Genomic DNA, 144,179 nt, shown 5'->3' with positions numbered 1-144,179 from the left:
ATCTTGAAATCTCAATTTGGCTCAAAATGTCCTTTACCATACATTTGGGATCTCTGATATGTTAGAAATGGGGGGTCTCTAGTTGGCAATGGTTGGCACCTGTGTACAAGTAGGGACCCTTCTTCCTAGTCAGGGTAAGGGGGTGTACTCCCAAAATAACACCGGCTCACCCCCTTGATGGCTTGGCGCAAGCAGTTAGGCTAATCTCAGAAGCAGTGTGTAAAGCATTAGCACATAACCAACCGTGATACAGTGAAAACACTACAAAAGGACACCACACCAGTTTAGAAAAATATTCAATATTTTTATAAATCCAAAACAAGACCAAAACTATAAAAATCCAACGTACTTTCGATATATATTTTTTGCAAGATGTCCTGAAAATTGCAGAAATATCTCTAAAACACAGTTCCTATGAATCAGTAGCTCTGTACGGGGCTATCGAGATGCTGAAAACATCTTACAGTTCTAGCCGACAGCGTCAGTATGGGCCAGCGAAAGTGTGCACAGACTCGTGAACAATACCTTTGTCGTTGCAGCTGGCACTTTGGTGCGAGACAGTCATGGCGGTTGCATTGCAAAATAGAAGCCGTGCAGGGTGCGGTGCCCTCACAATGTGGTGCAGACAGCGGCTCGGTGATGATCGTCCAGATGGAGTCAGTGAGACCAAGGCTTATGGTGCAGGGCGAGGCGGTGCTCAATGCGGTGCTGGCAGGTTGCGGTGCAAGTGACAGAGCCGGTCAGCCAGAGCTGGCATAGGTCGGCCCAGACTGGTGTGTGGGATGAGCCGGTGCATTGTAAAACTTGCTTGCAGTGCCCCCAGCCACGATGTGGTCATGGGTGTCGAAGTCAGCAGCAGCGACAGCATTCAGTTAGATCAGGATGGAGAAGTTAAGCAAGGCAGTGCGGAGTGCGGTGCCCATAGGTCATGGTGAGAGAAGCAGCTCAGTGGTGGCGGCATCTGTCATCGGTGAGACCAGGGTTCCGGTGTGAGATGCATACAGTGCCTTCTGTAGTGCCATCAGGACACATAGCCAGCCACAGAGTCAGTGACAGTGTTGGTTGCATTTCCCTTCTCTGTTGCAACTGAAACAGCAGTTCCAGAAGCGGTACCCAGAGGTTGGTGAAGTCTTTGCAGTCCCTAAGACTTTTGAAAAGTAGGCAAGCTCTACTTCAAGCCTTTGGAGATACTCAGCACAAGTAAAGAAAGTGCATTCCAGACCTTCATTGCCCAAGGCAGAAGCAACAACTGCAGGCCAACCTAACAAAGCAACAACACAGCAAAGGGGCAGTACTCCTCCTGGCAGCTCTTCAAGCGCTTCTTCTTGGCAGGTTCCTTGATTCCAGCGAGTTATAAAGTTCTGGGGTATGGGCCCCAATATTTATACTCAAATTCCTTTGTTCTCTCAGGCAGAGAGTGTTTGTGCTTAGTCCAAACCAGTTTGGTCCTCTCTGGCCCAGCTTCCTGGCAGGAGGTGGAGACAGACCAGGCCTATTCAGGTGCTAGTGAAAACTCCTACTACTACTCTGAATGCAGCCCAAGTCTATTCAACCCAGCCCAGACTCATCCAGGAAAGGCAGGACACACCTTGACCCCCCCCCCCCAGTGGCTGTCTGAAGAGAATGTGCATCCCCAGCCCCTGTCACTCCAATGCCAGACAGTCAATCCACAAACCCAGCAGAGGCACAGGAGATGGTTAAGCAAGAAAATACCTACTTTCTAAAAGTGGTATTTTCAAACACAGAACATAATAATCACCTTTACTAAAAGATGCATTTGTACATTCTAAGTCCAGGCATATTAAACTCAATTTCTCTATCTTGTCCAATGGGAAGTTATGCTTATAAGATGTTATAAGCAAATCTCCCAATCAGCCTTTCCATAGTGAAAAACTAAATGAACTGTAATTCACTACCAGGATATGTCACACACATCAGAACATGTCCTACCTTTCACCTACAATGCACCCTGCCAACAGGGGTACCTTGGCCCTACCTTAGGGGTGACTTATATGTAAGAAAAGGGATGATTAGGGCCTGGCAAGTGGGTGCGCGTGACAGGTCGACATGGCATTTACAAATTGCACACAGACTCTGCAGTGGCAGGTGAAAGTTACCTTTACAGGGCTACTTGTGGGGGTGGCACAATCAGTGCTGCAGGCCCACGAGTAGCATTTATTTTACAGACCCTGGCACTCTCAGTGCACTGTACTACGGGCTTACTAGTAAATTAAATATACCAATCATGGAAACACCAATCCATAACACAATTTACACAGAGAGCATATGCACTTTAGCACTGACCAGCAGTGGTAAAGTCCCCATAGTCCTAAAACCAGCAAAGAAGCAAAACTTTTGGGGATAACCTTGCAAAAAGGGCCCTTTCCAACATGACATTTTTTAGGATGAGGGCCTTACTGTGCTGAATGTGTTTTTTCTCAAAGTCTTTCAGCTAACTAGCGCTGGAAAAATAGATGTTGTCTCTACACCCAGTCTTCTTAGCAGTTACATATGCCTGCCAAGAGAATCAACTACTGAGATGTCTTAGAGGGCTGTGTAATGGGCTGTGTCATGTGCCCTGCAGATATCCATGCAGATATCCAAGCACAGCCATCAGGGCCAATAGCTATTTTGAGCAATGCTTCTAATGTTATAGACTGCATATAATCTGTCAAGGTTCGAGTTCCTAGTAAGGGAGTGTAGATGATTCATCAGTTTGTTACAGTATCCAAATGCAATCTACTTGTCAAAACATTCTGATTCTATTTACATAGCTCTTTGGTTAACACTCCATGAACAAAGACCTGCATAACTTGTTGACATCCCAGTGTAGTGAAATGTAGAAGGCTCCCATAATGCAACCTTCACATCGATATTCTTCAAAGTACAAGTACTGTGATAGAAGTTACAAGCCCACTTTTGTTCAATTAATACACACATTCATAAGATGGGAACGGTGGAAAATGTGACAAGCATGCACCACAGTGAATATTTAAACTAGTTTAGTGTTCGAATTAATCAGGAAGCATGAGGTTTGAAAGTGGAATTAGTAGGTTCAGGAAATTGATATTGTTTTTGTTGATGGCAATTTGCACAATGATACATGTATATTCAAAAACAAGATCGAGTCACTGTTGTTGAAATCTCTCAAGTTGACGTCTCTATCAACACCGATTATGAAATACATGGTCAGGCAGGCCCTGTGACCTAGGCATGTAACCAGCCGGACAAACACATGCACGTGAAAAACCCAGATTAGTCCTACAGATAGGCAGCAATACCACAATGGTCCCAGGAAATTGGCCACTATAACGCACATATGGGCGGAGAGGTGCCCCGTTCTAAAAACACCATAAAGTTAGATGCCACATGAAGTTAGGAACACTCAGTCAATCAGAGCACAGCACACACAGTACACACAGCGACCTCATGCTCCCCATACTGGACACCTGAACACTTCACCCACTGGCCCTCATTGTGTCCATGCAAGGTCGAGACCCACCTGCATTTACCATCAGGTTGCTTGATTTCCAACCCCAATACTTGGTCTGCATTCCTTTCTCTAAATTAATATCTAAATCATTTTGCAATGCTCCAAAGACTGTATATAAGTTCACCCAGAACAAATGTATCTGGAGACAGTCCTCAGACCCATTTCTGTGTTTGTTTCCCAGCTGAAACGCTTAATTAAACCAACTATTCCTGTTTTGTCAAACACTTCTTGTCTTTTGTATTTTCAAGGTAAATCCATATTCAAGCAACAATATGATGTAGTATTTGTGGCATAAAACACAACATGGTTTGCACTCATTAACATCTATGGAGTATTTCAGCCATCACAATTGACATTTCTTCTAGCCAGAAAAAAATATTAAAAATGGTACACAAGGAATGTTGAATGGGGAGATGACCTAAATTTCTTTTTTTTTGGAACGTTTCAGTTCTGCATCACGATGAATTAAGCAGCAGAGGGTAGTAAATTAATCAAAGACCAAGAGTGACAGTTGTGTAAATTAGTTTTTTTAAACATCAAACACAGAAGATGAAAAATACTCCTCAATTTCTGGTTCCTACAAATATTAAACATTTAAGAGATAAAGCAGTGATGTTTCATATTCATACAAAACTCACCACAGCGATTACTAGGATTCATGTCAGAAGTGGTTCTTAGTTCTTTGTGGAGTTCATGGGATGGGCAGGATCAGGGGCTGGTGAAATTGTTGTGTTCTCTCAGTTAAGCCGGACTCCTTTTTGTGCCAAGCTACTCAGAGCTTAGCACAGGTTAATTTAGTGACTCTTTGTGGTTCACCCTGCAAGGGATTGTGACTGTTGCTTACACCCCAGTCAACAAACAACTAAATTTCTCATACATTGTGTATATCACACTGTGAGCTTGAAATATGCCGGGGTCTTATCTTAATGATCCAGATGTCACAGCCTTATAGCAGGATTTAAACATATGCTATGCTATGGCATTACATAGATATAAGCGGTGACTTGTCCTAAGTCCTGGTAAACTTAACTCACCACAGAACGCGGATTTCAGACACTTAGGGGCCGATTCCGATCCTGGAAAAATTTCCCCCGTCCGAATTGTATCCGGATTTTTTTACGTACGAATCGAGCAAGTAGCGTACAAACTGACAAGTACGATTCGCATGGGAAAAACTCCATACGAATCACATCGGGAAAATTTCCCCACACGTCCTCGGGTCGGAAATTGTGTCCGACACATCCCCGGACGATTTACCGTACGAATCGGAAAAATGAAGTCCGACCACGCAAGTACGATCACTCCCGTCCTTTCGATTTCACAACTGTATGGAAAAAACACCGTACGGACCGAACTCCCATAGCAACCATGGAGACATGTGCCCGCATACGCGCCGAACACCCCACCACAGACCCCGCATGTACGCGCAAAACGCCCCCCGGCCGCGGATGTACGCGCCGAACCCCCACCAGTGTATGCATGGAGCGTACCCCCACCCATGTATGCATGGAGCATACCAACTCCCCACCCGTGTATGTACGGACCGTACCCCCACCCCACCAGTGTATGTACGGACCGTGCCCACACCCCACCCGTGTATGTACGGACCGTACCCCCACCCGTGTATGTACGGACCGTACCCCCACCCCACCAGTGTATGTACGGACCGTACCCCCACCCCACCAGTGTATGTATGGACCGTACCCCCACCCGTGTATGTACGGACCGTACCCCCACCCCACCAGTGTATGTACAGACCGTACCCCCACCCATGTATGTACAGACCGTACCCCCACCCGTGTATGTACGGACCGTACCCCCACCCATGTATGTACGGACCGTACCCCCACCCCACCAGTGTATGTACGGACCATACCCCCACCCCACCAGTGTATGTACGGACTGTACCCACACCCCACCCGTGTATGTACGGACCGTACCCCCACCCGTGTATGTACGGACCGTACCCCCACCCCACCAGTGTATGTACGGACCGTACCCCCACCCCACCAGTGTATGTACGGACCGTACCCCCACCCCCCCACCCCACCAGTGTATGTGCGGACCGTACCCCCACCCCACCAGTGTATGTACGGACCGTACCTCCACCCCACCAGTGTATGTACGGACCGTACCCCCACCCGTGTATATACGGACCGTACCCCCACCCCACCAGTGTATGTACGGACCATACCCCCACCCGTGTATGTACGGACCGTACCCACACCCCACCAGTGTATGTATGGAGCGGACCCCCACCCGTGTATGTACGGACCGTACCCCCACCCGTGTATGTACGGACCGTACCCCCACCCGTGTATGCATGGAGCGTACCAACTGCCCACCCGTGTATGTACGGACCGTACCCCCACCCCACCAGTGTATGTACGGACCGTACACCCACCCGTGTATGTACGGACCATACCCCCACCCGTGTATGCATGGAGCGTACCAACTCCCCACCGGTGTATGAATGGAGCGTACCCCCACCCGTGGATGTACGGACCGTACCCACACCCCACCAGTGTATGTATGGAGCATACCCCCACCCGTGTATGTACGGACCGTACCCACACCCCACCAGTGTATGTATGGAGTGTACCCCCACCCGTGTATGTACGGACCGTACCCACACCCCACCAGTGTATGTATGGAGCATACCCCCACCCGTGTATGTACGGACCGTACCCCCACCCGTGTATGTACGGACCGTACCCCCACCCCACCAGTGTATGTACAGACCGTACCCCCACCCGTGTATGTATGGACCGTACCCCCACCCGTGTATGCATGGAGCGTACCAACTCCCCACCCCTGTATGAATGGAGTGACCCCCACCCGTGGATGTACGGACCGTACCCACACCCCACCAGTGTATGCATGGAGCGTACCCCCACCCGTGTATGTACGGACCGTAACCACACCCCATCAGTGTATGTATGTAGCGTACCCCCACCCATGTATGTACGGACCGTACCCCCACTTGTGTATGTACAGACCGTACCCCCACCCCACCAGTGAATGTATGGACCATACCCCCACCCGTGTATGTACGGACCGTACCCCCACCCGTGTATGCATGGAGCGTACCAACTCCCCACCCGTGTATGTACGGACCGTACCCCCACCCCACCAGTGTATGTATGGACCATACCACCAACCGTGTATGTACGGACCGTACCCCCACCCGTGTATGCATGGAGCGTACCAACTCCCCACCCGTGTATGAATGGAGCATACCCCCACCCGTGTATGTACGGACCGTACCCACACCCCACCAGTGTATGTATGGAGCGTACCCCCACCTGTGTATGTACGGACCGTACCCCCACCCGTGTATGTACGGACCGTACCCACACCCCACCAGTGTATGTACAGACCCTACACCCAGCCCCCCATGTATGTACGGTGCGAAACACCACCACTGATGGACGGTGCGGACCAACACCCTGCCCGTGTTCATACGCACCCTACCCCAGGCCCACACACCAGCACCCTCACCCAACATCGCGCATGTACGAGTCGTACTAAGCCATAGCAAAGGACAGCACTGTACAACAACATGGCCCATGTACGCACCGTACAGACGCAAAAAACACTCCTACTGAACCAGGACAAACAAAAAAAACACAAGGAGAGTCAATTCGAGGCACACAACACCACAAAACATATCCAACAAGGCCAAATACACCCTATACACTGACCTGCAACTGACAAACAGATAAACAGAGGCCCAAACCACTACCACTCCTTATAACACACCCACCCAAAGTTCAAACACAGCCACACCCACAAATGGACCAATAAAAAGGCCCAGCACACACACACCATGATCCTTTGCAACAGATCCCCTACTGCCAGACCACAGAGACAACGCACTGCACCATACTACATACATCAATACACCTTACACTTGCACTCCTTCACACAACCACCATCACAAACACATCCTCATCACATTCACACACACACACACCTGCACAACCACACTCACACACCCACAACCATCCACACCCACAACCATCCACACCCACACCCCCACAACCATCCACACCCACACCCCACACCATGCCCACTAACAAGAATCCAAAGTTCACAAAGGAGGAGCTGGCGGTCCTTGTCGACGAAATCATCAGAGTCGAGCCACAGCTCTTTGGAACATTGGTCAGACGGACCAGCATAGCCGAAAAATCTGCCATGTGGGAGAGGATAGTCAATTCCGTGAATGCTGTTGGGTCCACCAGAAGGACCAGGCATGAGTGCCAAGCCAGGTGGTACGATCTGCGGAGGATGGTCCGCCGCAAAATGACGGACGACCACAACCAGGCCAACATCACTGGAGGAGGTCCGGCCCGCAGACCGGTACACTACCATCCCTGGGAGGAGAAGGTGATGGCCACGCTGCCGCCGGTGGGAGTAGACGGACTAGAAGGAGTCTGAGAGCCTGGTGAGTACACAAACAACTCACCTCACATGGGGGGAAACGCCATATACAACCCAAATACCAATCATACACGCAACCCCCCCAAAGCCTGCACCGTACACAACCACACTCCAAAAACACACACATGCCACTAGCGCCTCAATGCCCCATGCCCCAAGCAAGGCCATGCCAAGTCACAGGCCACACAAAACACCAACACAAGACAGGATGTCCCGATGCCGGGAGGGTGGGCCTCAAAACTAACACAGAGCAACTCTGAAGCACACAACAATGCCCTCAGCCCTAATGGCTTAGGGCACAGCCATACAAACAGTGTGTCCCCACACAGTACTGTTTTGCCTGCTAATGGTGGCCGCGTTGCAGGACGACATGGGTATGAAGGCACAATTTGCACATAACAGCAGTTAATGAAGACGCATTACTCTGAAAGAGTGTCAGCACACACCGCCACAGCAGCAGCGCAGACTCAGACACTCCGCCCAATGGGTGCCCGCAGAGAAGAAACAAACCCACATGAACAAGCCAATGGCCATTGAAACACCTGCAAACTGTGTGTGCCCAGGAAGCTGGGCTGAGGTGACAGAGGGTGACACACAGAGGGAGGGAGAGGGGGAGAGAGAGGGAGGGAGACAGAGGTGGACACAGGGAGACAGACAGAGGGAGGGAGGAGGGGGACAGAGGGAGAGAGAAAGGAAGACAGAGGGAGACGGACAGTGGGAGGAGGCTGACAGAGGGAGGGAGAAAGGGGGACGGACAGAGGGAGGAGGCTGACAGAGGGAGGGAGAAAGGGAGACAGAGGGAGACGGACAGATGGAGGAGGCTGACAGAGGGAGGGAGAAAGGGAGACGGACAGAGGGAGGAGGCTGACAGAGGGAGGGAGAAAGGGAGACGGACAGAGGGAGGAGGCTGACAGAGGGAGGGAGAAAGGGAGACGGACAGAGGGAGGAGGCTGACAGAGGGAGGGAGAAAGGGAGACAGAGGGAGACGGACAGTGGGAGGAGGCTGACAGAGGGAGGGAGAAAGGGAGACGGACAGAGGGAGGAGGCTGACAGAGGGAGGGAGAAAGGGAGACAGAGGGAGATGGGCAGTGGGAGGAGGCTGACAGAGGGAGGGAGAAAGGGAGACAGAGGGAGACCAAATCACCCTTGGGTGGTTTGGCCATGTCCGCTCGTCAGCAGGTGGACTGTGTGCATGTAGACAAGGTTTGGCAGCCTTCAACCTTTGATAAACACTGGGCCATGTGTCAATCTGTGCACGAGTACATCTGTGCTGCAGGCACAAACAGAACTTTACACCCAGTATACCCACCCACTGTGTTTGTCAGAACCCTGTCACAAATTGTTAATTTACCTACCTGCATTCTCAAATAGCATGGAAAAAACACCATTTGGCCACGTACAGTGCAACACGTAAGGCGGCCCTGCATGGCTTGCTACGCCCGCTCACTACACTGCTGACTGCGTTCCCAAAAGATGCATCAACTAAGATTGTGTCACACATAGGTAAAGTGTCGAAAGCTGTGGCCAAGGGACATACCCATGCACAAGTGCACTGTGAGAGGAATGCTAGCCAAATCCAACCACCCAGAGGAACTGTGCCTAATCAAAAATGAATGAACATGGATGTCGCATGTAACACAATTAACACTATCTCTCTCACACACAGGTCAACGTCATCGATCTCCGCGTGAAGAGGACCCCACCGGCAGCGACGACTCTCACCACTCCGTGGATGACCCAGACCAACCTGGCCCCCTGGTGTCCAACCACCTACAGCACCTGCGTCAGGTACAACTGTGCCAACCACCACCCCCATTCCTGCCACATCCCTGGAGACACCCAGGAGCCCGGCCCGCACATAACAACACAGCCAGTTTGTCCAGGAGGGACAAGGTTCTCCGGGCACCCAGGAGGAGGCAGGCGACACCGCAAATGCCATCCCTCAGGGGTCCCGGAGACCCGATGTGCCCACAACGGCAGGCTAGGCGCAAGTGGGCAGGGGTGGTGGGAGTGGAGGACGGTGGAGGCGCGAACCTGACCAGTTGGCTCAGGAACCCTGTAATGTCACACGTCCACAACATCCTGGACACATACCGGCGTGACTCCAGAGGCATCGACCAGGTAGTGGAGACCCTCAATGAGATGAAGACCCTGCAGGTCGAGCATCATGCCAGTCATCTACAACACCATGGACGGATGGAGGCAAGACTGGCTGAGCTCCTGGCGGTGCACAGGGACGTGAGCCAATCACTCCGTCAGATCGCCCAAAGCCTGGCAAACCCTCCCTGTGCCACCAGGCGTAGACCAGCACCAGAAACAGGGAGGGAGGAGGAGGAGGATTCATCTGACGGAGCGTCCCTAGCATCGTCAAGGCCTGCTTCTGAGGGTCCCCGCAGGAAGGTGGGTCGTCCACGCAAAAGACCGTGAGAGTCAGCGGAACATCACCATCTCCCAGGTCACCTGGCCTGGCACCTGGCCCTCTGGCCCAACAGCAGCACAGCAGCAAATGACATTCTCTGCCACATGGCCTTGCTGGTCACTGTCTGACCAATGTTGACAAAGACTGTGGCACAGACTCTGATGACTTTCAATGGCAGGATACCAACTCCCCCTGTGAACTTTGGATTCTACACTCCCGCCAAGCACCTCTTGTCACCCCCCCAAACACGTACCCCAGCACTAATAAAATCCATCACAATCACAAGATGATGCCGTCATTTTGCATTATTCCACTACATGTGTGTGTTGTAAAGTCAAACCATGCCTGATTTCAGAAGTAACTCCAAACATCCATACCCTGGGGTCTGAGTCTGGCACAGGACACACATGGGTCACAATGTACCATCTAAGACAGACATGGAGCACCATACTCACCCGTAATGGGCCCAACCAGCTGAGGGGGATCCCGCACAACTGTGCCTACAGACCTATTTAGAAGAGCAACAGTCATGCGCAGCGGTCAGGGATCATGTGGAGTGTCCTGGGGTGGGAGTCCCAGGTATGTGTAGACACGTGGCAGAACCATGTCCTGCATGCTTGAGTCAGGTGGATGTGGAGAATGGTTGGCCGGCCAAGGTTGGATGCATGGAGATGGCACAATTGGGTGTTGGATCACAGTGCCACAAGGTTGTGTTGTGGTTGTGGGCTGCATCATGAGTGTGTGCATAGATTGAGAAGGTCATCCTGCAGCTGGCAGTGATCCACTCCCCCCATCTCTGTTGGACGTTGATGTGGCCTGGTCGCTGGATGTAGTAGCAGAGCTGTGCAGATGCACCCTGTATGTGGACAAGTATCATGGGATTTCTAATGCACATGTCCGTAGAGTGCAGGGTAGGATTAGACACGGATGTCGTAGTTGACCTGGGGGATGGTCTCCCTCTTGCCTTGAGGTTGATGGAACTGGGGATCTTGTGCATAATGCAGAGTGGGCTGCCGCATGACGCACAGATGCTGCTGATCAGCATAGCACATGTCAGCCAGCAATCCATGATGAACACCAGCTCGTTTGCGTGGACACTGGGTGCCCTTGCTGCAGGGCCTGCAGCAGCATGCGCCATATCAAGAAAAAAATGCCACAAGTAGCACACAAAGACAAGGATCTCAGGAAGGAACTATACAAAAGGTGTATGTCAAGGAAGGAATGTCTGGTTCAACATGGCACACACACACACAATGGATTCACATGCAGCACAGTGGCCGTCGTGGAGACTGACATGCCACAATACCTACACAGCCATGGACATCATGCACAATACAGAATCTAATCCCTGACAAACAGCTTGCATCTTGCTACTCTACACATAGACTCATATGCACCATCTCTGAGAACAATGCCAGACATGCCGCATGCACAGTGGCAACAGACCACCATTGACAGTGATGAGGCACCTTGGAGGCAGCGGGACACCTTTATTACTCATGTGTGTCGGAATGCTAATGCAACTCTGTCAACACATACACAGGTCATGTGGATGAACACGTGGGACCAACACTGGCACCCCCCTTACCACCACAGATGCTGGAAATCCATGGCACTGGCACACAAGTGACGGGTTACAGCTAAACACCCCCTGCTGCTCACGGAGAGGCTGCTATACACCATTGAGCCCCTAATGGGGAATTCACACACCATGTCAACCCGGTACAACCCATATGTTTCCGAGGGCAGTGTTACACACATTGATGGCTCCATCACAGTCCACAATCCCATTACAGATGACTGTCACCAAGTCTGACCATCAATGCAGGTGAATTCAGCTCCATGTCATGTGCCCCATGGTGATTCTACATGTATGTAAAGTATCCAAACATGAACAGGAGCAGTGCACACACATTCGAAACAAATAACACTCCCAAAAAGCCGTGCTGCATCCCTTACCCTAAGGAGATTTTCTAACTTGTCCGTGCATGTAACGCTGATTCAGCACATGTTGCTGTGTTCATGAGGAATAGCAGGAGCACAACAATGCCACCAGCAGACAGCATGCGCAAGTACCTGTGGATGAGAGACGCACAAGAAGTCAGCCAAAAGAAGCACATCCGCATGCATGTGCATGTACTCGACACGTATAAGGTTGTCAACATGCTAGGTGACAATGATGACTCTGGAAAAACATTCTTCTATTGCACCATCACTCGAGTGACACATCCAAACACACCTCTGACTCACTTGGCAGATGGACACACACGTTGCAACACATGCCACACATGGCCCAATGCGTGCACACTCAGACACTGGAACTCACCACTAAGCAAAGAAGTTGCGTATGAGCCAACTCCGGATGTCCTCTACCGCCTCCTCCTCCACATCACTTGCCTCGTGACCAAGCCCTTCATCCTCCACGGGTGGATGGTCCTGCTCATCTGGATCCAGGATGAGTGGCACAGCTTTCTCCACTGCCATGTTGTGCAGCATGCAGCACACAAGGAATATCTTGCAGACCTTCACCGGTGCATATGGGAGTGCGCCACCGGTCTTGTGGAGGCAACGGAATCGGCTCTTCAGGAGGCCAAACGTCCTCTCTATCACTCGCCTTGTCCGCCCATGGGCGTTGTTGTAGCGGTGATCGTGCTGGGGTTGCGGAGAGGCGTGATCAGCCATGGCATGTTGGGATAGCCAGCGTCCCCTACATGGAAACATCATGGACAACAATGGGTCAGGAGAAGCAGTAAGACAGGAAGATGACGTTAAATACATGATTGCCAGAATATACCCACCAACAATACATGCTCGTTCGATGCGCCGCTGCAGCATCATTGCAGGCACCCTGCTACGCCTCATGATGTAGGCATTATGTGCTGATCCTGGAAAACGAGCACAGACATGTGAAATCACCATGTTGGCAAGACACACCACAAGGGCATTAATGGAGTGGTAATGCTTGCGGTTCCTATACGCTACCTCCTGTGCCTGTGGTGGTACCAAAGCCACATGTGTTCCATCTATGGACCCAATGACATGGGGCATCCCTCCCAGGGCATAGAACTCACGCTTGACACCTGTCAACTGCTCAGGAGTGGGAATTTTATGAACTCATCCAGGTGATCCAACATGGCCTCTAAAAAATCATGCAAAACACGGCTGAACATGGTTTGGGACATGCCACCGACATGGGCAATGGTATGTTGAAAGGTACCCGTGGCAAAGAAATGTAGGGCTGCCATCACCTTCATCTTGGGTGTCAGTGCAGTAGGATACCTGTGTAGCGGTTGGAGGTGTGGTGCCAGCCGTGTCGTCAAGTCCTCAATCAAACGTTGGGGGAAGCGGTAGCGGCATATACAGTCATGTTCCCTCAGGTCAGCCAAGTCCGGTATTGCTCGAGGGAGAGGCGGAGCCCTGCAGTGAATTAGAAGGGACAACGAAGAGTGAGTACAGTACACCACCAATGTCAATGTACTGAGCACATGCTCAACAGGCAATACACATATGCTACATACAGAGTCAGGTCTGTGCAATATGCCCTGGACACGTATGCCAGGCATGTGACACTCCTACCAAGAGCCAGCTACAAACGTTGATTCTCAACCTCAATATGCCATGCCATGAAACTAGCTGTGGGCCAGTGAAAGTGAGCAGGCAGACGCATTACAGGAGTTACAGACATCCAAATATGTGCAGAAGAAGGATGTTTATTGTACAGACAGGTTGCGGAACACTAGAGGCACAGGTCACATGTCATAGAATAAGGACAGACCACACACCTTGCCATGAAGGATTACATGTCAAGACTGATCACACATACATTGAGAGTATGCAGATATGTCCTTGTTTTGAAACTCCGTGTCGAGGCATACATACACACCTTACGTCGAATTACACATGTGTGGTGGTGTGCGTAACAGTGTGCCATGCCCATCTACACACAGACACATGTTGGTTGCAGCAACTGCAGATGCATTTGACCAAACACCTACAGCAAACCTATGGGAACACATGACACACACATGACATAGCTACAGCGTGCAACGCGGGCATTCACTTGTCAGGGGTAACATTCCGTGTACCTGGCATCAGGGGACATTTGCGGGTGTCGGTGACTGTGCCATGCCAGTGACGCATGGCCCACCAAGTCTGTACTACATGCACACATGTCAAAGGAGTGAAGGGGATGTGTGGCACCTAGGGCACCATCACACGTGACATGTGTACACAGCTCATCATACTTTAATTAGCTTCACACCTCAGGAGTATGGTGCCACATCACAGCCTGACCCACCTGTGCCCGACACATGTAGTACTGCACAGACAATGCCTTGATGTCCAGCCTTGGCCAGGTATGACAGCTCAATTCCTTCCTGTGTGCCGCCTGTCACCACTGTCAGGTGTGAAACGCACCGTACATACGCTCTGAGGGCGTGTGTAGGGTCCCTATCACTATGGGAGTGCTGGCGTATGCGTACGCCACAGTGATACAGACCGTACACGCGTGTGTAGGGTCCCTATCACTATGGGAGTGCTGGCGTCTGCGTACGCCACAGTGATACGGACCGTACATGCGTGTGTAGGGTCCCTATCATTATGGGAGTGCTGGCGTATGCGTACGCCACAGTGATACGGACCGTACACGCGTGTGTAGGGTCCCTATCACTATGGGAGTGCTGGCGTATGCGTACGCCATAGTGATACGGACCGTACACACGCGTGTACGGGTCGTATTACTATGGCGTACGAGCCTTCCGAGTGTGGGTACGGGTCGTACCACGCATACCCCTACATCACCCCAACAATGCTGGTACGGCCCGTACCCAGGCCTTTAGAACGTGGGTACGGGCCGTACCGCCATTGTTGGGGTGACGTAGTGGTGGGCGTGGTACGACCCGTACCCACACTCTCAAGGCCTGGGTACGGTACGTACCGGTATTGTTCTGTTCCCGGTTCGCGTCAACATCCACTTCCGTTGTGTCGGACGCTTGCGTTGCTGGACACGCCCCCACCCCCTCAAGGTGACCAGGTCCTGCAGGTCAGGTTTGTCCATGGCATGTGTAATTTGTGACGTAGGTGGGGGTTATGTGTCCTGCCCCTGCCCCCCCCCCCTTTGCCCCTGGGTGTTATTCTGACCTTCTGCGGCGTCTGCGTAGGTGCCTGTAGAGCAGGTGGACTGCTATGAGGGCTGGGATGACACGTAGGTTCGGGTCCATGGCTGTCCGTCGCGTACAGGTGCTCCTTGTGCGCGTCGTCCTGGTTTCCCGGCAGTTTTTGGCAGGCGGAGAATTTTATCCGTGCGGGGTGACGTCGGTGCGGATCGTACTTCCTGGTTCGTGAAACGCAGTCTGAATGCGTCCCGACGTCACGTCGGCGCTTTCCCGGATCACATTTGTATGTATATTTTCGTCGGTCGGTGTTTTTTAAGATTCGTACGGAAATGGTGTTTCCGTGCGAATCGTACTTGCATGTTTGTAATGTTTATTTCCCGGGTACGAGTCGGACGGAGAAAATGCTCCGACCGACGGTTCGTACCCGGTTTCTCCAGGATCCATATCGGCACCTTAGAAGGATGTATGTTGTGATTGCTTCCCAGACCCAAAAAGAGTAAAGTTATGATGTGATTGATTCCCATACCCAAAAAGAATAAAGGTACAACTAAATATATAAATCTAGCTTTGCTTTTGGGCAAAAGAGCCATAACTTTGCACTGTAAGTCCCAGTGCAACACAGTCCTCGAACCTGGAGGAGTGGAATGTCAAACTGGGCAAAGGCAGAGTGCAACACTTTACAGAGAGTTTAGAAAAGGGGCTTATTGAGGCAGCCAGTAGCTGGGCAATCAGATGGACTAGTTCAAGCACTCAACAAGAATGAGAAAAATTATACGAGACAACCATGAACAGTGAACATGGCAAGTGTTAGCGAGACTTTAGAACAAGATATGATTAGAAAAAGACAGTGCACCTGCAACAACACACTGCAACAAATGTAATTGGTGGAGATCAGCAGGCCCATGCAGCATTGCTGAGTTCCCTCTTAGGAACTCGCTTGTTTCATACTGCGCAAAGATAGACTACCTTGTGGGGGGAGTAAATCACTCTGGGGTAGGGGAGAGAGGGTGGGAGAGTTTTGGTGAATAAATCATGGATTTTGTGGTATCCTGCTACTCAGCCAGAGTGATTGCTGTGAGAATGTTGGAATGTGGAATGTAAGGTGGAATGTTGGAGTGCCTGAGTGAGTTGGTGTATGGGCTGAGCAGCAGGGAAGCTGCTCCTGGTGGGGCTCTCATTATACTATTATTATTATTTTCCATGTGACCTGCTAAACTAATAAACCTTCATGGAAATTACTTGGACTCCTTGTCTTCCAGTATACTACAGATTTTTTACTTGCACATGAACAAAAAGGCCTGAAACGGCTAAACACTGACGGATGTCACTATGCATGCACTTGAGAAACTTGATGTATATATTGACAAATTGTGTAGGAAACATAAAGGGGCAGATTTACCACTTTTTCCCAAAGCGCAACGAAGCAGCTGCAAATGTTGTGCTGCGCTGTGCTGTGTGAAAAGACGAGAGGGGAAAGCACTAAATTTACTGAAACATGGCACTCTCCTCCCTTTCCCTAGCGCTGGCACTGAAATCAGCTGCTGCGCACCACGGTGCAAGGGTGTCCCGTGAGTCTAGCATAGGTTTTGTTTTGGAAGGGTAGCCTTCCAGAGCAAAATATTACACTGACGTACACCATTTTCCCTCTTTGTATGTGTTCTGTACAGTGCAGCGCACATACAAAATTGGAAAATGAAAGATAAATGAAAGCATTATTCTGTTCTGGTCAGGCCCTAGCACCTAGACAAAACATACTAATGCATCTGCTGCTGGAGACTCATACTTTTGATATTATGGGAATACATGTTTAGGTAACAGACACTTGGAGAGGGAGCTTTCCAGGGAGAAGAGCAACATACACCTATGATGTAGACATACCATCTATAGTCTAAGGTATGGGGTCTGCTGACAAAGCCCTGAGATCTTCTATTATATAATAATACATCTTCCTACCCAGGGGAGGAAGGTTAGGCACTATAGTCCTTTCTTCATTGTCTTTATATATTGACATCTCCCTTTATGATGTATGGTCTAGCTGCAATGCTAACTATATTTGTGTTATGCATTTTTCTGCTTGTTGTAGCCCGTATTCTGCATGTGAAAACACAATAGTTAGAATAAACATTTTAAACTTTATTTGTATCTCAGTCAGATCCTATTGTGGACAGGTACAAGAGTGTGAGTGAAAAGGTGTCTCTTGTTACCGCGATTCCTGAGAGATCTGGGAGTGTTGTGTTCCGGGTGGTCTAATCATTTGCTTCTTCATGAGTGTGTAGGAGAGCGAGTAAGACACTATAGCTAGTCGGTCCTGGGCTCGTGGGCACTAAGGTGGTGGGAATGCTTAGCCCCTATTCACCAAGGTCCCATAATCCTGTGCATAGTTCTGTGTATGTACAGAATCCCTGCAACACTTTATTTAGTACATTGGGTTTTGCATCAGCAGCCTTGAGTGGTTGCATGGGAATACTCATGCTCCACCCATGGTACACCCCCTTGGTGCTAAGTAATGCAAAGAGGCTTTGTGTTACTTTCACGTTATTTCCAGCACTAAACAAGTTTAGCACTGCAAAGTAAGTCAGGAAAAAAAGATTTTGCGCTGATTTGCATCACTTTTGTGACTCAAACAAGGCGCAAAATCTTAGTAAATCCCTTCCTAAATATCTGGCGATTATGTGCAAGCAATGAACAGTAAATGGTATACATAACCCACATGTTATTGTTAAAGTCCTAATAAAATCTGGTTTAAAAAGAGTATCAAATCTATATTTCTTGGATATTACATATTTCATTAATCATTAAAGACATGCACACCTATACAGAACAAATTGTTTGCTTTTGTACAAGTGAAGTTTGTTTTTAAAGGACGAATGAAACACATCACTGCCAACAAGCTAACATTCCATTCAAATATTTTGATTGCTAAATATTATTGAGAAGAGAGCTAGCAAGCAGATGAAAAAAATGATAAACTAAATGGCACAGCTGCTGAGCGACAATCAGAGAGGAATATGACTTATCCATATGGGGAAATTTTACATCGGAGGTGGACCTGTTTTCTCATGATTTTCTTTTTTGACTTCCCATGGCATATTGTGACACCACCTTGCACCGATTGACACCATATATTACACTTTTTCTTCTATTCTCTATAAACAGGATATTATACAAAATCTTTCATTGCACTTTTTGATAAGAGAAAAATAATTCACATTTCTCTTTGAAATATATCTTCCCACCCACAACAATTCATGTGCAGGATACTGCTGGGAAAACCTCTGTTAACAACGTTACTTAAAAGGGACGTCTAACCCAACATGACCCATGTTGTGCACCACCTAAATTCCGGCAAGAAGATTGACACCAGTTTACTCAAAATAAGATTTACCAATGACAGTAATGGTTGTAACATCGCCCATGCATACTTAAATCACTGACTGGATACACCAAGGACTGTATCATGTAAAACAAATGTGATCACTAAGTTCAGACTCATTCCCAGATTTATGATGCCTTTGCATTGTCCTTGGGCTGCACAGGCCAAATCAAGGACAATGCAAACTCTGAAGTACTATTCATAAAGCCACACAAGGGGGGATGGGGGGGGTGGGGGGGGGGGGGAGTTTGCACCTCCTTGGTAGTGTTGTAAAAAAAAATACAAATTTCATCTGCTTGTGCTGCATTTTTTTTAACATTGTTTTTTATTGAGCAGGACATCAGTAAGTAAAACATCATCTTAACAAAGTCAAGGTCCAGAGAAAAGAAAAACAAGAAGAATACAATTTGCAGAAAAGAGAAAATTGCTTGCTTAATCATACATTATCCTGCTATGTATCATATAGTACAATTTGTAGAGACTCTATATTAACTTCACTAAGTTTAAGTACATTATTCTCAGAATATAAAGTTAAAAGAAATATTTCCAGCAAGACAAAAAAAATGTAAGTGCTCCCGTTCATTTAGCATAAACTTCTTCAAATGTTTTGGTACGCGTCATCTTATTAAGCCATTTATTCGTATGAAGGTGCTTCAAGCGACCTCCAATTTTGTAGGATTAAAGAACGGGCCACTAACATTAAAATAGCTAGAAAATGACCCTCAGATTTAACTAAACTGACCTCCCTGCTTGTTGTACCAAAAAGAGCTGCTAACCCTCCTGTCATTTAATTACTTTGAACTTAGTTCAGCTCTCAGTAGAGATAGATTCATAATTCTGCCACTCCAAATGACCTTTCCCAGCTAATTGATATTCTTGAACCACGTGTTTACCCAGGCGATACGCGATGGCTCCTAGCACCGTCTTATTTCCTTCCCCGTGAATTTGACGGTCGGCTAACCCTCATGTATGTTAATTAGTCACGTATTGTAAACCCAGGCAGTACGCGAATATCGCTAGCACTGTTACAATCAGTGATGCACCTTTGAATAGTGGGGGCTCTTCTTTAGATATATCGCATATTGATGTAAACACCGCCATCGCGGAAGAATACCCCTTCATTCATTGTTCTTTAATTTCAGAAATCGCACGCTCCAAATAAAGAAAAGGGATAATCACTCTCCAGTCTTCATTTGCAAATCAATTCAAGAACACACTGGTATTCGATTCACATCAGTAAGACCTGATTGTGTGTCATACACTTTTACATCCATGAACATAGGATGTTTTATATCGGGTGACTAATGCTTCGCCACTAATTTTAGATACTCTTCGGACTCAGGAAGAAGAGCGTATCTGAGAATTCCAGATTTCAGTTTTTGGTGAGTTTCTCACCAATGGTGACACAATCAATTTACACCATACCAGTACTGGGAACACATGTCCTGACACAATTTCCTTACTTTCAGGCTGTCTATACCTACCCGATAGCCTTGAAGAAGACCCGCCATGACACCCATGAAATAACTTGTCGTCAGGGTCGAAACGTCAGCGTTACTAACTTGTGGGCTCAGTAATATCGAGTCTCTGGATTTTGAATATAATGCATTCTGGCGCACTACCAGAGACATTGATTATATATGTACTGACCCCCTTCACAAACAATTCTGAATCTCTTTTGTAAATATTTGTACATATTTTATCTGAATTTGTATATACTGCATCCACTTCACAACAGTCACTGAGCACTTATTTCAATGTACTATTTGTCACTGTTTTTTGTTGACAGCCTGAGAAGTTTAAATAAATAAATATTCTTATTGAACACGGTACACACTAAGTGGTTTTCGCATGTGTTCCTATTGATTAATGTTGAAAATAATATAATTCTGTGAAGAAATCGGTTTCACAACCTACAGAACCACTGTATCTTTATTGTTTCATACCCAGGTTCTGAGGGACACAGGGTTTCCCCATTGTTTTTGTAATTGCCATCAATATTAGCCACACTCCTGTGATTGCCCTTTGACATGACTTCACCAAAATGTGTTTAACTTGATAAAATGCAAGGGCTATAACATCCTGCAACAAATAGCCCTCCTTTATCTTCTGATGACATCATAAAATTTGCCATTGCAATACCCCTGAAAATTACCTTGCATGAAATGTGGCACCAATGTCACCATACTAAGAGATACCACATGGCACTTATCCCTGATGAAGCATGTGTAGTATAAGATTTTAAAAAAACAAATCCTAATGTTACCAAAGCAGATTTTTTTTTATTACCAATTGTTTGTTTTAACTAGATTCCGGCCATGCAATAATAATAGTGCAGCAATGGCATGACAGCAGTCCATCCATCATAGCCTGGGTACAGGCATCGCACTCCCAAGCGCTACCTTTAATGTCAGATAAAAACAACATTGTCCAAGTATAGCCTGCCATGTCTGTTGGCAGGCTCATATGTCTAGCCACAGTTAGAAAGCTCAGGCACAATCATCCTATAACCAAGAATGTTCCAGATTCACAGTGCAGGCTCAAGGGAGCATTGTTGCCTTGTATGCCCATGAATTCTCAGATAATGAGGTATACAGGCATATGCTCAAATCGTTGCCTTGAACGTTCAGTGATATTCCTGTACTAACAATGCAGCTGTAAAAGCATTAGTGTGGACAGGTAAAACTACACATAACAAGTGCAGTCACACATCTGTGGGTGTTGTCTTGCATGCCCAGTGCAGTCTTCCTCCGTTGTATCCATTCCTCTCTCATCTTCAAGCATAGCAGCATAGGCTGGTAAGATGGAGATGACAGTATTCAAAATGAGCAATACATGATTTTCTGCAAATAGCTCAGCATTGTTCAAACAGAAGAGGAGCATCAGCACTGATGTGCACCTGCTCAGATGTTCTTCAAGTTCTAACAGTATCCAGCCTCAGTTTGTATGAATCTATGACAACATTTGTAAAGAGATGAGAGAGAATGTGTTAGATAATCGCCTGCATGTTCTACGATTTTCATGAGTTAGCCAAAAGCTATTCCACTAGTTAGCACGCTGTTTGCTATAGATGACAAATGCTGCCAAATCTATCAATTTAGGTATAGCATGCTTCAGTTTTCAGAGTCCTGTATTAAGGCATCACAGTTTGCATGTTGCATGTTTGTGATGAATAAAGAACATATTTGTTTGAAGGGGTATTGTAAATATATTTATGGATTGAAGAGTTCAATATTGCTGTGGATTGCAATGTGTACAGGTGGCTTTGTAGAAAATCATGCTAGACTGTGGATTAGCAGTTTTACCATATGCTTCTGTAGCATGCCCTGTTTGATCAGTGCAAACCTAGACAAAGATGCAGTCAAGTGATTTGAGAAGTAGCTGGTTTATGGACTAGAACTACATTATGAAGTAGTGTTCTTTGAAGCGCTTCTTCACCTCTTTCCTGAATAAAAGCAAGGCTGTGATGTTCCTGATGCTTACAGGGATGTTGTTTCAGATCCTGAGTGCATACATGGTAAGGGTATATTGCCTTTTTTGTATATTTTTTAAAATTCTTCATATCCAGTCAGAAGGTGTCCTGGCTGAGGGTGTGCAGAGAATAATCAGAAGGTGCGAGCTTGAGACCTTGAAAGACAGAGACGCAGATTGTGACGGCTTTGTAAGTATTACAGCTTGTAAAGATGATGTAGGCTGGCAAGGGGAACCAGTGGAGTTCCATGTATGTTGATGGTGCTAATGTGATTATATTTCTTCACACTGTGGGTGAGACATGCTTCAGTGTATAGGGTGCACGGGGGTGTCAAAGAGTCTGGGAAGCATTGTGTCAAGAGTGAATCCAAGTGATGTGATATCAAGCTTCATGTCATTCAGCCAAGGTTTTACCTTTCAGCCAGGTTGAAGGAGAAGTGGCCAAGCATCTAGAGCTGCTGACCTTGGAAACGAGGGGTTCAAGTTTGATTCTTGGCTCACTTGACTCTGATGGACTTGACCTGGGCAAAGTGTAACCTCTATTAGACACCAAAGTCAAAGATTCATCCATTTTCTGCATGGTCATATCCATGCATCAGTCTAATTCCTGATTCTGAATATCCATTGAAGGAATGGTTAATGTCACACAGCATAGAATCTTTTGGGATGCATCTAAAGCTATGCATGGAAATGTCAGCAGTTTCCCCCTTACTACTGACTGAATTATTTTAGCCCTTAGGAATAGCATTTAAAAAGACACTACTCAACAGTGATGTACTTGTCATTTCAAATCTGTACGAGTATGTACACCTATAAGGTCAGCATCCAGTGAAACAAAATTGCAAATTGTAGTGTGTGAATGCTGAGCATTTGGTTTACATGCTGTTGCTTGAGACCCTAATCAACAACGTAAACACTTTCTGATCATTTTCACAGTCATCCAGGGATTCAGGGACATACCACAAACTGTTTTCCCTTCTTTTCTAGCTGTCCAAAATGCAAACACATTTATCAAGTTTTCACTAGCAGTCAGCAACAGATCCCTCTGGGTTTGCTGTTTGTGCTAAGGGAAATTTAGGTGAAAGCTGTAGCATGGTTTTACAAAGTTAAGGATTTAAAACAATGATAGGCAGTTTTCTGAAACTCTTTCCAACTGCTTTCTTTAGGTATAGATGTTTAGAACACAAAAACCCTTATTGCAGGTTAGTTCATAAGCACTAGTGGGTGAAGAAGGGGCATTAAAAGAAGACACTGCATGCTATTTAAGATCTTAATCCAGTCTAAACAATATTCCAGGTACCCCACTCCCACTGTTACACCTTAATGTACTTTCTATGATTTGTGCCCCGGAAATTACTCTGCAATACTTTTCAAGACAGATTTTATCATGGATGAGGACAACCTAGAAGCTAAGGAAATCTCCCTGCCCTCCAGCTACAAACCTTTTCTGTACTGAGAGCTACTTATGCTCAATGAAACGCATCGAGAGCTACCAATACTTTCAATGTTGTATAATTTCAATTTAGTTATATGTATTTTATTTCAACCAACCACATTAATTTTAATGTAATAAGCTGGGCTGCACACAGGTAAGCTACTCAGAGGTAGCTGGAGAGCTGCAGTAGCTCATGAGCTACTGATTGGAGACCCCTGAGCTATACCCATCACTAATGAAAGCAGCCCAAAACCTTTTAAATATATTGTAGTATCTTCTACTGGCATTACCATGCCACTCCCTGCCAGAGATATGGAGTCTGAGTCTGACTTTGCACAAAATGAAATTGGTCTTTTTGGGACCATTCATTAACAAATGTTAAGACAGTGAATTTAGGTCAGGTGCCACCCACTTAATCTTATATTGTAGCACTTTGATGGTTGGGCCAGAAGATGGATTGAGCATGGTAGCTAAGAAGTGTGACAACAATCCATGTGATCCAGTTGAAGATTCTGACTCTATCTTCCCGAGACCCATTAAATCATGTGGAAAACTGAACACTTTCATTACGTTAGCCTTTTCAGGAGTCAACTATGTCTCTAAATGAATCACCCAACTGTTTTTTGATTCTCCTTGTTTGTAATCTGACTTGCTCTTAGTTCTGTTTTATGTTGGCTTCCCATATTTCAATTAAGTCTGATGTATAATGAAAGGATTCCAGGTTTTCAATGAATGGGCCTGCATGTTTACATTCTCAAACACAACTCCTGATATTTCTGAGATGATTTGCCACAGTGCATTCCACATCTAGCTTAAATATGTCTATTGCGTAAGACACATTGTTGATGAAGGTCTTATTTAATTGTCTGTCTCATGTTAACTGCTCATTAAAAAAAGGATCAGACAGGATTTATACCTGTAAGTCAATGTATGTTTCTTAGAGAATGTTATGATGTTCACTTCCACCTAAAGTAGCACGAAGATGTTTTACAACAAAAAAAAACAGTTAACATACAATTTTAGTAATAGCAACATGTGGGAACAAGGATATTGTATGAAACAAAGCTAGGCTATTCAATTGATGATCCCGAACCAAACACTTATTTTAAAAAGAGGGAGAAGAGGTGGGTGCTTAACAGTTTTATAAAGTAAATTGGAAGCATTGGATTTTGAGTTCAGCAGGTAGTGTGCTTGCTGCACCGTGAACGACTCATTTAGTTCTGGAAAAGTGATAAACCTCTTTGGTTGATGATAGAAGGAACCCACGTCAAGAAAAATGTTAATGTGTATGATGAGATTTACATTGCCACCAAAATGCCCTTTTGTGTGTTTTTCCAATTCCCAAAATGTCCGGTAGTATGGTGGAAAGCTGCACCAAGCACAGGTTTGCAAGTGAACTGATGTGAATGTTGTGTAACATATCTCACTGTATATTCTTCCACCTGTGCAGAAATCTACATAGTGTGAGTTTAGGCAATTTTTGTGAATTGAAAAAAACGATAAAAATACGTTCAGGCAGAAATGTAACTCTGCTTTGAATAGGTAGTAAATATCTGAGAGGGCTAGTTTAGGTGTTGGTGGGGGACGGGGAGGGCCGGAAAAGGTTGGGGAGGCTTGAGAGATCCTGGCCGAGCTCTAACCGAGATATAACTTGCTTGAAAAAAGCCACTTTTGTACAGTATGAGGTTCGTAAATTATGCTATTGATGACACGCCCAGCAACCTTAGCACTCCTTATAACACCGCTATAATGAAGATGGGTACACCAATAGCTTGATTAAAGGCTTGATGGTTTCCTTCAACACTCATTTTAACCTCTCAATGATGTCATTGGCTTCTGGATGATAAATAGCCATTTACCTGTGTCCAATGCCTCTATCAATCAGATAAGTCTCCGTTTCTTTTGGTACAAACCGGACCCAATTGTCAGATAACATGATGGGCAGAAAACCTTCTTTCTAAAAAATATGCTTCAAGAAAGCCACAACATCCTTGGTTTCAACATAATTTGTCAACCCTTTCTCTGGCCACGTCGAGTACAAGTCCACCAACACAATAATATACTTATACACACTTGATCTCTTGATGGGACCCGTAATGTCAATAGCCACCTCCTCCCAAGCTTCTTTTGGAAATCTCCTTAGGTGCATGGGTTGTACCCTAAGTTTTTACACCTTGATGCTCCTACTATATTCCATTCACTCTCTTACGACACTTTTGATGTGGATGTTCATCCCTGACCATCAATATGCCTGCCTCAAAATCTCTTTGGTCTTGGAGATCACTGGAAGAGCATGATGGGCGAATTCAACTAGGCACTCTCCTAAAGGGAGGAATTAGTTTGGTGCCCCGTAAAAGCAAACCATTTTGAAGCACTAGTTCATTTATTACTTTAACAAAGACTTTCAACAGTTCATTCATCTTGACATCCTTACACCAACCATCCTTCTCACCCTTGATCACTGCCTGTAAGATTTCATCTATACCCACTTCTCTAAGACACTCATCTTCTTTGATAATCCTGTACTTAACGAGACACACACCATACTCATCCTCTTCACATGGCTCGTCAGCCTCACCATCCTGTCTGTTTGCAATGTCTTTATCTACTAATCTTGAACAACAATCTACAAAATGATTTTTCATACCAGGAATCATAGTCCACATGAAAACTGAACTCCTGCAGAGCAACCATCCACTTTTTTATTCTTTAGGAGATGTTGTCCAGACCCATTTTTTCCAACATCTCTCTCAGTGGTTTGTGGCCCATCTTGACCTGAAACTCGCCATCCCACACAAATTTCCATAGCTTCCTTAGAGCCCAAAAGATGGCTAAAGCCTCCTTTTCTATGAAAGAATAGTTGAGTTCTGCACCTAGCATACATCTCAAAATGAATAACATGGGGGCATATCATCAAGGACCGGCGATAATTATCGCTAAGCGCACTTAGCGCTAGGATAATTAGCGCCGGCTAACGTGGATTTTTATCGCTGAGATAGCGTGCTATTAGCAACGCTTATCTCAAAAGCGATAAAAATCCTAGTGCTAACTGCCAAACATGAGATTATCGCTGGAAACCCAGCGATAATCTCAGGAAGTTTGGCGTTAGCTTGATGATAGGGCGAGGCAAACTTAGCCATGATATCCACCTTCCATAGGATATCATGGCTAAGTCAGTCCTGAAGCAGGCGTAAGGAAAGTAGCGATAACAGGGGTTATCGCTACTTTTCTTGCCGCTATGCTTCATAGCATGGGGCTTGATGATAGGAGAAATGTCGCTTAGCGACATTTCTCCAGTCATGTCAGGGCAGGAACGCCCACTTTGCATCTCATTAGAGATGCAAAGTTGGGCGTTCAGAATTCAGGTGCTAATGCAAGGTTTCACGCGATAGCGTGACCTTGCTGATTAGGCGATCAAATTATCGCCGCTTTTTTGCCCGAAAACGGACGCAAATGCGGCCATAATTTTTTATCGCCTCGTTGCTGATATGCCCCATGGTTTTTTCATCACCACCCTGTGCCTGTAACAAGACTACACATAGCCCTCTAGAATTTGCATCAGCAATAATGATGGTTTCCTGACCAGGTTAAAAACTGACCAGGGAGGCTAGATTGGGCAAGTGATTCTTTAGGACCAAAAATTATAACATTCTTCATTCCACTGAGAACCCAATCCCTTTTTTAACAACAGTCTCATGGAATGCGTTTTGTCCACAAATTTACGAATACATTTGCCATAACACTCTAATATCCCTAGGAATTTCACAACCTCCTCCTTGCTTTCTGGTGTAGACATTTTCACAGTGGTGTCCACCAATTCCTTCCTGGGTTCAATACCAGATGCTGTAATCGTATGCCCTAAGTAGTCCATTTCTGATAAGTGAAATCTAAATTTCTTAGCCTTCAGTGTAAGCCCACTCTCCCTCAGTTTCTCAAGTACCTTCCTAACTCTCAGATTTTGTAACTCCACACCCTTTCCGAAAACCAAATTTTCATCTTGGTAGATTCTCCACCCAGTTCTCTGAGCATGCCCTCCATCAGCCTCTGAAAAATGGCTGCTGCAGAAATAAGCCCAAATGGCATACTGAGAAACTTGAATATGCAGAACAGGGTAACTAAGGCTGTTAATTCCTATTAATCAGGGTGCAGTTTAACCTGATGATAGGCAGGGTCAGGTCTATTGAAGAAAAATACCTAACTCCACCCAACGATGCCACCATTTCTGGAATATTAGGTAATTGTTAGTGGTCTACCACAACACACTTGTTCAACTCCCTCAAGTCAATACATAATCTGATTTCCCCATTGGCCTTGTGTGAGATAACCACTGGGGCTAGCCATTCTGTGGCCTCTACCTCCACAGTGATGCCACCAACCTTTAACTTTTCCAATTCCTCCTGCATTTCTCCCTTCACTATGATAGGAACCCCCTTTTTTAAATCTAATTCTGTGAACATACCCTTTCAGGCATCCAAATTGCTCACTAAAGAATTCTGGGAACTCAATCTCGTAACTGCGTCTCGGTGTAACTACCTGAATGAATGAATGAATATTGAACTTATGGAGCACAAAACTTTGCCCAAGGGTGTCAAGGGGCTATTGCGGAACTGGAAGTGCAGAGAAAATGGCATGCTCAAACTGAAATCTGTGAAAAAAGCCAGGTCTTCAAGGCTTTACGGAAGAGAGGATGTAACACCTGACTAGAGAGCTCTTCCGGGAGGGAGTTCCACAACTTAGCAGCAGCAGTGGAGAAGGCTCTACCTCCCCATTTTGCCTTTTTAAACCTCGGTGCCATTAACAGATTTTTCTCTGAGGACCGGAGCTGTCTGGTGGTAGCAGAACGATAGAAAATTGTCTTGATACCATTTGGGCCTGAACCATAAATGGCATTATGAGTTAGGCACAATGTTTTGAAGAGGATCCTACGGTCCAGAGGGAGCCAGTGCAGCGTCATAATAGAGGCTGAGACTGAATGGTATTTCGGTAGGCTCATCACCAGCCTGGCCGCAGCATTCTGCACCAACTGCAGACGTTGCACCAGGCCTCTATTAATGCCCAAATAAAGGGCATTTCAATAGTCCAATCTGGACATTACCAAGGCAAGAACAGCCTGCTTGTGCGAGTCATAAGAGAGGAAATCGGAAATTTTTCTGAGGATCCTGATAATCCCAAAACATGTGGACACTGTCCTGCTGACCTGCAGGCTCAGAGAGAGTGAATTATCCACTATGAGACCCCGATTCTTCCCATGGGATACAGGGCAGGGACAGACGCCAAGCGTGTCCGGCCACCGATCACTGGACCAAATATCCAGTTTACTGCCGAAGATCAGGACCTCAGTCTTCTCGCCGTTCAATTTCATGAAGTTTTCCACCATCCAGGAGGAGACTGCCTGCATACAATTCATAAAATTAAGGTCAGAATCCCTGATACTGTGAGTGATGGACATCATTATTTGGGTGTCTGGTGCATAGGACAACACCTCCAACCCAAAGGATCTCACAACCTTAGCCAGTGGGGCAACATAGATATTAAAAAGTGTTGGACTCAGGGAGGAACCCTGAGGAACACCACATGACGGGGGTTGGAGGCAGAGTAGAATTGGCCAAATTTCACTGTCTGTGCCCAATCACTGAGAAAGGAGGCAAGAAGCCCCAAGGCCAAGCCCCCAATCCCTATCTCTCTGAGGCGTTCAACCAGCCTCAGAGGGGACGGGGTATCAAAAGCTGTGGTGAGGTCAAGTAGAACAAGCAGAGTGGTGTGTCCTGCATCCACTTGAGTACGGATATTATTAAATACGGCAGTCAGTGCTAATTCCGTACTATGATGGCTTCTGAACCCATGTTGTGAGCCATCAAGTAATTGGTGATCCTTTAGGTAGGCACTGAGGTGAGAGTTTAAATAAGTTTCCAGGATCTTAGCTGGGACAGGTAGTAATGAGATCGGCCGATCATTTTTTAATTCTGTAGGGTCCAAAGAAGGCTTCTGCAAAAGTGGCTTAACCACTGCAGTCTTCCACAAGGTGGGATACTGTCCCTCTGAGATGGCTACATTCAGAACAGCAGTAAGGTGAGGAATAATGATCTCACAACCAATTTTTAGCACCTTAAGGGGGCAGGGATCCAACGGTGAGCCAGATTTGACTCCTTCTAGAAGCCAATCGGTAACATCTGGCAACATACAAGGGAAGGTGAGTAGCCTGGGAGTCTCCTCCGTAAATACACCTTCACTTGGAAGGGGGATTGCCGGGCAGGTGACCCCACGTTGGAGTTGGCACAAATGCTTCTCAGTTTCTTTACCTACAACATGTTTCAAATACACCGCCGGAAATTAACTTTGAGATCCCTCTGATGCATCCAGCTTATCAAAGAGTCACTACTTTCAGAGACACACGTTTTCCCTTCAGCTTTACTATCCTTGAAATTGATACAACCCTTAAAGTAATCCGCCAACTTGATCAGCTCTCCTCGTAACTTTTTGGGTGAATGTCTGGTCTGTGTATTACCACCTTTTCAAACTCTTAAGATACATTTCACTCAGAAAAAGAAAGATCTTGGCTCCTGAGTCAAAGATCATGTGAATTTGTATTCTATTTATACAAAGTGTTTCAAAAGGACCATCCTCCCCAACATCAGTAAATTGTAAAACAATCTCTTCTTTGTCATCATCCTCTCCACACCATACGTAAATTCCTGGACCTTTTTATTTATATTGCCACTACTACAACATTAGGAAACATGATGCTTCCTTCCACACTTTTTACACTTGGCCTTCCATCCAATACAATCTTTGTTACTTGACACATATCCATACTCACCGCAACTATAACATGTTCTTTGAAATTTCTTATCACCCATACCGTGATAAGCTTCTTTGCCTTTCTTCTGTTAGAAGTCACTTTTCTTCCCTTTCTTATACATTTGCTAACATGTACATTCTCTTCTTTGCTACTTCCAACATTTCCTTTTCTGAGTTCATCCACACATGCCTGCCTATGTTCATATGTTTTTGCAATTACTAAAATCTCAGATAGGAAAAGATTGTCCTTCTGCCAGAGAATATCCTTGGCCTTTTCAATGTTGTATCCCAACTTAAATTGGTCTCTCAAAAGCTCATCACAATTCCCACCTAATTACACATATGGGATTGCTTTCTCAAAATAGTAATGTACTCTTCAAAGTTCTCTGCATGCACCTGCCCAAATGGTATATTTTCAGAACCATTGAGTCCTTAAGTAAAAAATGTAGATCTGATTTTTATACACAAACATCAAAATCATTCAACTCCCCTGCTTGTTCAGCTGAGCAAGTGTTCAAAGACCTCCTGGCCTTCTGGGTCTAAACAATGCAAAAGAAGACAAGTCTTCCTTTCGAAAGAAAGAGTAGTGCTACACACATGCGCATAATATGCAAACACATTCTTCCACTTCTTCCACTGTATTGGTGGTTCCTCTGGCTGCATCAAGAAAAAAGGGGGAAGTTCAATGTTCTGCATTACCTACAAGCATTTCCCACACAAACAGCTATGTGACCAACAACAAAACCAAATGTGATAATCTTTAATAATATTCACTCTACACCGGAATGTTTTTGGTTAAAATTGCCAATGACAAAAAGCTCAATAGGAGAAATATTAAGGTTATAATTAAAACAGACAACCCCTAGTCCCTACAGATGTCACAGTGCAGGCAATCTACACCAAGGACTTTAACAAAATGTACCTTAGTCGTATGCACAGATCAGCACATCAGCTTGAGGGAATGTACACTGCCTCTTTCCAATTGCAGAGCACTTCAGGATAAAAGCACCAAAATGAGTGCTGCACAGTTTAATCAGCTGCTCGCCTCAGTGTCATAAGCACTGCCGGGAATCTACCAGCTGTGCGCATCAGCATCGTATGCACCAGCGCATGTGTTCTCTATGTTCTCTGTGGTACTAGTCACAATTTACCAATGGTAGGGCACAAAATAAATCAGCCTTCAAGTTTGTGCATCACTGCGTTGAAAGGTCCAAAGCAAGATGGCTGCATGTGACATCACCCCGTACACTGAGAAACATCCACTTGGAAGCAAGGCTTATGTGAAATCACAGAAACTCCGGTACTCTGTACATTCCTGCCTTGTTCCACGAGTCACTACATGTGTCTCCACACAATGGCTTCTCACAGGTGTGCTTTGCTCACGTGACTGTGAACCTACCTCTCCTCACTTCACAGATTACACAGGAAGCAAGTCATGAGCCTCTCATCGCATGATGCTGTTTCACAGGTAGAAGACACCAGTGGCAAATGTCAAAAAGCAAGAACCTCTTTTTCATTACAGGTACCACAAACACAGACTGTTGCAAAAATTCATTTTTAGAGGTTGACACTGGGCAGCACGTAAAACTATCTCCTATCTGTTAGACCTGTCAGCCCTTTGGGTGGTCCCTCCTCATCATTATTTATTTTGTCCCACTTTTGCCTCAAACCCTGTTAGTATTTTTTCCTTTTTGGGAACCACCAGACTTTTTAGTATTGATGCAGATTCAGGGAGCCATTTTATCTACCCCTGAAACTTCTGTCTGAGGGCCTGGAGCACAAAATGGTGGCCACCCATTGTCACCTGTGACATCACTGGAACCTACCAGCACCTTCCAGAACATTCCAGAACCCTGTGACAGTTGGAGGCGGTTTGGAATGTTGGGAAGCTAAGCCAGAGTTGACAGTTGGAGCTGGCAGTTGGCACCTGACTGGTGAAGAGAGAGCAGCAGAAACCTGAAGTAGGAAGGAGTGAGGCAGCAGGGGTGGAAACTTGTGCCTGGAGTGGGGTCCATAAACCCACCCTTGATACTAGTCCCTACTGACTGAGCCCAGCCTGGAGCCCTGTGTGGGAGAAAGCAAGAAAAACCATCTTAAGGACCTGGACAGCAGGAACAGGCCTTAAAAGTAAAGAACAGCGAGTACCTGACCTGGTTACTGGTAACTACCTGAAGTCCGACGTCGAGAAGCCTAGAGACCTGGAACCCGAGGTGGAGAAGCGGCGCTGACTGGAAAGCAGACGTCGTACCCGGAGCCGCCAGAGGTCGAGAGAGGGCGCCGACGGAGGTCATGGAGAGTACCAGAGGTCGAGGAGGAAGTCACCCGAGGTCGAGTGTGCGGCGTTGACGGGGGAGTGAAGTCCGCCCTCTGGAGTCGCCGGAGACCGAGGTGAAGCGTGCCGGAGGTCGGGAGTGGAGATCGCACTCCGGAGTCGCCGGAACCTGAAGAGAATCGTGCCGGAGGTCGGGAGTGGAGGTCGCACTCCGGAGTCGCCGGAACCTGAAAAAAGGAGCACCGGAGGTCGGGAGTGGAGATCGCACTCCGGAGCCGCCGGAAGTCGACATCGAGCCAAGGCCGCCCGACGTCATCGAACCGGAGCCGCCCGAAGTCGACATCGAGCCAAGACTGCCCGACGTCATTGAACCGGAGCCGACATCGAACCGAGGCCGCCGACATCGAACCAGAACTGCATACCGGCGTCGACAAGAACTGTCATTGAGCCGAGGCCGCCGACATCGAACCGGAACCGCCTCACGGCGTCGACACGACTCCAGCGGCGTCGGAACTTCATAAAAAGGGCAGTAAGTGGAATAGAGGGCGCCTAAGGCCCTGGGAAGCCCTAAGAGACCATCCTAGAGGCTAGAGAGGTGCTGGAACCAGCTTGATTGTGCCAGGGGTGAGCTGAGACTAATACAGAGAGGTTGTGTAGTGTGGGAGAGCCAGATCTCTAGATTCCCCCTTGACCTACCTCAGTTTAGGCCTCAGCCTTGTCCAAGCCAGGGAGTATACCCCTCAGGCCATCCACCTAACCACAAGCTGTGACTGGGCCAAATCAGCCCATAGTATTTTAAATGTGATCTGATTTTACAAATGTCATTGTTGGCTGATATTATTTATTGAGGGTACTGTATTTATTGTATTTATCTAAGTTATTCCTGTGATGTATTAATTGTCCTGAGCTAACTTATTCCTGCACAGTATTTATTGCCTCACAGTATTTATTTGACCTGATCCTATTTATTGCACCTGTAAAGTGTTATTATTTATTTGACCTGCACTTTTTAAGGAAAAGCCTTGTGTACTGTGATTGTATTATTATTTATTTAATCAGCAACTAAGAGAAAAGAAGATAAAGAGGTATATTTTCAGTATAATTTTTAAGGTGTAGTGTCGTTTTTGGAACGGATGCACGCATGGTTATTGTGTGGGTATGACGTATGCTTAGCACGGTGCCTGACCCCTGACCACTCGAGCCAAGCTACCACAGTGTGTCAGGGAGAACCCACCACCACCCTTCCGGTGTGGGAGTGTGGGTTTTTCTAACATAATTGGTGTTCAGCGGTGGGATTGAGCTGTGCCTACGTATACTCGACAATAACTGTGGGTAGTCCATAGGCCTACACCTGGAGTTTTCTCAAAGCGGCCTTCCTAATTGTGAGTTTTTGTTTTTTCCAAATTTACTCTGGTGGTGGGAGGAAGTATTATCAAAGGTACCCCCCTGCATTGCTTCTGTAAAAACCTGTCTTCTGTTCTGAGTGGGCAAGATGGAATTTGTCTTAGAAAATGTGGAAAGTTATACTGTGGCCCAACTCAGAGAGTTCTGTCAGAGAGAGGGGGTGTACTGTCCCCCAGGTGCCAAGAAGGCTGAACTACAGACCAGCTTGAGGGCTTGGTGGGAGGCACGACGAGAGAGTAAGGCTGAGCAGGAAGACAGGGATGGAGAGCCTGACAGCGAGGGGGCTGGGTTGTACCAACCTGAGGTGGGGAACCTAGTAGCGGGGCCCAGAACCATTTCCAGGAAGGGCAGCACTGTCTCTAGCGGTGGCTTATCTGAAGTGGAGTTAACAGACCGGAGGGAGAAAAGGCAGCTCACATGGGACTTAGCAAGGCTGGAGAAAGAGAAGGAGGAACAGAGGATGGCTCATGAGCTAAGGCTGAAAGAGATAGATCTTCAGATCCTAAGAGTCGGGGCACACACTGTTCCTAATGGTGGCAGCAAAGACCAAGAAATCACCAGGGAACCCAAACCCTACCTGCCAAAGGACATAGTAGCTAGCTATGGGGCGGGTGACGATATCGCCAAGTGGCTAGCGGCCTATGAGGTCTCGTTAAGGGCCCATGGGGTTCCAGAGAAGTACTGGGGAGGGGGATTGTACAAGTACATGCCTCCAGCTGGTAGGGATGCATTATTGGCCCTAGAGGAGGATGAGCAGACCCACTACCCCACCATGAAGGTGGCGCTCATAAGAAAGTTTGGACTAACACCCGAAAAGTACAGACAGAAGTTCCGGGGTAGTCACAAACTGGGCACACAGAATTGGGTGGACTTCCTGGACTATGCAAAGAAGGCACTAGAGGGTTGGATTCAGGGCAGTGAAGTGAGGAACTACGAGGGGTTGTTTGATTTAGTACTGAAGGAACACCTGCTCGAAAAATGTTTCCCTGAACTGCGTCAACACCTGGTGGATAGCAAGCTGACCAATCCCCGGAAGCTTGCTGAGGAGGCGGACATTTGGGCTAGCACCCGGGTGTCCACAAGGGGGACTCGAGGGGATACTCAAAAGGCCGGACAGGGCGCCCCCCAGAAGAAAGAGGGAGGGGAAAAGAAAAAGGAGTTCTCCAAAGGCCCCCAAAATAACTTCCAAGGGAAGGGAACAGGATTCACCCCTAGGGCTAACCCACCCAGAAACCCTAATCCTGGCCAGAGTCAGCAGCCAAGGGTTGTCCATTGCTTCGAGTGTGGTGGCGTTGGACACTATAAGGGAGATGCGAAGTGCCCGAAACGACCACCCCCTCCCATTGGAGGAAAGACCCCCGGAGTAGCTAGTGCAGTGCTCGGGGAGGAGATGCCCTTAATTAAGGGAAGGGAGTGGGCGGGTGTCACTTTAGTGTCCCTGGGAGAACGGGAGATGGTTCCTAAGATCCAGGTGCCCGCAAATACCGTAAAGTATGGGCAGTGGGTCACCATCAACGGCCAAAGAGGGGAGGCTCTGAGAGACACAGGAGCCAGTATGACTATGGTACGTAGCCAACTGGTGTCTCCAGAGCAGGTAATTCCCGATGTACTCCACCCAGCCGCGATGGCTGACGGCAGAACAGGCCACTATCCGGTGGCCGAGGTTCCCTTTGAATGGGAGGGGGTTGCAGGTTCACTTTGAGTTGCCGTAAGCCCTGCCGTGCCAGTTGATTGTCTGCTGGGGAATGACATGGAGCACAATGCTTGGAAGGAGGTGGAATACCGGACTCATACTGAGATGCTGGGTACACCTGACTGGGCCTGTGTGAGCACAAGGTCCGCGACTACCCGGAGAGGGAGTTCGTTCAGGCTGGAGCCTGGAACAAAGGCCCAGCCAGCTGCCAGTCAAGGGAAGGACCGAGGACAGGAGGAGCCTGCCTCGGCGTCCACACCCCGTAGGACGGATAGGCCACCGGAGGTGGTGGACCAGGAGTCTGCGGTGGGGGATGTCACCAAACTGGAGGACCTACCCATCCTGGCCGAGTGGCACGTGGAGGGAGGCCCGTCCAGGGAGGAATTCTGCCAGGGCCAGAGGGAGTGCCCTACCCTTGAGGGGCTGAGGCGTCAGGCCGCAGCCCAGGCAGCAGGGAACGTTGAAGGGAACTACAGTGTTTACTGGGAGGATGGCCTCCTCTACAGTGAACCCAAGGCACCCCTACATGGATCGTCACGAGCCTTGGTAGTCCCTCAACGTTATCGAGCCTTCCTTCTGGAGTTGGCTCACGAGATCCCCTTGGCAGGACACCTGGGGCAAGACAAGACCTTCGCCCGTCTTGTCCCACACTTTTATTCGCCTCAAATGAAAGTGTCGTACGATACCTACTGCCGGACATGTGTGTCTTGCCAAGCCAGTGGGAAAACAGGGGTGAAGCTGAAAGCTCCCCTGGAACCACTTCCTGTCGTTAGCACCCCCTTTGAAAGGGTGGGCATCGACATTGTGGGTCCGTTAGATCCACCTACTACAGCTGGTCACAGGTTTATCCTGGTTCTGGTGGATCATGCCACGCGGTACCCAGAGGCAATACCTCTGAGGACCATTACAGCACCTGTTGTGGCTAGGGCCCTGATGGGAATCTTTACCCGAGTGGGTTTTCCCAAGGAAGTTGTGTCCGACAGGGGGACCAACTTCATGTCAGCGTACATGCGGGCCATGTGGAAGGAGTGTGGAGTGACCTACCGGTTCACAACTCCTTACCACCCCCAGACCAATGGTCTGGTGGAGAGGTTTAACAAAACCTTGAAAGGCATGATCAGAAGTCTGCCTGAAAGCCTGCGGAGGAAATGGGACGTCCTCCTACCCTGTCTACTATTTTCTTACAGGGAAGTGCCACAGAAGGGAGTGGGCTTCAGCCCCTTCGAGCTTTTGTATGGGCACCCTGTACGTGGACCTCTCAACCTGGTGAGAGACGGATGGGAAAGAACTCCCAGAAAGCTTCCCCAGGACGTGGTGAGCTACATGCTGGCCTTCCGGAGCCAAATGGCTAAGTTGTGGAAGCAAGCTTCTGACAACTTGGAGGCCAGCCAAGCAGTAATGAAGGCGTGGTATGACCACAACGCTCACCCGGTGGAGTTGGAGCCTGGCCAGAAGGTGTGGGTGATCGAACCGGGAGAGCTTAGCGCCCTCCAGGATCGCTGGTCAGGACCCTTTGAGGTGTTGGAGAAGAAGGGTAAGGCTACCTACTTGGTGAATCTTAAAACCCCTCGTTAGCCCCTACGGGTGCTGCATGCCAACCGCCTCAAACCCCACCACGAGAGGCCCAAAGTCATTTTGATGATGGTGACTGACGGAGCAGAGGACGCGGAAAGCGAGCCTCTCCCTGATTTGTTTGCGTCTCAAGAGAAGGATGGGTCGGTGGAGGGAGTGATTCTCTCCCCATCTCTAACTCCTGAACAGCAGGAGGACTGCCGCCAGGTCCTGGGACAGTACTCTTCGTTGTTCTCCCTTGTTCCGGGTAGGACTCACCTGTGTGTCCATGATGTGGACACAGGAGACAGCCCACCTGTGAAGTCCAAGATCTACCGGATGTCAGACAAGGTGAAGGCCAGCATTCACAGTGAAGTCACTAAGATGCTGGAGCTAGGAGTGATCGAACCTTCTAGCAGCCCCTGGTCCAGTCCGGTGGTACTAGTACCAAAAGCTGCACCACCGGGTGCCCAACCGGAACTGAGGTTCTGTGTGGACTACCGGGGACTGAATTCAGTAACCAAAACTGATGCTCATCCAATCCCTAGGGCGGATGAATTGATTGACCGGCTGGGAGCTGCCCAATATCTAAGTACCTTTGACCTTACTTCTGGGTACTGGCAGATCTCTTTGACTGATGGAGCAAGGGAAAGGTCAGCCTTCTCCACGCCCAATGGCCACTACCAGTTCTGTGTGATGCCCTTTGGGCTCAAGAACGCACCTGCCACGTTTCAGCGCCTGGTAAACCAGATCCTCACCGGAATGGAGAGTTTCTCTGCTGCTTATCTGGATGACATAGCCGTCTTCAGTAACAGCTGGGAGGATCACTTGCGTCACCTGCAAGCTGTTCTCCAGGCCCTGAGACAAGCTGGATTGACGATCAAGGCCAGCAAGTGCCAGATTGGGCAGGGGTCGGTAGTGTACCTTGGACACTTGGTGGGTAGGGGAGCGGTGCAACCCCTCCAGGCGAAGATCGAGGCCATCATGGCCTGGGAACCCCCCAAGACACAGACTGAGGTCCGAGCTTTTCTGGGCCTCACGGGATATTACCGCCGCTTCGTGAAGGGGTACAGTACCATTGTAGCCCCCCTCACGGAGCTCACGTCCAAGAAACAACCTCGACGGGTAGTCTGGACGGAGGCTTGTCAGCAGGCCTTCGTAAAGCTGAAGCAAGCCATGTGCGAGGCCCCGGTCTTAAGGGCCCCAGACTTTTCCAAGAAGTTCATTGTCCAGACAGATGCATCGGAACATGGCATTGGGGCAGTGTTATCGCAACTCAATGAAGAGGGTCTGGATCAACCCGTGGTCTTCCTATCCCGGAGACTACTTCCCAGGGAACAGAGGTGGAGTGCAATAGAGCGAGAAGCCTTTTCAGTGGTATGGGCTCTGAAGAAGCTGCGGCCATACCTGTTTGGCTCGCACTTCCTAGTTCAGACCGACCACAGACCCCTTCGTTGGCTGATGCAGATGAAGGGGGAGAATCCCAAGTTGTTGAGGTGGTCTATCTCCCTACAGGGAATGGACTTTCAGGTGGAACATCGGCCTGGAGTGGACCACGCCAATGCAGACGGTCTCTCAAGGTATTTCCGCCTTAGTGATGAGAACTCCCAAGGGGTTGGGTAGCTCTCCCCACTTTCAGCTGGGGGGGACGCGTGTTAGACCTGTCAGCCCATTGGGTGGTCCCTCCTCATCATTATTTATTTTGTCCCACTTTTGCCTCAAACCCTGTTAGTATTTTTTCCTTTTTGGGAACCACCAGACTTTTTAGTATTGATGCAGATTCAGGGAGCCATTTTATCTACCCCTGAAACTTCTGTCTGAGGGCCTGGAGCACAAAATGGTGGCCACCCATTGTCACCTGTGACATCACTGGAACCTACCAGCACCTTCCAGAACATTCCAGAACCCTGTGACAGTTGGAGGCGGTTTGGAATGTTGGGAAGCTAAGCCAGAGTTGACAGTTGGAGCTGGCAGTTGGCACCTGACTGGTGAAGAGAGAGCAGCAGAAACCTGAAGGAGGAAGGAGTGAGGCAGCAGGGGTGGAAACTTGTGCCTGGAGTGGGGTCCATAAACCCACCCTTGATACTAGTCCCTACTGACTGAGCCCAGCCTGGAGCCCTGTGTGGGAGAAAGCAAGAAAAACCATCTTAAGGACCTGGACAGCAGGAACAGGCCTTAAAAGTAAAGAACAGCGAGTACCTGACCTGGTTACTGGTAACTACCTGAAGTCCGACGTCGAGAAGCCTAGAGACCTGGAGCCCGAGGTGGAGAAGCGGCGCTGACTGGAAAGCAGACGTCGTACCCGGAGCCGCCAGAGGTCGAGAGAGGGCGCCGACGGAGGTTGTGGAGAGTACCAGAGGTCGAGGAGGAAGTCACCCGAGGTCGAGTGTGCGGCGTCGACGGGGGAGTGAAGTCCGCCCTCCGGAGTCGCCGGAGACCGAGGTGAAGCGTGCCGGAGGTCAGGAGTGGAGATCGCACTCCGGAGTCGCCGGAACCTGAAGAGAATCGTGCCGAGGTCGGGAGTGGAGGTCGCACTCCGGAGCCGCCGGAAGTCGACATCGAGCCAAGGCCGCCCGACGTCATCGAACCGGAGCCGCCCGAAGTCGACATCGAGCCAAGACTGCCCGACGTCATTGAACCGGAGCCGACATCGAACCGAGGCCGCCGACATCGAACCGGAACTGCATACCGGCGTCGACAAGAACTGTCATTGAGCCGAGGCCGCCGACATCGAACCGGAACCGCCTCACGGCGTCGACACGACTCCAGCGGCGTCGGAACTTCATAAAAAGGGCAGTAAGTGGAATAGAGGGCGCCTAAGGCCCTGGGAAGCCCTAAGAGACCATCCTAGAGGCTAGAGAGGTGCTGGAACCAGCTTGATTGTGCCAGGGGTGAGCTGAGACTAATACAGAGAGGTTGTGTAGTGTGGGAGAGCCAGATCTCTAGATTCCCCCTTGACCTACCTCAGTTTAGGCCTCAGCCTTGTCCAAGCCAGGGAGTATACCCCTCAGGCCATCCACCTAACCACAAGCTGTGACTGGGCCAAATCAGCCCATAGTATTTTAAATGTGATCTGATTTTACAAATGTCATTGTTGGCTGATATTATTTATTGAGGGTACTGTATTTATTGTATTTATCTAAGTTATTCCTGTGATGTATTTATTGTCCTGATCTAACTTATTCCTGCACAGTATTTATTGCCTCACAGTATTTATTTGACCTGATCCTATTTATTGCACCTGTAAAGTGTTATTATTTATTTGACCTGCACTTTTTAAGGAAAAGCCTTGTGTACTGTGATTGTATTATTATTTATTTAATCAGCAACTAAGAGAAAAGAAGATAAAGAGGTATATTTTCAGTATAATTTTTAAGGTGTAGTGTCGTTTTTGGAACGGATGCACGCATGGTTATTGTGTGGGTATGACGTATGCTTAGCACGGTGCCTGACCCCTGACCACTCGAGCCAAGCTACCACAGTGTGTCTGGGAGAACCCACCACCACCCTTCCGGTGTGGGAGTGTGGGTTTTTCTAACACTATCCAATTCACATGTAAAAAAATTCCTCTGGGCAGCTCGTCTCATCTGTTGGGTGAGTTGGCAGTAGTGGTTGTAGAGCTTCAGTGAATTGCTTTGTTTTAGAGGATGGTCAGAAGTTGGGGTGATGGGTTTTTCCACTTGTCACCAATATAATGCTGATGGGCACACCAATAGCTTGATTAAAGGCACCTTTATTCCGGATACATCTTTCACCCAGTTTCCTTCCTTTAGCTCCTCCCCTGACAATGCTTTCCTCCTTTTGAACATTCAACACAATGAACCACTGGTCTGACATTGTACTTCCACGGAATACCTAGAAGAAAGAATTCTAACAACCCACTCAATGCCTGAGCAATCAGCCAGGCCACCACAACCCGCTTACAAAGCTGCAGAAAAACGACCAGCAAACCATCTGCACTTTGGAGAAAGTGGTTAATACACAAGACAAACCACTGTTAGAATTTCCTCCACCATACCAGTCCCATACTGGATAAAGTGCCAGCTGTGGATTCTTCTCTAGATTTAACACTTCCTCTAGGATGCTAAATGCCGTTTGATCACGCAAGGAGGAAGCAGCAGTACCGGGAGCCGGGAGTCAGGGAGCGGAGCAGGTCGGCGTTTCTTTGGCAGACTGCGTGGGGGGCCAGAGTGAGTAACCAGCATGCTAGCCGGTTGTGCCCCCCCAGAGTCCTTAGAGCCCTCCCTAGAGTCCTGTTGGGAGCTCTGGCCGAGGTGCTTAGGCTTACAGTCTTTGGCGGTTCCTGAGGATTCCAGATGATTGTGCGGGTTAGCGGGAAGCTGTTGGAAGACGTGGGGAGTTAGAGCGCGACATCATTAGCGGGGGGCACTGAGTGTTGTGCCCAGGCCAGTCCGCGGAAGCGGCACAACTAGTTTGCCCTGCTCTCCCTCTCGGAGCTATAATCCAGGCCGAACCTGCGGTGCAGCCCTACAGCTTTTGCAAGCCACTGGCTGGCGGCATACTCGTGGCACTTTTGTGTATCTCCAAGTGGGGAGAAAAAAAAATGTGTAATTGATTGGGGGTTAGTGACACTGGATGGAGGAGAAGAGAGGCGGTTAGAAGTGAAGGACGAGGGCAAGGGGAGAACATTAGGACTATCAGGATTTTATAAAAAAAGAGGAGAAAAGAAAAGAAGGAACAAGAGGAAATAGTATTAGCAAAGAGGTCAGGGAAGTCAAGGAACCGGTTGGTGCTTGCTAATCCAACTAAGAAAACAAAGAGGGTAAACAAAAAGCTCAAGAAGGACCTAATGAAGGTGAGTGAGGATGACCCGGGGAGGAAAGAGGGAGAAGAGGAGGAGGGAGAAGTTCTCCTGATCTCGCCCATATTCACAAGCCCTCAATCTTCGTCGCATACCAAGGTGGGAGGGACTAAAGCGCACTTGCTCTCAATAAGTCTGGCTTCCAACCCAAAATCTATACGAAGTTCTCATTCATCAAAGACGCCGGCGCAGCCCTCTGTTTGAATAGTCACAATGTAAGTAACCTGCCAATTCCGCTGCAACCTAGAAGTGCTTATCCTTTGAAGCATCAATCGCAGTCGGGGTCTGAGAGGGAGAGAGAATTAGGTGAATTTGGAGAAGGGTGGAGCCGTGCGGAAGGAGCAGCCCACATGAATAAAGAAGAGCCGAATAAGGAACTGGAAAATGCCGCTACAGTGAGCCAGAAGGTGCAGGAACTAGAATGCAGTCAGGAGCAGGCAGATTTAAACACAAACTCAAAACTAGACCCAAAGCTAAAGATAAAGTTAAAGGTCAACGGGTGTGGGAGAAAAATGGTGCATGAAAGCATGTGCCAAAATTCTATCATAAGCGCTGAATCCGCAAGAAAAAGACAATGGGAGAAGAGCCCTCCAGGTTGTGAAAATCCTGCTCCTGGCGATCCATCAGAAGGGGGACAAGGACAAGGTCCGCCTGGAAACAATGAGAGGCAAGAGGGGCAAGAGGTTTTAGTACCCAGCAAGCCCAGGAACCACATTCTGCAGGACATGGGTGACGCAATAATTATAGAACATCCGCAGCATGGTGACTCACCACTTCAATGAGAGTCAGTGCCTAGTAAGAACACATCTCCAACATTAGATGACAAGCGGGTGCTGCAAGAACATGCCAAGGGAAAGAGAGAACTTACCAAAGTGGCTAACACAATAGAGGGGAGGTCACTAAATACACCAATCAAACTGGAAATCACAGGGCAATAACGGCTCACAACTCAAATAAATGATTGACATACTGAAAACCATCATGAGCAAGTCGAGCCAGGCTGTGGACCAACCCAAATTCATGCTCTGCTCCTTGCCACTCCAGTTATTACATCATCTATACCGTCTCAGCGCTCAGACTTCGAAACCTCGTACCTCACTCCAGCGGAGTGGGAAGAATTGGTAGTGTCCTATTCCGCACCCCCCCCACCAGGAAACCACCAGGCGGGAATAAGAGCGCACCAAAACCAAACTCGGGAGGGAAACACCACAAGGAAAAGTAGACATATGGTCATCTCTTCTGTACACAATGCAAATGTCTGTAAATGTCATCCAATATCAGTTGGACAAGATGGATCTTCAACTATCCGTCCTTAACTCCCTGTCAATCTTAGCTGCCAATATTGACAACAAGTTAGCAGAGCTCAATCATTTGGTCAGAAGGGCACAAGTGGAGACCCAATTCATACAATCTAACTGCTCTTGCATAACAATCATGGATAAGCTGGCAACACTCCCATTCGCAATGGATAACCTCCTCTCTGATATTAGGGAGGCTGCAAAAACCAAACCACCGGAAGGACCTGCACGAACGAGAGGCGAAATGTGGCCACCATTGACAGCAGGAACACAGGGATTAACTCAGGGGATTCCAATGTCGACTCAAGATTTACAGCTGCATAGGGAAACCGTAGATATATCAAAGTCAGGTTCAAATAACAGTCAACAGAACAAAGGAACTCATCCATCCCTAATTACGAACATAATGTAATTGGACAAAACCTCACAAAAGGAGATTTTGCCGGAACATTCCTGTTCTGTCAAACTGGGGAGATAGCAGAGAAGAAAGGGTTGTAACCAAAAGAGAAAAACCCCATATTAGTTTGGGGCAAGAATACCATCACTGGGAATACGACACTGGATTCAACCCCAGATATGCCTGCCCAGACAAGCAAATAAGGAGCTATAGATCACGACATAAGAGAAACCTTAAACCAGGAAGCGAGGAACAAAAACTAAAGAAACACAACCAAAAACAGAAAGCCTGCCATCAGTGGCACTCAAAAAAATGAAGAGGGATGCACCAGAGGCAACCCACAAGGGGCCATAATGGCATCAAGTACCACCGGCTCAGAGCCAACACGGGTAAATGAAACGAGCACTCAGGAACAGGGAGAATTAACTGAGGAATGCCAGAGCTCAGTGGATGATTTCATTACCTCACAGAATAGCCCAATAATCGAGAGGAAGCAAATATGCTGTCCTATAATAAAGTTTCTCCCAGAGTATAAATCAAAGGGCGCGATAGATACCTTAAATAGGGGGAACATATTACGCCTACTGAAGTCCATAAATAGCCAAAAAATATATCCACCAGCGACTTAGAGTCAGTAGAATTCATTTAACTACCGGAGCACTCAGGGGTGGAAGCAACAAAACAGTATAGGCCACTGCAGAATTTGCCGAGAAACTGTTAAAAGAACAAACCAAGGTCGACTCCTGGGGTATAAAGTTTCGACCATTTTTAAAACCAAGATACCCTGAACCTTTGACACTTGAAAGTCAGCAACATAACGAGAAAGGAGAGGTCAACTGGAATTCCCGCTCTCTCTCGGTACTGCGAGGGGCATGCAGTAATTCCTCCGAGACTTTAGATAACAGAGAGCAGCACAACAAGAGATTATATACCGCAAAAAGCCCAACCCCTCATGATTGGAGTTGGCTCTCTAGGACCATAAACGTTAAAACTGAAAATCAATGACAATCCGGAGCCAATGCCGGGAACAGGCTCAATACATTTAACCTGTGTTCTTGGAACATCAACGGCCTAGGGGACAAGCTTTCGGACTCGAGATTAAACCTATTTGCAAAGATTTGACATCATTATACTGCAAGAAACATGGTCCGACTGTCCCCCTGTAATGTCGGGTTACAACCTGAACTTCATGCCTCCCACACAGAGCTCAGTGTTTGGACATAAGAAGGGTGGCCTTGCCACATTTAGCTCCATAAAGAGCATTTATGCAGTGGTGCCCCTGGCTTACAAGTTAGCCCCTCAAAATGAAATGCAAGTCTTGCGACTTTCTATTCGGGAGCAGGTTAAAAAGGAGGACATAATCCTTAAAATCTCTATTTTCAACACCAGGAAAAAATTAATGGAGCAAAGCAGCTGAAGGTAGAACTCATAAAATTACTATAGGCTAAAGAAAACAGCTTGATTATTAGCAGGGACTTTATTCTAAATATGCTAAACAATTTAACCGTAGATACTACTGAAGAGGAGGACCCATTCGTATGGGAACCAAGCCCTCAAGATATCACCCCTGGAGGCAGAAGTACGAAAACAGCACAGAGTTTGCTAACAGCACTAGAAGAGCTGGGCTTCTGAACACTTAATGTTAGATTCTTAGGGGGTCGCCCTCAAACAGCAATGTTTCATAGTACAACCGCCAGCTCCACAATCGATTTTACATTCCTCTCGCACAGCTTGTACCAAAGGACAAGGGATTTCCACATTGGGTCACTAGATCATAGTGACCACTTGCCCCAGGAAGTCATGATTGAGGCTTTCTCAACATTAAGACCTTTAATTGCTAATGCGCACGGCTTAGAATACATCGCCAATGAGAGGAGGATAAAATGCAGAGCTAATGATCCACAAAGTCTCCTTTTCCAGGCGAAACAGGCACTAGGAGAAGCAAAAATAGTAACATCTGATTCAATTGAGAGCTGGGAGCTGTTTACAAAATCATTACAACATAAGACAGGAACAAAAAAAGGAAACATCTGTTCTAAGGGAACGGCAAAAGTCTTGAAACATAAGAACCATCTAGATTTTAGAAATAACGCTCAGTTAAAAAAGTTAAGGACCGGGATTAACAGCCACGGTCGGTAGTAGGAGTAACTGCAGGGCGGTGACATGGGGAGGGGGAGGGGCAGGGTGGGGGGTAGTAAACTATGGATTACGGAGGTTTACAGGTAAGTTAACATATAAATTAATAAAACAAATTTCGTTGCATGCACTGCATCGCATTTGGGGATGCAGTGCACGCAACGAAATTCGTTTTATTAATTTATATGTTAACTTACCTGTAAACCGCCATAATCCATAGTTTACTACCCCCCACCCTGCCCCTCCCCCTCCCCACGTCACCGCCCTGCAGTTACTCCTACTACTGACCGCGGCTGGGGATTAATGAAACGCTTTGAAGATTAAGGACAGATCCCACCGCGCAACAAGAGCTTAGACAGCTAAAAGGTGTTCATAGGAAGATGATTTGGCGACTCAAAAAAGAAGCTGACGGGGATTTGTGGGTAAACTTTTACATGACGCTAAAACAAACAACAGCGTAGAGTTTTGGCAAAAGATCAAAAATCTGACCAGCGAGCGGAGTCAGGGTATCGAATCCTTCACCACCGAAGAGGCTTGGACAACTTTTTTGGGCGCGCACTTCAACGAAGCTCAAGGAATGAGGCAAGGGCTAAACAATCTGACAAATGCTCTCGGAGCCCAGCTATCTCGATCCAACGTAGCTCTAGTAGCAAATCAGGAATTCGCAATCCCAAATACACAGATTTGCAAAAGAATCTCAAAGGGTAGACGTGAGGGCGCACCAGGACCCAATTGAATTCCCCCAATACTGTTTAAACAGGAGCCGGAATTTTGGGCTGCTGTACTTAAACCAAAGTTTGAAAAAAAATTGCAATCAGCAACAATCCCACCATCCTGGAGGGGAGCAATTATCTCCCCAATCTTCAAAAAAGGAAACAGGAACCACCCAAGAATTATCGGCTAGTAGCCTTAGTCAATAACGAGGCCAAATACTTTGCGGGACTTCTACTCCAGGAATTAACTTTGTGGGCAGCAGATGTTTCAGCAATCCCATACAACCAAACCAGTTTCTGTAAAAACATGGGGATGACCACCAACATACTAGCCCTATCTCTTATGATCGACGCCACACTTGTAGCAAAACAACCTCTATACTTGTGCTATATTGATTATAGCGCCACATTTGACCACATCAATAGAAATCTTTTGTGGCAAACATTTTAAAAGTTAAACATACCTCCGCTGCTCCTAAATCAATTAAATCTCTTGCATAGCAATACCTGGGGCCAGGTTAAACTAGGTGCAGGAGAATTTCTATCTAGAAAAATCCCTACAAGCACATGGGTAAAACAAGGCTGCGTGCATGCACCTACACTTTTTAATCTTTTATGGCGGAGCTATCAATCTTGCTGAATGAAAGAAACTCACATGCACCCAAGTTAGGGGGCACCCAGCTGTCCAATTTATTCTTTGCAGATGATCTGTGCTCATCAGCTGGACCCCGGTAGGTCTACAGGGGCTGCTGGACATCACAGCGCGATATTCTACAAAACATAAGTTGTGCATTAACCAAGAAAAATCCAAAGTCATGTGGATTAACATCCGCAAAACGAGAGCGACTCATAACTGGTTCTTGTCAACAAGGAAGCTGTAGATTGTACGCCAATATAAATGCCTGGGGGTCATCATAGACGCCAAGGGTAATTTCAGGCCACAAAGTGAGGCCATAAAAAAGAGAGAATTAATGACCGCGGTTTCTTTAAGAAACCTAAAAAACAAGATATCTGGACCAAACCTCCTTCCTTTAACAAAGGTAATTCAGGCAAAACTAATCCCCTCCATCACTTATGGCAGTGAAGCGATGAGAGGGAGAGACGTTGATATGGTAGACGGCACGGTAGCAAGAGCTCTGCGTATGATCTTTGGCTTGCCGGGGTACACATCCCCTGCACAGATGAGACTTGAAATTGGGTTCCCAAAGTAAGAGCTGGCACGCAAAGGAACATATCTAAAAAGCTGGCACAAAAAATGCAGGGGAGAAGCGAAAACGCTCAATGCACTTCTATAGAAGGAGTTGCAAGCTAAAGAAACCTCCCCTGCAAGGCTATATCTGGAGAACACAATTAATCGGCTGGGGCTGTGACAACAATGGGACCTCCCAGGGCCTGCGGCTGGCTTAAAAAAAGCAGTAAATAAAATAGTTAGGGAAGTGCCACTCTTGGAAGACAAAGCCTCTCTGGCGGAGCGCACACATGGATGGCTCACTATACAATATTATACCAAATTTAGGCCTCAAATATATCTTCAGACTAGCTTCTCTAGAAAGACAAAAGAAAAGTTTCTGAACTCTCACCTAGGGTTGTTGCCCTCCACAGAACATCTGAACCCTTAACTACGCCCTTTAACACCAGCCAGGTGCCGTCTCTGTGGTAACGGCGACAAAAACATAGTACAACCTATTACCGTCTGTAGGGACCTACTACAAGAACGCCGGACCCTTTTGAGACCGTCTTTTAATAAAAACCGGATAAGGTCCTGCAGGCAAGCAGTCCTGGCATGCTTTTCCAGCGACGACATCCAGCTGAGCTGCCGGATGGTAAAATTCCTTGAAGCTGTAGAAGCCCACTTTAATAAAGTGAAAGAATTTCAAATAAGTCCAAATGGTCTGGCCGCAGAGTGGAATATAGCACCATAATCCTCAGTGAGAAGGCTCCTCCTCACATAAGTAAAGAATTAGGAGGAATAGTTTTGGCATCCACATTAATCTTTGCACACTAGGAGGCCAAAAACTAACCTGGTGGCAACAAGTGACTAGCTGGAAATGTGGTCCTCATCGAGCATCATCTTCATAAATTCTAAATTTAAAGAGTCAATGGTATAGAGCCTAAAAACGAAGCTAGTATTACTTAGATGCCCTTCTGAAACTCTCGCTCTTTGAGCAACCAACTCTATGCATTGTTTAAGAGCATTTTTATGAATCTTATTGTCTAATTACGGGCTCTTTCTGTAGAGCATGTGTGATAATTTTCTACTGGCTTGAAATGAAGTAGGCGGTAGAGTATGCGGTTTTTGTTGTTGTTTTTTTTACTGCCCCTTTGCACCATGGGTTTCAATAACTAGCCGGATAGAATTGGAGTGCAAGTTACCCCAATCTATGCAGGGGGCTACCCCCACAAGGTTCTCACTGTCAGAAGAGAAATGAGTCATCTTTTAGGTCAATTTTATGCTCCATTCTTTTTTTATTGTTTTTACCTTTTCTACCAGTGTTTTTTTTATGGTCCATCATAATATTAATGCAATTGTCAGGTTCTTTTTTGAGCACGAAACTGTGTATATTGATGATGGTTTGTAATGATTTTAATTAACTGCAGAATAAAATATTACCTTACCTTACCTTACTTCCTCTAGGAATCCAGTGGATTTCCCATTACCCCCTCACCCAAAATCACATGTAATATTTTTATTGCATTTTGGCATATGCCATGTGAGCCGACCCTAGGTGTTAGTCTGTCTTTGAAAAATGCAGCATTGGGCTTTTAATGCACACTATAATAAATCATGGAACACATTTTTGAATTTTGTAAAACATATTTTACCAGTTAAGGAGTTATTGTATCACCCTCCTTCCTCCTACAAAACTGTGCACACCTGAGAAACATTTCAAAGTAATGGTTCATTTTTCTCTGCAAGGTATCAAATTATTTTCCTCTCAAACATTGCGGTGAGACACTTTGTCAGACAGCGTTGATCTGACGGGTTGTACTGAAGTGCAGATTTGTATTCATTTAGGAATTCTGAAACGGAAGAGTATGAACATCACTGGGAGGCATGTGCCACAAGTTCAGCATGACACTGAAGAATAATCTTGAATACTTCTCTAGTTCATTGTCTCAGATTGTGTCTGATTCCTCTCTTGAAGTCGCTGCGGGCATTTATGCTTGTCTCGAATTTTTATCACATAAATACTACCCAATCAGCGTTTCCCCGGAGCGCAGGTGAAAAGGGAAAGTGGACAAAAAGTGAAAAAGTTCGGCACACTTTTTTATGCTTGAAACGTGATTTGTTTTTAAAACTTACAATCGTCTAAAAAATGCTGCAATATAAATTTATTAAACGAATTATAAACACAAAGGGGTCGCCTTGCCGTAGAAATTACCACTATTTAACGATAATCCTGCACATATTATTAAATGCTCCAACACGTCCTTATACTCTACAACATCACAGTTGCACAATACCGCATGCTAATACTGCATTGCTGCTGGTGTTAGGTAATGTTTGTTGCAACTACTACAGGTAGTAAAATTAGCAGCAGTTGAACCCATTCCATGATATGGCAATGATTTGCAACAGCTAAATAAAAAACATTCCGATAAACTTAGTGCACTGATTTCTACTTTGCCTAATAGATTTTTTCGCTTTCTACAGTACTGCAACCAGTAATCATGCAATTGCCACAAATGTTTATTTTGGGAACCCATTAATAGTTCCCTGGAGCAGTATACCCGGATGATAACAATAATTACAATAAATAAAAGGTGTTCACAGCGCATCTTCAAATTCAACACATACTCAAAGAGAGCATACTTCATCCATAACACTCTAATTTATAACTATTTATTAAATTCGCAGAAATATGTCATGCAACTAGTGAAACCACTCTGCCAATTGTGAGGTCACCTCTAACATCAATGGCATCAGGCCATGATCCCTCAATTTGTTGTGAGTTCCGAATCTAAGGATACCTGAGGAATTTCAAGGGGTTTTTCGATTTTATTTCATAACCATCATGTGGTTTTTAAGTCAATAATATTTATTATGGTTGGGTTTGGGTTTCAATAGAGAAGGTGATTTTTGATTCCTTACACCTTTGGCTCTGCTTCACGAATCTACACAAAACTTTACAATACAATAGCAAAACAGGCTATGTTTTCGCAATTTAAGCATCGTGCAAATCCTTATGGGTGGGTCAAAATAAATATCTGAGAAAATTGTATGGACTGGAATAGGATCTTAAATGGCATCTTCTTTAATAAACTCTATTTCAACCACTAGTGGAAAAGCTAACCTGAAATGATTAGAAGGTACCTGCTTACAATGTTCAGATTAGAAGAATTGTTCCCCTCTCTGTCCATCATTATGAGCTGCATGGTACTAGGTGCACTGCAAAATCATATGCAATTTAGCCATTAATGTGCATTAAATCTGCCCCAATATTGTCCAATTGCAAGTTAAACCCAAAGGATGGGGGAGTTACTGTGTGGGACTGATTGTTCTGGTCATTAAACCCCATGTAATTCTCAATTCCATTGTGGTCATTGCATACATTTACCACATGCTATAAACAAATGGGACATCTGGGTGGGTTGTCAGAAGAAAGTGGGAGGCGGGAGAGTAGGGGAGGGAAGGTGTTTTCTGGCAGGCAGGAGGATAGCATGCTCCCCCCTTCAGAACAAAATGGGAATTGATGCATGGTTGTTGCTGCTACGAGGACCTCAAGCACTTTCACCATGGATAATTAGGGCATACTAAAACTGTTTCTTGTCCCCCTCACTTACAAAACCAGATGTTTGAAAACTAACCCGCAATTTTACTGACCTGCTGATGATTAATATTTGTAGGTGCATCTCCTGTTTGTCTTGCTTTTTGGAAGGGACAACTTCTGATCATAGGTGTAGAGGAGCTAAAAAATGGGCTGGAATTGGATTGAGCCTTCATAATGAAAAGTTGAACAAAAATAGGGCAACACAATAATTCCCCAGGATACTGGGTATGAACTGTAAGCATTTAGTCATATTTAGTGTTAAAAAAACATATAATCAAAAATAACGGCATCATTACGATGGCAGTCAGATGAGCATCCAACCGCCATCGTATTGCGCAGGTGTCCAACCGTCTACATGTCGGAGGTTCCACCTGCCCGATTACAGTTTTAAAAACCACTCTTTTCTATAAAGGCAGACACACGGCTACTCACTCCATCATACAGCCACTCAAACAATCATTCACTCACCCATACAGCCACTCATACAACTAGCTACCCACATAGCCACACACTCACCCATACAGCTACTGACACACCCACATATTTACGTATACAGTTATTCACACACCCAGTCACCCACCCATATAGCCTCTCAACACAGTTACTCATTCACTCATATAAGCACTCACACACTCACTCGCCCACACACACATCCTTACAAGCCCTCACACATCCACTCAACCACCCATACAGCCATTCACACACACTCACCAATACAGCCACTCACACAGCAACTTATGTAACCAAACATCCACTCAAACAGACCCTCACTCACCCACATAGCCACTTGCACACCATGATGCTCACTCATACAACCATTCAGACACCCACTCACTCACCCATATAGTCACGACACACCCACTTACCCACCCATTGAGCCACTCACACTGCCATTTTATTTATTTATTTTTATTTTAAAGGTTTTATATATATCGCTGGCTAGACCCGGAGGTATCAGAGCGCTTTACATGAGTATAAGATCATAGTTGCAGGTTACATCGTTACAAAGGTTACACAGTTATTAGAGCATGGCAACATAGTTACTTGTAAGGTAGAGGTAAACAATAAGCACATATACATAAGGGAAAAAGCAGGCAAGGGGAGAGATTCAGGGGAGGGGGGTTAGGAGCAGGGGGAAGTAGACAGAGAATAAAGGAGGGAAAGAGGAGGGGAGGGTGAGAAACACAGCGTGGAAAAGAGGAGGGGGAGGGCGACGGGGACGCAAACCGGTAGACGAGTCAAAGCTACGTACAGGTCCAGTAAGCTGTCATCCTAGGGGAAGTGGTATCATTTCCCCATCCCTGTTGCGAGAGGCTCCCTTTAAGCAGTGGACTCTCTCAGAGGGGTCTCTGAGACTCCAAGACCTACATACTGGATCCTTTCCCAAAAAGGGGAGAGGGAGTGCTTTGGCAAGGGGTGCCATACCATACCTCAGTTGTGAGTGGCTCCCTTGGCGCTGTGGACTCTCTCAGTGGGTTTGCTGAGACTCCAGAGTATAAAAATTGGATCTTTCCCCAGCAAGGGGAGAAGGAGTGCTTAGTCAAAGGGCACAAAGGACAGGGGGCTAGGCGGTGTAGCAGGTAAGGGGAGAGATTCGGGAGAGAGGGGATAGGAGCAAGCGTTTTACATGAGGAACAATAATGTTACAACTTTACATCAGTGACAAGTTACATAAGTATCAAGAAAAGCATTTAAAGAACATAGGGGACAAGTTTAATGGAGCAAGGAAGGGTAAGGGGATAGAGTAAAGGGGTAGGAGGAAGAAAGGACGTAGGAAGAGCTGTGCCCACTGTCCGGCTCGGAAGGATATAGCGAGTTACAAATTGCAAAAGTTTCACAATAGTTACATAATGGATAGACAATACAGGAGTAAATTGATGACACGAAAACCAGGTTAAGAAGGACCAGAAAGCCGGTAATCAACACGAAGGAGACAGCAGCGGGTAGGAAAACAAGACAAATGTCCAAGATCCGGCTGGGTAGGTGACGGCCATAGTGGTGTGCCAGGGCCAATCTCCCCTATAGCTGTCGGAGCAGCTCCACCGGGAAACGGCCATGCATGCGTTTAGGGCACCGCAAGAGTAGAGTGATGATCAGGAGGTGATCAAAAGACTAGAGTTCAAAGACTGGTGCTAGGTGCAGGGAGGATGGCATGGTAGGAGGGGGAGTGTGGTTTTGGCAGCCATCATAGGGTCAAGCACAACGAGTCAGTTAGTCTCCTTGGTACAGTGAATAGTTCTAGTAACAACCAGCTCTGAAGTTGGTTAAGATCGCAGAACCAATAATCCTGGACGACGGGACATCTACCTTCACCGGTGAAAGTACTATGGTGGGTGCCATTTTGAGTTCAGGATCAACGAGTGAAAAATAGGAGTAATTAGCGGAGAAATTACAGTGGAATTAAAAGACTTAACAAAAGTCTTGCTATGCGCCAGAAAGTTAACAAAACCCATATTGGGAATTCCTGCGACTGGTTCTTCGGCTCCCCACTCACCGCCACTGAAGCGACTCCGCTGAGGATCCTGGAGGGCACTGCCGGACGTGCTCAAATGTCCTTCAATCAATCAATCAATCATGACATTTGTATAGTGCGCTACTCACCCGGAAGGGTCTCAAGGCGCTGGGGGAGAGGGGTCCGTTACTGCTCAAAAAGCTAGGTCTTGAGTTGCTTCCTGAAGAGGTGGTCCTGGGTTAGCCGAAGGTGGATGGGGAGGGAGTTCCATGTCTTGGCTGCCAGGTAGGAGAAGGAACTTCCTCTGGCGGTGGCTCTGCGGATGCGTGGGACAGCGGCGAGGGCGAGGCTGGTCGACCGTAGCTGGCGGGTGGGCGTGTAGAAGGTCAGGCGGCTGTTGAGGTACTTGGGGCCCAAGTCGTGGAGAGCCTTGTGTGCGTGGGTGAGGAGTCTGAACGTGATCCTCTTGCTGATGGGGAGCCAGTGCAGGTTTCTCAGGTGGCCGGTGATGTGGCTGTGTCGGGGGATGTCCAGGACGCGTCGTGCGGAGGCGTTCTGGATGCGTTGGAGTCTTTTCTGAAGTTTGGCTGTTGTTCCGGCGTAGAGGGTGTTTTCGTAGTCCAGTCGGCTGGTGACGAGTGCCTGGGTAACTGTCTTCCTGGTTTCGGTGGGGATCCATCGGAAAATCTTTCGGAGCATGCGCAGGGTGTTGAAGCACGATGATGAGACGGCGTTGACTTGTCTGGTCATCGAGAGGGAGGAGTTCAGGATAAAGCCCAGGTTACGTGCGTGGTCTGTTGGCTTGGGGGTGGTGCCCAGGGCAGGGGGCCACCAGGAGTCGTCCCAGGCAGAGGGCGATGATCCCAGGATGAGGACTTCCGTCTTGTCTGAGTTCAGTTTCAGGCGGCTGTTCTTCATCCACTCGGCGACGTCTTTCATCCCTTTGTGTAGGCTTGTTCTGGCGGTGGCTGGGTCGTTGGTGAGGGAGAGGATCAGCTGGGTGTCGTCGGCGTAGGAGATGATGTTGAGATTGTGTTGGCGTGCGATGGCTGCGAGGGGGCTCATGTAGACGTTGAAGAGGGTGGGGCTGAGCGAAGATCCCTGTGGTACGCCGCAGATGACTTCGGTGGCCTCGGATCTGAACGGTGGGAGGCGGACTCTCTGGGTTCTTCCGGCGAGGAACGAGATGATCCACTCCAGTGCCTTCTCTCGGATTCCAATGTTGCTGAGGCGCTGCACTAGGGTGCGGTGGCAGACTGTGTCGAACGCTGTGGAGAGGTCCAGGAGGATGAGGGCCGCTGTTTCCCCGTTGTCGAGCAGGGATCTGATGTCATCAGTGGCTGCGATGAGGGCTGTCTCGGTGCTGTGGTTGGCTCGGAAGCCGGACTGCGAGTTGTCGAGGGATCCGTTCATCTCGAGGAAGGCGGCAACCTGTCTGTTGACGGTCTTCTCGATGACTTTGGCAGGAAAAGGGAGGAGCGAGATGGGGCGAAAGTTCTTGAGGTCGGAGGGGTCCGCTGTTGGTTTCTTCAGGAGGGCGCTGATCTCGGCGTGCTTCCAGCTTTCCGGGAAGGTGGCGGTGTTGAAGGAGGCATTGATGATGTCCCGGAGTTGGGGTGTGATGATGGAGTCGGCCCTGTTGAAGACGTGGTGGGGGCAGGGGTCGGTAGGGGATCCGGAGTGGATGGTGTTCATCATGCAGGTGGTGTCTTCGGTGCTGACCGGGGTACAGGCGCAGAGGGTGGTGGTGGGGGGTGTTGGTTCGGTGGTTGGGTGCGAAGTTGGTGCGCCGAAGCTGTTGTGTATTTCGGCGATCTTGCGGTGGAAGAATGAGGCGAGTGAGTCGCAGAGGTCTTGTGAGGGAATGATGTCATTGTTTCCGGTGCTGGGGTTGGAGAGCTCTTTGACGATGCTGAAGAGTTCCTTGCTGTTGTGGGCGTTGTTGTCCAGACATTCTTTGAATGCTGTCTTCTTGGTGGTGCGGATCAGCTGGTCGTGTTTGCGGGTGGCGTGCTTGAGGGTAGTCATGTTGTCTGTGGTCTGGTGTTTGCGCCATGTTTTCTCGAGGGTGCGGCAGTTCTTCTTGGAGTTCTTAAGTTCGTCGGTGAACCAAGAGGCTTTCTTGCTGCCGGGTCTGCTGGGAGGGTTCTTCAGAGGTGCGAGGACGTCTGCGCTGTTGGTGATCCACTGAGTGAGGTTGCTGGCTGCTTCGTTGGGGTTCATTGTGCTGGCGGGAGGGTTCTGGCTGAGGGAGGTGGTAAGCTGGTCGGCGGTGATCTTGTTCCAGTTCCTGCGAGGGACCTGTTGCGGGTGGTGGTGGGTCATGGTTCTACTGAAGCTGAAGTGGATGCAGCTGTGGTCAGTCCAATGTAGTCCGGTGGAGTGGCTGAAGGAGATGTGCTTGCTGGAGGAAAAGACTGGGTCAAGCGTGTGGCCGGCGTAGTGGGTGGGGGTGTTCACCAGTTGCTTGAGACCGAGGTTGGCGAGGTTGTCCAGCAGGGTGGTGGTGTTGCTGTCCTTGTTGTTCTCCAGGTGGAAGTTGAGGTCCCCTAGGAGGATGTAGTCAGCGGAGGGGAGGGCGTGCGGGCTGATGAAGTCTGTGATGTCTTCACTGAATTGTGTGCGTGGTCCCGGGGTCTGTAGATGAGGGTGCCTCTGAGTGTGGTCTTGGGGTCAGTGTGTATCTGGAAGTGGAGGTGTTCGGCGGCGGTGAAGGTGTCGTCGGAGCTGGTCGTGATGCGGATTGTGTTCTTGTGTATGATGGCGATGCCTCCTCCAGTTTGCTTGACGCAGTCCCCCCGGGTGATCTTGTATCCGTCCGGGATGGCGATGGCGATGTCGGGTGCTGAGTAGGCGTTCATCCAGGTTTCCGTCAGGAAGGCGACGTCTGGCGATGTTGTGTCGAGCAGGTTCCAGAGTTCGACGGCATGTCTGTGGACGGAGCGGGTGTTGAGCAGGATGCACTTGAGGTGGTTGCTGCTGGTGCTTGGCTTGGCGGGTGCGGTGCAGGTCTGGGGGCAGGTGAATTTGCAGGCTTGGCAGGTGAAGGGTCCGTGTGTGCGTTTTGGGGTGGCTTGGTAGCAGGCGGGGGTTCGGCCGGCATTGAGTGCGTTGAGGGTGGCGGCGGCGTAGGTCCGTCGTGTGGTCTGGCGTCGGAGAGGACCAGGGGTCCTGGTGCTGGGCGCGGTCCAGGCGTGGACGGGCGTTGACTGGCTTGCCTTTGGCACGCGATCGGCACGCCCACTGCGCGTGAACGCTGCGCGTACGCGCGGACTCCGCCATAAATGGTGTAGTGGGAGGGGTGGAGTGGGAGGGAGGAGCAGCTGGGAGGCGGGAGCGGGGTGGCGCGGGGAGGGGATCGGGGTACAGAAGGCAAAAGGGGGCCGGGCCGCAGGGGAGCAGTGGCAGGGAGTGGGGAGGGCGAGAAAAGACGGAAAGACGGCGAGAACTAAACAAAAACAAGCACTGGTAGCGAGCAGGTAGAGGCAGGTGGGGAGACCGGGCACACTCACGGAGAGCCGCGCGGCGGGTGGAGCGACCGTTACCGACCAGGGTCAGGTCAGGTCACAGCTCCCCGTCGTGCTGGAACACCTTAAGTATCCGGAGGGAGGGAGGAGCAGCTGGGAGGCGGGAGCGGGGTGGCGCGGGAAGGGGATCGGGGTACAGAAGGCAAAAGGGGAAACGGGGCCACAGGGGAGCAGCGGCAGGGAGCGGGGAGGGCGAGAAAAGACGGAAAGACGGCGAGAACGAAACAAAAACAAGCACTGGTAGCGAGCAGGTAGAGGCAGGTAGGGAGACCGGGCACACTCACGGAGAGCCGCGCGGCGGGTGGAGCGACCGTCACCGACCAGCGTCAGGTCAGGTCACAGCTCCACGTCGCACTGGAACACCTTAAGTATCCGGAGGGAGGGAGGTGCAGCTGGGAGGCGGGAGCGGGGTGGCGCGAGGAGGGGATCGGGGTACAGAAGGCAAAAGGGGGGGCGGGGCCGCAGGGGAGCAGAGGCAGTGAGCGGGGAGGGCGAGAAAAGACGGAAAGACGGCAAGAACGAAACAAACACAAGCACTGGTAGCGAGCAGGTAGGGAGACCGGGCACACTCACGGAGAGCTGCGCGGCGGGTGGAGCGACCGTCACCGACCAGGGTCAGGTCAGGTCACTCTCAAGAAGTAGCCAAGTTTGGTAGCAGCGGGGGAACGCGAGACGGCATAGAGCGGTAGAATCAGCAGGCATTTTGAGGTGAGGGCTGAGGTGTGGGGGTGCAGAGTGCCAGCAGGAGTGGGGGGCCCGTGGCATCACGGTGCGCTCCTCTCAGCACCAGGCTCAGGGAGCTCCTGTAGCTCGGGAGGCATTTTGGATCATTCAAAGGTAGGGACGTTGCGGCAGAAATCTCAGCAGGGATCAGCCGGAGCAGAGCGAGACCAGACTCAAAATGAGCCGCCTGCATTCCGGCCCGATGAAACTTGAGGGAGGATGGTTCGGCAATGCAGAGAAAGCGCCGCTCTCGAGGCTGGATTGAGGATTCGCAGCATAGCAACAGATTCCGGGCGGCCACGAAAAGAGCATTTGGAAACAAGCAATGTCACAGTTAACTTTTAAATACTGATCTCCACACCATGACTTTGATGTGCTCTACATCCACTATGTATGCCTAGATGAGCGTTCACTCACTCATTCACTCACTCATACAGCCACTGACACACCCACTCCCTCGCCAACACCACCACTCATACAGCATGTCCCTCACCCACACAACTACTCACACATCCACGTGTGCACCCATATCGCCACTTACACACCCATACGCATAAGGATGCATACAGTAACACAACACTCACATAATATATGTTAGACGTAGTATTACTCAGTAGTAGTACACCTAGTATACTGATATAACATTTGTAGTAGGTTAATATTCATGTTTAACACAAATACACTATTGAAACACTTACACGGACTTGATCATGTCATCAGTGATGTCATTTGAGATGTCATCAGCGATGTCATCAGTGATGTCATAGACCATGAGTGATGTAATATGTGAAGTCAAAGCAGTGCATTGCAAAGGTGTGAGTTATAGTTAGCTCAGGTAACTATAACTGCTGAATTTCTATAGTTTTCTACAAGTGAAATCTGGGCCTAACTATAACGTATAACTATAACTTACCTGTAACCTTTGTTTTTTTTCAGTGAATTTCGAAGGTATTTTAATTCTATTTTCCACCTACAAAGTACCTGTACCCTTTAGTTTTTTACAGTAAATTTCTAAGGTCTCTCAAATTCAATTTTTGTAACTGTAACCTCCCTGTAACCTCTGTATTTTTTAAGTGAATTTCTATGATTTTTTAACAAGTAGTCAAGAGAGAAAGAGAGGCAGGTAGAGTGTGGTAGATAGAGATGTAGGTAGAGATAAAGGTAGAATGAAATGTAGAGAGAGGCAGAGAAGAACAGTACTCGAAAGTGAAAAGTAGAGAGAGAGAGGAAATGTAGAAAAAAGGTGAATTAGAAAGAAGTAAAGACGGTGAGAGATAGACATAGTCATAGATAGAATGATTTGAGAAAAAAGCAAAGAGATGAAAGGTGAAAAGAGGTCAAAAAGAGAATAGGAATAGAAAAGTGGGATGAAACAAAGTAGAGAGAAGTGATGGAGAGAAGGAGAAATTAGAAGTAGAATGAAAAGAGGAAGAAGAGAGACGTACTTGAAATAGAGAAAGCACATCAAGGCTTTTACAAAGCAAGAGAGCTGTGAGATAGAAAAAGGCGAAATAGTAGTGAGGTAGTGAGATCTATAAGGAAATAGGTTGAGAGGGATAGTTGAGGTGAGGGGTGAGTTGAACTGGAAAAGACCATCTGTAGTGATATATGTGTTTGTGTGTGAGAGGAAGCAGTAAAGACGTTCATGACTGAAAAAGTGGTAGAGATATAAACATAACCAGAAAGGAGCATGGTATTTACAGAGATGAAAATGAAGGGAAGAGAGTTTGCATAAGAGAAAAAAGCGGCAGAAAGGTAGGATAGTGAAATAATGGTGAGTTCAATTTAGAGTTGTTTGTTAGTGAGACAGAGAGAGCTGTGGTGTATAGAGAGGTTATGTTGCTATGTTATGCTATGTTACGTGATTTGTAGAGCACATGGCTGTTCCGGCAAAGAGATGTCTCAACACTAGGAGGAAATGTGCATGTGAGGAAAAGAGGGACATCATATAAAGACATAAGGGGAGTGGTGATGGAGATAAAGGGCTGAGAACAGTATAGAGAGATAAGGTAGCAGAGACACAGAGAGGGAGAGAGAGAGAGAGAGAGAGAGAGAGAGAGAGAGAGAGAGAGAGAGAGAGAGAGAGAGAGGTGATATAAACCTAGAGAATGTGTGAAAAATGAAATAGACGGAGACAGGGGATGAGATGGAAAATGTGCAGTGAGACACATAGAAAATGATGAGATAGAGAGAGGGGACTGAGAGGGATAGATATGGATATAGGCACTGAGAGTAAGCGAGAAAGGAGCACGGTTATGAAACAGAGGTAGATACGAAGTTGTGTGAGAAATTTTGGGTATGTTGAGAGACAGGTGAGGTATAGAAAACTGAGCTATAGAAGGAGCATGAAGGTGGAGACGGAGAGAGAGAGATTAAGAAACATGTTTAAGGGAGATGAAGTGAGAAACAATGACACAGAACTCCTGAGAAAAGTCAATACCTGCCTAAGAGTACAAGGGTGAAAGCTGGACAGGCAAGGCAAGCACACAAAGGGCAGATTCATTGTGCAGTGCAAAACAACAACAAAATCTGCTTTGCTGAGTTGTGCAAGGGGGAGCAAGCAGTGCACAGCAATATTACAAACAATTGCATGTTGCTGCTCACTCCTCCTAAGGTTGTGCAAAACCTTTGCACCATGGTACAGAGGTGTGTATGTGCTGTCTAGCACAAGATGTGTAATCAAAGCATATCCTTCCAGAATGCAATCTTATGCCTTGACACATTCTTAAAAAATCTACACATTATGTATGTGCTCTACAGTGCAGCACACATGCGATGTTTGCAACAAAAACATTCTCAATGATAGTATCTGCTTTATTGAGGTGTTGTTTTTTGATGCAAAGAGTGGTCTGGATATCCTTGAAAGATGCATTTTTGCATCGAAATAAACAAAACCTATAGGTCCTTGTGCTATTCCACTCAAGTAATTCTCCTGTGATACAAAGTAGGCCCAGGCATAATTTTAATTATGCTGGAGTATTTTTGGTACTTCTGAGTTATTCTTTGATGCGGAATTAATGATAATAACGCAATTACGCCTGCTTGGGTACTTAAGAGCAATGCAGGAGAAAACAAAGCTAACAAAAGAGCACATTTAGCAACCACAAGCGGCAGCTCATGCTCGCTGTTCATGTTCTGTTGCAATTAACTCTATTTCTTAACGCAAAATGCATCCTTGCATCTAATTTGGATGCAAGGGTGAATTTAAAAAATCTCTGTACCAGCAGTCTGGTTGAAGGCTTCAAGAGCTTGTTATGTTCCTATAGCTCAAACAGGTGACCAGCCAGCTAGCCCTTAGAGTCACCCCTGGTCTCAAGGAGGTCATCCAGTTGTCCCTAAGGCAACAAGGGAGTCCTTCAAGCAGAAGAGCAGTCCTGTAGTAGCAGCTGAGTAGCCTTCTTGAGAAAGGCCAGTCCTTCTTAAATCTTCCACAGGTCCAGAGATGTACAGAAGAGCATCTCTGGAGGTCCATTATTTATACCTGGTTCCAGCCTTTGAAGTGTGGGATTCCCTGTACTACACCCACATCTGGTTCTGGAAAGTTCTTTCCTTCCCCTGTCAAAACTCAAAGAAGTCTGAGGTGACAAATGGCTGGGGTCAGGGTCCTTTGTGTGTGCTGAAGGCAAGCCCCTTGAATAGTAAGTGGGGCAGGAAACCACTCTGTCCTCAGTAATCCTGCAAGGATGGCTTATCCTGCCACTCATTCTGCCCACAAACAGTTCCTTGTCGGTCACTGTCTGGAAGGAATACACAAAACCCAACAGCAGAGCCATGCACAGTCATGTGACCCAGGAAATTGGCAGAAGGCACAAAGGGTTAGGACAATATACCCTATTTCTAAAAGTAAACCAAATAACAAAAGGCTGGCACAATCATTCAGACACTAACTCATGAAGTATAAATAGATGATATTAACATTATATACATAGAGATATTGCTTCTTACTAAAAGTGATACAGAAAATAATTTATCACTCAGGCACATAAAAGAAAGAAATATTTTTTACTTAAAAGGTCAAACAAAAGACACAAACAGAAATGACAGGTTACACAAATTCCAACATCCACAAGACTAATGACCCAAAATTGTCTTACCAGTTCCAAAGATAGGGCCAAAAGTACTGTTGATCCACTCTTACAAGAAGATATTTCAACCGGGGTGGAATCAGTTGATAACAAAATTATTTGTGTGTTGACAGAGGTTGACGTTTCGGTATTGCTGCATGAAAAGTAACAATTTGATTTTGAAGAGGTTTCTGATCAATTAGAACGCAAAATGCTGTCCTATAGCTCTGTTTCTGAGTTTCAGAACCCCACGCTCATTTTTTTCTCTAGAAAAGTCAAAGGTTGCCAATCTTAAAAATGCCGTACTTCAAGCCCTGTTGGGTAAATCTGGCTGATATTGGGCTCACTTTACTGCTGGCGGGGAGCTCTAACCACCATGTGCAGTTTTATCACACCTCCTCACCTTCAAAGTTGGGTCATCTACTGGCTCCCTGTGCCATCCTTCTTCATAGTCTTTGACTCTGGGTGCAGAAGTCCAGGGTTTTTCCGCCACCTGGTCATCAGGGAGTGTAAGGGGTGGGAAACAGCGTTTACAATGCTGTAAACACAACGTGGTAACTTTACAACGCAGTTGTTACAACGACCGCGTTGTTACCACACTTGCCATTACATCGTAAGTCATATCAACGACTTGCTGTAGGGGGCGTGCAGCACCAGGGAATGTGTTGGATTTTAAATACAACACCTTGACTGCTGTTGCGCAAACTGGAGTAGGAATAGTAATGAATACTATTCCTAAGTCCAGCGCGCACCCTACAGCAAGTCGTTGATACAACTTGAGATGTAATGGCACGTGTGGTAACAACGCGGTCATTGCAATGACCACTTGCGTAATGAATGTATGCGATGTAACATCATACATTCATAAGTGACCAGCCTCACTGGCCCTTGCGGAGAACCACTGGTCCTGGGGTCAACAGGGTCAGAGTTCTTATTCTTTTTTGGGCATCAGGAGGTTCTTCCTTCCAGTTGTTCATGGCTGTTGCAGTTCAAGAGTCTAGCATCTAGAAGAACAAACAGCATTAACCAAAAAGAGCCTCCCACTTGTGCATGAGGTTTTAAAGGGGGTAGAAGGTTCTAGAAGCAAGGGACCCTGGCCAATCCTAGGATGCCACTTCACCTCTCCCCTATGTCTCAACCCACCCGTACAGCATGCTGGGACAGTTCGAAATGGCATCATCCAAGAGTCACTGTTCACATCGGCTCCTAGTCCCGACATAACTGCCATGGATGTTTCCTTCAAAGGTTGAAGGAGGAACCTCCTCCTGTGTTGGCTCCAGTTGTTGAGGCTTTCTCTTTTGTTCAATGGGCAAGTGTTTAACAAATGCAGATTTTTTTTAATCCCAACCCTTTCTTGTTCAAGAGCTGAGGGAAGCACTGTTCATTGCTTCTTTTGTGTGGGGCAGCCTGTTTTCCTGTTGCTGGAGAGAAATGTAATTACTTGGGCAGAGAAATATGACAATCCCGGATTACCTTTAAATTGTACAGATGTCCTCATGGAACTCTCAGATATGGTTTTCTTGCAAATCTTTCACCAAATATGGACATGTCTCTGGACTTTGTAGGACAAAGGGAAGAGAAACTGCTTTTTAAGGCAGTGTTCCCCCTACGGTTATAATAAAGTGTCACCACAGACAAAAGGGTAAATCACACCAACTTTCCCTTTCAGTGTACCCTTACATTATAAGGCCTACCCCAGGTCATTATCTCATCCTGTAGAGTCCCATCTGTGTCAGGCCACCTGGGTGCAGCTACTAGGCTGCAGACAACAGTAGTCTCATTCACCTAGACCTCACACGTTTGCACACACGTGGGCACATGTGTTCACGTGTAACTGTCAATGTGCCCCTTATCCAAACTGCATCACTGTGGCTTTGTCTTATTAGGCAGACACTTGCAGGAAACATGTGCAGTCCCAATTCCGGTGATTATTGTGGGTGAGACACATATAGTGAGACTTACCTACAGTAAATATCTAAAACCAGGTAATCCAAAAAGCAGAAAATACTGGTGTACTGAATGTCCGGAATCCAACTGCAACAGTAACCCAGTGGCAGTCAATGAGAGAGCTAGACATTACAGTAGTGACAAATGACTGTAGGAGTTTTTCACCCCCAAGAGATGACAACTTAAACCCCACTTGATCCTACATTTATATACCGTATACCATGCCCTGTGAGCATTTATGTCATACCTTTGGGATGACTTATACATATTAAAAAGGAAGGTTTGGGCCAACAAAAAGATTTATTTTGCCAGGTCTAAATGGCAGTTTAAAACTGCATTACATGCTCCAATGGCAGGCCTGGCAATGTTTTAAACTGTTACTTTAGTGGGTGTCACAATGAGTGCTGCGGGCTCTCTAGTAGTATTTAATTTACAGGTTGTGGGTACATGTAATACCAAATACTAGGGACTTATAAGTAAACAAAAGGGCAATTTTATGAGCCCCTTGCACCACCATAACGCCACTTTACGTGAAGCTATGGCGAGAAAAACACCAAATCATATTTGTGAGGCCTGGTAAAGCCATGTTGCATGGCTTTCAATGGCCTCATAGATATGGAGTAAGGCAAAGCAGTGCAAATCACTGCATTGCCTTAATGTGCGCTAGGGAGTCAGTTCATGGGATTTGCAGAGGGGGTTCCCACGCAACGCCCATGTATTTTGACGCTTCCCCAGCAAGACTATGTAAACCTGGGGATGTGCCAAAATCTTACGCCTCTTGAGGTGAGGCATAACGAGGATGAATAACTTTCTTTTTTCTTGTTCATTCCTTGTTCTATGAGTGCTGCATTCTGCAGCACACATAGAAAGAGTAACACATCATAAAGGATTGTTTCTGTGCAGGAAGTTGCCCTTTCCTGCACGTAAGCAATCCTGCCGACTACACAAGCACCCTTGCACCATGGTGCAAGGGTACCTGCGCTGGCACCAGGGTGCCAAATGGGGCCAGGATGGGGGAAAAGGACACTTGGATACATATGGTGCATTCCTGCCCTTTCACTTATGGCAGCGAAGTAAGGTGACGTGCTGCACAGCCCTACCTCAAATCCGCATGAATGTGCCCCTAAATGTTGCATCCTGGTGTAGGGTAATTGTATCATGTTTTAAGGTAAAAGCACACGCATTTTAGCACTGTTTAGCAGTGGCAAAGTGCAGAGTCGTAATTGCAACAAAAATGAATTTAGAAGAACAAGAGAGGTGAAGTCAAATGGGCCAGGGGACTACTATCCATGTGTGGCAGGTCTAACAGTCATGGTAGTTGGAATTCCAGAATATGTTTTGAGTGAGCAGATATAAACCAAACACGGCACATTTTTGTTCTGAATTGCACTCGTTGATTACCAGCAAAAGTAATAATTCTTAAAAGCGGGAAACTAGGACAAAGCTATGCTGAAGCTTAATTTCTGAATATCTTGGTCACAAAGTGCTACTCAACCCAAATGAGCTCAAATCAGTGCTTAATTTGGTCCTGTGGTTTCCGGTGCCAAGCACCGGCACTTAATCATCAACACCACAGATTTTTATGAACTCCAGTTAAGGACACATTCATTTATGTTAGACATTAAGGGGCAGATTTACAAGGAACTGACGCATCTGCATAGATGCGTCAGTTTCCTTGCGCCAGTGGCAAATGTCCTTGCGCCACCATGGACACTCTGCGCCTCATTTACGCCGCTGTTGCGTCACTTTTGTGACGCAGCAGCGGCGCAAATCCTGCGCCATGGTGCGGGGTATTTACAACGTGACGCATCTGGGAGATGCGTCACGTTGTAAAGCCCTGCGCCACATGTAGGCGTTCCAGGGCAGGTGGGGGCGTTCCGGCTCAGGAACGCCTCCTAAAAGTGGCTGAGTGAAATCTACAAGATTTCACTCAGTCACTTTTGAGCCCATGCTGCGTCAAAACCCTGCGCCTGCTTGAAGCAGGCGTAAGGATTGACGCAGCATTGTGCAGATAGGGCCCCCCAGAGCATTGCTGGAGCTGCGTCGCGCTTGCGACGCAACTCCAGCAATGCGCCATTTTTACGGCACAGATGCGTGACGCATCTGTGCCATTTTTGCCCCATGGTGCGCCGCATTATAAATGCGGCGCATCCATGATGGCGGAGCTGGGGCGCAAAATAACTGGCGCATCCCTGCTGATATGCAGGGATGCGCCAGTTATTATAAATATGCCCCTCTGTATTTACATTATAGTGCTCCGTGGCGCAAGGGTTAACAGATGCATCAGAAATTCTGACGCATCTGTTGGCCCAAAAGTCACGCATTGCTGGAGTTGTGTCGCAAGCACGATGCAATTCCAGCAATGTGTTTTGAGGCCTTATACTTACTGTACTACGTCACTCCTTACGAGTGCTTTAAGCAGGCGTAAGGTTTTGACGCAGTGGTGTCTTAAAGTGGCGCAGTGAAATCTTGTAGATTTCACTGCGCCACTTTTACGAGTCCTTCCTGCATGGCAACGTCCTCCCTGCACACATTATACCTGACACAGGTATAATGTGACGCAGGGCTTTACAACATGACGCATCTCCCTAGATGCGTCACGTTCTATATAGGCCGCATTGTTTGCGCCGCCGTTGCGTCAAAAATGTGACGCAATAGCGGCGCAAGGGGCTTGTAAATCTGCCCCTTAGTGATCTGCCCAGAATCACAGCATGTTGAGCAGATACCGAGACTCAAACCTGGGGGCAGATTTGTGTTGCACTTGCGCCACTTTTGCGCCGCCGTTGCGTCACTTTTGTGACGCAGCAGTGGCGCACATCCTGCGCCATGGTGCGGGGTATTTACAACGTGACGCATCTGGGAGATGCGTCACGTTGTAAAGCCCTGCGCCACATGTAGGTGTTCCAGGGCAGGTGGGGGCATTCCGGCGCAGGAACGCCTCCTAAAAGTGGCTGAGTGAAATCTACAAGATTTCACTCAGTCACTTTTAGGCCCATGCTGCGTCAAAACCCTGCGCCTGCTTGAAGCAGGCGTAAGGATTGACGCAGCATTGTACAGATAGGGCCCCCCAGAACATTGCTGGAGCTGCGCCGCGCTTGCGACGCAACTCCAGCAATGCGCCACTTTTCCGGCACAGATGCGTGACGCATCTGTGCCGTTTTTGCCCCATGGTGCGCCGCATTATAAATGCGGCGCATCCATGGTGGCGCAGCTGTGGCGCATAATAACTGGCGCATCCCTGCTGATATGCAGGGATGCGCCAGTTATCATAAATCTGCCCCCTGGTTCCCCAGCTCCAGAGCGAGCAGCTCTAACCATTATGCCACATCATCACCTCACTTTCATGCTTAGTAATTGGTTCTGTTTTAGGCGCTGCTAACAGGAACAATGGACTGGTGCAAGCTGTCTCCTGGTGAGAGCCCCAGCATATATGTTTTATACGAATTAACCACTTGGTCGAATATTTAAGACTGCCTTTTGCTAATACAAAGAACACATGCTAACATTCGCATTCCTTCCCAAACGACCAAAATCAAAAGAGAAAACAGTGGTTACTTTCTAAGTAGCAGCTATAGAATGAACCAACGGCAGGTCACCCAAAACATTAACCTAACAGATTCACTTTATTTGTATATATTCGGTATGAACATTCTGTCGATGTGCTGTTAGTAGGAGTCCAGCTACTCTCAAAGGCTGCTAATTAAGCTCCTGCGGCAAATTTTCTCAAGGATAAGCAGAGCATGTGTCTAGAATACATTTCAGAAATATATGCAACTTTTAGCTTACGGCATAAACTGTAACTTACTGTTCAGACTTTTTATCTATCATTTTGTTACAAACATAATTGAGTCTCATGGGAAATTAAAATTATGCAACTGGATAGGCAAAGAGCAGTTCAGGATAACCTGTTGTTAGAAATAGTGGGCCTCATTTATGAGAAGTGACGCATCGCTGCGTGAAAGCAGCAACGCGTCATTTCTCGGTGCGCCCTCCTTGCGACATAATGGATGCGTCATATTTACTGTATGATGCATCATGTCGCAAGGAGTATCTGTAGGCGCAAAAGTGACGCATTGCTGGAGTGTGTCACGAAAGTGACACAACTCCAGCAATGTGTCCTTTCACACGGGGCAAACCCCATGTGAAAGGACCTGCGTCCGTCTTACGCCTGCTTTGAGGCAGGCGTAAGATATTGACGCATTTGCACCCTAGAAGTGGCACAGTGAAATCTCGTAGCTTTCACTGCGTCACTTCTATTAGGCTTACTTACGTGGGAACGCCCACCCTGCATGCATTATACCTGACGCAGGTATAATGTAGCGCAGGGGTTTACAAAGTGGCGCATCTGCTTAGATGCGTCACTTTGTAAACAGGACGCAACAGGAGGCATGTTTTATGCCGCCGATGCGTCAAAAAAAGTGACGCAACGGAAGCGCAAAACTGTCGCAAGGGCTCATAAATAAGCCCAAGCAGGTTTACGCAAATCGAAAAAGGAGTAAGTCAACTGGAACTTCGAATAATGTTGTATACCTCGGGGTTTTAAGAAAGAACATATCGATCACCTTCAATACAGCACCAACTTTAGAGGATTTTACGGTACATTTATTGAAATCATTATGCATGTCTAAGGAATGCAAAAACTTCAAAAGATCTTAGTCATGGAGTCCAGTTTTGCTGCAAAATCTGTGTCCTTTGATGTGGGAGTATGAATTCCTCATCTGTGTGACAGAATAATTCAAACGTATATAGGGGCAGATTTACAAGCCCCTTGCGCCTCTTTTACGCCGCCGTTGCGTCACCTTTGTGACAGAGCGGCAGCGCAAAACCAGCGCCATGCTGCGGGGTATTTACAACGTGACGCATCTCCCAGATGCGTCACGTTGTAAAGCCCTGTGCCAGAAGTAGGCTTCCCTGCGCAGGGGGGGCGTTCCATCACAGGAACGCCTCTTATAAGTGGCTGAGTGAAATCTACAAGATTTCACTCAGTCTCTTTTGAGCCCATGCTGCGTCAAAACCCTGTGCCTGCTTGAAGCTTTGACACAGCATTGTGAAGATAGGGCACCCCAGAGCCTTGCAGGAGCTGCGTCGCGTTTGTGACGCAACTCCAGCAGTGCGATGCCTTTACGGAACAGATGAGTCACACATCTGTCTGTTTTTTGCCCCATGGTGCGCAGCATTGTAAATGCGGCGCATGCATGGTGGCGGAGCCGTGACGCACAATAACTGGTGCATCCCTGCTGATATGCAGGGATGCGCCAGTTATTGTAAATCTGCCCCATAGATTCGAAGGATAGATGTACAAAGGGCCTCATTTATGAAAAGAGACGCATTGCTGCATGAAAACAGCGATGTGTCACTTTTCATTGTGCCCTCCTTGCGACATGCTGGATGCGTCATATTTACGGTATGATGCATCATGTCGCAAGGAGTTACAGATACGTCAGTAAAAAATGACGTATTGCTGAAGTGTGTCATGAAAGTGCCGCAACTCGATCAATGGGTCATTTCACATGGGCAAGTCCCATGTTAAAGGCGCTTGCGTCAGTCTTATGCCTGCTGTGAGGCAGGCGGAAGATTTTGACGCATTTGTGTCCTACTAGTGACGCAGTGAAATCTAGTAGATGTCACTGCATCACTTCTACGAGGCTTACTTGCGTCAGAACGCCCACCCTGCATACATTATACCTGACGCAGGTATAATGTAGCGCAGGGGTTTACAAAGTGACGCATCTACCTAGATGCGTCACTTTGTAAATATGACGCAACATGGCACAATATTTACCCTGCTGGTGCGTCACAAAAAGTGACGCACCGGCAGTGTAAAAGTGACGCAAGACCTCATAAATAAGGCCCTTGGTTTTAGTGTTTGCAAACCCTCTGGCGCGGTACCAGAGGCTTTGCAAATGCTAAATCTCGTTTTTTAAATGTATTAAGCCCAATTCACTATTCAGAAATAGCTTTTTCGAATCATTAAATAGGTTTAGGAAAAATCACAGAATCGGCTTTTGGCAGGGGTGTGTTTAGGGCATTCCCTCAAAATATTTTTACCAAAATCATTGTACATACATCTGACCCTTAGTCCGGTCACAGCCATACTGCTAGTAAAAGTGCAGGCTATTGACACATACTTATGTTTCCTTTGTGTTATTATTTTGAAACATCAATCATGCATCCATGGCACATATTTCAGCAATTCTATACATGAACAGACTTGGTGCATGGTTTTCTGGAAATGCCCTGTACATGCTAAAGGCTTTTAGAGATAAAGAGCTGCTGCTGAATACATTTCAAGGACACGTATTCTAACATATACACCTGTAGTGCCATGTGGGACACCTGTAGCATAGGGGAATGCCCAAACCTAGTATAAAATAACAATTTACACGTTTCAGGCATCTCAGTATGTCTAATGAGATATTTGATTGGTTTGAAAGGACTCCCAGGACATCTGATCGCCAGCATGTATGATCAGCATGCACAATAGCACAAGGGACTTGATTGAGGAAACAAATAATGCACTATCACGAGTGTAAAGTGACATGGTGTAGGAAAGAAATATATAGAGATCTGAAGAGTCATGTCCATGAGATCACCGCGGACCACCACAATCAGTCTGGTCACTGGTGTACGGCCGCTCGCAGTACTGACTCTGCCAATGGCAGAGGTGTGAGTCAATGGATGACAATAGGATCCACAGAGAGAGCAGAGTTGAAGGCATAGGGGACCATGGTAGGGCTAAGTAACCATAACATCATTTCAATCAATTGTGCACACACACACACACATGGATTAACACACACACAATTCTTATACCAGTGACAGATCTTATCATTTCAGGTGATATCCATGATGGGCAATGTTTATGCACAAATGTAGACTGAGCAAGCAGTCATGATGACTCTAGATAGCATGAACACACTGTCAAGATATAGTAGGTCAACATCTGGAAAATAGCACCAAGTATGGACATGGGAAGTGTCTCAAGAGGCTTGCCATCACACGTCCTTTAGAGTCCAAGCTGACAATTGTCCACCAGTTTGCTGACAGAAGTAGGGTAATATGATTTTCTTGTGCTAAACTGGCAACTTTCTTGTGATGTCACAAGCAAGAATCTTTGCGAACAGCTGTCAATATACTTGTGCAGCAGCAACACATCAAGATGATCAACTTCCTTTTCACATTTATCATGATTGTTGCAATCCTTCTTCTGAGCTCATGCAAGACCAACATGTTGTGTTGATTACTCCAGCAATGAAGCCATCCTGTTTGGATTAGTATGTACGTTGCAAAAAGGAGACCATGGTGTCAGATGTTCATTTTTATATACAATGTTACTTTTCCCAGCACTCATACCAGAACTCTAATATTGTACCCATATTACCATCTGCACGATTATTACATACTTTGACATCCACCTTTTCATGCTTTCCTCCAATATCTTAATTTACGCATCCTGCATAATACGAACACAAAGAAAAGGATGCTACTTTCAAATCACTGTCCAGATTTTACCATATTTGATTCCAACAATTCATTCCCTAATTTAAATTTGAATTTGAATCCAACAAAAAACAGTCTCATTAATGGAATGTCATCATTTAAATCATCAATAATTGTTTTTATTTGGTAACCTAGTCTTACTCCATTGATGTATGTGTTTGTTAATTTCTCCCTAATTAGGTCATTTATTTAAAAAAATAAAAAGAAATCTCAATATTGCTGTGGTTCACTTCTGAGTGCATCAAGATGAGAAACGGGTGTATACAGACAAATAAAACCCAGAAATACGAGCAGTGTTTGGTAAAAGAATAAAGATCCGGCAGAAGAGGAGAAGTTGATTGGAGCTACCTACACAAAAATAACCAGCAGGCCTTGGAAATATGAGAGTTTAATCATATGGAAATTACCATTTTCTGGGGAGTGTGACTCAGAAGGTCCATTTAAAATAATTGTGGTATGCTAATATTTTAATAAAAGCTGTGTAGAGTTCTAGTGTTTTACTACCACAAGATGGCACAGTCTACTCAATTGTATAATATGGTTTTGGCAACTGTTACAAGAACTCTTTTTACAGTTTTCAGGTGGAATGTAAATTTTGGCTAACTTTTATTTTGGTCGGAAATTTCAGTTCATCCTCTGTAAGATGCATACTTCTTTGAGAAGTGCCTGAACCCATTCAGCGGACTAAATGGCAAGCAGGGGTTAATGATCTTTAGTGGTGGTGGTTGGGGCCTTTTACCACTGGCGTCCTCGGGACTATCTTACAATGGCACTGAAAAGTGTTCTGAATGTGCCTTTATTGAAGCTTGCTTTCAATATAGCAAGAGCAAGCAGTTCAAGGCACCCACTAGAGGTAATGTGAATTGTAGTGATGTAGGGCCAGATTTAATAATCTTTCACACAGTGCAGTGTAGCAAGGCAACTTGCTGTGCTGTGTTTGGTGAATAGGATAGATCAGAAAGACCCATATCCACTAAGATATGGTACACTTCTGCTCTCACATAGCGCTGGCACCCTTCAGTCAGCCTAGTGTCAACACAGACACCATTGCACCACAGTGACAGTACAAGGGTGCCTGCATTATAAGTCGAGAAGTTTTTATGCAAGAACCGAAACCTTCCTGCATTAAAGTAATAGCCCAAGGAACTTTCCTCTTTCAATGGGTGTTACAGATTGCTGTACACATAGAAAGAAGAAATAACAAGGAGAAAAAAGGATTGTTTATGTTACTCCATCCTCTGGGAGGGATAGCGATTTTACTGCCATGTTTTGCAAACCTTTATAAATCTGGAATTGCATGAAATCCATGGGTGGATGCATTGGAACGCCCATGTGTGAATGCACTGTGAATGTGGTAAACCTTTACGGCACACATGCTGAAATAAAGTATTTTGACAATTACTTAAAAACAACAAATATTTAAAATAACAATTAGTCAACTAACCAATTTGCATAAATAATTATTAGTCAATATGTGAAGTAACAATAACTCATGAGAAATAAAATAAACAATAATTTAAATTTTAAATATCATCGCACCCTAATCCCTTGCAAACCCAATATCCCACTACTAAAATAAAAAATAGTCATTAAATAAAGAAAATGCCTAGTAAAAATTACACATATACTACAAAAATTAAAAATTAAAATTATTTAATTAAAGAATTTACCGGGCTAAGTAGCAAACTATTATTTCTTAATATAAAAAACAATTTCAGTTAAAAAACTGATTTTATTAAAAGTAAAAAGGTGGCGATATACAGTATAAATTATTGATCATAAGGCAATGTGTCATAGAAATATTCCAGCATAAATATAAAAATGAGATGGAGGCTTAAAGAGACATAGCAGAAAGGAAATTTAGGTAGAATGCAATTCATATTTAAAAAACTAGGAAAACATAAAGAAGAGTCATGGGGGTTTAAGCACTTCTTGCAGAGATGGACTTGGTAGAGGATGTTGCAGAGTACATTTGTCAACTTTTTTGTAACAGGTGACCAAAACTGAATTCGCTTCACAGCCATTTGTAATGGGAACAAAAGGAATGTATCCAGTCTATGATGATGGCACACATCATACCACCAAACCTTGTAGGAGATCTTTGTGAAATCCTTCCAGTCTCTCGTTATCTGCTGAAAAGCAACTGCTAGTAACAAGTCAACAATTCTGATGGTAAGCTCGCAATTATCCCAAACTGGTGAGAGGCTTCCCAGGAAAATGTCCTTTGCATGGAACGGGATATTAGTGCCAAAGATTAAGTTAATTTGAAACCAAACCTGTTTCCAAAATGTATGTACAAGTGAACATGAAAAAAGCATATGGAACAAGTCGGCATCAGAGGATGAGCAAGACCAACAAGTGCTTTGTACATTAGGGAATCTTTTATTTAAGATGTGAGGAGATAATAAAAGCCTATTGTAAGTGTAAAACAATGTTTGAGTTAAACTAGCTGTTCTGGAGGTTTTACGTATTTTAGTCCAAATCTTATTCCAAAATGATAGGGACCATACCACAATAAAATCTTGCTCCCAGGCAGACTCGGTCTTAGATTTTTGTCTTGGGGTACCTCTGGATTGGAGAAGAGTGTATAAAGTAGAAGCTTTAGGTTTAGTACGTAATAGAGTGGATAAGTCAGTAGGCACATCATTAATATGTGTAGTACCAGAGACACTGGCAAATTGAGTATATATACTAAGCACCGTACGGCGAAGAATATGATATTTAGGAAGCAAAGTGACATGCAAATTATAGGACTGACGAAGTGAATGAAAGGAAACAAATTCATTGTTTGAGAATAATTGATGGACCCAGATCAATCCACGCTGCCTCCAGGACTTCCAATAAAAGGGTCTATTGTTTATCAATAAAGTTTTGTTGTGCCAAATGGTGGAGACTAGAAAGGATTCGAGAGTGTCAGGAATTGAAGGGAGTAAAGGGGAAAGAAGTTTGGAGGTGTGTTTAAATAGGGGAGTGGAAAGTGTTTGGGGTTTTCGGGAAAAGGAGAGATATTCTTGGAAGGAAAAAGGGGACATAAAAGAACGTTCAACTGATGTCCATAAGGGACAGTCCATTGTAGGGTTGATCAACCAATAAGAGGCTTGTCTTAATAAATAAGCTTTTTGATAGACAGGGAAGTTGGGGAAATTGATCCCTCCCTCAGTTTTAGGACGAATTAATTTGGAAATGGCCATACGTGGTTTCTTATTGTTCCATAAGAAAGAAGAAAATGTCGCATTAATCAATTTGAATAATTTTGGAGGAATGGAGACCGGAATATTGGAGATAATGTACAAAACCATGGGAGAGAGCATCATTTTTATAATGTCTAGACGTCCCCACCAAGAGAGGTACAAGGGGTGCCATTTAGTAGTGAGTTCGGAAAGTTTCTTAATACAATTATTCAAACACAAAGTAACTGTGTCTTTGATTGTGGGTGTGAAATGCAGGCCTAAATATTTGATATAGGAGGATTTCCAAGTAAAGTTTGTTGGGGCAAAATCGGCTTTAAAAGTGAATTTAGTCAGAGGTAAGATTTCACACTTATCACTGTTCATTTTATATCCTGAAATCAATGAGAAGGATAAGAAAAGCAGGGACTGATTCACCAGGATTTGAAATAAAAAGTAAAATATCATCAGTGTAAGCAGCCAGTTTGACATGAGTTCCGGGTGTCTGAAAACCGTGAATTTGTGTGATTTGATGAAACTTTGATAGAAAGGGCTCGAGGGCTAAGTTAAAAAGAAAAGGAGATAAAGGGCATCCTTGACGTACCCCTCTGCCAAGATCAATAAACGGTGAAATGAGGCCATTAGCACATACCGCAGCAAGTGGACTGGAATAAAGAAGTGAGATTAGGGCTATAAACTTCGGACCAAAACCAAACCAATGGAGAGTATAAAATAAATATTGCCATTCAACTCTATCAAATGCTTTCTCCGCATCAAGCAGCAAGAGAATGTTTAAAATGCGGGGCCTTGGATAATATATTGAAAAACAGTCTCGTATTGTCGTTTATGACTCGCCCCTTCACGAAACCAGATTGCACCCTACCCAGTAAATTTGGCAAAATAGGGTCAAGACGTAAGGCTAGTGCTTTAGAAAAAATACTGTAATCTAAGTTAACCAGTGAAATGGGTCTGTAGTTCTTACAATATTGTAAATCTTTGCCTTCTTTAGGAATTAGACAAATATGAGCTTCTGAGAAAGATTCCGCTGATTTCCCCGAAGAAGTAAAGGAGTTGATCAAGAGATGCAATTTAGGTACTAGTAGTTTATAGAAGTGAAGATAAAATTCGACTTTGTAACCATCTGGTCCAGCTGCCTTATCTTTTTTTAAATGCTGGAGTGCAACCAAGAGTTCTTGTTGTGTGATGTACGTTTCTTAGGACATTAGATCGGGGAGATTTAGCTGGGTTTTATGTATGTTTGAAAAGAAATTTGAAAGCATGTAATTAGTGGAGTTTGTTTCAGAAGCGTACAGTGACTTGTAAAAAAGGGCGAATTCATTCAGATGTCCGTGTCATTAAATTTTAGAACAGATTGATCATCAAATAAAGAATCAATGTTGAGTTTGTTATGTTTGACTTTCAAGTAATTGGCTAAAGTTTTACCAGCCTTATTTTTCCCACCATAATATTTTGCACTAGATTTCAGGAGGTAAAATGAAGCACTATCGGTTGATTCCTTATTACATTGTAGTTTCGCTTTAATAAGGGCATCAAGAACATCTTTTGAGCTGGATGTATAAAAAGAATGCTCCAGTCTCTTGATATCTTGAAAGAGGGATTTCGAGCGTTTGCGTGCAATATTACGCTTCTTGGTCACAAAGCTGATAATAAAATCTCTTGCTGAGGCCTTAAAGGCATCCCAAATAGTTGAGAAAGGTAGTGAGCTAGTGTCATTTATGGAAAAATAATCTGCTAAAAAGGAAGAAAACGAGGAAGAGAATGCGGGATCCAGAAGAAGGGAATTATTGAATCTCCATCTTCTAGGTGCATTAACTTTGGGTAAAATATCCAAATCAATAGAAACTGGTACATGATCAGATAACAATATAGGTCCTATTTCTGCATTCAAAAGTGCTTGTGAGATATGACGAGAAACAAAAAAGTAGTCAATGCGTGTTTGAGAGTAATGCACGGGGAATAAAAAGTATATTCTCTGATGGTGGGGTTACACAGCCTCCAAGCATCCAAGAGTTTGTGTTGTGTGATAGTATTAACAAAGGATTTATGTGATTTGTTGGGAATGAAAGAAACTTTTGAGTTTCGATCAACAAAAGGGTCAAAAACCTGATTGCAATCCCCTGCAAGGATAAAATTATCTTCTCTGCAAAGGGCAATCTGTTGGGCAAGTAAGAACCAAAAGGAGGAGTCCCCAACAGTTGACCCGTATACAGTTAGAAAGGAAACTGGAACATCCTTCAACATCAATTTAACATGAAGCCAGCGACCCTCTGCATCAGAGTCTTTTGATATATATTTGTAATTGAGTGATTTACGACAAAGCATCATGACACCGTTACGTTTACCATCACCATTAGAGTAAAAAACGTCTCCTACCCAACCTCTTTTAAGTTCTAAAGACTCACTTTCTGTTAGATGAGTCTCTTGCAAAAAGACAATATCAGCATGCAATTTAGCTAAATACAGTACTCTTTGTCGTTTTATGGGAGAATTCAGTCCTCTAACATTCCAGGACACTAGTTTCAAAGAATTTAAGAGGACAGCAAGCAAAAAGAAGAAATAGGGAAAAATGGATATCGACGGACCAATTGAAAGAAATGTTCAGAGAAGACATGAAAGAGGAAAAAAAACATGAGTATTATTACCAGGACCCAAGAGCAAGAGCATAAAAGAATAAAGAATAGTAAAAGGAGATGAACAATATTGGGGATGAGAGCCAAAAAACAAAAGGAAATATAGCTGGAGCTGTGAGACGGAGGAAAAAGATAGGAAAAAGATTTTGAGTTGAAGGAAGTAAACAGCAATAAAAGTTTAAAAATAACCACCTTGAGAGAAAGAGCGAATGAAATGGGAGTAAAAACAAGAGGGATTGCATACAAAAAAAGAAAAATGTTAACAATACCAACAAGGAGAGTAGAAAAAATATAAAGAGGGTAGAAAAACAGAAATAATAAGAAAACGTAAATAACTGAGCTAAAAGAGGAAAACATACCTACAAAAGGAGAAACCAGGTGAAGACGGGGAGGGGGTGGAACCACATGGAATGGACAAAACATCCAGGGTCAGCGAGGTGGAGGACCGGGAAGACATCAGAAAACAAGGATAAGGAGTCTGTAGCAACAAAGCAAAGCAAAAGTTAAATTGAACTATTTAGAACAAATTCAAACAGTAAGAATTGAGAACACAGAGAAATAAAATCTCAATTAAGAAAAACATAGGAGACAATACCTTCAGAAATGCCAATGGGAGGAAAAAATAACAATTAAACTGCTAAGCAACGAAATGAGGGATAAAATGCTCAAACAGCATTACGCAGGAGTACCATGGCCAACATTAAGAAGAAGGTGCCGGACCAGATGAATCCATGACGGTTGGTTTGCATGAGTTGATGAAGCTTTGCAGACGTATAGGATCTTCATATGTTGTTGTTCTGTTATTGTATATGACTTTGAAGAGGCACGGATGAAAAAGTCCATATCTGGCACCTATTGAACGTAATTTAGCTTGCATATTCAGAAAGGCTTTGCGACGATTGGCTGTAGCTTTAGCATAGTCTTGTGCAAAGTACAAGAAAGAACCTGACCAAGTGATTTTGGGAGAGGCTCTGACCGCTGAAAGAACCTTTAACAAGTCAGTATACACGAGAAAGTATAAGATGACTCCACGTGGTCTTGATGAAGGCGTAGTGTGAGCTTGAAGACGGCCAAGTCGATGTGCTCGCTGAATATTGAGCACCGTTCCCTCTGGCATATGAAGCAACTTAGGGATAAATGATTTGAAAAAAGTAAGAGAGTCTGTCCCTTCAAGACCTTCCTCCAGGCCATAAATGCGTATGTTATTACGTCTACTGCGATTTTCCAAATCCTCGACTTGTTTCTGTAGTGTAGAGACTTGAGAATGAAGATGAGAAACAGTAACACAAGTCTCTTTGAAGGAGGAAACAGAATGTTCAACTGACGAGACCCTTGCTTCAAGTAGCGACCAGTTGTCTGTTAATACTTGTAGTTTGGTGTTAGTCTCTTCCATAAAAGGATGCAAAGCTCTAATTTCCTCTAACAACAGCTCCATTGACACCGGCGATGATGAGTTAGGTGGCGACGGAGGATCTTTTTTTAAGCGTTTAGTGTTGGATTTCCCTGAAGCTGTAGATGGAGGCTCCATTGTATTATCTGAATTTTGAGAGGATGAGGCTAACAAATCTTCCAATTTAGAAAATTCAGAAAAGATCTTTGAATTCTTTATGAAAATGCGTTTTGGTTTGGAAAAAGATGGGCGCTGTATCTTTGTTCTTCCCATAAAATCACAAATAGCAAACTCCAGGACAATGCTATTATAATGTAACAGAAACCAGTAACGACGGATAAGGCACTTAGCATATGAAAACACTGTCGAGGTTGAGCAAAGAGAATCCTCTAGCCATTTGTAGCTAGTGCTTCCAGTAATCCAAGCATATAGCAAGGAATTAAGTAGAACATCAGATAAGCTGTTTATAAAGAGCGCGTCAGAAAAGGTCACTTTTGAAAAAAAAATTGCGAAAAATAGGGGATATCACTGTGGTAGAGAGGTGCTGTATCCTGAGGGCCTTATATGAAGAGATGAAAGTGTCACCAAATTGACTGCTGCATGCTGTTTACATGAAAGTGAGAAGTGGGGACAGATGGTGATAAGAAAAAGGCTGCAGCATCAAAATGCCCAAAAACTTCCTTCACAAAAAAGCTGCCAGTCCACCTTGGCAAGTAATCTTGGCAAATAAATATACCATTCTGACCACATTGCATGGAGTCACGCATAAAAGGAGGTGAAGAAATTGGGATAGATGCCAAAAGGAAAGGGGCTGCCACATTAAAGCGCCACAAATTCCCTCACAGAAAAGCTGCCATTCAGCATGGCCAGGATTCTGGCAATGAGTAATGTATTTTTGGCAGGCAAAAAAGACACTTTGATAACATCGTGAGAATTCAAAATGGCGGCCGCGCTAGTTACGGAACCGCCAGAGAACTCACATCGGAGATAAAAGGGTCCAAATGCCGCCACAGAAGTTCACAAGGGCCACAAAGCACGCCCGAAATCTTCAGAAGGCTATCGGTTATTTCAGAAGAGCAGCAGCTGGCCTCGAAGCGCCGAGTCTTGCCGGCAGACCGCGGAGTTTCACCCAGGCGCCGCCATTCACTTGGGCGCCTAGCTACGCCCCCCAATATAAACATTTTTAACATAAAAATAATTCTTATAGTGAACATTTTAAAGGTTCCCAACTCAATCCCCTACAAACAGCCCAATTTCAAATTAAAAATGACAAATTAAATTTAAAAACAATTTAAATTACAATTTAATAATGTCAAACTATATAAAAAATAAACATTTATTATCATAATAGTAATACCCAAGAATAATATTCTAAGAGTAATATGCCTATAGTAAAGTAAACAATATTATACACAATAATATTTTTTTTAAACTATATTTTATTCCTAAAAAATGATATTCTTACCCTCTCTGTCCTGTTACACAATATTTTTGAGCAGGCAATGTCTTTGATACGACATTCTTGATTTACAACATATTTTCCACTATATTTTAGAAATTCAATAAATTTGTAAATTATTGTGCCATATTAGAAATTATTTCCAAATTGAAAAGAAATATTATTTTGCAGATGGGACACAAGTGTGGATCCTGTACTCAGTGCTTGATTTGTAAGTTATAAGTGCCAGGGTCCTTGTCAGTAGGCTATTGCAGCTTGCACCACCCACTGCCCCTAGCAGTGCTACCAATGACAGTACAAACACAACTATTAACCATCACATGCATTCAGTATAGACTTGCAATTTTTCATGTTCATACATTGATATGTTAGTCATTTGGGCTGTCACAGAAAACGTTACCGGATTTGCAGCAGTGGATAAATGCAAAAGATTAACACCTATGCTTTATCATTAATTTGAACAGAAGAATAATAACTTTTTAGACTCTATTACTCAATGCCAAGGAAAGCAAGTTCGACACAGAGTTCGATTCCAAACCAACTGGTAAAAATGCTCCACAAAGCTTTTTAAGGCAACAGTCAGGATCTTTGCTAGTAAACATACCTCTATGCCAATTCCCATGTGTAGAGAGAAATTGCACAAATCTCTCTACCTGTGAAAGACAAGTCGATGTATTTGCCAAAAAACCTTGTTGAAGGGCATATCCTGAGAAATTGATTAGAAAATTGAATAAATGTGTCTGTAATAATATTAGGGTTCACGTTAGAACACTTATGTAAAGCCTAAAAACAACCGACTAACATTTGTAACAACATTTTTAAAAAATTTAGGAAAGTAATACACAACCACTGGGGCATTTTAAGCACAATCCCTATGCAGCTTTAACAACTTCTCTTTGCCATTCTATGACAGATCAACTGATCCTCATAAGAACAAAAGTTAACTTCCAACAGCAATTCACAACAGCACAACATTTGTGTTGATAGTCCTTAGCAACAATGTTCACACATTAACTGCAATAGCAACAGGCTACACGACCATCTGGTTGAAGCACTACAAAAATATGTCGACCAATATACACTAGGCTAGAAAGGTTCTAATAACCTGACGCTGTATGCCTTTAATCATGTAGTAGCATGGTAAAATTACTATAAAAATATTAGTTATCTTTGCTGCACACAATTGTCGAAATTATCCTATACCTTTTAACGCTAGCATTATCCATTCATGACAAAATCGGGAACATGTTTTAGTGTGCTCACCTACCACCATTTTGTTGCTGGTAAGGAGCTTTCCCAGTGATGTCCTTTTTAGCAAACACTATTATCTGAAGTAGGGTTTCGCGTAAAATGGGTCAACACATTAGATGGTGAAGCTGCCAATGGTAAATATCGTTTACTACGCATGTGATACAACGCATGCCATTACAACAAGGTCATTACAACAACCGCGTTGTTACATCGCATACCATTACAACGCAAGTTGTTACAATGACTTGCTGTAGGGGGCAGAAGGTATTGGATTTTAAATCCAACACCTTCCCTACTGTTGCACAGACTGGAGTTGGAATAGTAAATTACACTATTCCAACATCCAGCACCCACCCTACAGCAAGTCATTGTAATGACTTGTGTTGTAATGATGTGCGATGTAACAATGCAGTAGTTGTAATGACCGCGTTGTAATGGCATGCGTTGCAAACGTTTGTGTTGTAACGTCGCCTATTTGTTGCAAATACCTCAACCTCATTTCTATTCTGACACCTTGCTACCTTTTGTGTTTTTACTTAGCTTTTAGCAGGGTGTAACACATGCCCTACTTACCCTCTCTCCACTAATGCGTATTTCTTTAAATTCATTGCAAACATACAGTACCCAAGTTTCAATGTTAGCTCTAAAATCTCTCATTTTTCCTCAAAAACATCATCTACTGAATTACAAAACTCGTACAAGTTTTGATTGAATGACTTATTTCCAGATTTTATCAGTAATTCCATGTATATCTCAAATTAAGTCTTCAGGTGAGTTGTAAGCCTGTCTGCGATTTAAATGAAAAGCAATTTAGGCAATTAGGTTTCCCATAAATTGCACAATGGGCTTTATTTTTGTTATTACCTTCTTCTGATGCGATTTTGCACACTTTGCGCTCTAGCTGATGACCCAACTGTTTTAATTTCTGGATTCTGTAGAGAGCAATGTTTTGATCGTAGTTTTTCAGTGAGCTTTTAATTTTCGTGCCGAATGTGTTGGACTGTTCATCATTTATGTATATTTAGTTTCAGATAGTTCTGAAAAATTCAAAAGGCTCTCCCTTAAATCAGAAGAATGGATGAAAATCATAGGCGATTACAGTGCCCTCTGATTGATTTCTTTCAGATGTCTTGATGACCTATAGTTACACTGACATCTAGAATTTGATTATGGTCACTTAGTGTTGTTAGAATGTCGCAGTTAACTAATTCTTGGTCAGGCCATGATGCAGGAGAATCCCACAACAGTCAGATACCCTCTAAAGTAACTGATAAGGGTAAACAGTCCTAATTCCTCAGCGAAGAGCAAGTGAATTATCTATAATCTACAAGTGAACAATTTAAATCCCTGCTTGAAAGCTGATGATAATCGATAGAATTCACCAGGCATTCAGAGAACACATTGTATTCTTACCCAAAGATTTCCCCTAGTGGTTATATCACTTTACCATGTGGTCCATAGCATACTCTAACTTAGTTTACTGGACGGAGCTCAATAGGATTTTCTTATGAACATATTTATTTCAGCAGTTTTGAGTACCAACTATCTCAATGTAACCTTTTTTTTTTGCAGATGGTATATGCGTGTATTACACTGTGATTTAGGGACAGGCTCCAGAATCCCCTTGAACTGTTTTTTTAAATTTATTTTTATTTGATCTATCATTTTGAAACATTAAATTCACAGTTACTTAACAAATATCACGTTCGTAACTATTTACCACTTTGGCTCAGTTAGTAAGCATCACTTTACATTATACATTATACAACTTGTATATGCTTTTTCATCCCTGTTGTGTTCCCCGCCCTCTGCCGCATGCTCCAATACCAAACATATTCCACGCTGTTCAGGGCACTGACATATCATATACACAACGGTTATGTACACTTATGTATCGTAATATGCAGCTCTTCCCTCCTGACTTGGTTGTGTGTCGTGTTCGTCTTGTTGCCTTAGGTATTCCCTCAGTGGTTGGCATATGTCCTTTGGGCGAGAAGTCGGGGCTGGAATTCTGCGTACAGTTCACATGTGGTGTCACAGTATATCATACTCTTGATCCAGGTATTGACCGTGGGTTTCTCTCTACTACCCCAGCGTTTAACTGTTTCACGCTTTGCCAGGAGCAATGCCATTGCTATAAATCTTTGACTACTCTTAGGGTTCCCGTCTACATGGCCCAGTAAGGCTAATAATGGGAAGTGATCCAGTTGTAATTCGGTCATCTGTTACACTTCCCAAAATATATCTTGCCAATATGAAGCTATTTTATTGCATGTCCATGTCATATGCGCGAATGAGGCTGCATGTAAGTTACATTTGGGGCAATGTCCAAACCTGGCACTGTTTCAGCGCACCATCTGCTGTGGCTTGACATAAGCCCTTCTTAGGATCTTAAAATGGAGCAATTTATGTCTGTGGTTACATGAGACTAGTTTTGTTTGTGTGCAGCAGCTTTTCCAATTCGCATCAGTGAGTGGTTTTTTCAGGTCGGTTGTCCAAGCATCCCTTACCTTTGCATCACGCTGTGGCATAACTAGTAGGACCTCATGTCCCGCCAGCTTACCCACTGATACAATAAAACGTCCCTCTGTGTCAGTAACTGTAGAGGTATGTGTGAAAGGCAGTGTTTTATTTATCAAAATTGCCACTCCTCTGGAGTATGAACTGTAGCTCAAGAAAAAACGATGGGGTCCCCAGGTGGTTGCAAATCTGGGCAGGTTTGCATGTTGACAGGTGTGTTTCCTGTAAGTAAACAATGTCAGCTTTGTGCTGTCGCATATAATGGAGCACCTGCCTACACTCTTTCTGGTTCTTGAGATCCCATATGTTCCACGTCAACAGGCTGTTATTTATGCAGCGGCAGATATCTACTCTGTGTGCCAATGTTGATGTATTAGTGAACAATGCACAATCTGCAAGCCATTTGTGGTGTGTGAACTTGTGAACACATCGAACAAAACAATAACGTTTGACATTCTTGTCCCTACTGTACCCATCCCCCTCCTCCCACCCCAACCTAGTAGCTGTTTGCTAGGCAGTGGCGGCTCACAGAGGGTGTGCTGTGGGGCGGGTGGGGGAGGGGCAGGGTGGGAGCATAGTGGAGTCGGACATCCGACAGCCAGGAGTAAAGTCAGTAAATAAATAAATAAAACTATTTACCTTGCGCTCGCTGCATCTCCTAGTTGGCGATGCAGCGAGCACAAGGTAAATCATTTTATTTATGTATTTACTTATTTTACTTCTTGCCGTCCTATGTCCGACTCCACTACCCCTCCACCCTTCCCCACCTCCCCCCCGCAGCACCCTTCTGCGAGCCGCCACTACTGCCAGGTTCTATGCCTTTTCCCCCTAGAATTAACTGTTCATTCTTACTACGCTAACGTGGTGAACAACCCTATTCAAGTACGATTGTGAAACCAAAGGGGAGGCGACGCCACTCGGTTCCCCTGCGCATCAGCTCTATTAATAAATCTAGTCCAACTGTGTCCGCAACTGAGCTTACTTGTTATTGTCCTCTATGTCTTCGGTTATCAATGTACAGTTCCGGTGCAGCTCACCGTCTGCAGCTGTGTTGCTGGGATAAGATTTCAGCTCCATCGATTCAGGCCTCAGCTGGCTGTGAAAAGATGCTCACTTGTACATGACTTGTACCCGACTGGGCACCCTGCGATGCTCCGCCAGGAGAGATTCCGCCGTTCAAAGCATTTACTCTAGAATGGTGCTTGCAAAAGTTCTGAACATCCGCAGGGTTATCGAACATCCTTGTCTTCCCATTCACATCAACTTTGAGTTTTGCAGGGTATAGAATCCTATATCGCAGGCCCAAGTTTCGTAACGTGGCCTTCACTCCCATGAATTTGCGCTTGCCTTCCTGTACGAGCGTGGTGAAGTCTGGATATATGGAAATGGTTGATTCTTGCCAAGATAAACCCCCAGCTTACCTGGCAAACCATAGCAATGTGTTGCAGTCTTTAAAATTCATGAGCCTTGCAATGATAGGTCTAGGTGGGCAGCCAGGATTAGGTCTTTGCCCAGTGTTCTGTGTGCTCGTTACACCACGAACGTAGATGTAAATTGCTCAGCACCTGCTCAGTGAATTGATCTAGTCTTCCTGTGTTTGTGTATTCTGGCACTCCCGTTAATACACACATTGGGCCCGATTCACAAAAGTAATCTGAGACAAAATCCTAACTTTACGACTTTCGGTATTCACAAAAGGCATTTAGTAGTAGTAAAGTTAGGATTTCTAACTTTACTACTACTAAACTGAGACAAAATCATAAATTTATTACTTTCATAGTAAAGTCGTAAAGTTAGGATTTTTCTCAGTTTAGTAGTAGTAAAGTTAGGGATCCTAACTTTATTACTACTTAATGCCTTCTGTGAATCCTCGAGGATGGCGCGGCTCAGGCAACTAAATGGATGAAGTGGTTGGAGAGAATGATGAAGACAGTAGCTGCCGAAAATGAGGATTTGGAAGCCAGAAGCCGCAGAAATTGTGGGCCTGATTCACAAAAGTAATCTGAGACAAAATCCTAACTTTATGACTTTCGGTATTCCCAAAAGGCATTTAGTAGTAGTAAAGTTAGGATTCCTAACTTTACTACTACTAAACTGAGACAAAATCATAAATTTATTACTTTCATAGTAAAGTCGTAAAGTTAGGATTTTGTCTCAGATTACTTTTGTGAATCGGTCCCACAATTTCTGCGACTTCTGGCTTCCAAATCCTCATTTTTGGCAGCTACTGTCTGCATCATTCTCTCCAGCCACTCCATCCATTTAGTTACCTGAGCTGTGCCATCCTCGAGGTCCGATATTCGCCTCTCAGCTGTGTCTAGCCGGGTCTTGTGGCGATCTATACGTTTGCCTAGGCTGTCAAGCGTTGGTGTCCGGGAGGTTGCCACCACCCGTTGTGCCAGCGGTTGCACATTCTGCCATCCCTCTGACCTGTGTCTTGTGTCTTCGGTGCATCAAATTGCGGTTGCTGCTGCTTAGGGTCTGTGCGCGCCATCCCCTCCGCATTTATCGCTTGGCGTGGGCAGCTATGTGGGAATGGAGCAGGTTAGTTGTCCACTTGAGGTCTCACTCACGAAAGTAGCTTTGGTGCCCCTCTTCTCTGCAATATGTGGTGCAATATGTGAAGGGTGGCAACCGTCCGTACTGTCAGACTGCAGCTCCGCTCCCGGCATGCCCATTGAGGGCGTCACTTCCGGGACAGCCGCTTCCCTCAATCCCGCAGTTTCCATACCTTGGATCCCAGCAGGTCAACCCGCATCAAGCGGAGCAACACAGCTCACAAATCAGAAGTGGGAGGGAGGAGGTCTGCTCACTTGTTGGCCACAGCGTCCTCCGGTAGCCAAACTCTGGATACAGCAGCCCAGTCGATGTTGTGCTTCGGAAGGGGCCTACCACGCCTCAGGCACCATGTTGCTCTCGGCTGTGGCGGGCCGTACCGATCGATAAGTAGGCTTCGTAGTAAGCTAGCGAAACGGCAGCAGGATCTTGAGGCGCCCTGATCATTCCACCTTACGGTCCACAGCTTTTTTCAGGCATTTGCGCGGTTTAGTACCGCGTTTATTTCGTGATGCGCAGGGGTTCCATGGAGCTTCAGCTCCAAGCGCCCATTTTGGTCGCTGTTCAGGCCACGCCCCATCTAAATTTAACCATTTAGTGGAAGTAGTAGAGACCCAGACAAGCAGGTCAGTTTATGAGCAACCTCATTCACACATTGGTCATAGAATTAGATGGTTAAATAACTATCTTTGTGTAAGGACTTAACCTCATCTACTACAGTGAGTAAAATATATGATTTGCCTTATTAATCTGCCAATACAAGTTAACTTGGCTTGAAGTCTAGAAATATTACCACCAGCATTGTGGTCCGGTCCAGGGACAAACAGTTTGTTGGGGGCTACAGTTGGTTTTGATGGTCATTCACCAAACTTTGCAACAGTGTTGTCTTTCAAAAACAAACTCAGTAAGTGGGAGTTTTTTTGTGAAAATAATAACTAATGACTCCCATCCCCATGGAGTTTTTTCACTGAGTTTGGGTTCATTATTTGTTTTTCTGTCCTCGAAGGTGACAAACAGAATAAAAATTACAGCACACCATCCGCCTTAAGTAAGGAAGGCAGTGAAATGCCCATCCTCTGACCGCCCCTTCTCTGTTGGGCCACCTGAGGAAGCTTTACATCAACAGAACCAGCAGAGGCCCAGTTGACCAAAAGCTGTTGGCCCTAAATATGGCAGGCGGGCAGGCATCAGTTTGGAGGACAGGGTAACCTGTCATTACCCCAGGTCCCTTCAATCCTCGTTCCATTCCTTACTTTTGGGGATGACCAGCTCCCTGACCTAAAAAATAAGGGAGGAATGCTGGGACTCCTAACTCCACCCCCTCCCACTGGGAGAACTTAGCCAGTACTTACCCAGCATTCCACCTTCTCTTTTTCTGTCTTTCTACAGGAAAGGGTTGAGGTGCTGGGTGCTGTTTTCCTGCTTCTGGTCCCCATCTGGCTGCTGGACTGTCCTGAATGGGTTGATCTCGGGTGCCTCCCGGCCTGCTGGGATTTCTGGAAGGCACAGAGGTTGCCGGCCAACCCTTTGCAGCTGGTGCATTTGTGGAGAGCACGCCTTGCTTCATTAAAAAGGCTGAAGACTTTTTGCTAGAACAAAAGATGTATTTGTACATATGGTTCTGATTAAGAGCCTAAAGAGATTTGTTATGTTTACATTTAAAGACATAGAATTATCTCAAAATCGTTTAGAGATCAGCACAATAGAGGTTGTGCATTGAAAAGTGAATCAAGAATAGAACACATCTCATAGCAATACTTGGTGTAAGAGGGAGATTTTAGCGGGATCTACAAAGGGATTTTTTGACATTCTTGCTAGAGGAAAGTATTTTAATGGGTCCTACATTTGCACATGAAGTTGGTAAAACAAAGTAAATTCCAAATGAGTGACATGTTTTTCTATGCTTCTAAGAAAGTAGTACTGTGGAGCATTTTGCATGGTTGTGACAAGCAATTTATTCATTAAAGTTACAGATGTGGCTAACCTAGACCAAAATATATTAGAGAGCAGTAATGCATCAGAGGAAAAGCTTTGTGTTGATGGATTATTTAGAGACAGGCTTTATTCAGTAACATCGGTGATTTTTAGATTATTTTGAAGTTGAATAAAAATGAAAAGATATATGACGTGAGTTGGAGTCTCGTGGTTTTTACTTGCACACAATGACAGTTTAGCACCATGATAAGCATCCAAAGGCTGTGGAAGGTTGTATTCAAGATACACTCTGGCTGGTACCATGGGCAAAGTGGGGAATACTTACTGATAATGTTTTCACAGTAAATGAGGTGCATGTGAACAGCTTGTAAGGTTTGTTGTGAATAGGTGAACTCAATCCCATAACAGAAAAAAGTGTGAGAAGAAAGAAAAAGATACAAATTATTTTCATTGTATTTTAAAATAAGCTTCTTATGTCATGGTCAAATGTTTAATTCTTGGTTTTATAAGCACCATCTCAACTAGAATTAATACATCCTTGTACACCTCATTGACATATGTTTCGTGGAACTTGCCTGTCATGATTAAAATCAGAAATACCCCCAGAAAACACACTCTTTCTCTTCTTTTCCCCCCAACAGGAGGATGTGATCTCTCATCTGCTAGTATACGTGTCATCTGGATGCACTGTTTCAATAGCTAAAGGCAATGGATTAAAAGCCACACACATACATAATCCTCATTTTCACTTACAAAATCACTTTAAAAATAGGTAACTCTTGCCTTTACTTTTCTGATTCTGTTAATCTGTTAAAAACACTTCCAAAAGACATCTACCACTTGATCCTGTTGTAATAAAATCACTCACAAAAATTAATTTGGAAATAACTGTTGTGTGGTACTTAATCCACCATCTGACATTGGATGGGGTGAATCCTACCTAGAGGGGCTGCTGAAACACTCGAGGTATCTCCTGCCTCGATCTGCAGACCCCCCCCTTGCTCCTGAGATGGATCCACTATAGTTTAAAAGCATTAAAGAGACTGGGAACATTCCAGCCTATTCTACTTCCTGACACTGTAGAGCCAGGTCTTTGCTTCAATCAATCAATTAATCAATCAGGAGTTTGTAAAGTGCACTACTCACTTGTTAGGGTTTCACGGCATTAGGGGGTGCATCTCCATTAGGGTCATCTGAAGAGCCAGATCTTGGGGTCTTTCCTTAACTGGAGCAGTGTAGGGCTTTGCCAGAGGTGGAGGGGGAGGTCATTCCAGGTCTTGGCTGCAAGGTAGGAGAAGGAATTTCCATCCGCTCTGGTCCTGTAGAAGTGTGGGACCGTGGCCAGGGAGAGGTCGGCTGATCGGAGGTTTCTCTTGGGGGCGTGGAAGGAGAGACGGTTGTTGAGGTATTCTGATCCAATGTTGTGAAGGGCCTTGCATCTATGCATGAGCAGCTTGAATGTTATTCCTCTTTCAACAGGGAGCCAGTGGAGATATCAGAATTTTGGGCGATGCAGATGTGAAGGGGGATCCCGAGGATTAGTCTGGCTGCAGATTTCTAGACGACCTGTAGTTTACAGAGGAGTTTTTTGTTGATTCTGGTATAGATGGCGTTGTCGTAGTCCAGCCTGCTGGTAATGAGGGCATGCATGACCGTTTACTTGGATTCAGAGGGGATCGATTTGAATGTTTTTTGAAGTATGCAGAGGGTGTTGAAGCAGGTCAAGGAAACAGCATTGATCAGGCGGTTCATAGTGAGCGATGAGTCCAGTATGATGCCAAGGTTATATGCATGGTCCGTTGGGGTGGGTGGGTTTCCAAGGGCGGGTCCCACCAGTTGTCATCCCAAGCTGAGGGGGTGGAGCCAAGGATAAGGACTTCTGTATTGTCTGAGTTGAGTTGAGTTTCAGGCATCTGTTCTTCATCCAGGTTGTGATGGCTTTCATCCCTTCTCGGAAGTTGTGCCTTGTGGTGTTGGGTTCCTTGGTGAGGGAGAGGATGAGCTGGGTGTCATCAGTGTAGGAGCCATTTTTGAGCCCGTGGTTTCTCATGGTGGTTGCGAGGGGGGCCATGTAGATGTTGAAGAGGGTGGGGCCAAGGGAGGATCCCTGGGATACTCTGCATTGGATCTCTGTTGGTTCTGAGAGGTAGGGGGGGTCCGACTCTCTATGTTCTGCCTGTGAGGAATGAGCGTATCCAGTCTAGGGCCTTCCCTCCGATGCCGGCATCGCGGAGTCTTGTGCGCTAGTGTGCGGTGGGAGACGGTGTAGAAAGCTGCTGATATGTCCAGGAGGATGAGGGCTGCCATTTGGCCCTGGTCGACGAGGGCACTGATGTCGTCAAGGACGGTCTAGGTGCTGTGGTTGCTGCGGAATCAGGATTTGGAGATGTCTAGGACGGTGTTGGCTGTGATGAAGTTTGCTATCTGGGTGTTGATGGCCTTTTTAATGAGCTTGGCTGCGAATGGAAGCAGGAAGATGGGCCTGAAGTTTCATGAGGTCTGTCGGGTCTGTGGATCTTCAGGGTGGGGTTGACTTCAATATGCTTCCATTCATCAGGGAATGTGGAGGTCTCCATGGAACCGGTGATCACTTGACGTAGCTCAGGTGCGATGACTGTGACAGCCCTGTAGAAGATGTGGGGTAGACAGGTGTCTGAGGGTGTGCCAGAGTGGATGCTCTTCACAGTCTTTAAGGTGTCTTCTGTCGTGAGTGGGGTCCAAGTGAGTAGGGTCTGTTCGGTGGCGTCGCTGGGGGTGCATGTTGAGGCAGGTCAGAGGTCTTGGTCTGACGATGTTGTTGTACAGCGTCTTAATCTTGAGGTGAAAGAAGGAGCTGAGTATGTTGCAGAGGTCTTGGAAGAGTGGGACATCTGTTGTTTCGCTGCTGGGTTTGGCAAATTCCTCTATAATGGAGAAGAGTTCCTTGGAGTTGTGAGCATTAAAGAGGATCTGTTTTGGAGGAAGTTCTTCTTTGTGAATTTGATGAGTTGGTGCTGTGCTGTGGTGGTTGTGGTGTAGGCGGTACATGTTTCAGGTGTTTTGCTGTTTCTCCATTTCTTTTCAAGTCATCAGCAGGAGTGCTTGGATTCTTGGAGTACCATGGTGAACCAGCTTGCTTTCTTGTTTTGCTGTCCTGTGGCTTTCTGGAGGGGAGGGAGTGTGTCAGTGCAGTTGGTGATCCATCGGTGGAGGTTGCTTGCCTTGGTGTTGGCGTCAGGTGTCGATGGAGATGGAGGGCTGGTGAAGGCAGATTTGAGGTGTTCTTTGGTGACTTTGTTACAGCTTCTGCGTGGGAGGCGGTGCACGTGCTTGTGTGCGGTGGGTTTTCTAAAGGAGAAATGGATGTAGTGGTGGTCAGTTCAGAGCAGTTCCGTGGTGTGGCTGTCAGAGACGCTGTCCCTCCTGTAATGATGGGCTTGAGTGTGTGTCCTGCTGTGTGCATGGGGCGGTGACAATTTGCTTCAGTCCCATGTAGGTGAGGTTCTGTTGGAGTGTGGTGGTGTTGGGGTTGTTGTGGTTGTCCAGGTGGATGTGTAGGTCTCCAAGTAGTATGTAGTGTGTGGCGGCAAGGGCGTGGGGTGCGATGAGGTAAAAGATAATTTAGGTGAAAGGAGCATGGGGGCCAGACGGTCTGTAGTGGAGGGTCCAGCGGAGAGTTGTTTTGGGGTTGGTCTGGATCTGTAAGTGGAGATGTTCCATGGGGGTGAGGCATAGTCTGGGTCTGTTGTTTTCATGCGGAGCAAGCTTTTGTGGATGATTGCGATGCCTCTTCCTGGCTGGCTGAGGGGGTCTTTACTTAGGATCTTGTATCCATCAGGAATGGCTGTTGCGATGTCAGGTGTGGAGTTGGCATTGGTCCAGGTCTCTGTGAGGAAGGTGTGTGAGTGTTGAGGAAGTCCCAGATTTCTATGGCATATCTGAGCAGGGAGCGCCCGTTGAGGAGGATGCAGTTCAGTGGTATGTGTTCAGTGGTGTCCAGTGGGCTGGGGGCTACTGCTGGGGTTTGGAGGTGGGTGATGGTGCAGGTGCGCTGTCGGCAGGAGATCAGGCCTTGAGAGTACAATTTTTTGAGGTTTGAGGGCTTCTTTTAGTTCCCCAGTCCTGCCTTGGGCAAAGCTGATCAAAACAGACCCACACTGCAGGTGGCTGTGACTAGAATAGGGACTATGGGACATGATTTTGTCAGATTAGCACCCCATTGTGTTCCGAAATCAGCCACCTAGCCTCAATGTCAGAGTGTCAACGTTGGCATGACTATGACATAAGCAACTTTAACTGTTTTCATACAAACTGCACTGAGTTTCATGTTCTACTTTCCTCTGCAAGTGCTTATCAAACAGCACGTGTCAGCTAGAATAGTCTGCGGTTTATTTTTTCGACCTGTGAAATCAATCAATCAATCTGCATTTCTAAAGCAAACCACTGACACCCCATTGTTATCTGGGTGCTGTCTCTCCTTTGAAAACCAGGTCTTTAGTCTCTTTCTGTAGTCAGTCAGTGAGGGGGCTGTGCGGTGCTGAAGGGGGAGGTTGTACCAGGTCTTGGCAGCGATCTAGGAGAAGGAGTGGTCACCGCTGTGTCTGCGATGGATGTGGGGGTGTGTGTGGGGGCAAGTGAAGAGGAGCACAGGTGTCTGCCGTGATGGAGGAAGCTCAGTCGATGGTTGAGGTAGGCGTGTCCTAGATCGTGGCGGGCGTTGTAGGCATGTGTAAGAATCTTGAACTGGCATCTCTTCTAGATGGGGAGCCGGTGGCAGTTTCTCAGGTGGGGGAGCGATGTGGGATCTTTTAGGGAGGTCTGGCTGCTGCGTTCTGTAAGGTCGTGAGTCTTCTGGAAGGGTATGATTTCAGAAATAAGTGTAACTGTGGACTCATATTTTGAATAAGGGAAGAGAAAAGTGCACAGGCCCAATGAGAGATGTGAACACGGGGTGGAGGAAAGCAATGTGCAAGGCAGACCAGCAGGCGCACTGAGATAGAAATTGAATGCAACAAAGAACCCATGTAAATGAGCTAAACATATATAAAGTATCTGTTCTAAAGGCAATTTCCATCTTAGTGCTGAACAAGAAAATGTGTTCATGACAAACATAACCAAAGCTGTAAGAGTATTTCAGGACTCCATATTGATTTTGAGATCAATACCTAAAAGACTGTCTTCTGTAAAAAACCTTTCTTCACTCCTTTTTAAAGCTTGATCAGAGGTTTTATGCATGGCAGACTCACCAGTCAGGATAGCTTTGTGGTTGCTGGTGTCATTTGTAGGACAATGGATCCAATGCATTGGTGGCCTTTGTATGAGATGCAGAGCCTGGCTTTAACTACATGGATTACATTTACTCAAGGAAATTCATCCTCGACTTGGTTTCGGCAAAGGGTCCATGATTTATCTCCATATCCTAAACAAACACCATAGCTTCACATGGCAAGCCGATATGTAGACTGGAACATAAAACCATCTGCACAACAGCAGAAGACCATGAATGTGTTAGGTCCATGGAGGTATGATCTGGTCATGCAGCCCATCCCCCTCTAAAAGCAGACATCCAGCTTACATCTTACAGAAATGACTTGCTACTGCAATATTGCTGACTTGCATAATAGACAGAAACAATACATACTACTGGCTTACTACTGTAATTTTAAAGTAAATCAGGAGTACTACAGGAGCTAGTCACACCAAGGGGCATTTTTATGAGCCTCTTGTGCCTCCAGAGCGTGACTTTTTGTGACACTCAGGCAGTGCAAATCACAAAATCATAACAATGAAGCCACTCAAAGCCACTATGCATTGCTCTGAATGGTCTTAAATATATGGGGTTGGGCAAAGCAGAGCAAATCGTTCAGTTACGATAATCTGTGCTCTGGTGAATTACATGGGTGTTGCATTGGGTTTTCCCATTTAAGCCCTATGGATTTTGACACTTCCCCATATTTACCAGAGCATGTAAACCTGGGGAAGTGCCAAAACCTTACCCCTCCTCATATGAGGCATAACAAAAAGAAATAACTTCCTTTTGCCTCCTTTTTCCTCTTTCTATGTGTGCTGCAGAATAGAAGAAGCACCCCTTAGCTGCCCCTTCCTGCACAAAAACAGTCCTGCTGACAACACAGGCACCTTTGCATCAAGGTTCAAGGATACCTGCATTGGCGCTAGACTGCCGAAATGGCGCCAGTTCAGGGGGTACGGACAGGAATTCACCGAATGCATAAATATGGTGCATTCCTGCCCTTTAACTTTGCTGTGCTGCCCTATGCCAAATCCTCTTAAATGAGGGCCCAAACCTTTGTGATTAAGGCCCTCAGGGCTTCTGCCTTCAAATGTTGCTTGTAGGAGTTCATGCTCGAAAAAGCAGACTAATGATGTTCAGGATATGGATGTCAAAGTCCTTTGATCATGAAGAGCGCCGGCGGGCTGAAAAAAGCTTGCTGTTTTTAAGATGGCTGTTTAGGTTGAGAGCATTAGTATAATGGAAGTGACAAGGAGGTAGAGAAAGGGGACAGCAGCAACATTTTGTTTCATTCCATGGTGGGAAAAAATGGACCATGACATATAGCTTGCATCTTTCAGACATAAATGTGTCAAAAAGGTCATTCTAGAAGCAGAAGGTTGTGTTTAATTGACTGTGGAGAGATAAGCAGTTCTCTCGACATTAACATTTCTTCTTCAAATAAGGCCAGGCTTATATTCTTTTTATAAAAAGACTGTTCATGTACCATCAAAATTGCTTGCTCTCCAGTCAGAATGTTCCATGACATTAGTTTAATCTTGCAATATGACATTTAAAAAAATGGAACCTGGATAAAAATATGTGCTCTGTACTTGACACTGAAGCATGCTTTGATTGTTCCGATGCAGGGGAAGATAATTCATATACACTGTCAAATGGTACATCTCAATGAATCCTAGGTGCATCTGATGCTGGTCTGGGAGTTTTACTAAGAGCTAGGCAATTTGATCATTTTAACATTATGGCGGCATAATAATGTAAATATATTGTGAATTACATTAGCACTGGTAGTACAACCAGATGTCTGCTATTCTATACAAAACACGTTTTGCTTATTGCAGCCTAGAAGTGGCATTACTTTGTATCTTTTTTAGCTTAAACACGTCAAGTAGTAATCCGAGGTTAGTCTTGCTTACTCCTGTAACTGAGGAGTAACTCAGGAGTATCACACCTACTCAAAGTAGATCCGTTTCCTGCTTCCCTATCTCCAAAGAAAAAAGAAAGTCCATTTGCCACGTTTAAGACCAAGTCAAAAAGTCCTTGCAGGTTTTCATGGTCTTTAAGTTATAATATTTATCAAGACGTTAAGTACCTGTTAGAATTGTCGTTCATAGATTCATATCTTCTAGGTGATGTAGTATAAGGATCGCAATATTGAGTGATTATCTACTTCTTTTGTTGACTGATGGCTAATGGGATAGACACTGGTTAATATAAACACGATATTAAATGAAAGAAAACAACATAGGTACCATCACATAACATGCACTTGATACACTGGAGCTTCCCCAAAATACGTTCATAGTTACATTGTCACAGAAGCAACATTAAGTTATAATCACTGCATTTAGTTTCACCCACTGGGGTTGTAGCTATCTTTAACGCCTCGTAGGCTCAAAGTCATAGATGCATTTCATGGAACTAGAAGGCATTCATATTCATCCTCATAACATTTCAACGTTATTTGAATTTAGATGGGCACCTAGGGGCATATTAGCAATGCTTTGCGATAAATATCGAAAAGCGCGCTTAGCGGTCATTTTTTTACCGCCGCTATCGCTGGTTTTTATCACGGAGATAGCGCGTTATTAGCAACCCATATCTCCAAGGCGATAAAAAATCCAGCGATTGCGGTGAAATGCCTGACTATCTCTGGAAATCCAGCGATGAAATGTCAGTGATAGTGAAATCCTTGGTAATAAGCCGAGGTGGTCTCAGCCTGACAATCCACCTCCCATTGGAAGAGATGGCTAAGTCAGGTTTCAAGCAGGCATTAGGAACCAGCGATAATCGCGGCTAGCAAGACTTTTTTTATCGCAACGTGGGTTTACGGCTGCATTGATAATAGGAGGTAGTCGTGTTAGCGACTGTTTTCATGGTGTTTCACAATGGCACCGCCTACTTTTATATCTCATTAGCGATGTATATCGCGGAGATGCTTTGTGTTAGTATTTCGGCTGCTAACATTCGCTAATGCATGTTAGCGCCTCCTTGGTGATAGGGCGATGATAATATCGCCGCTTTAGTGGGTAAAAGTGCCGCTCAAGCGGTGATACTGCCCTTGGTAATGTGCCCCCTAGTGAGACACTGCTCTGCAACGTATGGATTTCCAAAAGCCCGAAGAATTTCGTAGTCTAACTTCACTCATACATTAACAGAGTTTTTCCACACTGTACATAAATATTACCAATAAAATTGCTGTGGATCAGACCATAAATGTTTCATTTTCTGCAACATGTTATGCAGAAGCATGGTCTTTGCTTTACAAAATGAACTGGGTGACATGAATTGTTGCAAAAGCCTGGATTCTCCTGTTTGAGTGGCAAAATGTTGGGATGGAGAAAGGACCATGCATGGTTCCGAAGAGCGTGCACTCTGCCTTAAATTCAACACAGCAGGTGGTAGATTGTTTTACTCCTACCTCAGCACACACAATAAAGTCATGCAGGTGCACCCGAGGGGTTTTCTAGACACAATTGAGACACAGGACTCTTTGGTCAGTGGAGACAAACCTTGAGCTCCCTCTTTGTCATATAGGACTACTGTCAGCTCAATGAACTGTGGAAGAATACTAGCAATAGCAGTATAAGTCCCTTGTAGAGTGGTATACCAAAAACCTACGGCTTGTCACTTAAACATATGTTAAAAATAGTATCACTCATTAGTAGCATATAAATAAGGCTCCCGGTTTTCCGTTTAAACGGATTTTTACATATAAATACAGACGGAAAACGTTTTGTTTTTTGCCTGTATTTATATGTAAAAACGGGAAAATACTTACAAAACAAATGCTCCTCTGTAAAAATCCTAGTCAGAGGTGCACAGGGACAGCCAAAATAAATGGGAAACTGCTGCCCTGAAACTGCTCCAGAGACGGGGGAGAGAGGGGGGGACTGGAGCGCTGTGTGTGCAGAGACACTCCAGCACCTCTCACAGCGGTAGTTCAGGCTAGATAATTGTTGGGGCAGTGCAAGCAGCCAATGTCCATTAAGAGGTGTGAAAACACCCCAGGACATCGGCTGCAGCTCCACAACATTTTGCTTTGTGTTGTATAGGAGGGTGAAGGAGGTTGATGTGGCAGGGCAGGGGGCAGAAATGCCTCCAACAACTATTAGCATAAAGCTTTTAGGGTTCAGAAGAACTTCGCCCTTTGTCTTTTATTGTTAACCATTTTTGTAGTTTAGTACACAGACAAGGCTGCGCACTGTCGTGGGTGTATATGACAAACTGGGCTTGTGGTTCAACAAGTAAAGTGCGTGGCTTGATAACAATGGCCTCTCTGGTGCCTTTCCTCGCTTCAGCCCTCTGCCCTCGCTTCACCCTTCCCCTCCCCTCTCCTTCCCTTCCCTTCCAGCACTTGTGTAAAACAAGGAAGAGAACAACAGCGCTCCGAAATCGGACACTGGCAGCCTGCGAAGACACTGACAAGTAAGGCTGCTTTTTATTACTCAGTGTTTTTATTTCGCCAGCACACTGGTTGGCAATGCTCAATGGCCGCTTAGGTGCCTCTCCTCGATTCTTGCGCTGGTCTGTGCCTTACAGACGGTGCATACACTTGTGCATTAATTGCTAAGCTGCACACATTCACTTCTTGCTTCTTTATTAAATGTATTCTGATTTTTTTCTTCAAAAACAAGAACAGAAATGACTGTTGCACCACCTGTGCTCTACATTTTCCCCATAATGTCCATATCAAAGCACTATTCTGTACAGATAAAGATGCGATTTACCATGCCTTGTGGGGTAAGTCGTCTTCTAGTGCACACTGAGAATGATTTGATATTCTTCAAGCAGACACTCTGTGATGGCCGATTAAATGTGAGTAAAAGAGGTAGTAATGTGTTGACATTTTGCAAGACATCTGCGCAAATGGGACCTAATCAAAATCACGAATACATGTATCTTTTCTTAGAGGACAGGGAAGAAATTGGCTCCCAATATGTAAAGTGCACTAAGCATAGGCTCCAATTTAAATTAAACAGCTATACCAGCCTAGTGCAAGTGTGCATGTCAATTTAAATAAATGTGGAAAAAAACAAGCTTTAGCGTTTTTCTTTCTTGCATCAAAAATAAATGTGGATAAATACAGATAAAATGACCAAAAAATAAATACGGATAAATACAGACGGAAATGTTCAAAAAATAAATACCATAAAACCGGGAGCCCTACATATAAACAATAGTAATTTAACTTATGCAGTAGCTTAGTGTATATTTTTAAGTCTCAGAAAGGTTTAAGAAATACCTCCATTCACTTGATGATCATCAGTGAAGTCTCTGACCATGTCATGAGTGATGTAATATGAGAGGTCATAAGCAGTGCATTGCGGGAGGTGTGAGTTATAGTTAGCTCAGCTAACTATAACTGCTGAATTTCCTCTTGTTTTGTGCGAGCAAAATCTAAGCTTAGCTATAAAGTCCCTGTCATCTTTGTTTTTTTCAGTGAATTTGTAAATTTAAAAAAATACTAATTACTATCTATAACTTCCCTGTCACCTTAGTTTTTTTCAGTGAATTTCTACAGTTTTTTTTAAGCAGTAGTCATGCTTGCAGAGTGGTGGTGAAAATGGGCTGGGCCTATGACCAGCTCACAGGAATCCCACTGTGTAGGAATTACAGTAGGTACCAGACGGTTTTGGCCCCCAAGGTCCATCAGGAGTAAAGCAGACTTCATCCCCAAACCAGTAGTAAACTAGGAGGAGCGTACACCAGAAGGGGCGTATGCAGAGTGGTGGGGAAAGGGGGCAAGGCCTCCAAAGACCTCTTAGCAATCCTGTTTTGAGGGACTTACTGAAGGTAAGATAAGGGGTAGTTGGTCCCCAAGGCACAAAAAGCAGTCAGGCTTAACTTAATGGCAATGTGTAAAGTATATTTGCGGCACACGAATAATAATAAAGTAAAAACAGAACACAAGAAAAATCCCACAGCAATTTAGAGAAATTAAGTACATTTCAATAACTTATATGAAATTAAAACAAAAAAATTCAATCAGTAGAAATGGAGTCATGTTTTTTTTGAAATTTTAAGAAAAACTAACTCCTAAAAGATCAAAACACTAAACGTAGACATCTAGTCAAGCGAGACAGGGTCAATGTGGAAAAATATGGCCGACTTCAATGGACTGTGGTATAGATACAAGAAGTGCTGAGCCCGGTCAGTGATTTGCTGCTGAGAAACAAAACATATTGGGAAAAGTAGGCCTAAGCATAGTTCGGGGAGTTCTGCAACTGCAAAAAAAACTCTGCTCTGTGGAGTTCCGTGAGCAGCGTAGTGTGGCAAGTCATGCTGCTCACACTGATTTCAGTATCAGAAGTTTGTCCCCTGCTGTAAAATCACTGTGTATGGCACTACACATTGCCCCAGAGAGCATTGCTTCTTTCTTCCGCTTTTGTAGACATTCTACTTGAGTGGCGGCTTCGTCAACGTGAGAAGATTTCTCAACACGAGCGGTTGTGACCTGCTGTGACTGCTCACATACAGAAATCTCACCAGGTGGAAGTCTAGCGCTCAATTCTTCTCACAACCGCTCGCCAAATTAACAGTGGTGAGACGCACGGGAGAAAAAACTATGCTCTGCGTCACTTCGTGGAGTTTTGTGTAAGTGCGCTTCACATTGCATGGTAAATACTACGCAAACGCCGCTGGCAGAGCAGAATTCTTCGTCCACCACTAAGAAAAAGTTGCAAAGTCAATCTGATGTGATGCACCTCAGGCGGATAGGCAAGCAGATTGGTTCAGGACTCCTGATTCTTAGAGCAGTTTTTTGACCAAAAATTATTCAAGTCCTTAATTTTTAGATTTGGCAAACTGGGCACCTTGAGCACCGCAACTAAGGGTCCAGGACTGGGAGGACACCACTTGAGGGTTCAGGACTCATTCAGACTGGGTCCTCGTGAGGGTTCAAGATGGAGAGAGCCTTTTGTGTCTCTGTGAATCTGATCAGGAGGCCAGCAAATAAGTACTTGGAGTCACTCTGGTAGACCTGGGTTCAGTTGAAGATGCAAGGCTGAACAGCAGGACTGGCCTCTGAAGGTTCAAGGTAGGATCCAGGTAGCAAAGCAATCCTTCCAGGTACAGCAAAGTATTAATGCAGAGTGCACATCAGGTCACAGCAGCAAGCAGTCCTTTGAGAGTCCTTCCACAGTTCCAGGAGTGAATTGGAAAGTTGGTGTTTGAGGTTCCTTTTTTATACCCGGGTGCCCTCCTTCTGGAAAGTGCAAGAAGTTTCTAAACAGTGGTGTGAAGTGCAAGAAAGGAGGTACACAGAGATCTAGTTTTATCCAAAAGGTAGATTTATTATTCAGTTAAAGCATGACAGGAACATTAAATGATAAGATGGTGGTAGTAGTATCAGCCATAGTTTCGGGAGTATCAGCCCCACCAGGAGCAGCATCCCTGCTGCTCAGCCCACATACAGCAACTGACAATTCCACTCAAACATACACACAGGGAATGTTCTATGACATCACTGATGCTGGCTGAGCAGCAGAGTACAGAACACAGAGAAAGGACTAGACATAATGAGAGCAGGATACCACACACCTCCCTCCCTAACGGAGACAATAACAAATAAAGAGACAAGAGGTATGAAAGTGAGAACAAAAAAGTAAAGAGGAAGGAAAAAGAGGTAGAAAGATACAACACACACACAACACACACACACACACACATGCCCCCTTTCAACAGTAGAGATATGTGTGCAATAAAGAAAGCAACACATTAAAAATAAAAGGAAATGGGTTTGAGCCCTCAAAAGTGTCCCTGCTGGAGCAGAGTTTTCTGTTGAAAATCTATTGGGTTTTTAAGCTCCAGTTTTTGTCTATATGTTTTTATTTTTAAAAATACTAATTCGAAACAGTTAATTAATAGTTTGTTTTGTTTTTATTAACCAACCTTTACTAATGAGAGAAACTACATGTGGGACGCATATATGTTGCTTAATAATAATGTGCAGGTTTAATTAAATGCATGTTCCTAAATGTGCTGTTGTTTAAAACACAAAAACGCTTTTGAAATAACATGTACTAATGCTTTATTGTGTTGCAAAAGAGCTAGATAATTACATACACATAAGGGTATTAGTGGGGTTAACACTGTTTAATCACTATGCTGTGGTAACGTTGTTTTTGTCTCTTTTAATTAAGATGGTCCGTTTTGGCCTATGATAAAGATGGCTGCCTTTTACAGCCTGTACTCGAGTGATCGAATTCTGATGAGAGGGCCTTGCTGAATATGGTCGAGAGTCACCTGACCACAGCCTTCGCCTGGTTTTGAAAATTTCCGTGATGACAGTGACTCCAGGCAAGCGTCCAAGCGTCCAAGTAACCTTGGAGGACAAGGGAGCCACAATGAACTTTGTGATTATAGTGGTGGTTCCGAGGAACTGAGTCCGCAAAAGAAACATTTGTAAAACTCGAGTTTCCTTCTTCCGTCTTTTTATTTTTGTGATTTTTCTGAGCCGAGATTTTCCAAATGTAGCGATGCTACATCCTTTCCTGCTCGCTTTGCTCAGCGGTTCAGCGGATCTTCAGAACATTTTATGTTTCTTTAATTTGTAAGATTTTCTATAAGTATTGTTAGCCTAGAGAGGGTCTAAGGCCACTTCTTCCCAAACCTGCGTTGGTGAGGATCGACGCTGTGAGGACATCGAACTTGGGAGACTTCTTCTGAGAGACCTGTCCTGACCCATTTATGACATTTAGCTAGAATAGGTAATTATGAGAATAATGATTTTGCTTTGATTGAATTTCATTTGAACTAATTTTTAGATAAAGTACCATTATTTTAAATACAGTGTTGGTGGTTATTTCTTGTCATTTATTGAGTACTCTATTTTGATTATTGTTGTTTAGATCATGACTCAGGACAGTATCAAACAGGTCCTATTGGCCTCACTGTAGATGCAGGGTGTTTAGGAGTTTTCTCTCCGCAGGTTCAAAGCTGATAGAGTAATCGAGTGTATGTTAGTGAGATGGGCCCAAGTGTATGATGAGTGCATGTGCGTGTATCTGTGAAATTACTCTATCCGTGGAAGTAGGGAGAATTTGTATGCCCTGATCTGCACCAATTTAATTTCCTGGTAGCAGAATTTGATGGTTTTGATTATTGTCTTGATCTGATTAGATTGCTTGTATATTGGCTTTTTGATTCATTGATTATTGATTGATGTTGGTATATGTACTAATACTATATGTTGGAGTCGTCATGTTGAGTTCTATGTAGTGCTTCTGGAACTTGGGAGCTGGTGGCAGTTCCGTAGTAGGTCAGAGGGAAGTATATACAGCTCTCGGGAAAAACGGGATTGTTGGTCCTGTATGTATGCAGGAGAAACGTGTGACAATTGAAGTTGCGCATCACATTGTCTGGGTTCGGAATCAGTGACATCGTTGTGTGTTACTATTAGAGATATATTTTCGGTATAAAAGGAGTGCGTATGGTAGCGAAGGTTATCTGTGAAACTCTGGTCTTAAGTCCCAGGGATCCGTAAGGTTCGCCGTTAAAGCTTATCGCGGGAGAAGTAATAGGTATTCTCTGAGCTTGTTTGAAGGACTGGGCAGAGGTATAAACTGCTTGGTTAATGTGTGTTATAATTCTGTAGTAGAGCAGACTGTTTCGCTGTTCTCGGAAAAAGCAGGATTCTGTGTGTATGTACTATATTTTCTTGAATGAATGTGCGTAAATGTATGAGCATTTAGTTGATTGTAAAACTCTTTGGAGCAGTCCTAGAGGAAACAGTTAATGGATGCATGTTAGAAGGGCAGAGTAGAGGGATGTGCTACTGTGTCAACAAGAGTATTAATTCCGTAGTGGAGCAGAAGTGAGTGCTGTTTCAGGGAAAGATGGGATTCTTGTGAAATTGATTTACTTTACTATTCTGTGGTTAGCGAAGCAGACAATGGAGATGTTTATATGTTGGAACTAATAGATTTTGTAGAATTTGACACGAAGTCTACTGAGAAATTTTGTAAAGGAGGGGTAGACGAGTGACAGGAGACAGAGCAGAAACTGCAGCGGCTGCTGACGTCATAGAGACCGCGCTCTGATTGGAAGGAGTACAGGGTGACGTAGGCGCTCCAGGATTGGTGCGTTGGTGTGAGTCGCGCTGTTATTGGATGAAAATTGTATTGTACAGTTGTATTACGGAAGGGATTAGAAAGTTTTGGTAAACGCTAAAATGTATTACCAAGAAGAGAAAAAGAAGAAATCCTTGTTCAGAAAAATAAAACGATGGTTTGACAAGGATAAAGATGTTAAAACAAGAGAAGGTGAATTGTTACCTCCAGCGAAAACGCCTGCATCCTTCATGGCTGCGAAATATGGGTATCATACCTGTATATGGTTGGACTATTGGGTTAGGTACACTAGAGAGGATGGTGTTATGGCTTTCCCAGAACATGGTTCATTTAATATGGCTGTGTTGAGAAATTTACGGGAAAAGATGTTGTGTCTTGACCCAAGACCAAGGCCGACACAGTTTGAGGCATTGGTGGAATGGGAAGATGAAGTACATGAGCGAGAAAAACAGAGGTCTGGAGGCAACTATAGGTACATGTTCGGGAGGAAATATGATCGTGAAACTCATCATGATCGAATGAGGAGATGGCGAGATGCTAGTATGTCAGAAGGATTATATCCTATGAGGACTGTTGAGGAAGGAAAGAAGGGTACGGAAAGGGTTCCTGAGGCAGAAGTGAAAAGATATGGAGTTAATGAGTATGAGGATGAGGTCTTGAATGACATGATTTACAAGAGACCACCCCCATATAGACCAGAACCTGAAGAGAGCACACCAGTTGTTTTCCGATAAGAGATACATTGCGTATCATTGAGACAGAAGTGGTGACACCTGAGTTGAGAAGTGGTAATCCTTTCAGGGAAAAAGAGAAAGAGAATCGATGTGGTGACGAGAATACGAGAGAATTAGCCAGAACTACATCTGAACTGACTGAAAAGATTAGAGAACTGACGAAGAATCTAGAAGCTGTTACGGTGCCTGTAACCATAGGTCCGGTTATGCCTATTTTTGATAAGCAGAGGACAAGTGAAAATGGTTTGGTGGTTCCATATGTTGGGAATAAGATAACAAGTTTGGCTGGTCCCTCAGGAGACTCAAGAAAAAGGACATAAAGTAGTGATTTGAGACAATCCAGAAATGACACCTGTAGTGGAGGATTAGAGGCACAGTCTAATTCGAGACCGGATACTAGTGATACTGGTTGTTCAGGGATGCCAGTTTTAGAACCACAGAGAGTGCCAGAAAAAGTGGTTCCAGTGAGAAAAACTACTGAAATAACAGCTGAAGATTTGAATGATTGGATGAGAGTCCTTCAAAAGAGGGATAAAGATTCACAGGCAATTGATGTGGCTAGGTTACGCATAGAATTAGAGGAGCTTGTTGCAGGAACAATTTCTACAGACATTCTCAAAAACCATCATGATGGAGAATTGTTATTTATGTGTAAAAGAATCACTTGGAGGGTTAAGAATACACATGAAAGGTTGAGAACAATAGCGAATGAACAGGGAGTTGACATGGATAAGGTGAAGGTTTTGCAGAAACCTTACAGGGTGGATTTCACGGATAAGGAGATTGAAAATCTAAATGGTGCTGGCAGAACAGGACAGATTAAAGAGATGATTGCCTTATTGCGAAAATGGGGTGATGTAGAAAAGTGGAAGGATAGGTGGTATAAGAAAAGGGAAGAATCAGTGGACAGGACTTATTCAGCATTTCCTGTGAGAGAAAAAGAGAAAACAGTGGATGCTTATCCTATGAGAGAAATACCTGGAGGAGGATATGTACATGTTCCATGGACCAGACAGGATATTTTATCATTTACGAATGATTTCCCTCGACTGAGAGAAAAGCCTGTCGAGTGGTATAGGCAGGTAGACAGGTTTGTGAAATTGTCAAAAGTGCTGTGGATTGACCAGTCTGTTTGATATAATTGTTCCAGCAGACTTGTGGGCTGAGTGTAAAATAGTTGTAAGTTGGCCTACTGAGGAATATCCAAGAGATCAGAGAACAGGAGCACCAGATCCAGAGGTAATGAGGAAGTATGAACAGGTGATTGTATACCTGAAGAGTAAAGTACCTCCAAAGGAGACAGACTGGGTTAAGATAGATCGAACACATCAGGAAGCAAAAGAATCAGTTCATGCTTTTTATGAGAGGCTGATACTGGCTTTTAAACAATTCAGTGGAGATGAGCACCTGGGTGACAAGGATTTGAGTCATTTAGTATACAGATTTGTATATGGCCTGAGACCTGAGATTAGTGAGAGAATTCGTGAGCATACAGCGGACTGGCAGAGTAAGAAAATAGATGAGATTTTGAGACATGCAAAGTACTTCAGTGATGAAATTGAAGCAAAACAAAGAAAGCTGAAAGAAAAGGCAATGTGGGCACAAGTGAAGGTTGCGGAAAGACAAGAAGCACAGTTGGTGGAACAGGCAAATAATCCAGGGAATAGGCCCAGATATGCAGGGAAAGGAAAGGGGAATCTTGAGGATGCAAAGAAAAAGTTTCCTTGTCACAACTGTGGTCAACTGGGACATTGGAGGTCCGAGTGTACCAATCCACCATTAGCGAGTAATGAGAGTAAACCATTAAATCAACAGGTGCAGAATGAGGGGAGTAATCAACAGCAGCAACAACAGAAGGTTGTGAGACAGCAGAGCCAAGAGCCAAAACCGCCCTTGCCGCAGAATAGAGGGTCACAAAAGTACAATCAGGATTCAGGATTCTACAATGATGAGCAGGTAAACAAACCAAGGCGTTCTAACCAGGTACAACAGTATTTGTTAAAGAATGAAGGGAGTGAGTCTGAAGGTGATTATTGACGGTGCCGAAGAGAGGAGGAAGAGTGCATACTTGGTGCAACTCTAGAAATAGACCAGGCAGGACCATTTGTAGATGGGAAAATTAATGAAGAGAGTGTTACTTTTTTAGTAGACACAGGTGCGACAAGATCAACTGTCAGGTCAGCAGATGTTAGAAATCTTCCTCTCTCGGATGAAGCAATCCAAGTAGTTGGTGTAGCAAATACACAAATCAAGACACGTCTTACTGAACCAGTAAGGGTAAGAATAGGGAAATTTTCAGACATGCACAGATTTATTGTCTGTGACACTAGTCCAGTGAACTTGTTAGGTAGGGACTTGCTATGCAAAATGAATTGTACAATTTTTTGTACACCAGATGGAATAGCTTTTGAAACACCAGATGAGGATGTTTTGTACCGGATGACTCTAGATAATAGAGTGAAATGGTTGGTGCTTATGCTGTGTTTAATCCGGAGGATTTGCCTCAAGAGCTGAGAGACACAGTGAAAAGGACAGTTTGGGATTTTACTGGAGAGGATGTGGGATTGATGAATAATGTAGATCCTGTGAAAATTTCAGTGAAAGAGGGAATTACTTATCCTAACATTCCTCAGTACAAAATGACACCAGAAATAATTGAAGGAATAACTCCTATTATTGAGAAAATGATTCAGCAGGGAGTTTTGAGAGAACTACTGAGTAGCCCGTGTAACTCACCGATAATGGGGCTAAAGAAGCCGAATGGGAAGTTCAGGATTGTACAAGATTTGAGAAAAATTAACAAAATTGTGGTGGCATGTTGTCCCATTGTGCCAAATCCGTCAGTGATTTTGTATCAGATTCCACATGATGCTGAGTGGTACATAGTGATTGATTTGTGTCATGCTTTCTTTTCAATTCCATTGCATCATGACAGCCAGCCGATTTTTGCATTTAGATTTGGCCAGCGTATTTTAGCATGGTGTCGTATCCCACAGGGGTATACAGAGAGTCCTTCGATATTCAATCAGTTGTTGAAAAAGTCGTTGGAAAGTTTGATCATGCCTGAAAACTCAGTGCTAGTGCAGTATATTGATGACCTACTTGTGGCATCAAAAACACGTGAAGCTTGTGAAGTAGATACCATAGCTTTACTGAATCATCTGGCAGATGGAGGGTTAAAAGTATCTCCAGCCAAATTGCAATTTTGCAAGAAAGAGGTGCATTATCTTGGACACAATATTGAAAAAGGTCTGAGAAAAGTGACTGATGACAGGATCAAAATTATCAGGGGAATGAAGGCCCCAAGGACCCAGAGGGAAGTGAGGATGTTTCTGGGGATGGTGGGTTATTGTCGTCAGTGGATTAGTAACTTTTCCCTGATAGCAAGACCACTGATTAAACTGACAAAGAGTGAGGTGAAAGACCCATTGGAACTAGATGGAGAACAAATGGCAGCATTTGAGGAGCTGAAGAGCAGAATGTGTGAAGCCCCTGCTTTGGGTATGCCAGACTATGAAAAAGAGTTTGAGTTGTACTGCAGTGAGAGAAATGGATGTGCACTTTCAGTGTTAATCCAGAAGCATGGACAGCTGAGGAGGCCTATTGCATACTTCTCATCGACACTTGACCCTGTAGCTGTAGGTTTGCCAGGTTGTTTGCAATCTGTAGCTGCAACATGCAGAAGACTGGAACAGAGTGAGGGAATCATAATGGTATATCCTGTAAGGGTATTCGTACGTCACAATGTGGCAATTCTTTTGACAAGAAGCAGAACTCAGTACATGTCACATAGTCGGCTGACTAAATATGAGAAAGTCATTCTGGGAGCATCAAATGTGACTCTTGAGAGATGTGTGAATGTGAATCCAGCAACATTGTTGCCAGATATTGAAAATGTGGGTGTGGGGAGGAGCCTAGCGCTTGACCAAGATGGCCGCGTGAGCTTAGAGCTCCCGAGACCCTCGCGCCCTCCGTCGACTATCCTGACTCTAATCCTGATGGTATGCAGGGCACCGTGTTGCTGAGTTGTCAGGGAGGCGACTGATGCTACCCGCGGTCGGATCGCCCATCGGGAACCGGACTTATGACTGGCGAAAGATTGCGGCCTAACTCCCGGAGATGCCAGGGGCTAGAGTTGGCAGGATGCCCGACTCCTAGTTGATCAACAACGGCCTGGTGAGGTGTGAACTGCCGGACAGAGGCCCTCGCTCTTTCGCTTTCGGTTTCGTTCCCTTTGTCTACCCGGACACTGTAGTGCTCTGGGTGGCTCTATAACCCCAGGGACGCTCGGTGGGCTACTTTGGCAGAACAAGGCGGACCTGCTCACTCTTTATACCTCTCTCTGAGAGAGGACGGTCCTCACTGCATTGGACTGCCTGGAGTCCATTATGTCGGGCAAGGCAGAAGGAGATCGGCAGAAGACTAAGTCCACCAGGCGGGGAACGTATTCCCAAGTCAACAGTATGGACCGCTACGCCCTCCTGAAGACATCGCCGAGTGGATCGAGCCAGGCGCCGGATGCCCAGAAGGAGGACTTGCCTGGGACCCTGGAGCTCTCCCTGCAGGATGTCATGGGCGCGCTTGATGGGATGCAGACCTCGATGGGGAGGCAATTCGAGGCCCTGGCGCATAAGGTGGACGCCATCCTGGTGGATGTCAACTTGATCTGCTCGGACCTGGGCAAGACTAACGAGCGCGTTAAGGACCTGGACCACAAGACCACGGGCCTCACGGATGAGGTTGCGGACCTGCAGAACGAGGTCCGGAAGCTGAGGGCCGAGAGTGACCTCGCCGCCCGCCGGCTGGAGGACTTCGAGAGCCGGTCCAGGCGCAACAACGTGCGCGTAATCGGGGTCCCGGAGTCCTCGGATGAGGCTTCGGCGGACCTGCTTGTGGAAGATTTGGTCCTCAATCATCTGAAGCCTAAGGGCCTTGGAAAGTTTTTTGCGGTGGAAAGGGCCCATAGGGTGCCGGGCGGACGGCCCAAGGCGGGTGCCCCGCCGCGGCCGATTGTCGCCCGGCTCTTTCATTTTCGAGATCGGGACGCTATCCTGCAAGCTTCGAGGGTGACGGGCCCAGTCCCCTTCCAGAATGCGTCGGTGAATTTTTACCCGGACTTTACCCAGCAGGTGCAGAGGCAGCGACAGAGCTTCCTGGGGGTGAAGCGAAGGCTTCGGGAGCGGGACCTAAAGTATGCCATGCTTTTCCCCGCCAGACTACGGGTGGTGTATGAAGATCGGACATTCTTTTTTGACTCTCCTGTTATGGCCGACGAATGGCTGGACGCTTTGCCCCGGCGGCGGACCGGGGACGACACAGCTGAGCATGGAGACAGTGGCCGGGATGGACAGGGCTGATACCTCAAAGCCGGCCTGACTTGATTTGACCATATTTGAAGATCTGAACAGAGTGCAGTAACTGTGGAGGGTTGCGGGAGGACGAGGGGTGCTCTTTTTCCTCCCCTAGGGTACTTTTTGTAGATTTTTGTTTTTGTAGGGCGACAGGCACACTGCAAGTTGGGGGGGCTTTTTAAGCTGCAGCAAGGGTGCAGGGTGGGGGGAGTTATGGGGAGTTTGAGTTTGTTGTTGGGGGGTTTATTTCTGCAAGGCATGATGATTATCCTCAGGGCTGTTCCGTGGTGGCGCCTCGGGTGTGGGGTGGGCCTCTTTCCGTTTGAGGATGGGGGGTAGAGGCCTAAGTGTTATAAGCTGGAATGTTAATGGTTTGGGGGATCGCATTAAGAGGGGGATTGTTTTGCAATTTCTGAAACGTTCAATGCCAGACGTTGTACTGCTGCAGGAGACGCACCTCATAGGCAATACGTGCTATGCCCTGAATAGGAAGGGGTATAAATTCATTGCACACTCGGGATTCTCTTCTGGGTCCAGGGGTGTGGGCATCCTCGTTAGAGCATCGCTGCCTTTTGAGGTGGACTCCACCATTGTTGACGATAGGGGGAGGTTTGTGGCGGTGGCGGGGCGGTGGGAAGGAAGGACTTTGGTTTTGGTTTCGGTTTATGTCCCGCCGGCCCTGCAGGCCGCCACATTTGCTGAATTGGGCAGGGCTTTGCTGACTCTCCCGGGGGGCATGCTGGTAGTGGGAGGGGATTTCAACGCTGTGGGTTCCGGACTGCTGGATAGATACCCGCCCAGGGACACAGGGGGGGCTCAGAAATGGCTTCCAGACCTCCTAGACACGTTTGGCCTGATAGACTGCTGGAGGCTCCGGCACCCCACACAGAGTCAATACACGTTTCACTCCGGGGCGCATGGTAGCCTCTCCAGGATTGACTACCTGCTCACTCTGGCCGCACATGCCTCGTTGATATCCGAGGCGAGGCACATGGCACGTGGTATCTCTGATCACTCGCCAGTGTGGATCCGGCTGGATCTCGGTCGGGAGGGAGGAGGGAGGGTGGCCCCCATTAACCCTTGGTATTTCCGAGACCCCAAGATGCGCAGCGCCCTGGTAAAGAAGGTAGATAATTACTTTAAGGACAATCTGGGATCCGTGGACTCGGCGATCTCGCTGTGGGAAGCTTTTAAGACCGTGCTTCGGGGGGAGGCCCTCTCCCTGGTGGTGACTGCCAAGAATCGGAGGGATTGCGAAGTGCGGCAAGTGGAGGAGGAGATTGCGGCCCTTGAAGGGGATATGGAGGAGGAGGTCTCAGAGTCCTCACTGCATGAGCTTTGCTTGAAGCAGGCGGAGTATAGGGACCTGGTGACGGACGCCGCCAAGACCCTCAGCAGGGAACAACAGGGCCGTCTGTATGATGTTGGAGATAAGGCAGGGAAACTCCTGGCGTGGCTGGACAGGAAGGAACGGGTCAATAGAGTGGTGCCAGAGTTGATTGGAGAGGGGGGAGAGGCGATTGTGGAACCTGAAGGGATTGTGGAGTGTTTTGCGGAATATTTTCATAGGGTTTATTCCTCTGTGTCGGACAGGCCGCCCGAAGACTCGTCTGATCTCCTCCGTGATATCGAGTTGCCCTGCCTCTCTGACATAGATAGGGACGATTTGGATGGCGACATCACGGTTGACGAGGTGGCGGGGGCGATTCGCGCGTTGAATTCGGGTAAGGCCTCTGGACCGAACGGACTGCCGATCGATCTGTACAAACTGTTCCCGGATAGGGTCGCCCCTCACCTGCGCGCCATGTTTTTGGAGGCGCGGGAAGATGGGATCCTTCCGTTGGACCAGCGGCTGGCGTCGATCGTGGTCATACACAAAGAGGGTAAACCCCGAGATAGATGCGCCTCCTATCGGCCCATTTCACTCCTCAACGCTGAGCCGAAAATTCTGGCCAAACTCCTGGCTACCCGTCTGATTAGGGTACTTGGCGACCTGGTCCACCCGGATCAATCTGGCTTCATCCCGCACCGAAACACAGCATTGAACCTTAGGCGTCTTCATGGCGTCATCGCCAGGGCGGGAACGCTGCGTGGACCGGCTGTTGTGGCATCTCTCGATGCCACGATGGCCTTTGACACGGTGGAGTGGGCATATTTATGGGCCGTGCTGGCCAAGTTTGGTTTCGGTCGCGGGTTTGTGAGTTGGGTCCGGTTGCTGTACGAGGGGCCACTAGCGAATGTTGTGGTGAATGGTCGGGCATCTGCTCCGTTTCAGCTTGGAAGGGGTACTCGGCAGGGCTGCCCCCTGTCGCCTCTGTTGTTCGCCCTCGCCCTTGAACCGTTGGCTGCGTGGATACGTTGGCACCCGGATATACGGGGCCTTCGGTGGTCGCCTGATCACGAGGACCGTATTTCGCTTTATGCCGACGATATCCTGCTGTATCTTGCCTCACCAAAGAAGTCACTTATAGTGGTCTGTGACATCGTTCGGTAGGAACTCGGGGCTTGTGATTAATTGGGGCAAATCGTACTTGTACGTTCTTAGTGGCGAGATCCCACCGATCCCTAGAACATGTTCGATACAGGTTGCTCAGCAAGGTTTTGTGTACTTGGGGATTTTTATATCCGTGGATCCTGTGGTGCGCTATGAGAGGAACCTGCTCCCCCCCTTGGCACGCTTGAGGCGAGATGTTGAAGGTTGGCGGAGGCTGCCGCTCTCCCTTGTTGGGCGTGCGGCCCTGTTCAAAATGATGTCTCTTCCCCGCTTCCTCTACGCCCTCCAGAACACCTTGGACTGGGTACCGGCTAAATACTTTCGGGAGGTCGAAGGCCTCCAAAGGACGTTGCTGTGGGACGGGCGGCCGCGAATAGCTATTTCAAAGTTGACGCTCCCATGGTACGATGGGGGCATTGCGCTCCCAGACATCCGACGGTACTACTGGGCCATGCAGTTGAGCGCGATCAACCATGGGTTTTACGGCCCTGCCCTCAGCCCTGGGTATGCCATGGATAGGTGGCTGCTGCGCGGCGGCAACTACTACAGGGCGTTGTATTCGCGGTCCCTAGACTCGTCCCTCACGGGTCCCACAGGTGTGGCGGTGCGCGTATGGAAGATGGCGACCGACTCGCTGGGCTGGAAGGACAGGCTAACCCTCGCTACCCCATTGTTTGAATCGGAAAGGCTGGGTAGACTCTGGCATACGAAGGGCTTTGATAAGTGGGATCTGATAGGTATATCCAGGGTGGGGGATGTGCTGCATAAGGGGAGGGTGAAGTCTTTCGAGGAGTTGCAGACTGAGTTTGAGCTAGGGCCTTCAGAGTATTTTAGATATATCCAGCTGCGTCACGCCCTCCGATCAGTCCTAGTGGAGGGTGAGAAGGTGCCGGAGTCCTCTCCCCTTGAGGACCGAGTCCTTGATGGTCATATGCCTGAGAGCACGATTTCGCTCATATATAAGAAGTTGATCAACGTCCGGGCAGACTTGCTATTGGGGCTGAGAGAACAGTGGACCAGGGATGGCCTCGAGTTGGATAATGAGGACTGGCAGTCAGCGGTTTCTTCGCCTAAGGAGGTTGCGATCCCGTCGCGTTTGAGGCTGGTGCAGCTTAAAATACTGCACCGGGTGTATGTTACGGGGCCAAGGCTGGTCCACATGGGATTCTCGGAGGACGGCCTGTGCAGAAGGGGATGTGGTATGGTGGGTACTTTCCTGCACATCATTTGGGAATGTGGTGTCATTGTGGAGTTCTGGAGGAGAGTCCATGCAGTTATGGGGGAGGTGACGGGCATTGTGGTACAGCCGGAGGCGCGGTGTTGCCTCCTGAACGTTTGGGGGCCCACTGATCTCGATGAGGCACAGACCCAATGGGTGACTCTGGGTAACATGGTAGCTAAAAGGGATATTGCGCGATTATGGGGCTCCTCGGGTCCCCCTACACTGACCGCGTGGAAGGAGAACATGGATTGGAGCATGTTTAGGGAGAAGACGGTCTACTGCTCTAGAGGTCGCCCCCGGAAGTGGCATGCCATCTGGGGGCGGTGGAACCAATACAGGGGGGGAATATGTCTTGCCCCTAATCTGGAACCTCCCGAGGAACAGCTTTCCCCCTGACCTACCTTCCAGCACAGTTTGGTTTTGGTACTTGTTCTGGGCCTCTGCTGTTCCCCTTCTTCCTCCGCACACAGTCTTATACTTAGTAGATGAGTGGGGTCCTGCCTCCCCGGGGGGCTTTCGCCATGGGATCTCAATGTTCTGCCTTGCTGGGGTTTGTTGTGTGTTTTTTCTGTGTTTATTTAAAACTGGACCTTTGCATTACTCTTCGTACTGTATCCGGGACGCATTACTGTATCTAACTTGCAATGCTGCCGAACCTTCGGGCTGTCGGCTGAATAGCTGTGTCCTGAATTCCGAAATAAAGGTTTTCAAAAAAAAAAAAAAAAAAAAAAGAAAATGTGGGTGTGAAGACAGAAGATGATCACAATTGTTTGGATGTGCTTGATTACTGTACAAAACCGAGACCAGACATAAGAGATCTTCCATTGCCTGAGAGTGATCATGTGCTGTTTGTGGATGGATCATGTCTGAGGAATGATGATGGTGTGCTGAGTGCAGCATATGCGGTGTGCAAGGTTTCAGAAGTTATGGAAGCTTCACCATTGAAAGGAGTGAAATCTGCACAAGTTGCTGAATTGGTGGCATTGACGAAAGCTTGCAAAATTGGGGAAGATCTGAGAGTGACTGTGATGACTGATAGTCAGTATGGATTTGGAGTTGTGCATGATTTTGGCCAGCTTTGGCTACAAAGAGGTTTCCTGATGTCGAGTGGGACTCCAATAAAGAATGCTGAAGTGATTGGGAAATTACTTGAGGCGATACAGCTGCCTAAAGAATTAGCAGTTGTAAAATGTGCTGCTCATGGACAAGGAGATGATTTTGTAACAGTTGGAAACCGATTTGCAAATGACATTGCACAGTATTGTGCTAAGAATAATCACTCGATTAATAGGGAACGAGAAGGGGAAATGTCTTTTTGTTCTGTGATGTTTACTAATGTCCTAGAGACGTGGGATGAAGTGAAACAGTTGCAGGATGAGGCAGGAAAAGAAGAAAAGAAAGACTGGATCAAAGCAGGTTGTGCCCCAAGGGAAACAGATCATGTTTGGGTCTATAGAGATGGTAGACCAGTCATGCCTAACTCTATGCTGTCGACAATGGCAAGGATGTATCATGGCCAGGGACACTTGGGAAGGGATGCGATGATCAGGTCTTTTAAGCAGACTTGGTACAATGCAAAGTTCAGGACGATTGCAGAGAGCATCTGCCAAAGATGTTTAATTTGCCAGCAATTTAACACTGGGAAAAAGACAGTGGTGAGTCTGGGAACGATAGGCAGAGAAGGTGGTCCTTTTACAAGAATGTAGATTGATTTCATTGAAATGCCACAAGTGAACAGGTTGAGGTATGTTCTAGTGGTAGTCTGTTTGTTCTCAAGATGGGTGGAGGCCTATCCGACTAGGAGAAATGATGGAATAACAGTGGCAAAGTTACTGTTAAGAGAGTTGATTCCTAGGTACGGGTTTCCAGTAACGATTGAGTCTGATAGAGGTGGACACTTCTATAATGAACTCATGAGTTTGATTTGTGAAGCATTGGGCATACAGCAGAAGCTACATTGTGCATACAGGCCAGAGGCTTCTGGCGTTGTGGAGCAGATGAACGGCACAATCAAGAACAGGATTGGTAAGATGTGTTTAGCCACTGGAATGAAATGGCCTGATGTCTTGCCTCTAGTGCTAATGACTATTAGATCTACTCCAGATAGAACTACTGGTTTGAGTCCACATGAGATTTTGATGGGACGCGATATGCGACATGCATTTGTGCCCGTCAATAAGTTGATGACAATAACTGATGACATGATTTTGGATTACTGTAAAGGCCTGGCTGACGCAGTTCATTCTGTGTTTCACCAGGATGGAGAAGACGCTACAACACTTGAGAAGAAGCAAGCTCATGATCTGAGTCCAGGGGACTGGGTGAGGATTAAAGTGCACAGAAGAAGAAATTGCTTGGTTCCAAGGTGGGGAAGACCAAGACAAGTTATTCTGACTACGACAACTGCAGTAAAGTGTGCTGGTGTGAAAAACTGGGTACATGCAAGTCATACTTTGAGAGTTCCAAATCCAAAAGATGGGACTGGTAAGGAGTATTTTGAAGAGTCAGATTCCAGTGATGATGAAGAAACTGAGTCAGTGAGAAGAAATCGAAATTCTGAAAGAGAATCAGAGGAGGCTTCAAGAGAACCTTTGAGAGTCTCAGAAGGGAGATCAGATTCTGTAAGAGAGCCTGAAGTTCCAACAAGCAGTGGAATAAAAAGAAGAGAAAAGAGCGGTTCCACAAAGACTACTCTTGAATCAGATGAGGAGATTGAAGAACCACTTGAGATTACACCTGAAGAAGCAGGGTCAGAAGAAGATAGAGAGGGACAGTTTGCGGAAGACCCCCGAGGAGGTGTAGGGAACATTCTTGATAAGCTAGGTGAAGGGACAAGTAAACAGCAAGAAGATTGCGTGTCGGAGACCCGAGGAGGGAAAGAGTTAGGGAAGTCTCAAACGGTGGTGGAAAAGACTGTGGAGCGAAAGAAAACTGTTGAAGAACAAGAGGCATTTGAAACAGAATCGGATGAAAGTGAGAATGAGAAATCAGAGGGTTGAGTTCTGAGAAAGAGAACTTGGATTGGAGAAAGAAATAATAAAGAAACAAGACCGAAAAAGGTTGTGAGAGGAGATCTTTGGCCTAACAACAGAGTAAAGAGGCTGAGATACAGATTGACACGAGCAAATACCTCGAAGGCTGAACAAGTGAATGAGGTATCGAGTCAGAATCCAGCAAAAGGTGAAAAGAGAAAAGAGTCAAAAGAACCAGAGGGGATCAAAAGGATAAGAAAACCTAACCAGAAGTATAGGTCGCCGGAATGGACATACGTGGCACTGTCTGAAGGTGAAGAGGCAGAAAGTCAAGGAAATCCAGAGGAGACCGTACGAGAAGTGGTTGAGGAGGAAACAGGTGAAATCCTGAAAGTTATCTTGACTGACATTGATGAAAAGTCAGATACTGAGGATATTGTTGGAGATCTAATACAATTTGATGTCGAAGAAGTTGAAGTGAAGAGTGATGAATATCCAAATTGAGTGAACTAAAGGAGTCACTTGGAAAAAGTGAAAAGAAGAAAATCTGAAATTAGCTGTGTGAAATAATCTAGAGTTCTTAAACACAGTAGTGAAATAGTAGAGGCTAAGTCAAAAGACACGGTCAAAGTAGTAAAATGGCTAACATAGAGAATAATCAAAGTAGATGTGCCTTCTTAAAAAGATGGTGTAAAATGTGCTGCTGCTGTACTGGATTATTAATGCTGTTATGGGGTGTTTTAGCTTTATTAGTTACCTTTAGGGTTACATTAGATGCTTTAGGAATACATACTGAGAATGAGACTATTGCAGAGAAGAGTTCGCATAAAGTAGTTCCAACTAGAATTAGTAATACTTACGTACATAAAGATAGGTCAATTAATGATTTTTCTAGCAATGTTTTTTCAAAGTTGTTGTACGAATATGTGAAGACAATGGAAGTTAGGGATTGCTACGTATGTATGCAATTACCTGCGTCCGTTTCAGAGGGTGTTACTTATCACCATTTACCAGCTACGTATGGAATTTCATGTAGTGTATTGAGTAGTGTTTTTTATTTACTAGGGAAAATAGATTATGAGATGTCTAACAAAGATAACATTTTTGGGCAATTGCCAATGAACAAAGAGCTGAATCCAGCTAGAGAAGCTAGCATTTTTGGTGAGATTTTTATTGAAAAAGAAGAGTTAACATTAGATTACATTTTTAAGAACAATTTAACATGTAGTTTGAAAGAAGAGGAGAAAGCTTTCCTGAATATGGTGGAGGAAAGGAGAATGAGCATGCAAGAAAAGGCAGGGAAATACAAAATGAGTGAGACAATTTGGGACATTGAGATGGGAAAAGAGTTGAAAAATGGGGCTAGTCCAACTTTAGCTCTAGATGCACCACAGAAGGGTAAGCTATGCATTACAAGAAAGAGATCCCAATATGATACATATTTTGTTGGGACTAGTGAGTGTCATGATACATACTTCATTGCAACAGGATGGGGTTTCAAGGGAGGAGAGGATCCAGTTTTCCCAGGAGTGTATTATGTTTGTGGGAACAAGGCTTATTACAAGTTGCCTGACCATTGGTATGGCACGTGTTATGTGGGCCTGGTCTTTCCAAAGATCTTTCATATAGATAAAATAGAAGAAGTAGAACACATTAATTTACTAACACGTTTTAAGAGAGAAACTTGGTCAGAAATTGTAGGTGATATTTTTGGAGCTTTAATTCCAGCAGTGGGAATTTCTTTAAATGCACATGGGATTCGGAAACTGTCAACAGTGGTGGATCGCTTATCGACAAGTACCGCTGGAGGGTTTCTTTTGGTGAATACGGAGATGATTGCCGTACGTGCCATGTCTATGCAAAATCGACTTGCCCTTGATATTTTATTGGCTAAAGAGGGTGGGGTCTGTGGAATGCTGAAAGTTCAAATTGTTGCACTTACATTCCTGACGAAAGCAAAGACCTGAAGGTCTATATCAAAAATATTACTGATTTGCATGAAGAATTAGTACCAATTGAAGCTGAAAGTATTTGGACTAAAATAGCTAATAAAGTGATAGCTGTTAAGAGTTTTATTGCAAAAATAGGTAGTACTATTATAGGTAAGATATTGTTTACTTTGACTTGTATAATTCTTGCTTTATTGATATTAAGATTGGTGTGTTTATGTTGTAAAAAAAGGGGAGGGAAAAAGAAATTAATCAAAAGAAATATTGAAAAGAGAAATAAGAGGTCAAAAAGAGAACCACAAGAAATAGAATTAGAAGAATTGAGGGAGAGTGTTTACTTGGAGACGAACAGAGAGATGATGAAAGAGAGTCTGGTGTGTAGTGTTGTGAAAGGAGAAAAAGACATTTCCAATTTCTCCTAAAATGGGACTAAATTTACTAGTTTTTTTTTTTTGGGTTGTTTATTTGGTGATAAAATCACCAAAGGGGGGATTGCTGGAGCAGAGTTTTCTGTTGAAAATCTATTGGGTTTTTAAGCTCCAGTTGTTGTCTATATGTTTTTATTTTTAAAAATACTAATTCAAAACAGTTAATTAATAGTTTGTTTTGTTTTTATTAACCAACCTTTACTAATGAGAGAAACTACATGTGGGACGCATATATGTTGCTTAATAATAATGTGCAGGTTTAATTAAATGCATTTTCCCAAATGTGCTGTTTGTTTAAAACACAAAAACGCTTTTGAAATAACGTGTACTAATGCTTTATTGTGTTGCAAAAGAGCTAGATAATTACATACACATAAGGGTATTAGTGGGGTTAACACTGTTTAATCACTATGCTGTGGTAACGTTGTTTTTGTCTCCTTTAATTAAGATGGTCCGTTTTGGCCTATGATAAAGATGGCTGCGTTTTACAGCTTGTACTCGAGTGATCGAATTCTGATGAGAGGGCCTTGCTGAATATGGTCGAGAGTCACCTGACCACAGCCTTCGCCTGGTTTTGAAAATGTCCGTGATGACAGTGACTCCAGGCAAGCGTCCAAGCGTCCAAGTAACCTTGGAGGACAAGGGAGCCACAATGAACTTTGTGATTATAGTGGTGGTTCCGAGGAACTGAGTCCGCAAAAGAAACATTTGTAAAACTCGAGTTTCCTTCTTCCGTCTTTTTATTTTTGTGATTTTTCTGAGCGGAGATTTTCCAAATGTAGCGATGCTACATCCTTTCCTGCTCGCTTTGCTCAGCGGTTCAGCGGATCTTCAGAACATTTTATGTTTCTTTAATTTGTAAGATTTTCTATAATTATTGTTAGCCTAGAGAGGGTCTAAGGCCACTTCTTCCCAAACCTGCGTTGGTGAGGATCGACGCTGTGAGGACGGCGACTTGGGAGACTTCTTCTGAGAGACCTGTCCTGACCCATTTATGACATTTAGCTAGAATCGGTAATTATGAGAATAATGATTTTGCTTTGATTGAATTTCATTTGAACTAATTTTTAGATAAAGTACCATTATTTTAAATACAGTGTTGGTGGTTATTTCTTGTCGTTTATTGAGTACTCTATTTTGATTATTGTTGTTTAGATCATGACTCAGGACAGTATCAAACAGGTCCTATTGACCTCACTGTAGATGCAGGGTGTTTAGGAGTTTTCTCTCCGCAGGTTCAAAGCTGATAGAGTAATCGAGTGTATGTTAGTGAGATGGGCCCAAGTGTATGATGAGTGCATGTGCGTGTATCTGTGAAATTACTCTATCCGTGGAAGTAGGGAGAATTTGTATGCCCTGATCTGCACCATCCCAACACCCGGAACAACAAAATGCATTGCGCACAACTGTGAATGCAAACATGGAGCGAAAAAGCTCACTAAAGGTGGTTTGAGTGTCATTATAAGAAGAACCCACCACCACTCAAAATTGTGCATCAAACAACACATAGTAAATGCAGGCATGGAGAGAAAATGCCCATTAAATGTGGTTTGAGTAACAGTATCAGAAGAACCCATCACCACTCAGAAGAAATTTGAACGCAGCAAATGTCCACCACCTGACAACAGTAAATGCAAAAATGGAGCAAAAGTGCCCCGTAAATATGGTTTGAGAATCCATTTTCCACCATCTAGAAATGCATACAAAGATAAGGACGTAAAATGCTTTCAATAAGTAGCATGAGCTTAAATATCACGGTCACTAACAGTCATTTCAAGTATAGGTTCAGCACAACAAAAAGAAAAATAGTTTAGGATGCACGCAACCAGCAATCCTTGCACTAGTAAATGCAGATGTAAAAAGATTTGAGCACAAAAATTGGCAATCACCAGAAAATGTCAACATCTGAAAAAGTTACCATCAAAAAAGTTTGAGCAAAGTAACTTGCTCACTACCATACAATACACGCAAAGTAGGGACACAAAGAACCCCCTTTAAAATGGTATGAGAACAACAAATCCCAACACCATCAGCACACTAAGCAGGAAAAATTAAAGTACATAAGTAATACCTTCATGTAAAATACCTGCAGAACAAATAAACGTACCAACAGCATATGAGAACAGATAGCAGCAGAAAACACACAGCTTAAACGAACAGCAGTAAACACACAACAAGAATGTGTAACTGAACAAGTAAGAAAGATTGAGAAATGAAAAGAAAGCATGCACATCATGTCATCACAAGAATACATAAATGCACAATTTAAATCCAGATTAGCAATGTTGGACGGGTGTGAAAATATTATATATTCAAATCATAGTTATATGCGAATGCAGTAAAGATCATCATTTCAATTAATCAACAATGCTGAGGGAACAGGAGATAGTAACACCGGTACTCAAACCTAGTACCCGAGTGTCCACCTGCTGGGAAGTAAAAGAGTTAATAAAGTCCTCTTCCTATAATACATGAGTAGATACATCGCATAAACCTCAAGTTCTTTTTGAATTCTCCTTATGTTGCACCGACCGCCATTCACAACGGCAAATCCCATTCACGGTCGGGGCAGCGCAGCCCAAGAAACATCACATGAGTCTCAAGTTTTTCTCTTCTTCTTTATCTTGTGCCAAGCACTTCACTGAACAGTGATTTCCAATCCCGGCAGAGGTAACACAGACTAGAGTCAGCACTTTCTAACAGCTACGTAACATAGGGCTGTGACCATGGAAACCCAGCAGCAGTCAACAAAACTTCCGCCTCCTGAATGTTCCAGCTACAGAAGATCCTGCACGTGCACGTGAAGAAATGCGGTGAGTCTGCTATTTTAAAAATAAACTCAGGGAACTCGTGAGTCACCACTGTTGCAACACCGCTTGTACTACTGGAGCAGCTACGTCCGCGAGAGTTCATTTACCCAACAGTTCGCACAGGGTAATTCTAATGCCAAAATATAATATACCCCGTGGCCCCTGGAATAATGCAATGGCTTACCAGAAACGAGTTCACCAAAGACTCAGTTTAAGGAGAAATGGTTCAAGAAGCCCTCAAACGTCACGCTGCAAAAATGCTAACACTCCAGCTTGCTCAACCGCCAATCTCCTGAAGCATTTTCTACTCTCCTCAAACGTATGCCATCAGTTGAGAGTTGAATCCAATCCACATGAATAGTGCTGATAAATGCCACAATTACAAGTGCCCAGTACGTAACAGCACAATAATCCTAGGCGGTCAGAATATCAGTTTGTTGGTACATGACAACTGTAAAGTGTATAGCAAACCAAATCAAATGTAGAACAGTTCCTAGATCACTGTCGGTTCAATTTAAATGAATAGTAAAACATGTGAATGTTGCACAGTCCCATAAAGTGCAGCCAGAAAGCCAATTGCTCAAGATATGTTCGCCTTTTATAATTTGACTTGTTGTTTCTTGCTTGAGGTGACTGAAGGCCAATTTGGTATCAGTACTGCCAGTAATGTTATTATTAAATCCAAAGTAATATTAGCTCAGCAGCACCAGCTCCAATGTCCTGGGTTGAGACTGGCTGATGGAACAGACACTGGTGGGGCTCCCAGGGACATTTCCCCTTAGCAGGCTTCAAGTAGGCTCTCTTAAAAGTACTCTTAATGTCTCTTCTTTTCTTTTGTAGCAATGATGATTCCTCTTTAATTTTAGTAATGTCCTTTTCTCGTAAATGAGTCCTTTACCGCTCATCACCATTGTGAAATTCAAGAAAGGAGGTACGCAGAGATGTCGTTGTATCCAATAGATAGATTTATTTTTCAGTTAAAGCAGGACAGGAACATTAAAGGATAAGATGGTGGTAGTAGTATCAGCCGTAGTATCAGGAGTATCAGCCCCACCAGGAGCAGCATCCCTGCTGCTCAGCTCACATACAGCAACTAACAAATCCACTCAAGTATACACACTGGGAACATTCTATGACATCACTTACACTGGCTGAGCAGCAGAGTACAGAACACAGAGAAAGGACTGGACATAATTGAGAGCAGGATACCACAAGTTGCTTTGAAGTGCATGGATTTTCCGGACTCTTCTGCCCTAGCTCTAAGCTGGTGCATTGACAATGTGGAGGTGAAAGGTCAATTGAGTGAAGGCAGCTAAAAGCAACATTTTCAAAATCGTAATCAAAAACCCTGGTTTACCATCAAATAGAGTTTTTAATTGCAATTCTAAAACACCAAAAATGATATAGTTACCTCCTTGGAAATTACAGCTTATTAAATGTAATAAGGGCTCTACCATGTTATTCTATTCGAGGGATTGACCTCATAATAGTGAAAAATGAATTTAGGAGCTTTTTACAACCATGGCATGTAAAACTAAAATGTACATGTCCAATCTTTGATGAACAAGGCACCCTGACCTATGGGCTACCTAGGGCTTACCCTGGGGTAACTTATATGTAAAAAAGGGGACAATAGTCCTTGGCAAGGTGGGTTTCTTACTAATACTACAAGGCAGTTTAAAACTGCATTTAGGCTGCAGCAGCAGTCCTGGGACATGATTTAAGATGCTACTTAAGTGCGTGGCACAATAAGTGCTGCGTACCCACTGGCAACATTTAATTTACAGGGTGTGAAAAATCTTCTGTGGCAAGGGTATCAATTGCGCAAACCTAACAGTATTCTTATGTGTTGGACTTGGCCATTTTGGCAGGTTCACCCCTAAACTTTTTGCCTTTTAATGTGACCTAATATTAGTTGTTTTTGGCCTCTGCGCACTTTAGCACTGTGGCCCAGTGTAAAGTGCGTGCACACTCTGAGTGCGTGTGGTGAGATTGGCCTGCCCTCCCATAGGAATGCATGGGGGATATGTGTGTCCATGGTAATTCCTGGTGTGAGAGGAGTGCAGGGTCGAGTTTAGTATGTGCGAACTCGTGAGAATAAATGCTGCGCAATGGTGTGCGCAGATTTATTGTGACTGGTGGAGATGTGCCACTTCTAGAAGTTGGCATTTCTGTGGACTATTTTTCCTGCCTGCCTGATGTGGAGTGCATGTCTGGCTTTTGATTGACAGGCGCTGGATGGTGTGGGGAATTCCAGGAGCCAGGGTGAATCAGCCCAGTGGTGAATAGAGAGATCTGCATCTAGATGGGAGGGAGGAGTTGCACCTGGGACCTGAATAGGACTGTGCCTTCCCTCCACAATGCTGGCTCTGCCCCCTGTGGTGCGTCTGAGCACCTAGCCCCACCTGACAAAGGGGAGAGGAGCTGAGCACAACAAAGTGTTCCAAAGCTCCCCCAAACCAGTTGCATCTGGTTTTCCCCCAGCCCTGTGCTGTGTGACAAAGGGGGATCTGTATACAAAAGAAGGGGCTGTGACCCCATGAAATTGTTCTCTGTTGCTCCTGACTTGAGGGGGGACAGCTGCTGCTGCTGGGCGTCATGAGGAACCGCCACTAGGGACTGCCTCCCTGCTGGAGGTCCCTGTGAGCTGGCCTGCCTGCGCCCAGCCTTTGGGCCCCCCCCCTTTCACTCCAAAAGACTTTCTCTGGACTTTGGGCTCCAGCACCTGGGAAGCGCTATATCTTTATTGCCCGGGATAAGCCTGACTGCTCATGCCAAGCTACCAAGGGGGTGCGCAGGTGTTATCTTTGGCGTGTAACTCCCTTGCCCTGACTAGAGTGGTGGTTTCTGCCTGGCTTTGGCGCAAGCCTTAGCCAACCAGAAATCCCATTTAAAATATTATGTAACTATTTAATACTCGTATGGTGCTCCAAGGGGAAAGGTTAGTCACCTAGACCCTTTAATGTGGAGTGAACAAAGTCCACAGCCAGAATAAATCTATATAGTCAGTGAGCAACACAACATTCAAACGTAGGTACAAAAGAAGTATTCGTGTACTTTGGTTGTAATTCATTATTTCTTTATTCTTCCATCGTCACAGAAAGTAGCAAATCACTTCTGTAGTTCTCAGAATATGCTTCGTCAGTATGGTTGATGTACCTATGACGAAAACACGTGTTGGCTACAAATTGTTATTGGTTATGAACTGTGACTGAAGCAATATTCCGAGAACTCCAGAAGTGAATTTTAACTTTCTATTGATGAAAGAATAAAGAAATAACTAATTACAACCAAAGTACACGGACACTTACTTTTATACCTACGTTTCAATGTTGTATTGCTCAGGGACTATATGAATTTAATTTACAGGCCCTGGGTATATGGCATGGCACTCTATCAACAAATCAAACAATTGCATATGTATAGCACAGCACTGTCAGCACTAGGACTATCTGGGTGCTGTGGGTTACATGTCTTAGTTGAAGAACTTCGTCTTCAGTTTCATCCTTAAGTCCATCAGGGAGGGTGCTGTACGAAGTTGGAGGGGTAGGTAATTTCAGTTCTTGGCAGCAATGTTGGAGGAGCAGCGGCCCCTCCTGCATCTGCAATGGATGTGGGGGGTGTGCATGGACTAGGAAGCAGGAGTGCAGTTGTCTTGTGAGTAGGTGAAAGTTCAGTCGTTGGTTGATGTAGTCCAGTCCTTGTTCATACAGAGCTTTGTAGGCATGCGTGAGGATCTTAAACTGTCATCTCTTGTGGATGGGGAGCCTGTGGAGGTTTCTGAGGTGGGGGAGATGTGGGTCAGTTTGGGAGGATCAGGATGAATCTACCTGCAGCATTCTGTATGGTCTGGAATGTAGATGCCGACATGAAGAGCATCGCCGTATTTGAGGCAGTTGGTAATGAGGGCCTGAGTGATCGTCTTTTTGGTGTGTACTGGGATTCATCTGAAGATCTGCGGCACGTGCGAAGGGTGTGGAAGCAGGAGGAGGCGACTTTTTTGACTTGTCAATTTATGGTCATTTCGCCTTTGAGGAAGATGCCTAGGTTGCGTGCATGGTCAGAAAGTGTGGGTTTTTGTCCATGTTCTGCTGGCTTCCAGCTGTGGTCTCATGTGGTTGTGTTCCTCCCGAAGATCAGTACTTCTGTCTTGTAGGAGTTGAGCTTAAGGAAGTGGTCTTTCATCCAGTTGGCTATGTTGGTCATGGCATTGCAGAGGTTGATTCTGGTGGTGGAAGGGTTTTAGGTAAGTGAGAGGATGAGTTGAGTATCCTCTGCATAGGAAATTATGTTGAGGCCATGGGATCTGACGATGTCTACAAGGGGGGTCATGTAGGTTTCGAACAAGGTGGGGCTGAGGGATAATCCTTGTGGTGTGCCACATGATATTTCCTTGTGTTCAAAGGTGAAGGGAAGCAGCCGGATGCTCTGTGTGCATCCTGTGATGAAAAAGGTGATCCATTTGAGAGTGTTTTTCTGAATGCCGATGTTGTAGAGTCTGTTGATGAGGGTGCGGTGAGAAATAGTGTTGTAAGGAGCAGAGGGGTCAAGGAGGATCAGGGCCACAGTTTCTCTGAGGTCGAGGAGGGTTCTGATATCATCTGTGGCAGTGATCAGCGTGGTCTTAGTGCTGTGGTTGGCAAGAAATCATGATTGGGAGACATCAAGGTGGTGGTTTTGTTCCAGGTGTTCAGTAAGCTGTTTGTTGATGGTCTTCTCGAGTATGTTGACTGGCTAGGGGAGCAAGGAGATCAGTCGATACTGTTTGAGTTTGCTGGTCAGTGGAGGATTTCTTTAGGAGGAGTCTGAACTCTGTATGTCTCTATCTGTCTAGGAAGGCTGCTCTGGTGATAAAGGTGTTGCTGAGGCTGATGAGTTCCATGCTGATAGGGTCTGTTCTGAGGTTGAAAAGATGGTGGGGCAGGGGTCAGTGGGTTCCGCGGAGTGAATGGGTGACATGATGGCAATGGTGGTCTCAGTGGTGAGCGGAGATCAAGTGGTAATCATTCAGCTGGCGTGTGCTTGTTTTCAAGGCTTTTCAGACTCAGAGCAGTGGGTTAGGGGTTGAAGTTGTTGTACATGGTGGCAAGGGACTTATAAGTAAATTAAATATGCCAATTGGGTATAAGCCAATTTCACCATGTTTTAGGGGAGTGAACGCAAGCACTTTAGCTCTGGTTATTGATATTAAAGTGCACAAAGTCCAAAGGCAAAGAATAAAAAGGTAAGCAAAATGGAGGGTTAAAGGCAAAAGGTTTGGGGGTGACTCTGCAGAGATGACCAGGTCCAACACATGCATGCCTACACATTCAGCATCTGTTAAATATCTATAAGAAAGGGTCCTTCCCCATTTATTGAGATGCAGTGCAATGAAGATGTAACCAAATAAAGAGACCATCTTAACTTAAGGGAAAAGCTAAGTCTTCCGTCGTCTTAAGAAGGCAATTTTGCTAACAGTACACCTATGGATCAGTGGAATGGAAGTCCAGTAGTGCAACTCTAGTGTCAAGAAAGACCCACCAACTGTGCAGACATTTTTGACATTTCCAATAGACTTCCTGAACATTGAATTTACAGCAGCACTCAAATTCCAAAGGGTCCACAGAGCAGATCCAGGAAGGTCAACAAACAACAACCCTTGGCTTATAATAGCTTGTTTCTTGAAGCATGCTCAAATCAAATCAGGTGTTTGTTTGTTAAGCACGACTACTCACCTGTTAGGGTCTCAAGGTGCTGGGGGGTGTGGGTTTCGCAGGTTTCAGTCCATCAAGGAGAGGGTCTGTCAAAGAGCCAGGTTTTGCGGTTTCTTGCGAAGATGGGGAGCTATGTTATCTGTCTGAGGTGGAGCGGAAGGTCGTTCCAGCTCTGGCCGTGAGGAAGGATAAGAAATGGCCTCCCGATCTGGTCTTTCTGGTGCGGGGGACCATGGCGTAGGAGAGCTGGGCTGATCGTAGGGTCCTTTGGGGTGCGTGGAATTTGAGTCAGCTATTCAGGTATGCTGGTCCTGTGTCATGGAGGGCCTTGTGAGCGTGGGTTAGCATCTTGAAGGTGACTCTAGCTTCGATGGGGAGCCAGTGGAGTGTGCGCAGGTGCTGGGAGATGTGACAGTGTCTTTGCAGGTTGAGGACCAGTCTTGCGGTGGCGTTTTGGATGTTCTGTAGCTTGCGGAGGAGGTTTTTGTTTATTCCGGCATAGAGTGTGTTGCCGTAGTCGAGCCTACTGGTGACCAGGGCGTGAGTGACGGTCTTTCTGTGTTCGAGGGGGATCCATTTGAAGGTCTTACGTAGGAGGCAGAGGGTGTGGAAGCAGGAGGACGAGACGGAGTTGATCTGGCAGTCCATTTTGAGCTCTGAGTCCAGGATGATTCCCTTGTTGATTGCGTGGTCTGTTGGGGTGGGTGGGCTTCCGAGGGCAGGGGACCACCAGGTGTCGTTCCAGGCGTCTGGGTTTTGGGCCCATTAAGAGTACTTCCGTTTTGTTGGTGCAGGCAGCTGTTTTTCATCGATTTGGCGATGGCTTCCATGACTTCTCTAAAGTTGTGTCTGGTGGTGTTGGGTTCTTTGGATAGGGAGAGGATGAGTTGGGAGTCATCTGCGTATGACACAATGTTGAGTCCGTAGGTTCTGACGATGGGGGCGAGCGGAGCCATGTAGACGTTTAAGAGCGTAGGGCTGAGGGAGGACCCCTGGGGGACCCCGCAGGTGGTAGATGTAGGGTCCGGGAGGAAAGGGGAGAGTCTGACCCGCAGCGTTCTGCCAGAGAGGAATGAGCAGAATCAGTCGAGGGCCTTGTCTTGGATCCCTGCGTCATGGAGTCTGCATATTAGGGTGAGGTGAGAGGCTGTGTCGAACGCCGCTGAGAGGTCGAGGAGGATGAGGGCTGCTGTTTCTCCTTTGTCCAGTAAGGTACGAATGTCGTCTGTTGCGGCGAGGAGGGCGGTCTCCGTACTGTGGTTTTTCTGAAGCCGGATTGGGAGAAGTCGAGGATGTTGCGCTCTTCGATGAATGTGACGAGTTGGCTGTTGATGGCTTTCTCAATGACTTTCACTGGGAACGGGAGCAGGGAGATGGATCTGTAGTTTTTTAGGTCGGTGGGATCTGCCGAGGGATTCCTCTGGAGGGGGTTGATCTCAGCGTGTTTCCAGTCGTCAGGGAACAAGGTGGTTGCCAGGGAGCAGTTGATGGTGTGGCAGAGCATGAGTGCGATGGTGTCAGCGGTTCTGTTGAAAATGTGGTGGGGGCAGGGGTCCGTGGGGGCCGGGAGTGGATTGACTTCATCGTCTTCAGTGTGTCTTTGGTGGTGAGGGCTGTCCAGTTGTCGATCGCTGGCTTCAGGGTGTCGGGGGTGGTTAGTGAGGGTTCAGTGTGTTGGTTGTCTTTGTCAAAGTTGTCGTAGATGCTCTTGATTTTGTGGTGGAAAAATGTGCTGAGTTTGTCGCAGAGGTCTTGTGAGGGAGGAATATCGGTGGACTCGCTGGTGGGTTGGGCGAACTCCTTGATGAAGTTGAAGAGTTCTTTGCTGTTGTGTGCATGAGTGGAGATTCTGTCTTCAATCACTTTATTCCTCGTTTTTCTGATGAGTTGGTGGTGGACGTTGGTGGCGGCTCTGAAGTTGCTGTGGGCTTCTGTGGATTTGGTGTTTCTCCAGGCCTTTTCCAGGTGGCGGCAAGTGCGTCTGGACTCTCGAAGTTCGGTGGTGAACCATCTAGCTTTCTTGGTGTGGGTGTTGTTGTTTTTCTTGTGGGGGCTATGGTGTTGGCGCTGTCGGAGATCCATCTGTGCATGGTTCGCGCTGCTGTGTTGGCGTCGTCGTTTTCCGCGATGGTTGTCGTGGAGATGCTGAGTGATGAGGTCAGCTGGTCGTCGGTGATTCTGGTCCAGTTTCTTTGTGGGAGCAGGTGCTGGTGTCTGTGGATGGTGGGTGTTCTGAAGGTGAAGTGGACGCATCGATGGTCAGTCCATGGGAGTTCGGTGGTGTTGCGGCTGAAGGTGATGGAGTTTCCTGTTGTGAAGGGTGGGGCGAGGGTGTGTACTACTGAGTGCGTGGGTTTCGGTCACGATCTGGCGGAGTCCAATGTTGTGGTGGTTGTCCAGGAGGGATGTCGTGCTGGGGTTCAGTTGGTTGTCGAGGTGGAAGTTGAGGTCTCCCAGTAGGGTGTAGTTGGTGGACGCGATGGCATGCATGAAGATGATGTCCGTGATGGAGTTGGCGAAAAGTCTGCTGGGTCCAGGGGATCAGTAGATGAGGGTTCCACCGAGGGTGGAAGTAGGGCTGGCCAGTATCTTGAAGTGAAGGTGTTCCATCATGTCTGTGGGCTCGTCGGGGAGTGTGCTCAGGCAGAGGGTGGATTTGTGTATGATGGCGATTCCTCCTCCCGGGCGGGTGGGGCGGTCCTTCCTGTAGATCTTGTATCCTTGGGGAATGGCAATGGCGATGTCCGGTGCAGAGGTGGTGTTGGTCCAGGTTTCGGTAAAGAATGCTACGTCCGGGGTAGTGCTGTCGAGGAGGTGCCAGATTTCAGTGGCGTGTTGGTGGAGGGGTCAGACGTTGAGGAGGATGCATTGCAGTGTCTTCGGTTCGGTTGTGTTCTTGGGGGCGGATTGCGCTGGGTCAGTGGTCTTGGAGGTGCTGCAGGTGTGCCGGCAGCAGTGACAGCTGAAGGGTACGTGGGTTTCAGCTGGTGATGCTAGCTTGCAGTTGTTGTTGCGGCCTGGGTTGAGAGCGTGGAGTGCCGCTGGGTCATAGCATTGGCAGTGCGGAGATCCAGGGATCCTGGCGCTGGTAGCAGTCGGGTTGTGTACGGATGCAGACATGCTTGCCTTTGGCCGCCATTAAGTAGGTGTCTCGGAGGGCTGGACAGCTGGGAGGCAGCTGCGGGGAAGGGAGCTGGATTGGGCAGGTCGCACTGGTCGTGCTGGGGGGGAGGGGCCGCGGGGGCAGCAGCGGCGGGGAAAAATGGGCTGAAAAAGGCATAAGGAAAAAGGCAAAAAGGGAGAGAAAAGTGCAAATAAGGCAGCAAAAGTGCAAGAAAGAGTGGAGGAAAGACACAGAGGACACAGGAGAGTGAAAGGGAGAGATTGAGATGAGGGTAAAAAACGAGTCAAAAACTAAGGAAAGACACAGAAGGAGAGTGAAGGGGGAGCTTGAAATGAGGGGAAAATCACAGAAAATGTGCAACAAAGAGTGGAGGAAAGACACAGAGGACACAAAAGGGTGAAAGGGGGAGATTGAGATGAGGGTAAAAAATGAGTGAAAAACGAAGGAAAGACACAGAAGGAGAGTGAAGGGGGAGCTTGAAATGAGGGGAAAATGACAGAAAATGTGCAAGAAAGAGTGGAGGAAAGACACAGAGGACACAGAAGAGTGAAAGAGGGAGATGAGGGTAAAAAATTAGTGAAAAACGGAGGAAAGACACAGAAGGGGGGTGAAGGGGGGAGCTTGAAATGAGAGGAAAATGACAGAAAAAGTGCAAGAAAGAGTGGAGGAAAGACACAGAGGACACAAAAGGGTGAAAGGGGGAGATTGAGATGAGGGTAAAAAATGAGTGAAAAACGAAGGAAAGACACAGAAGGAGAGTGAAGGGTGGGAGCTTGAAACGAGGGGAAAACGACAGAAAATAGATGAAATACCCAGAAGGAGAATGAAGGGGGGAGATAGAAGTGAGGGAAAAACGAGTGAAAAAGGAGAGAAAAAGCAGAGCAAGAGAATGGAGACAGAGGTCCACTGGACCACCAGGGATGAGGCAACAGCTCAGGATTTGAGGTCCCACTCTGTCCTTCGGTACCCCAGCCTTCTTCTGAGCAAGCGGGGCCTCAATTCCTGAGCTGTTGCCAGGCGAGGTGAGGTCCATTCCTCGTAAGATACTGGTGCTAACAGCATCCTGTAAATTACAGAGGATCTTCACACCTGAGTATTAGGGTACTAGGTTGTATTTGTTCCAACCTTCTGTATTTTCATTCACAATTTTGGTATATTATTATCTTCACTACACAGTAGAAAACTTTTATAGTGGTCCTGAGGAAGGCCAAGGATAACTTATATTCCTAAAGGCTGAAACATATAGACCCGACCCAGTTACATCCAAGCAGTTATTTTGTTAAAACTGATTTTGCACTGTTTTTAATGTGGATAACAGAAGATACTTATTAAATTATTTTCTTCTGCTACCCAATTTTATCATCACTTTTCACTCTCATGCACTGTGTCCATCATTCTCATATACACAATATCTATTGACATCTGTAGGATCTGATACGAGCTCCCCACATTTACCATACTGTATTGAAAACATCCGTGAGCTCCCCTCTCTTAGAGAGGGGGTTGTAGCCCTCGGTTACACCACTGTACAACCAGAAGGAGATCCCAGATGATAAAGCATGTCACTTCAGTGTGTGATGGGAATCCATCCTTTTTAAGGATTTTCCTTTTTTAAGGTAGTGTCCTCTGACAATTGGAACACAGCTCTTTAGGCCTTTGCTTATTGTATGGTCTGTCTAGACCTATTAGACCCGTGGATAGTTCATTTGTTTTGTGAGTATCCTTAGGGGAATATATCCATGCATGGTCTTTAAATGTTCCCTTAGACCCTCTATTTATCGTTGGTTGATATTATAACATAGCCATTAACCCATCAATCACCCATCAAAGAACACCATATTCGACTCCACACTCTTCTGCATTATGACATGACTATGTCACTTGTTGTCTCTAAGGTGAATCCTAAAAACTAAGGGACACTACTCAAATGTTTTGACCCATCAGACACCAAATTAATTGTACCGAAATGTACTTAATGCGTTGATATTGAACATCACAGGCATGATCCACTACATTAAAAGAAACAAAATACTATTGCATCTTTTGGACAAAAAATATACAAATCATTGCTTCACAAGACACATTTGTCTGTAAAAAAAATCCCAAAAGCTGCATGTGAAAGGATGGGTAGGGTAATATCCCGTAGCTGGGCCAAATCCCTATACAACCCATTAAACCTCACTTTCCAGTTGGTTCTATGTAGGCCCCCAATACATCTAAGATACTACTCCTGTCTCACCTTTCCAGCCTAGGGTGATAACAGAATTCAGATCCACATCCATTATCATCAAAATGATCGGATCCTAGCACTTGATAAGATTTTAGACATCTCGAGGTCTGCTGACTCACACAAATCCAATGATAAGTCGCTATTCAATGATATGCTTACTGCTTACTACATCCATGGGAATAGTTTGAGAATCTTCTACCTATTGGCATATAAAACCATGCTAGTAATGGTGTTGAACTGCAGAATACTAAAGAATGCGCTGATTGAGCACTTCACTGTATGCCTCTTGCTAGACTTTAGCTTAGTATGGCCCACATCTTAACATTGGAAGATGAATATCTCTGAATATAAATTGGCCTCAGGGAAAAGAGTACTATTGCAAGACAACCTCAAGGTGAAATAGTTAAGGTGTGCTTCATGGAAGCCATCGAAAAGGACACTCATGATGAGAGACAGCACTATCAGCAGAGGGAAAGCAAAAGATAAGCAGGGTAGACAAATCTGACATTAGATCCCTTATGAAAATCTACAATTGCGACCCCCATTTCTGTGAATAGAAGGAACCTGGAGAATTAACATTTCTTCCTTAACTAGTTCTTCCTTTCCTCTGCAGAATATACACTGTCACACCTTTCAATGGCACAATTACGACCACAGTGTGTAAGCGAGACAGCGGCTTGCGGTCTTTTTGCAGCTGATACATTCACAATGGGACTTCCTGGCCATTTATAGTGGTACATGCCTTCTCCTGACTCATCCGCTGGACATAACAGAGGCATTTGCATCCTACTACCTTTTTATAATGGAATATCTCAGGGTCAATATTGGGCCTTACATTATGCAGTCCTTCTTATGTAAATTGCCCATGCAGTAAAGCTATTTCTAAGACTGGAAACCAAAACCTGATCATTGACTAATAGAGCTAGAGCTCTGCAACTATGTTGATAATTCCCCAAGCCATACACAAGCAACCTTACAAAAGTCCTCCTGATGTCCTTCCACTGGCATGATGTGACCTAGACACTGGAAGAGCTTATCACAGTGTGTCCGCTCCAGGAATGTACAAAGTTACAAAGTTTAGCAACCTACAACTTTGCATATATGGTTGTCGAGTTTTGCCAGCTTTCCAAAATGCTGCTAGACATGGCCGTGTGCACACTGTTCAGCAGCATCTTAGAGTGTGCTCACTGCGTGTGCCATGCACCTCCCTTACCCTCTGCCCAAAGCCTCATGGTGAAGCTAACAACTACAGGAGAATGGAGGTAAAAACTGCCAAGCAGTGCCTACTATCTTTCCCCTCTGAAAATGCCTGATTTAGAGTTTGTTGGATGCGTTATTCATTGAAAAACATGACGGATATCCAGTCCACCATATTACAAGTGCATTATATCCTGTGGTAATACGGCGGTAGATGAATTTTTTTCACGAAAATTGAAAATTTAAAAAGTCTAGAACTTCGGAGAAAAGTCAAGAAAATCAATGTCGAAGGGCGTCCACAGTATACGTTTGTGGAAAAAACAGCAGCTAATCTATCAAGAACCAACCTCTCCTCATCACACAGAATGTGCCAACTTGTTTATCTCTGTCAGTTCTTTACCGCTTCTAGAATATGCCTACACTCTACTACTGCTGATTGCTAATGAAGCCAAGCTTGCTGAACAATAGGGGTGTTATAAATGAAAACAGGCTGACTTGGCTGCTGATTGACTGGCTATATGATTGACGGTTTAGCATGTTAGAGATAAGATCCCCGCGTGCATGTCTTAGTAAGAAATGACTGCACTTAGAGCTCTGTGAATCAATCTGCTCTCGGTGTCAAAGTGAAACGAGGTGCTGGAAAATAAATGAAGTGCTCTTCTGCCTTTTTTAGTTCAAATTCCTCGAATGGATATGACTCAGAAAGGTCTAATCAGCCCATTGCTGATGCTTTGTTAATCAATGTTAAATCCAGGCAGAATACGAACAATCAGACCTGGCCTTATGCCCTTAATTTTCAATGGGAAAATATGTTCCTTGCCACGCTGCTTAGAACATTTTGAAAACGATCACATTTGAAAATATTGAGCCTTGTAACTTCATGAAACAAAATGGAGGATTGGAGGTCTTTTGTGATGAATAGAAAGAATCTAGGGGCATATGTATCAAAATCTCCATTTGCGAATCTCAAATAGCGATTTTTTGAGAATCGCTATTTGAGAATTGCAAAACGGAATGTATTTAAAAATTCGCACATTTTTGCGAATTCTCAATATTCCTTAATTCTCAAATTGCGAATCGCAATTTGCTAATCGCAAATTGAGAATAATTTCAAAGGTGCAAGGGTGTTATGATGACACCCTGATGCACCCCTGATATTAGCATGTGTGCGCTATTTGAGAATTGCAAAACGGAATGTATTTAAAAATTCGCACATTTTTTGCGAATTCTCAATATTCCTTAATTGCGATTAGCAAATTGCGAAATTGCAATTAAGGAATACCTTCCCATTCATTCCTATGGGCCAGAAGGCCCATAGCAATGAATGGGAAGTCATTCTCAAATTGCGAATCGCAATTTGCTAATCGCAAATTGAGAATAATTTCAAAGGTGCAAGGGTGTTATGATGACACCCTGATGCACCCCTGATATTAGCATGTGTGCGCATATGGCGCACATACATGCCCTAAGGGCATGTATGTGCGCCACATGGCACTTTGAAAAATGCCAAAAAGTGCATTTTTCAAAGAAATCGCAAATTACCACCAACTTGAAGTTGGTGGTAATTTGCGATTTCTTAAGGAGAAATCGCACAACTTGGGTGGGTGTTATATAGCATTTAAGGAATCGCAATTTGCGATTCCTTAAATGCTTACGCAAAATTAAGAAATCGCAAAATTAGCGATTCTTTAATAATGCGATGCTAAAATGGCTCATACATCTCATTTTGCGATTTTGTATTCGCAAACACTGTTTTTTTGCGAATCGCAGTGTTTGCGAATACAAAATCATTTGATATATATGCCCCTTAGTTCATGTTTCCCTTATCTGAGTGATATGCGGTTTATGTCTCCATGTGGTAGGACTTATTAACAAAGCTAAGGTCATAACAAAATCGTATAACGATCAAGAACAAGTTAAAGGAAACTTCAGCTGATATGCAGGAACATTACCCAAATTGTTTTATTAAACATAATAGCAATAATGCTAATAATAATCACCATCATTATCAGAATCATAATAATAATCATAATTGTGTAAAAGTGGATTATTAGTCAGGTAGTTGGTAGTCCAACACAGGTGATAATGTCACTATTCCTGTTAGGCCAAGTAAAGATTGTAATATTTTAAACCTGAGCTCAGCCCCTGGTAGCTATTTCCCAGAGCAGGCAGGCTTAACTTTAAAACATTTGTGAAGCATTTTAAAGTATCAAAAAGGTTAAAAAGTAAAAATCACAACACAATAAATAACCCTTCAATTTATAAACATAGACAATAATTTAATGAGAAAAATGGCACCAAAACGAAAAAAGGGGATCTAGAGATATGAAGTTTTACATTTCTAAAAGAAAATAGTGCCAAAAAGCATTAAGTTCCAACCTTAGTCATCTGGTTTCATTTGATCAGATGAGGGGATTGGAATCAAGGACCAGGTTACTCATATTGGAAAAGTTGCCACCCATTGTCGACAGCCTTCAATTAAAGCTGGCAGTGGGCTGGCATTGAGAGAAGGAGCTTGACATCTACAGATTCCGGCATCAATATGGAGCCTCAGTGAAACCGTTGGCTCAGGCGGGAAAAGCTCCAGTGGGTCTCTTGCATCGAACAGGTCTCCTTCAATGGTAGGGTCAATGAAGCTGCGTTTGGGAGAAAAGTAGGGCTCTGTGTCATAATATTCTGGTGTTGAGACTAGAACGATGTTGGTGGTACAACGAAGTCAGGCCCAGAGCCAATGTATCCTTATTGGATCCCCTGAGCACGTTGGTCCTAGACTCCTGATAGTTCTCCAGGTCAAAACATTTGCAGAAGTATCTAAGTCACAAGTTTTAGGATTAGGCAGGAGAAGTACTCTCTGACACCAGTCCCGGGTACCAGGACCTCAGTAGCAGCTCTTGAGGCTCATGACTCACTTCAGCCAAAGACTCCAGTAGAACCAAAGCATTTCTACTTGAAACTGGTCAGCTGGAAAGAGCGCCTCTTGCAGCTTTTGTTTTACTATAGGTTAACAGGAGATCAGCTAACTGACCCATGGAGTCCACTTCTTTGTCCTTTGTGAGGATTTTGTGTGTAAATGAATGACTTTCCTTTTTATATCAGGCAAATTACAAGTTTATCTTCCTGTACATAAACAAACCATGGCATTTTGCTTTTTCCGCGTGTGCGGCACAAGACGGCACACATGGAAAAAAGCAACAACGAAGAGAAATAATGCATTTCTCCTTCGTTCGCCAAATTAAGACCAGTTTTTACCTCGTCTTAATTTTGGTGCTGCCTCCTATGTACGCCATCCTTGTACATAGGGGGCAGCGTCAAAATGAATGGGTTTTGCGGTGCAACGCCCACAACAACACCCACTGCCCACCCCTTTCAAGCTAACCATTGCGGGAAAAGGGGCCTTATGTACAAGGCTGGGTTAAGCCACGTTAAGTGGCTTAACGCTGCCTTGTAAATAAGGCACAGGTCCTATCGCCACCACCACTCCAATATAGGTGATGTTGTGGTGGTGATAGGGTCTTGTACATATGCCCCTGATTGTGCTACCATTTCTCTCTTGTGCTCTAGCCAGTGTTTAGACAATACATTAAGTCTAATCTGGTCAGAAATCACACAGAATTATTTTCACTTTTCAGTACGTCATTTTTCACTTTACTGATAACCTTCCTAGATCCTCTGACTCAAAACTGCACAAGCCAGCTGCTCTGAGACCGTCTCAGAACCATGTCAAAATAAAATGACGTAAAACCTCTCTCTCATACCTGTTAACAATTTCCCCTTCATGTCTGGGCAGAAATGAAAGTCTGAGAACGGTCTCTCAATGAAAATATTTCTTACATTTTGGTGACCGTTTGAGATCCTCTTGTGAAAAAGGTGACTGTCGCTGAAGTCCTTTGTCATACTGTCTATTCTTGATCCTTCCAGATGGCTCATTCCAGCTAAGTGGTCAATGTTTATAATAGAAGAGTCTTCATGGTGTTTGAAGTGGCTGTATTGTGCTCCAGCAGGCCATCTCTTTGATTCTAATTTGACTACCAATTACATAAACTGGAGGCAGCCAGCCGAACTGACATCATTTTGCTTGGCTGTTAGGCATCAAAAGAAGCACATTTTAAGAGTAACTTTTCCAAGTAAGATATCACAAATCTACTATAACAATAGAACAAGATTTTCAAGTAAATCTCTACAATTTTCCCAGGCAGAATTAAGAGAGTTTAAATGTATCCTTAAATACGTCTGCTAAGGTTAACATCAAAATGTAAGTTTACCAACAAAAAGCCAAAGAGCCTACAGCAGCTTTTCACTGAGGGACATCATTTATTTAATATTTATCAAGTTTGAATTTCATAAACTAGTGATAGACTTGTCAGCCTTAGGGTGGTGTTCCCCCAAACCTTTTGCCTTCCATCTCACTGGTTGCTGATCTCGTTTTTGCTGGCCTTAGGACTATGCACACTTTACCATTGCTTACGTGCTAAAGTGCATGTGCTCCCACAGTGTAACATGGCAACATTGGTTTATCCCCAATTGGCACATTTAATTTACTCATAGGTCTCTAGTAAAGTGGTATCACATGTACCCAGGGCCTGTAAATTAAATTCTATTAGTTGGCCTGCAGCACTGATTGTGCCACTCACGTAGGTACTGCTTCAAACATGTCTCAGGTCTTCCATTGTATTCTGTGACAAAATACACCTTTTGCCAATCCCAAATCTTCCTTTTTAATACCTGAAAGTCACCCCTAGGGTAGGCTCTGAACAGCCCAGAGGACAGGGTGCAATATATTTAAAAAGTAGGATATGTGCTTTTAAGAATTACACGTACTAGTAGTGAAAAACTCTTGAATAAATATTTCCCTACCTCATGGTCTACCTCTCCCATACCATAACCTTAGTTACCTTATTACATTTTTTAAGAATACTTTCAAAAAGGGAACGGGTACCCAGTTCATGCTTGGTGTCTCTAGAATGCTAATTTAAAATTCTATCATGTGTTGAAATCGGATTTTAAATTACAATTTTGAAAATGCTAGTTTTAGAAAGTTGTCCTTTTCCTGCCTGAGCTATTTAGACACCCATGTAGCTACTCACCAACCCATGCAGCCACTTATACACAAAGTGAGAGACTGATACAGATATTTACATATTTAAACATTACTCACTAAGCCATGTATTCACTATGATACACTTAATCAGTCAGTTACACAATCAATTTTTCAAAAACAAATCATCCATTTAGACACTTATATACCCATTTATTCTTCCATCGACCTTGAGATATACATATATAAAACATATTTAATTTTCAGAAATACACACATTCACTGGATGATGTCATCAGTGATGTCATTTGAGATGTCATCAGTGATGTCATGAGTGATGTCACTGACCATGTCATGAGTGATGTAATATGTGATGTCATCAGCAGTGCATTGCGGGCGCGCAAGTTATAGTTAGCTGAACTAACTATAACGGGGGAATTTCAATGGTTTTGTACAAGTGAAAAGTCCAGCTAACTATAACACCCCTGAAACCTATGGTTTTTTCAGTGAATTTCTGAGGTTTTTTAAATGCTAATTCCTAACTATAACGTGCCTGAAACCTATGCTTTTTTCTGTGAATTTCAAAGGTTTTTTAAATGCTAATTTCTAACTATGCCTACAGAGATAGGACATGTGAAGAAAGAAGAAAAAATGCACAGAAAGAAAAAAAAGAAGTGCAGAAAGAAGCAACAGAAGTCCTCAAAGACGAAGAAAAGTGCAGGAAGAAGGATAACGTGCAGAAAGAACAAAAAGAAGAGCAGAAAGAAGCCTTGTTGCAAAATCATCCTGTACCCTCAACTTTTTCAGACGGATACTGGTGGTAACTGAGTCTGATTAACCAGTCCTAGAGCCAGTGCTATGTTAAAAGACACTTAGAATACAGTGAAAACACCTACATACACTAGGGAACATTATGCGTTGGGGTCCCCCTGTGATTAGCATGACCTCCTCTGTAAGCCCCTAGTATATAATAGGGCAGGGGGATTAAAACTACCTCTTAAAACAGGCCACAGGGCGTTTTTTCACACGTTAACTCAGGCCCCGTCCCCTCGCTTCACCACTGTGTAAACACGCCCTGTGTCCGTTTTTAGTTGGGAGATTAAGTTCATTTGAATCCTGAGGGTCCCTAGGGTCCAACTAGCCCACTAGGTACCTCCAGTAAGTGCCACAGAGCTGCGTTGCAGAGAGGTGTAAAAAGTAGCACGGCCCGGACCACCTCTCTGCAATGCAGCTCAGTGGCGCTTACTGGAAGCACTTGGTGGGCTAGTTAGCCCCCAGGGGCCCTCAGTATTGAAGGAAAATTATATCCCCAATTTAAAACGTGCCATAGTGCGTGTTTGCACACGTCACCTCAGGCCCCGCCCCCCCTTCACCACTGTGTAAACGCGCCCTGTGGCTGTTCTAAGTTGGGAGATTAAGTCCCCTTGAATCCTAAGGGTCCCTAGGGTCAAACTAGACCACTAGGAACCTCCAGTAAGCGCCACAGAGCTGCGTTGCAGAGAGGTGTAAAAAGGGGCTTGGCCTCAGAACACCTGTCTGCAGCGCAGCTCCCTGGCGCATACTGGAGATGCCTGTTGGGCTACTTGGCCCTCAGGGACCCTCAGTATTGAAGAGGAATTAATTCCCCAACTTACAACTCGCCATGGGGCGCGTTTGCAGAGTGCTGCAAGGAGGGGGCGTGGCCTCCGGCACGATGCCAGTCTTTTATTTATTTTAATTTTTTAAGAAGGGGGGCTGTGTGGTTCCCCTTCTTATTCTAATTTATTGGCCCTGATGACCCCATCCCCCAGGGCCTGTCTCCTAATTATATTTTTTTGTCCCCAATCCCCAGGGCCGGCCCCTGTTTTTTATTATTTTAAAAAAATATATATTTATAGACACACCTAGGACATGCTGGACAAACCGTACGTACCTATCACCATGACGATTTGCGTGATATTCATGCATACAATGAATCCACGTGTAATGTATTTACACCACTAGTGAAGCTCTGACATGTCTGATGCCCTACCGTGCCTAATCCCGGTAGACACCCTTGTCGTTTATTTATACAAACATGGGTAGCTATTGACGGGCACATTTAATACACATGCACACCAAGCCATTCAAAGGGGATTCGACAAAAATTCGACCAAAACTATGCAAGAAACCCCCCTCACGGTTAATAAAACACACATCCACTGCCGGATGTGTAATACTTTTTATTTTACTCTCTGGAAAGGGGACGAACATCACTTGAGAGTCACAGCGTGCTCCTGGCTGAGCCCAATGCTGTGTTACACCCACCATTGCATGCTGAGTGCCACACACCTCTGTGTTGTATTCTATTAGCTAGTGCATATGCTATGACACTCTCTAGCCCATGTGCACTGTAACACCACCCCGTGAATATGCCATGCAACACTTGTCTTCGCACGGGTTATATTGCCCCATCTAACGTGCCTTCCACGATGCCTATGTTATAACACACAGTGCTATGCCATACATATTACAATCTGGGATCCATATCTTTGTCACAGTGCATATGCAACGTTACACTCCCCAGCACATATTTTATATTACAACTTTAGAGACTAGTTAGGTTACACAACACTGCCCTGTGCATATTACACTCCAAGGCGCATATCGCATAGCACGCGCTAGTGCCTGTGCTATCTCGAGCTCTCCAATGAATCTGTCATTGCGCACAATGTATTGCATATTATATTTCACGCCCGGTTCATCTTATATCACACTTTTTGGTGCATAGTTTATACCATACACTATATCTAGTTTTCATTTTCAATCGTGCTCTCAGGACTATGTTCTATATAACACTGTGTTCACCTACCCTTTTCACTGGCATTACATTTTGCGATAGGGGGTGGAGGGTCAGGGGGTGTTTCTGCCAAGTGAGCCCGGAGTCACAGTAACAAACGTCCTCTTCTTCCTGAATAAAAGTGAGATTATGCTGCATACTTGTTCATATTTTAAGTAGTTCGCACAGACACACATTTTAAAAACAATAACGTTCCTAATACCCGCCTTCTCTGAACAGTTAGCTTGCTGCCCCGTCCCCCTCCTCCCTATCCTCTGTTGTGTGAATCCATGGACTAGCCTCCTCCCTCCTGCCATGCATGGTCTGATGTGCTGCCACTGCCCTCAATTTAGTATGATGTACCAGTCCACTCCTCCTGCCCTCCATTGCCCAATTCTATGCCCCATCATTGACCTCCTGCTTAAACTCTGTGCTTAGCTTGCTGCCCCTATTCTCCTTCCCCCTGCCCTCCTATGTCTTTGTGCATGCCCCTGCTCCATCCTTTTTGCCCACCATGTTCCATGGACCTGCCACTCCTATCTACTCTGAGTGTTCTGTTGAGCTGCCACTCCCCTCCCACCTGCCTAGCATTGTCAGATGACAGTAACCTGTCCCTGCCACCTCCACCCTGCCTGTCCACATGCCATGTCCCTATCCTCTTCCTCCTGTCCTACATGGTCCATTGTACTGCCACACCCTTCTGCCCTCCCTGGTCTGTTGTGCTGCAACTGCTCCTCCTGCCTGCCCCGTGCGGTCTGTTGTGAGGCCCCTTCCCCTGAACTTTCTTGTCTGTGCACAGGTCCTGACCTTCCCTTCTATCCTCCATCGTCCTTTGTGCATGCCCCTGCACCCTCCTTCTTGCCCATCATAGCCATTGTGCTGCCACTAACCCTCCCACTTGCCATGCATGGTCTTCTGTGCTGCCCTGGCCCCTCCCACCTTCCCTGTGTGGTCAGTTAGCTGCCCCTGAACCCCTCTCACCTTCCCTCCATGATCTGTGTGTATGCCATCACAGTCTCACTGTTGCTCTTCATGGTGTGTCTTGCTTCTAGTGCCCATCCTGCCTGACCTCCATGGCTATCTTGCTGCTCCTGCCCTGCCCCCTTGCCCCCAGCCCTCTGTTTACATGTGCAGACCCCTACTCCCTTCCTCCTGGCTTGTCTGTTCCATTGTAATGCCCCTGATCCGTCCCTCCTGCCCTTTATGGTCTGTTATGCTGCAGCTTGCTCTCCTGTCTGTCCATTATGGTCAGCTAGCTACCATTGCCTCTTGCCCCTCTGTTCTCTGTTGTCCATGTGCATGGTCCTGTCCCCTCCCTCTTGCTTTCTATGGATTGTTGTGCTGCACTCCCGTCCCGCATGCCCTGTGTGGTGTATTGTGCTGCTGCAAACCCTGATGCCTGCCCTGCAGGGTCAGTTTGGTGCACCTCTCCATGTCCCTCCTGTCCTCTGTTATCCAAGTCCATGTCCCTACCCCATTTCCTTCCATGATCCAATGTACCATACTTGCGAACATTTTGAACTTGGTAAGAGGGAGATTTTGAAAAAAAACTGGGGTATTGATTTTCCCCTTTGAGTTACATTGAAAAAGAGAAGATTGTAGACAGGAGACAGATCAAATAAAGCCACTTTGAGCTTAAAAACATTGGACGTTTCCTGGCTGAATCGGGTCTGTTGGCATGTATGGTTGTACTACCATTGCCTCTTCCTTCTGCCCACAATGGTCTATTACATTGCCACAGCCTCTCTTGCAAGTCCTGTATTGTTGGTTTGTTGCCCCTGCCCCCCTTTCCACTGCCCTCCATAGTCTGTTGTGCTGCCACGGCCCTTCCTGCCTGCTCAGTGTGGTTAAATTGTTGCCTTTGCACCCTCCTACCTGCCTTCAATTTTCAGAGTCCGTGCCCCTGGCCTCTGCCTCTCAACAGTATCCTAATGAACAACTAGATTGCTAACATTCTATATTTATTACAAAAGTGTGGAACGCCTGACGTCATATTGATGTAATCAAAACTTTAATACCTAGAGCATTTCCTTTAGAAATTACATATATGAGAGGGATCAAAATTATGGTTAGTGCTCTAAAAGACTAAAATAA

This window comes from Triturus cristatus, chromosome 8, assembly GCF_964204655.1.
Source record: "Triturus cristatus chromosome 8, aTriCri1.1, whole genome shotgun sequence".
NCBI classification, from domain to species: domain Eukaryota; kingdom Metazoa; phylum Chordata; class Amphibia; order Caudata; family Salamandridae; genus Triturus; species Triturus cristatus.
Note: the sequence above shows the minus strand (reverse complement) of the source record.